At 47.6% G+C, this 119541-nt stretch overlaps 2 protein-coding genes and 1 non-coding gene across 17 annotated transcripts; all 3 read right to left on the bottom strand.

Annotated features, from left to right (window-relative positions):
* Positions 1 to 327: 327 nt before the first annotated feature.
* Positions 328 to 26788, bottom strand: LOC129557975 (liver carboxylesterase-like). Of its 2 annotated transcripts, none has more exons than XM_088830147.1 (14): positions 26632 to 26788; positions 23421 to 23625; positions 19877 to 20021; positions 17450 to 17583; positions 16193 to 16346; positions 11920 to 12024; positions 10066 to 10170; positions 7428 to 7466; positions 5307 to 5447; positions 3687 to 3767; positions 2837 to 2984; positions 2010 to 2141; positions 964 to 1036; positions 328 to 686 (listed from the first exon to the last, which is right to left on the bottom strand). In XM_088830147.1, exons 1-14 carry the CDS (start codon positions 26681 to 26683, stop codon positions 503 to 505), a joined length of 1698 nt encoding a protein of 565 aa, XP_088686273.1. In that variant the 5' UTR covers positions 26684 to 26788; the 3' UTR covers positions 328 to 502. The 2 variants fall into 2 exon arrangements, with proteins under 2 accessions (XP_088686273.1, XP_088686272.1); XM_088830146.1 differs by having other exon boundaries at positions 23421 to 23628; positions 26632 to 26782.
* A 6348-nt stretch (positions 26789 to 33136) lies between these two features.
* Positions 33137 to 111703, bottom strand: SLC6A2 (solute carrier family 6 member 2). 14 transcript variants are annotated; one of them, XR_008684004.2, is made up of 21 exons: positions 101255 to 111698; positions 94563 to 94668; positions 94005 to 94137; positions 90738 to 91059; positions 79573 to 79704; positions 78338 to 78575; positions 71167 to 71305; positions 66028 to 66162; positions 64314 to 64417; positions 62976 to 63100; positions 61602 to 61714; positions 60226 to 60354; positions 57903 to 58002; positions 56597 to 56697; positions 55977 to 56144; positions 54091 to 54162; positions 49966 to 53146; positions 47639 to 47803; positions 47373 to 47486; positions 47049 to 47113; positions 33137 to 45852 (listed from the first exon to the last, which is right to left on the bottom strand). XR_008684004.2 is itself a non-coding variant. In XM_055412733.2 (19 exons), exons 5-19 carry the CDS (start codon positions 94074 to 94076, stop codon positions 53123 to 53125), a joined length of 1974 nt encoding a protein of 657 aa, XP_055268708.2. In that variant the 5' UTR covers positions 94077 to 94137; positions 94563 to 94668; positions 101255 to 101623; positions 101727 to 101766; positions 110727 to 111698; the 3' UTR covers positions 47817 to 53122. The 14 variants fall into 14 exon arrangements, 13 of the variants coding, with proteins under 13 accessions (XP_055268711.2, XP_055268708.2, XP_055268710.2 ...); XM_055412733.2 differs by lacking the exons at positions 33137 to 45852; positions 47049 to 47113; positions 47373 to 47486; positions 47639 to 47803 and having other exon boundaries at positions 47817 to 53146; positions 101255 to 101623; positions 101727 to 101766; positions 110727 to 111698; XM_055412736.2 differs by lacking the exons at positions 33137 to 45852; positions 47049 to 47113; positions 47373 to 47486; positions 47639 to 47803 and having other exon boundaries at positions 47816 to 50106; positions 53083 to 53146; positions 101255 to 111701.
* TRNAF-GAA (transfer RNA phenylalanine (anticodon GAA)) lies at positions 110060 to 110132 on the bottom strand. Its single transcript has one exon. It is a non-coding gene; the product is annotated as a tRNA-Phe (tRNA).
* Positions 111704 to 119541: the final 7838 nt, after the last annotated feature.

Below are 119541 nucleotides of genomic sequence, written 5' to 3' on the forward strand. Positions count from 1 at the left end.
TGTCGCGAAGCCCAAGTCCCCTCTTGCCCACTCCGGGACAGCCTCAGGCTGTGTCGCCTCCATCTCTACAGGCAGCTCCGCATGGAGGAGGGGGACATGGCACTCTGGTCCCCCGCATCCTCTCACTGGAGTTGTGGATGGCCCTGAGACAGGGAGCAGATGCAGCGTCCCCCTCAGCACCTCCCAGGGCCCAGCCTGCTCCACTCTGCATGCTCAGACGTCACGCCAGAACGGCCAGAGCACCTTCCTGCCAACGGTGCCCACTGTCTTCATCCTTCTCTCACTGAGGAGGATGACTTTATTCCAGCTCAAGACAAAGACATTGGCTTGGTCTCCAGAAGAACATTTATTTCCAAATTGAGGCCACATAAACAGAAACTCCCCCTCCCTGCCCTCTGCCACTGCCATCGGATAATTCCTCAGCCTCCACAATAAGACACCTCTTTGGCACATAAACACTTTTAGAGAAACCCCTGTCTGGGGGCCCAGTTGAGCCTCCCATTCACAGCTCAACATGTTTTAAGTGTGGTGCCTTCTTTGCCACCTCCCTGGACAGAAGCTCGTTCCAGAAAGCCACTTCCTCGTCTTTCAGCTTCTCAGCTGCTCGAGTGTTGACACCAATCTGAAGGTACCCTTCTTTGTGGTCATATGCTGGCCAATGGGGAAGCCCTTCCCCATTAGGGTTCCTGAAACAGAATCAAATAGCAATTCACCAAAGCAATGGTTTGGTCCCAACGACCCTCTGAGATGGTCAGGGATCCCGTGGCTTCATTTCTGCCAAAGGCTCATATGCCACCAGAAACAGGGGCTGACCATGTCCTGGGCAGCCAGTCCATCACTGGGATCTCTCATGTCAGAGGTCACAGGGTCACGCGTTTGACCATCACATGTTGCAAGCTTCCCCCACCCAACGGACACGCCCTGTCCCTTCCCAACCCCGCTCCCTCTCTGCCAGCAGCTCACCCATTCCGAGCAAAGTTGGCCCAGAATTTCATCACCATCTTGCTGAGATTTATCTCCTCTTCTGAGGCACCATCTGTGGGGAGGAGAAAAAGCCACTGCTGCTCAAAGTGTGGTTCATGGGCAACAGAAGCACTTGAGAAATGTTAATGGATTCAGAAATGGAGCCCTTACTCCAGACCTACTGAGTCTAAACTTGCATTTTAAGAAGATCTTGGGTAATTCAAGTGCACTTTAAGCTTGACAGTTACCAACTGAGGTTGTGCTCAGTGAAGGCCTGCAGTCCATCCATAAGCCGATTGCCTTGTCTTCTGTGCCCACCTGACTGCCCTTCCCGCTTCAGTGTTTCAGGGACACACCGCAGGCTTGCTGCTAGACTAACCCTACCACCCAGGATGCTCTGCTTTGGGTCTTTTCTCAGTTTCCTTCACCCACATATGTTTTCACAGAATCTGAAAAATAACCAAGCTGCAAGATCCCCAAAGAGTCATCCATCACATGCAGAGGCACAGCCCTGGGGTGTGTCACACACAAGCTGCCTGTTAACTGTCGATGGTGAAGACATTAAAGACATTTGTGAGAGTTATTCTTTAAAATATTATAATCTTAAAGATATTTAATTTAAAAAGATACGAGCTTTAGATGGGTGGTTGGATATACAGACACACACACGAGTCCTGGTTCAAGGTTAACAGCGATTATAACCTTACTCCCTCCCTCGCGTTCTGATATGCTCTTGTGAGGGTGGCGTGAACAGTGGCCTCCTAGCCCTGAGCAGGGCCCTGCGGGTGACACACTCCCATCGTGCTGATGCCCCGGTCTGGATCCCAGAGTGACCATGGGTGAGGGCACAAGGACTCGCCTTCTCCATCATGTGCGTTAGAACAGCAACAACAAAAAGTGGTTGGGATCCTTTGCCTTCCACCCTGTTACGGTGAATTTGGGAAACTAAGAACTGCAGAGAAGGAGAAACCTCCCCAAGGTCACCAAATCAAAACTCGGCCCGGGATCTCCTGACTCCAAGTCTGTAATCACCAAAAGGCCATCACCTTTTAAAAATGGAGCCCCGAAGACCGAGAAGAGCTCATCCCCATGGTCCCCTATCACCGTCTTGGGTTTCAGCTCTGATGAGAAGCTTGGGCGATACTGAAACTCATACATGTAGATGGGGGCTCCAGCATCTGGAAAACATGGATTCACACACGGTTCATTTCAGCAGACACACAACTGGGTAGTATCAAGGGCTCCAGGGGCCATGAACAATCAGGAAATTGGGGCACGCCTCGTCCTGAGTGAACTACAAGACTATTCATAAGAGCTGCCCACGGTGAGAGCCAACTGTGTGTCAACTCTGTGTGTTCCTGCAGCAAGTCCCTGGTAATTAGCACAGTAGAGAATAAAGAGCTTGGGAAAAATTCTGTGAGTTGCTTAAGGGTGCATTGGTGGTAGAGGTGGAACTACATTTGAACCAGTATTTATTCAATGAGTAAATGAACAAATAAATAAATGAATGTTGAAACTCTGGGGAAACTGATGAAAAATAACTATCATTATAGGGGCATCGGGTCAATTCATAGAAACCTCTTTGCCCTGGTGCATTCTCACACCAGAACGTCTAGATACACACAGTTTATGTCCACAGAAATAGCACTGCATTTCATTGATAGCAGGCTGCTTTTCCTTCCTGTGGAGAATGCCTGCCGCACAACAGGTGCTTTCAGCTCTGCCTGTTTTTGAGCATTTCAGGCCAAATGCAGTCAGAATCGGATGTGCAGCTCTCAAGAGCTTCCACGCATGTGTTTGTGCTGAGGGCCAGGCAGGAATCAGTGAAGGTGGAATGGTGGTGACCCTCTCCCGCCCAATGTCCAGGACTCACCTCTGTAGTGACGGGCCACATTCACAGATGGGACGCCGAACAGCACATCTGCTATCAAGTCCTGGAACAAGTCTTTCTTTTTGACAGGGTCGTCTGTCCCTCCTAAATACTTGTCGGTGGCCACTGGAGTCAGTTCCTCAGGAATGCTCTGAAATAGATCAATGCTCTGAAAGTGACCACTGTTAAAATTAAATACAAGATAGAGACCAGACATGAATTATCTGTGCAGACAAAACCATTTAAGCCATGGGAGCAAAACTAACTCTCACTTATTTCACGCACCCAAGCAAAACCTAATTTAGGTTATTTTTGTGTAAAGCCCTCTGACCATCACAAAATAAACTTAAGTCATCTCCCTAAAATGGTATGAGATAATCACTTTTCACCATTCCCTTGATGCCTGAAAAACTCTATTGCAATAAGCAATCACTGAAAAGGTGAACAACTCCCTCATTTTCACTTTAGAAGCCATGCTGTAACTTCACGTCCTCAAACCTGTCCGACTTGGAAGTCGGAAGCTTCCAGAGAGAAAAGCGGTGTTTATGTCCAATAAAGTCTTCCTGAGTCTTGTTCACTCACTTGGTGGTTTTAATTTTGCTCCTTCTCAAGTTTTGACCTCACCACCCCTGGTGAGTGACACAGCATCTCTTGTTTGGTTAATGGTGAGCCTTTTAAGCCCACCTGAAACTTTCCCCCATCCCTCAACCTGAGGAACAATGAGGAAAGTAGAAAAAGTGGGTCAGAGTCCCCCAGCCCCAGTCTTCATTCTACCATTAATTGCTCTGCAACTGGGGACAAGCTTCTGGCCCTCTCTGGGCTCGACCATTTCCCGTGATTCCTAGCGTCTTACAAGGAGAGGGTAGGATTGCCACAGGAGTGATGTGGCCGTCTTCTGGGACATCTTGTCTTCAGACAGAGGGTAGCCCGTGAGCTGTTAAAACAAAGGTTAAACAACTGAATCATTAAGCAATGGCAGGAAAAACCCAAGAGACCAATGCAGACTTAAGGTCACTTTGTCATGTCTTGATGGGCATGGGTCTTTGATGAGTTGGGCAAAACCAATGAATCAAATGGACTTTTATATCTAGACATCAAGGAGTGCAAGGAGGATAAAGTAATTGTTAAGGGAAGGTGCCCCAGTCTGTGTGTGTCTGTGTGTGTGTATACACAAATAATTAGGCTAGAGTCCCCACAATAATCGTCAAAACAGAAAGGGAAGGTTTCAGCCAGCCTAGTGTCGAAGCGGAAGGCTCTGGGGCAGAGGACACAGACCTCCACAAATACCCTGCCATGTCAGATAACTGAGAAAGCTCCAAAACCTGCCATTATGACTTTGGTCCTTCGGTAAAACCTCTGAAATCGTGGTGAAGAACCAAAGAACTCTGCACATAACGACTCCATCAAACCTCTGTCCTAAGAGACTTGACCAAACTCTAGAACAGCTTTAGGAAGCTTAAGGCCATGTCCCTAGAATGACCGCAGGGCCCCTTAAAGAGCTCTGGGCTGCCAGGAGATTTTACTGTTTGTTCCAGCCCAAACCTGGTGATAGGCGGGTAGGGCCATGAGCCCCTTCTAAATCTTTTCTTTGCCCCTTTAGATGTACATCTTCCACCCAAAACTGTTTCCTCAAGGATCAGAGCCATCTTTCTGGAAAACAAACATTCAGGGATAATTCTTGCTCTGTCCTCCAGTCCCTGTGAGATGATAAAGGCCTAACTACAGTGGGGGGTCTTGCTTCTACTTATACCACTGCCTCCTGTCATAAAGGCAGGAGTTGTTTCTTCTCCACATAAATGCCAGCTAACAAATCCAGGGAGCCCAGTCACACGGACAATCCACCCCGCCTCACCCATACCTTAAAGAGGCTCCAGGCTTTCATTTCAGGGATTGGGTTCAGTTCATGATGGATCTTTTCCCTCTAGCAGGGATGTACTGAATCAAATCTGTTATCACGTCACCTAGTGTCTGGCTTTGTTTATCTCTGTCAGAAGGGAAAGCCCTTCCTAACTTTTAGAAGTCAGTTGTAACTCAGGAGGAAGCTGGCTCCTCTGAATCTTTCCAGTGAGATGAGTGAGAGCATGGGTGGGGCGGGGGTAATTTATGGAGAAAGTATGAAAGCAGCAAGCCTGAGGCAAGAGGCTGTAGGTTCCAAGCCCCACTCTCCTTAACTCCCGAGCCCGTTCCCCTTTCCAGGCTTGGGTTTTTCATCTGCCCTGTGATGATCTCTACCAGCCCTCCTGGAGCTGACATATCAGGATTCATGGATGGGAGGACAATTAGAGATTGTGTGGGGATGTGGGTCCCCTGAACTGCACCACTCAGATGCCAGTGTGGACCATCAGAGATGGTTTCCATGGAAATGTCAACTTGTATGAAGGGGACGGCTGGCCTGGTCCCAGAGAGAGAGCTGTGACCACAGATGGAGGGTGATATGATGGCAGACAAGTCTACGAGGCCTGCACTTTCTCACCAGTGGAATAATCCAGCCAAACTCTTGCTTGTTGATTCCCACCATGTAGGGAACTTTGTTGAAATTCTTTTCAGCCAGCATCTCTTCGGGCATCTTTGGCAGCAGCATTCCATCCACCATGGTGGGCAGGAAAGGATGGCTCTAGGGAGGAGAGCGAGGGAGTGTCTGTGCTTCCCCTTCCAAGTCACACCTGCATCCCCCCTCCACCTCCTGGAACTTGAGGACAGTATCACACACCTGGGTGCCTGTGGGTGGTGGCCACACACTTGGGTCCTAACAGAGGGGGCTAAGTCTGCAGATCCGAGAGGGCAGGACTCTGACTAGGGGACAGCAGTAGTCAGGTGATGGGGACAGATCTCCACTCAAATCGGTATGACAATATATAATATAATGTGCATTTAATTTGAAGTGTACATAGTAATATATCTATGTGCATTTCTCCATCTACAGTCCTTGCAAGCATCTCTTTACAGGAAACCACCCTCCGCAGGAAGTCCCTTTTTTTCGGTCACTTTATCAAAGCTATATGATAACCAATTTTAAACCAGTCCCCTCCGCCATGCTCTATTCATCTCCAGTCCAAGCACACTTTTCAGATCTTTTAATCACACAATACCTTGCCTAACGTTTTGGTTCTTCCCATAGATCAAAGATGTAGAAATGAAGAATAAGTAATTAACAGATGACCAGGTCTCCTCCCTAGCTTCCCTTTAGTCATCTCCGAAATAAACTGTGTGAACAAGGTGACATCTAGAAGATCATGAGGAATCAACAACCTGCATATGAGCTGCAGACAGAGGGGAATGGCAACCACTCTGACCTCCTATCTCAGTGGAGAACTGAGGTTACTTCTCTGCTGCTCTTTAAAAAGTTTCACCACCAGGGACTTGCCTCGTGGTCCAATGGTTAGGAATCAGCCTTGCAATGCAGGGGTCTTGGGTTTGATCCCGGGTTGGAGAACTAAGATATCACATGCCTTCAGATAGCTGAGCCCACGCATTGCAATTACTGAGCCCATGTACCACAGCTAGAGAGAAGCCTGCATGCCGCAACAACCACAGAAAGATTCACGGCCAAACGGAAACTTGGGAGGTGGTTTTGGGGATGCTGACTTCACCATCTCCCCAGATTGCTGCATTCTGATTAAAGTCACCTTTCTTTTTTTGACAATTTGTGAGTATGTATTTGATCTCATAACCAGTAAGCAGCAAGACCCCTGATACGTTCGGTAACATTCTCATTATTCATAGCACTTAAGTTCTGTACAGTCACCATGACTCTGATTTAGGGACTGCTGTGTCACTGCAACAGGGGAAATATGGGGCCAGGTTCCTGAGCCTCTGGTCACATTTTCTCAACCTTGGGTTGCGCATGATCCTGTTTAAAGACACCTTATGTAATATACATTTCTTACAGACAATTAGTTATGTATAATATTTATTGATAATAAAAGTTTTCTAGGGTGGGGAGGCTGCTGTTGGAGTTTCCAGCATGGCTGGAAGTTGGGGGGATGTCCTGAGGACTGAGATTCACGGCTCCTCTCCCCACATCCCTGCAAATAGAGTGACTTGCACAGCCAGTCAACCCTGCAGCCCCCCAGGAGATGATCTGGGCTCCTCGTGAAGGCTCCTGAAGAGCCCTTACCCAGTCGTCTCCACTCCCCACAGTGGAGGTTTCTCGTTCATCTTATTCCAACAGGGTGTTTTTAGGAATGTAAACAAGAGCAAGGTCTGTCTGGGGACGGGGACACAGAGTTCAAAACTAGGGGCATTGGACTAGGAGTTCGGGAAACTGGTTCTAGTCCTAAACGTGGTCTCCTGGCTGTGTGACCCAGGTAGGGTCACTGCCTCTCTCTGGGCCTCAGCAGTATAAACACAAGGAGATACCATGATTCTACAAAGAAGAATTCTTTCATTCTTTCCTTTTCATTAACTGGAGCTTAAAGGTGTCAAGTGGAGAAGGAAATGGCAACCCATTCCGGTATTCTTACCTAGGAAATCCCATGAACAGAGGAGCCTGATGGGCTACAGTCCATGGGGTCGCAAAGAATGGGACTCGACTTAGGGACTGAGCAAAGGTGTCAAGACTAACATGTGTAGTCAAGAAACCAAAGGTCCTTACCTCTGTGGGGTCTCCATGTAAATCAAGAGCGAAAAATTTCTGTGAAGACAAAGACAGAGGCTGTGGTAAGGAGGCTTCTGGGAGGAAAGCTGACCTCGGTGAGCTGTGCCCTAAGGTACCAAGCGCTCCCTCCTGGCGCCTCCCTGGCTGGGTTGGAGGGAAGCGGGCAGGACGCCCTCCCCTGGGACCAGCACAGGGTGCAGGGGTGGCTGCGGGAGGGGAGCTCTGCAGAGGACTGCTGCTGAGCCGCCCTGCCCTCCACCACTGCCCCTTCTTCCTCCAGGCAACAACACCCCGAGTTTCCTTTGGGGGACCCCCCTTCCCATCTCACTCCATGATTGCAGGCATCTGTATGTGACCTCCGGTGCACCAAATCCCTGAATACAGGGACTACTTCAGGGGCGGACATGTGCCCATGTCAGTTCAATAGAGTTTACCCAAATTTTTGCTGCAATCATTGGGAAATAGGGTTTCTAAGGACATAGTATGTAAGACTAGAGTACTGTTGCTGTCTTTAACCTCCCCAGGGGACAAATCAGTCGGAGAGTGAAACCAACACAGAAAGGTAAATGCTGAGGGATAAAGATAGATTCTTAACCATAGCATATATGCATCTGGATCCAGCCATGCCTGAAGCCATACACTCTTGGATTTGTCAGTGAGTTACCTGAAGGTTCTGTCACAACACATTCCTTTCTGTTCTCAAGACACTTTGAGATGAATTTTCGTATCTTGTTTTAGAAAATCCTGACTCATACAAGCTCACTGAAATTCAGCCCACCCCACACTTCTCTTTGTTGTGAGCTTACCAAGACTGTACTAGTTTTATTGTGACACTGTAGCTAAAAGGACTGACCAGTATGAAGGAAATCCTATTAAGGATCCCTCCATTACGTGCTGTAGGCCCACAATCCAGGTGTGTGTGTGTGCATGTGTGTGTGTGTGAGTGTGTACTGGGGAGAGAGGCTATTCCTGGAAACACTTCCACATGATCTCAGAAGATCTCAGAAGAGTAACATGGACTCTTAGGTTCTCTGGGTTTTCCCAAAGAAAAACCAGGTTTTCTTGGTTTCTGGTTTTCACCCAATCTCCCCTTATAAACTGCATCTCTTGTGACACATGAAGAACAGATGAAAGAAATTTACCTCTGAAAGAAATGTACACAACCAGAAAACAGTTGTGTTTTTATCTTTGAGCACAGTGGTCAACCTTATTTGAGCCTGAGAAACAGGGATCCAAGGCTACATTGGACTTAACCCATGGAAATAGAGCAGAGTCCAGTGCTGGAGTCTAGTCCCGGGGAGTCCAGGAGTAACGTAGCCTCAGGATTCCAGGTCCAGACAGAGAGTCCAGGTGCTCAGGCTACTCTAACAGTTCCCACTGGTTCTAAATGTGGTGTTCTCTGGGTATCCGTCTTGCTGTAACTTCCTGTGATGACCCACCACCATAGCCATCAATCCTGAAATGTCACCTTCTCTGTAAAGCAGCCCTGCTTGTTATAATGAATGCTTCCCTTCTCTGTACTCCCACTACACCTAATCCACTTAAGTCAATGTGTGTATTTCTCCTTGAATAGTTCCTTGTGAAGAGGGACTATATCCAATTATGTCTGCATCACCTACTCTGTTATCTCCCTGCATACACTTAGCAGAGATGGATGGATGGATGAAATTAGTCAATCCAAGGAGTGTGGAATTGGGGGGATAAGTGGATAGATGGATGATAGCCAGCAGACTAGGTGATGGATTCATCATTGGTTTTAGAGAGATGGGTGATGAAATACGTATTACATATATATGGATGATTGGTACCAGATGAATGAATGCTATAGATGAATTGATATTATTTTAGGTTGATGAAAAGATACTGATAAATTGGATTCATTGGTGGATGGACAGATAGAATGATGAGTGAATGGATTCATGAATGGATGGAAGGTTGGATGGACGAGTGGGTACAGACACAGTTACATTAGAATCACAATTGAGGCAGACACACAGAAAATCTAGAAAACTGGACCACCACTGGGTTATAAGTGAGGTGGTTTCTAAATTAACCAAAACACAGTATGACAATATTTCTGAAAATCTTTGTTTGAAATAGTCCCATCCTTCAAATTCAAGGTGGTAATTATCTCTGAGAATATGTCATGTTTAATTTCTTAAAAACATATCAGAAACTGAAGCCCCCGTACCTTGAGCGCGTGCTCTACAATAAGACAAGGCACAGCGATGAGAAACCTGAGCACCACCAGCCAAAGAGTTGCCCCTACTCACCAAAACTAGAGAGAGCCCGCACATAGCAAAGGAGACCCAGCACAGCCATAGAGAAATAAAATGTTAAAAAGTATTAGAAAAGCAGATTGGAAAAAGTAAGTGTTGATAGATATGAGGAGTCATTACACAGTTGTTTATTACATTATTTTTTTTTGTCTTTGCTAACATCTGAGATAGTCTGTAATAAGGAAGGAAAGAAAGAAATTTCCCATTCAGATCCAGAGGCGGACCTGCTCCTGGGAGCTGAGAAACTGTCCCAGGTAGTTTTTCCAGGGCAAGAGGACTGAAGCTGAAATAATGAAGCCTGGGGCCATGTTTCCAGGGTGCGGGGCTTGTGTTTCCAAGAGAGTAGGTGCACTTACCATCTTTTGTGTTATCTCCATGAGTTCGTCCTCTGTCTTCTGGCGCAGGCAGTGAACAAGGACAGCCGAGGTGATGGTTTTGCACCCAGCAAAGGCAGCAATTTGCTGTTGAGATCACAGGTGACAGCAGAATTCAAGAGCCATGCCTCTTCCCTCCATCAATACCGAAGTGTTCTGTCCCAACCTCCATTGCTATAGGCAGTCCGTGGTAGCAGTAAACACCCCAGACCAGTAGGTCCTGGGTCCCAGGCATGCCACTTATATTCCTCAGCCTCTGCTGCCTAATCTCTGTTCAAGTGGACATAACGATCTCAAAGCTGAACACCTAAAGAGAGGCAGCATGGAGGGGGTGCTTAAGAGCCTGGAATCCAGACTCCCACTTTCTAATTTCAAATCCTGGCTCATCCGATTAATAGACATTTGGCCTCAGGCCAGCCAGTTGCAAACTGCAGCCAGAGGGGGAGAAGCAGAAGAAGAAAAGCCAGGTACCATGATGACGGGGCCCTGGAGAGTGTGCACGGGCTGCCCAGAGCCTGCTCCAGGGCCTGACACACGTCAGTGCTCAGCGTGTATTCGGTGGAAAAACAAAAAGGCACAGGAAGAAGCAGAGGAGAAAGAAGAGCGAGATCGCAAAATAAAGGACTTAAGATTCTTTATTCTGCAATTTCTGGTCCTGTTGGATAACAAAATCCAGGTCTTCCCTACCACATCCATTTCGTTTGAATAAACTCCCCCTTCTTACCTTTAGCCTGATTAATGGGCTTCTGCTGTTAATAGCCAAACAGTTCTGAAAAGAGTTCTCAAAAATTCTAAACATTCTTGGACTCTTATCTCCTCCTCTCCTACTTACCAGTCATGCCTTAAAATCTGGCTGCTGCCCCAACTCCTCCACCAAACCAGCTCTCACAGCCAGACCAAACGTTCCAAGTCACTGCCTCTAAGGCACACTCCTCAGCAGGGACGCTGTGCTGCTCACTCTTCCCTGTCTTTCTAACAGTCTCCAAATAAAAACAAAGTTCCCCCTAGGTCCTATGTAGCATGGCCCTGCCAGTGGCCCCACCCTCAGCTTCTCAGGTCCTGTCTGCACTTTCTGCCCCGGAACATCAGCCTTCCTCACTCTCTGACTTGAGACACCTGCTCCTGCGACAGGACACTTGCTCAGGCTGGTCCTCTCCCTGGATATTCTTTTCTTATCAGTTAACTTACTGCTAATCCTTCTCATCTCAACTCGTGATCATTTTATTTTTCAAGAAATCTTTCATGATAACCTCCCCCTACAAACTGGACTACTTGTTGCTTTTGGATTCTGTTGACTTCAGGTACCTCTACTGCTCCAGTCACAGCTGACATTTTCTAAGTTGTTCAATTATATAATTATTAATCTGCCTCCTAAATTATAGTAGGAGCTTCATGAGGTTGCTAGATGTCAGATTATATCAAGACTACTTGTTGAGTGAATGAATCCTCCAGGAAACCCCCCAGGAAGAATCCACTCCAGAGTCACAGGGAGCCAGTGAGTTCAGCGAATCTCAGACCCTGAGAGAGGCAACACAGGTGACAGGCATTGCCCACTGTGAGCCCCTCACCCCACCTGGCACACTTTGGAACGCATGTTCAGTGGAAAGTGCACGGGGCTGGCAGCCCAGAGTCACGAGCCTGAGTCCAGCTCTGCCCTCGTCACCGGCTGACCTTGGCAAGTGCTTCAGCTCTCTTCCCAGCTTGCTCAGCGGTATAACTGGGAGGTGGGGAGAAGTGTGTCCTACATGTTCAGCTACCCTCACGTCAGACCCCATTCTAAGAACAGCCCTTGACAACTCCGGGAAAGCAGAGCAAATGGTGTGGGGACAGTCCTACCTTGGCTGCAGCCTTCATGTCCTTCTTCACCAGGACAGAAGTGAGGGCCACGCCACTCTCAGAGATGGCCCGGTGGAAGAGATTCTTGGCCAGGGGAGATAACACCTGGGAGGACCGTGTTGAGAAACGGAGTTTATGCTCATGCGGAGGGTGGTCTACAAGAGCTACACCCATCCACAACCCTGTCCTGGGCTGCTCCCTTGGAGACCATGGGGCAGCCTCTGTGAGAAAACCTCAGCTGGAGGAGGCAGGAGCAGAGTGAGGGACAGAGCAGGCGGCGTGTGGCGCCCACTGACCACAACCATCAACACGATCTGAAGGGCAGCTCAGCAACTCCTAGCAACACTTTCGAGGCACAGTTTTTATGGCAACTATACTCCAGTAGGAATTAATTAAAAAATAAAAGTAAATAAAAAATTTTAAATCTGGCTGGGGAAATATAAAATAAATAAAGAAAATAAGAACTAGAACAAATAATCTCACAATTTGTATGGAAATACAAAAAACCTCGAATAGCCAAAGCAATCTTGAGGAAGAAGAATGGAACTGGGGGAATCAAGCTGCTGGACTTCAGGCTCTACTACAAAGCCACAGTCATCAAGACAGTATGGTACTGGCATAAAGACAGAAATATAGATCAATGGAACAAAATCGAAAGCCCAGAGATAAATCCACGCACCTATGGACACCTTATCTTTGACAAGGGAGGCAAGAATATAAAATGGAGAAAAGACAGTCTCTTTAACAAGTGGTGCTGGGAAAACTGGTCAGCCACTTGTAAAAGAATGAAACTAGAACACTTCCTAACACCATACACCAAAATAAACTCAAAATGGATTTAAGATCTAAATGTAAGACCAGAAACTATGAAACTCCTAGAGGAGAACATAGGCAAAACACTCTCCGATATAAAATATAGCATGATCCTCCATGACCCACCTCCCAGAATATTGGAAATAAAAGCAAAAATAAACAAATGGGACTAATTAAAATTAAAAGCTTTAGCACAGCAAAGGAAACTATAAGCAAGGTGAAAAGATAGCCTTCAGAATGGGAGAAAATAATAGCAAATGAAGCAACTGACAAAGAATTAATCTCCAAAATATACAAGCAGCTCCTGTAGCTCAAGTCCAGAAAAATAAACGACCCAATCAAAAAATGGGCCAAAGAACTATACAGACATTTCTCCAAAGAAGACATACAGATGGCTAACAAACACATGAAAAAATGCTCAACATCCCTCATAATCAGAGAAATGCAAATCAAAACCACAATGAGATACCATTTCACACCAGTCAGAATGGCTGCTATCCAAACATCTACAAGCAATAAATGCTGGAGAGGGTGTGGAGAAAAGGGAACCTTCTTACACTCTTGGTGGGAATGCAAACTAGTACAGCCACTATGGAGAACAGTGTGGAGATTCCTTAAAAAACTGGAAATAGAACTGTCATATGACCCAGCAATCCCGCTGCTTGGGATAAACACCGAGGAAACCAGAATTGAAAGAGACACATGTACTCCAATGTTCATCGCAGCACTGTTTATAATACCCAGGACATGGAAGCAACCTAGATGTCCATCTACAGACGAATGGATAAGAAAGCTTTGGTATATATACACAATGGAGTATTACTCAGCTATTAAAAAGAATGCATTTGAACACGTTCTAATGAGGTGGATGAAACTGGAGTCTATTATACAGAGTGAAGTAAGCCAGAAAGAAAAACACCAATACAGTATACTAACGCATATAGCCGGAAGAAATATCAATAAGCTCAGATATGCAGATGACACCACCCTTATGGCAGAAAGTGAAGAGGAACTCAAAAGCCTCTTGATGAAAGTGAAAGAAGAGAGTGAGAAGGTTGGCTTGAAGCTCAACATTCAGAAAACAAAGATCATGGCATCTGGTCCCATCACTTCATGGGAAATAGATGGGGAAACAGTGGCAGACTTTATTTTGTGGGCTCCAAAATCACTGCAGATGCTGATTGCAGCCATGAAATTAAAAGACGCTTACTCCTTGGAAGGAAAGTTATGACCAACCTAGATAGTATATTAAAAAGCAGAGACATTACTTTGCCAACAAAGGTCCATCTAGTCAAGGCTATGCTTTTTCCCGTGGTCATGTATGGATGTGAGAGCTGGACTGTGAAGAAAGCTGATCGCTGAAGAATTGATGCTTTTGAACTGTGGCATTGGAGAAGACTCTTGAGAGTCCCTTGGACTGCAAGGAGATCCAACCAGTCACTTTTAAAGGAGATTGATCCTGGGTGTTCATTGGAAGGACTGATGCTGAAACTCCAATACTTTGGCCACCTCATGCGAAGAGTTGACTCACTGGAAAAGATTCTGATGCTGGGAGGGACTGGGGGCGGGAGGAGAAGGGGACGACGGAGAATGAGATGGCTGGATGGCATCACCGACTCTGTGGACATGAGTTTGAGTGAACTCCGGGAGTTGGTGATGGACAGGGAGGGCTGGGGTGCTGTGAATCATGGGGTCGCAAAGAGTCGGACACGACTGAGCGACTGAACTGAACTGAACTGAACGCATATATATGGAATTTAGAAAGATGGTAATGATAACCCTGTATGCGAGACAGCAAAAGAGACACAGGGGTATAGAACAGTCTTTGGGACTCTGTGGGAGAGGGTGAGGGTGGGATGATTTGGGAGAATGGCATTGAAACATGTATATTATCATATGTGAAACAAATCACCAGTCCAGTTTCGACGCATGAGACAGGATGCTCGGGGCTGGTGCACGGGGATGACCCAGAGGGAGGATAAGGGGAGGAGGGAGGTGGGAGGGGGGGTTCAAGAAGGGGAACACATGTACACCTGGGGCGGATTCATGTCAATGTATGGCAAAACCAACCAATATAATATTGTAAGTAATTAGCCTCCAATAAAAATAAAAAGGAAAAAAATATAAATAAAGAAAATAAAGGCACAGTTCTGATTTCCTGTTTGATTACCCGGAATAAGCATGGAGGTACACAACAACTGTTAATAACGCTCATGCTGTTTATAATAGTAAACCCGAGGGATAACCCACGGTTGCAACATTATGAGACTGGGTAAATAAGCTATTTTTCATTCTTACAATGGAACTACTTGACTATCCACACAAAAATATGAAAGTGTGTGTAATTCTTAGATAAACATTTATGTTGTTTTATAATGCTAAGGAAAATTTGTATTTAAGAAACTCCACCTAGATGAATACATAGATAGAATCATGCGAAACAACTAGAAAAATACAGATCAAAATGTTCACGGTGAGTCTCCACAGACAATGGGATTGTGAAGGAATTTTTTTCTTCTTTGAGGTTATTTGTAGTTTTATTTCTCCACTTAATGAAAAATAAAAACATTTTCCTCAGAGTGTTCAGTTGTGAAACCAACATAGATTTTAAAAAAGCAATAATAGGGAATTCCTTAGTGGTTCACTGGTTAAGACTCCAAGCTCCTAATGCAGGGGGCTCAGTTGGGGAACCGAGTTGGGCACCAGTTGATCCCTGGTTGGGGAACTAAAATTCCACAAACCAAGTAGCCAAAAAAAAAGGAAACAAAACAGTAATAGCACTAGCCCTCTGCTCAAACGTGAGGTAGTTGGAGTGTTTCTCGCAGCTCCCAGCACCTTCTAATCTGGCTTTCCAGCTTTGCTTCCCTGGTGCCTCCCTCATTCCCTTTCCCCACACCACACTCCCAGGTCCTGTCAGTGGCCCTCGTCCCCTGTCCCATCCCTATCACTCCTCTTCCCCTTCTCCCCAGCCCAGCTCCATCCCTCAGCCCCAGAGACTGCTGCCCTCCCTCCTGGGCATGGACAAGCCTCAGAGCCCTCAGCGGGGACCCCAACCTGTTCCTAGTGCTCGTGTCTCCCTGAACTGCAGGCCTGGCTTCAAGTCAGACCAACCTCAAGTCGGCTTCTCTGATTAAACATTTACACCCACCCCTAATCTCAGGAGAGGTGAGGCGAGTCCTAATGTTAAAATGATTAAGAAGGAGAGGATGAGCCCAACCAACACAGGACAGGAAGAGTGTGTCTGTCGCAGCTGTGGCTGCAGCTACGGCCCCGGAGGCTAAGCTGAGCCCTGAGCTTCCCAGGGGCCAAGGGGAGTCTGGCCATTAACTCTCCACCATCTGATGCTGCACGTAGTTGGGTCAGCCTTGAATCCAGGTCTTAGAAGTAAAGGTCCCAGGACTAGATGGGCTGGTCTGCAAGGGGTCCCATCAGCAGCCCCATCAGGGCCAGGAAGACTTACAAGAACGGAGACACTTTCCCCTCCTGCTGACTCTCCAAAGATGGTCACAGAGCCTGGATCCCCTCCAAAGTTGGCAATGTTCTCCTGGACCCAGTGCAGTGCGGCCACCTGGTCCAAGTGACCCCAGTTTCCCTGGCTGTGCTCGTCCCCTGTGCTGTGAGTAAGAGAACAGGGTGGGGTTGGGAGCAGAGATGTCCCGGCAGGACCCTGAGGACCAGAGATGGGGCCGGGGTTCCAGGTGAGCCTTCTGGAACGGACTGGGCTTCCACAGCCCTCACACGGGGTCTTCACTTTCCTGCTGTCCAGCTCTGCTACAGGGCTCTACAGAGCCATCCTTCATGTACTGATTGAGCATCTACTACGGTTGGGGTGAAACCCTGGCTCATGTGGAAGAGGAGAGGCTGGGGGAGAGGAATTGGGACGAGTACGCGCAGTTACACTGTCGCTGGGAGCAGACAAGGGCTGTGGGGTGGGGGGGGAAGAGCTGAGGGGTCTCCGTCAAGGGGATACATCGTGGGACACGACTCCCCTGGGACAACCCTCCCCCTGCCCACAGGTCTTTCAGGGAGGTGACCACCCCTCCTCCGGCCCATCCCCCAGCATCTCAGGGTAAGATCTCCTGGCGCCAGTGCATTTGGGAAAAGCTCAGTAACTACCTGCTGGAAACCTGGTTCCTGTCCCAGAGAATCCACGTGGGAGACTCAAGACTTCACTCAGGCATGTGCCAAAGTCCAGGAAGGAAATGGGGTGAGTGGACCCAACACTCCTCCCAGCAGATGAACCCCTGTAGTCAGATGCTCCTTATAACTTCCCAGTTCCAGGCACCCATTCCTTCACCTACAAGACTTCACAGAGCTCCCACATGAGTCTGCCCCTTCTTCACTTCCCCAGGACGAAAGATGTGTGAGCCTCTAAGTGCTGTGCTGCATGGTAACTCTCATCTTAAAGACAGAGGAACGTGCCAGGCAGCACTGTGAAAAAGAGACAAGTAGTTCAGTTGAGATAACAACTGGGTTGGGCTTGGTAGGAATAGTAGGAGTTGTCAGGGAGATTAGGAGTTTTCTGTGTAAGAGCTCAGAAGTAAGTGCACCAGGGTGGCTGGGGAATGAGAAGGTAGGTGGAGCCCAATTAGGAGGGGACTCAGATGTCTTAGTAGGGAACCTAGCAAGGACACCTTGAGCGCTTGCCTGACCAGAGTGGGGCTCTAACACCTCCACACTGGGGGCAAGGTGCCACCAGGCGAGTCCAGGGTCTTACCTGAAGAATCCCCAGATGCCCAGGCGGTACTGAATGGTCACCACCACCACGTTTTCATGGGCAGAGAGGGCCAGCCCATCATAGGTTGATGCCCCGCCCACCATGAGACCGCCTCCGTGGATCCACACCATCACCTGCACGGGGAGGATGCAACCACAGGGTTACTGGAGACAGAGCTGGGGAAGACCTCAGAGGCTGTCTGGTTTGGTCACCTCCCCGTTCTCCAGCTGCGGCCCAGGCCACCACCCCACTCAGGGCTCCCTGGCTCCCCCTGCCTTCTCCCCTGCCCCAGTGCCACCTGCTCTCAGCTCCTCATGCTGAGAACATCATCATGGGAACAGCCAAGCTCGAGTATCCTCTCCTCCCCAACACTCCCACCACCCTCACTCCTGGACCCCTCACCCAGCTCAGCACACTCAGCATGCAGAAGCCCTTGGTTAGAAGCTTGTTTCAGCTTCATCTTAGTTACCTTCTGTGTGGTGAATTCAACTTCTCAAGTGAATGAATGATCGTGTTAGGAAGCACACGCCCTGGGTGGTACCTCATCTTAATATTCCTTCCTGCTGCCACCTCCACTCTCCAAATCTCACCCATCCTCCAATGCCCAGCCTAAAACTACCTCCTCCAAGAAGTCTTCAACCATTTGATGAATATGATCTGAAAACCTACTAGGTTGAGTAATACTGAGGATGAGCGTGAACATGATAGTTCATAACACACAGCCCTCAATTTAAGGAGCTCACAGAGCAAGAAAGTGAGAATGACTAAAACAACAGAAACATTTGGTTAATCAAAAAATCAAAGAACTCATATATAAATTATGTGATAAGCATTATTCTAAGCATTTAAAATAAACCATGCATGAGAAAGGAATTACTATTGCCCCTTTTCATAGACAGGAAAACTGAGGCACTGAACCACCCTGAGGTCACGCAGCCTCTAGGCAGAGGAGACAGGACTTGACCCCAAGCATTCTGGCTGCAGAGGCCACACGTCAAGCCACCCGGCACACAGCAGCCAACAGCCATGCTGCAGTCGGTTGGCTGTTGGGGCAGGAGGAATTCCTTCCCTTCACCTCTAATTAAAGCATCAGGAAGATTAGCCTCATGTGCACTGCCATACATCTTCATATTCGTCACTGAACACGTGTGTGTGATGATCCCCAATTTGAGGAAACAGTAAAAGGTGGAACAAGGATTTACCCCCAGACCCTGTGGTTCCAGAGTCTGTGTCCACAGTAGAGATTCTCCAGCCTCAGGTTCCCAGAGCCCCTGCTCCTCCAACACTTCTGTTCCCTGACTACCTCCAGGTGGAGGGACTGAGTTTGCAGTGATCGCTGAGACCAGGCTGGTCAGCAGTGATCTCCTGAAGAGGCCAGTCCAGTTCTGTGCGGATCCTCGAAGGCAGGGGCTGTGTGGTCATGGTTTTATGCTTTTCCTTTCTCCTAAGCCTTAACTCTAGCTCTGTCTATGGGAGCACTGAGTACATGACAGGGAAAAGAAATGAATGAGTGAAAAGTTGTCCCCACCTCTCTGAGCTTCTACTCACAAGTTCACAGACACCCTTCTCCGAATCTGGGCACCATGCCAGGGGTGTTCCTGGGCGATGGCTGGGTGTGCCCAGCCCTGTCTCTACCCTCCCTGACTGCTCCTTTTCCAGCAGACCTGCCCCGAAGACGTCCAGCCTGAGTCTAGAAGTCGGCTCTGTCTCTGGGTTCCATGTGTTCTGGAAATGCTGACTCACTGGGTCATCAGCTTTAGCCAAAACAATTAGGAAGTGAAATTAAATACAAGAAAATCTTGATAGCTGGCAAAGGCCAAGGAAAATACTTCTTTGTTGCTCCAGGCTCTGCCCCCCAACCTGTGACACCAAGTCACAGGAAGCTGTCAGAGAGGGTCTCTGTGTGCTGAGGAAAGGCCACACACAGGCTCCGTGCTAGCGTGTGTCAGAGAGCTCCCGGCTGTTCCAGGAGCCCCGTGCTCCAGTCCTGCCACCCCTACTCTGCGACCTCGCCTTCCCCTCACAGGACCTCAGTTTCTCTGTCTGTAAAGGAAGGGTTGGCTTGTTGGCTTATCCCCAAGATTCCTTCCAGCTCTAACTTTATGGAAGTGACGTTTTACCCTCTCTGGGTATCAGATTCCTAACCTAGCAGTTAAAGTCATCCTTCTTGTCCATCTATTAGCATGAGAGACCCTGGAAAAATTCAAATGTGCATTGCAGATGTGCAGCAATCTCCCCCAGGGGCCCTACTCTGGCCGAGGGGAAACAGGCGTGGGCAACCTGCGCTCCCTGATGTCAGGTTTGGCCGTGGTGCTGAAGAAAGCCCTGGGGCCCCAGAAGACTCTTGGCCCAAGACGCCTCCACCCAACACTGCCTTCATCCCCTTCCTGTCTACACCAGCCTTGACCAGTGTTTCCCACTGCTTACCGGCAGCCTGCTTCTCTTCGTCAAGTCAGCAGGGGTGTATATATTTAGGTAAAGACAGTCTTCGGAAAACGTGAGGCTAATGTTCTCCTTTCTGTTGGTAAAGAGGTCTGAGAGCAACTGCGCCCCCACTGGGTCTTGGGAGCACCTGTGCGGGGCAAGGAGAGAGAATTCTTGAGGTTCAATCAGAGCTGACCAAGGAGACGTCTCCTGTGGTCATCAAAGACCTTGGACTGCCATCTTCAGGCCAGTAAATAGAGTTGTTCTTACCATACCTGGGGCATGCGATGGGAATCCATAGGCTAACCAAGGTCTCCCAGGACCATGTACGGTCAGACCTGACCTTCTTCCCTTCTTAGGCCTCTGAAATGCCCCGGGTCAAGGTAGGATGCTGCCCTAAAGTGCTGATGGGACCATTTCCTGCATGCCTGGGTCCACACCAGCGCTGTATGATGCCTGCTGTAGAGAGCCTATACTCTGCCCACAGGGAAACACGTTCTAGTCCACAGGAGACTTCCAGAAACCAGGAGAAATCAATCAAATGGCAGGTATTTAGGGCCTACAATGGATCAGGGTCAAATATTTGTGGGGCAGCATTAGGAGAACTATATTCTAGTTTTGCCTCAGCCTGATTTGCTGGGTTTCCTTGGGTGAATGCCTTGCCTGCTCTGGGTCCCAATCTGTCTGATGTAAATGAGGGGAGTGATTTCTATAAGGGTCTAGCAACATGGACATGCTGATATTTGTCAGCAACTCATCACAGGCAAGAGCTATTGGTTGTCCCAATAGGAGACTTTAAAGATGCTACAGATATTATAATTTTTAATGTTTATCGAATCCTCTCAACTGTTGTTTTAAATACTTCTTATATATTAACTCATTTAATCTTCACACTGGCCCCATGATATAGGTTCTGTTATTATCCTCATTTTACAGTTGAAACTGAGGCACAGAGAAGTTACAGAACCTGCCAGAAAGATCATACTATGTAGTGCTTTTGTTTTCAAGGATATTATAAGCCACATTTCCGGATCTCAACGCCCCCACAAAAAGAGGCATGAGTGCTCTCAGTGTGTTGATGAGGTAACTGAAACACTTATGTGCTTGGATGACACAGCTGTTAAGTCACAGAATCACAACCTCAAAGATTACCTCTTGATTTCCATCCTGTGGGGACTTTCCCCAGATCACGTAGGCAAGGGACATAATATTCATAAAAGAAGAGTAAGAGTTAAAAAGGAAAAATACTCAATGTCACTAGTATTCAAACAAACACAGAATAAAAAGAATAATTTTGTATATAATGGTGATGATAACAAGTATTATCATTAACATTATTCTGCCTATTCAGTAGATAAAAGCCATTTTAACAACTCTAAGCATTGACAAAAATTCAGTTAATGGAGGTTTTCATATATTAATTAAAACAGTGCAGTTGGAATATTTCTGAAGGGAAATTTTTAAAATTCTCTAACTCCAAAATGTTATATCTTGGAACTTATCCACAAATGAATATGCATGAAAATTGAGCTATAGGATGTTCATCAGAGAGCTATTTATAGTATAAAACATATCAACAACTATGAAGAACTCCAAATAAGAGATGGAGTAAACAAATTATGATTCAATACTCAATATAATATGGTGACTCAATATCAGGTTGTGATATTTAATGACACAGAATGGTGTTCATGATATACTTTCATGAACTTCGTCTACTACTTTCATCGAAATTATCTGTACCATGTAATACAATACTGTGATATAAGAAAAATAAGTATTTGTAAGAAGTATGGAGATCCAACCAGTCCATTCTAAAGGAGATCGATCCTGGGTGTTCATTGGAAGGACTGATGCTAAAGCTGAAGCTCCAATACTTTGGCCACCTCATGTGAAGAGTTGACTCACTGGAAAAGACTCTGATGCTGGGAGGGATTGGGGGCGGGAGGAGAAGGGGACGACAGAGAATGAGATGGCTGGATGGCATCACCGACTCGATGGACATGAGTTTGAGTGAACTCCGGGAGTTGGTGATGAACAGGGAGGCCTGGCGTGCTGTGATTCATGGGGTCGCAAAGAGTCGGACACGACTGAGTGACTGAACTGAACTGAACTGAACTGAAGAAGTATGCATTTGATCTTTGGCCAGTTTCAGCTAAAGAGCTCTTGAAACCCTTGTGTTCATAATTTCCTGAGCAGTGCATACTGTTGGGTTCATGAAATGACTTTTGGACCACACCTAAGGGCAGGAACCGGTTGCCAGAGGAATAATCTCATGATTAAAGTAAGGGAACCTTCTGTCACAGCCCCCTGAACTCTGGAAAGAGAAGAGGGCTTGAGGGGAATCAGTCACCAGTGACGAATGACTTCAAGCCCCTGCCCATGTAATGGCTTCCAGGGGGCTCAGAGGTAAACAACCTGTCTGCCAATGCAGTAGACACAGAAGGTTACCTGCAAGAGGAAATGGCAACCCACTCCAGTATTCTTGCCTGGAAAATTCCATGGGGCTAGAGTCCAAGGGCTTGCAAAGAGTCGGGCACAACTGAGCAATCAACACTCACGCCCACGTAATGAAACCTCCGTAAAAGCTCAAAAGGACAGGTTCAGAAAGCATCCTGGTTGGTGAACCAGAATTTGTTTTTATTTTTCACACTGCATGGCATGTGGGATCTTACTTCCTGACCAGGGATTGAACCCTTTGCCCTAGAAGGGCGGATTCTTAACCACTGGACAACCAGGGAGGTGGCCACCGTGCTGGGTCCTCTGTCAGGGACCTCACCTTATGGATCTCTTCATTTGGCTAGTGGTTTGTATCCTTCAATATCCTTCATAATGAACTGGTAATCTAGTGAGGAAATTAGTTTCTTGAGTTCTGTGAGCTGCTCTGGTAAATTACTAGAACCAGGAAGAGGTCACGTGAAACTCTGAATTATAGCCAGTTGGTCAGACGCACAGTTGACAACCTGGAATTGGCATTTGATAGAGGGACCGGTTTTGGGGGACCAAGTCCTTCACGGATGGAATCTGATGCTATCTCTGGCAAAACAGTGTCAGAAATCAGTTGAATTGTTGAACATACATGTGGTCTGCAAGAATTGCTTTTTGGTGTGGGAAACACACACATACATTAGAATTGGGTACAGGAAATTATGTGATTCCACTTTAAGGGAGAAATTATGGAACAGATAAAAGACTAGAAAAATAGAATTTAAAATATGAACAGGAGCTCTTGCTAGGTGGTGGAATTGTGTATGATTTTCATTGTCTTAATTTTACCATCCTCACTTTTCAAAAAATTAATTATTTATTTGGCTGCATGTTTCTTGGCTGTGACATGTGTGGTCTTTTAGTTACAGCATGTGAACTCCTAGTTGAATTAGGGCTCTAAAATGCTGTGAGAGTTCTGGAATGTTGGTGAGGATCTACAAGAGCTTGAGGATTTCACAGCAAAGTATGAGCCACTCAGAGGATTGCCTTGACTCCTTCCTGCATCCTTTTGAGACTAACATCCCCACTGAAAGAGGCCAAAACCATACCCCTGACCTACATGGGAGGGTAAGAGGTGGTATTCTTCACGAAGATCCATGGCTCTGCAGGCTGTGGCGGAGCAAACCTCAAGGATCCAAGAGGAGGCTTGGCAAAAGGGACTCCCAGGAAGATGGCCACAGGCTGTGCAAATCCTTTTAAGCTGATGTGTTTCCCCAGGACTCTGCCCTGAGCGGTGTCCACGATAGGCGGTGAGGGCGCCAGCCCTGCTGGACATTGGGAGGAAATGAGGACACATCAGTGGTGACAGTGAACTGGATTCTGGGTGGATTTTGTTACTTTTGCCACTTTCATTACTTTGCCACGTGATCCTGAATGTCCTGTCAACTCTCTAAGCCTCAGCTTCTTATGTAAGAGAGGGTGAAGCTGTCTTTCCTAATTCACAGGGTCATCAGAGGGAGTGAGACTCGGGGTCACATTCTGTCTGTCCCATTCCTGTGGAGCAGGCAGTTTTTTCTCATTGAGCTCAAATGCGTCTCCTGCAGTTGCTATGTCAGGCCCGGTCCTCCCTGCTTGGGGACATCCTGCACCTTCATGAGGCAGGTGGCCTTCGTGTTGACCCCTGTCCATGCTCATCCCTCAAGTCCTCTCTTGTCCATCCTCAACAGCTGCAGTTTGTTTAAGCATCCTAACAGGAAATGATTTCCAGGCTCTCACCCTCCCAATTGTTCCCCTCTAGATACAGACGAAACGACAACCTCTCCCTCAAAGCATGTGGCCAGAACAGAGAATAACCCAGATCTGGTCTTAGAGACACATTCAAGAGAGATGAAGTGGACAGATGCCCGATTGGCAAGAGTGAAAAAGTTGTTGATGGGCTGTGAGGTACGGGCAACGATGGTGACAGCAGTGGTTACCACTTGTGTTATAGGCAATGATTGTGTATTGAGCACTTACTATGTACCATGTGGGCGCTCTCATCAGAGCAGCCTGGCTAGGGAGATATCAATATGTCCATTTTACAGATGAGGTAACTGAGGAAATGGAGCCAGCTAGTATGGATTTTCTAAAGGTGGAAAAGGTATGACCCTGCCAGGGTATAACTAGCAGTAAGGGGATAATCAGCTTCTAATTAGGGCTTCCCTGGTGGCTCAGATGGTAAAGAATCTGACTGCAATGCAGGAAAGCTGAGTTTGATCCCTAGGTTGGGAAGATCCCCTGGAGAAGGAAATGGCAAGCCACTCCTGTATTCTTGCCTAGACCGAGGAACCTGGTGGGCTACAGTCCACAGGGTCATGAAGAGTCAGACACAACTGAGCGACTAACACATAACTGCTCTTTCCCTCGGTTCCGGGCCTCTCACAGTGTCATAGCGCCAGGAGGAAGAGAAAACCCAGTGCAGCCTGGGCTGTCACAGCACTGATGGCCAGAGCACAGGATCTGGACTCAGGAGACAGAGACAGAATTCAGAGCGTGACTTTCCAGCTGACCTTGGGCACGTACGTTTCCCTCTCTGAGCCTCGGTTTTTCCATCTACAAAATGGTACAGATGCATTCTGGGGTCCCTTGCTGCACCCTTGTATTAACCATGTCCTCTATGTCCCGGATTCTGATGCTTTGACAGCTGGAGCCTTGCTGATTCTGGGGGGACTGCCCCTCCCAGAGTTAGCTAATCCCTGGAGACAGGAACGAACTTTCCCTTCCAGCCTGCCGTAGCCTGTACCCCAAACCCCTTCTTTATCAGGCCCTCCACATCAATCACTATCACCCTGCCCCAATCACTCTAGGACAAAGTAACAGAAAACTGTGCGCACCCCCTAACCTGCCGAAATTGTCTATTTTGCCACTCCCTAGACTATTTATCCTGCCTCACCTCTTCCTTCCCTATCAGCGACCAAGATAAATACCCTCACTCCCAATTTCTTTTCTTCCCTCGTGACCCACCCTGGTCTTTACCACCTGGCACACCATAGTAGAGCCATGCTCTCTCCTCCATGAAAATGTGAGTCATAAACCATCTTTTCAAAAGGCAGCTGGCTCCTGATCTGTGGGCCTTAGAATACCCTAATAGTCTATTAATCAGTTCAGTTCAGTCGCACAGTCGTGTCCAACTCTTTGCGACCCCGTGAATCACAGCATGCCAGGCCTCCCTGTCCATCTCCAACTCCCGGAGTTCACTCAAACTCATGTCCATCGAGTCGGTGATGCCATCCAGCCATCTCATTCTCTGTCGTCCCCTTCTCCTCCCGCCCCCATACCTATTTTTTTTAAGCTTTAAACTTTTAATTTTGTATTTGGATATAGCTGATTAACAATGTCGTGATAGTTTCCGGTGAACAGCGAAGGCAATCAGCCATACATATACAGGTATCCATTCTCCCCCAAACTCCCCTCCAATCCAGGCTGCCACATAACACTGAGCAGAGTTCCACGTGGTATACAGTAGGTCCTTGTTAACCATTTTAATACAGCAGTAATACAGTGTCTTTGAAAAACAACTCCTTTATCTCTTTTTTCACTTTCTCTATTTCAGGCACTCTTTAGAATAAACAGCCCATTTCCACCTCACAACAGTCCACGGAGGTACAGTTGTCACCCCCATTTTCAAAATGCAAATCCAAGGCACAGAAAAGGGACATCCCATGTGTCAGAACACACAGCCCCTAAGTGCTGAGCTGGGATGGGAACCCACACTGCTCTGTCTCCAGAGCCGGTATTAATATTCTGGTAAGATCCCTTCATGGCTTCCCAAGTGGCTCAGCAGTAAAGAATACACCTGCCAATAGACACAATGGGTCAGAAAGATCCCCCAGAGTAGGAAATGGCAACCCACTCCAGGATTCTCGCCAGGAAAATTTCATGGACAGAGAGCCTGGTAGGCTATAGTCCATGGGGTTGCAAAAGAGTTGGACATGAGTTCGCTACTAAACGATAACAGAGATCCGTTGCAGGATTCTGGTAAAGAATAAACACTCCATCTCCATATTAATAATCAAGAGGAAAGACATGGAGGAGCTCGCCAGAGTCCTCAGCGGGATGTGGGAGGGGTGCTGATCGTTCTCCTCTGGTGTGGCCGCGCTGAGCCGAGTCTAGGGTGTGCTTGCTCCCCTGTGTCTCCTGCCATGGGGCATGGGCTGGGCTAGACTGTCCAAATTTACAGAGCGCACGCTGCTGCAGAACCTGGCCTGTCACTGCTTTGCCCTGTGCCCGTCCTTGTCCCCTACAAGGATTTCCAAAGATACTCCTGCTATCTGCATTTCAGGAGGACTCACCCCAAGCTGTGAAGGAACCGAGGGAGGTCAGGACCAGAGCTAAGAGCCACATCCTGGAAAGAGAGCCGCTCCTGTACCCGCAGGTGTCTCTGCTGCTCACAGGGGCTGCTTCAGTCCCGGCCCCCAGCTCCCACCCCCAGCTCCCTCCACAAGCTCCCGCCCCAGCTGCTCAATAACAAGCAAATCTCTCCTCCCTTCCTTGTGGGTGGTTGGAGTGTGTGAGCCACGCCCACCAAGAGTTTACCCTCTTTGAAATCAAGAACGCAGAGTTAACTCTCCAATTGCAGGTAGCTGCAGATTCTATAAACAACTTGTTTCATAAGTGCTTCTCCTTTCCTGGACTCTAACCTTAGTGCTCTGTGATCTTCCCAGGGCAGGCACAAGCAGACAAGGGGAGTTTTTGATCTGGGGTCCTCAGACAAACTGGAAAGCTTTTAGAGCAACTCCTAGCCCCACAGCTGCCTAGCTAGAGAATTAAGGGCAAATCTTTTCATTTCCTTTGGCTTCAATTTCAGAGTTCCATGCTATTATTTTGGAAGCATCATAAATTTATTTCAGTCTCTCTTCTGATGCCTAAATTAATTTTACTGTATTCCTGCGAAGTGACTCAGCCTCCCATTTTACACCTCCAGGATCAGGGAACTCATTACCTGTCCAGGCAGGGATCTGGGGAGAGGATGTCTTTACAGTAAAGGGACTCCATCTCTCCATTTCTTTGGTTCTAGTTATCCATCCACCATCCATCCTTCCACTTATTCATTATTTCATTCATTCATTCTCCAAACATTTACCAAACCCCTGGCACTATGCTAAGTGCTATGGATACAAAGAGAAAACATGGTCCATCTCCTGGAGGAGTCACGATGTAGTAAGACAGAGGCAGGGGGAGGCGATAGGTGGGTTGCAATGCAATGTGCCAGCACCAAAGTAGAGGGATGCAGAGTGCTCTGAGCACACCTGTGACAGTGCCCTTACCTACTAGGGGAAAGAAGATGCTCAAAGCCCGTCTAATACAATCATTATATGTCCAATAAATGGGGCATTCTCTAAACACAGTCTGGTACAGCCGGCTAAGACAATATTAGGCTTTCACTCAAATTAGTGATGTGCACCTCTGTTTCTTAATAGGGAAAGGCAGGCATGATGTATTGTGAAGGGAAAATTATAATATAGCTATGACTGCACTAGGATACTGTTTGGCAGTTCCTCAAACATCACACGCAGGGACTTCCCTGCTGTCCAGCGGTTAAGACTCCACGCTTCCACTGCAGGGAGAACGGATTTGATCCCTGGTCACGGAACTAAGATCCTGTATGCCATGTGATATGGCCAAAAATTAACAAAAAAAATCAAACATAATGTCACCATATTACCCAGCAATTCCACTCTTAGGTATATACCTACAATAATTGAATAGGACCATTATTCATAATGGCCCAAAGTAGAAAGAATCCAAATATCCAGGAACTGATGAATGGACAAATGAAATAACATCTGTCTGTACAATGCAGTATTATTGAGCCATAAAAAAATGAAGTATGGTACATGCTAAACAGGGATGAACCTTGAAAATATTGCATATTATGCTAATGAAAGGAGCCAGATATGAAAGGACAGAGATTGTCCTTCTATTTATATGAAGTGTCTAGATTAAGCAAATCCATAGAGGCAGAAAGTAGTTCAGAGGTTGCTGCAGCTCTGGGGTTTTGGGGGAATGATGTGTGAGTGCTACTGGGTAGCGGCTTCTCTGTGAGGTGATGAAAATGTTCTGCGGTTGCATAGTGGTGATGGTTGCACAACTGTGAATATACTGAAAATCCACTGAGCTGAAAGCCTTAAAAAGGTGAATTTTGAGCTTCCCTGGAGGGCCAATAGTTACGGCTCCATGCTTGCTATGCAGCGGATGTGGGTTTAATTGCTGATGGGAGAATTAAGATCTCACATGTCACATGGTGTAGCCAAAATAAATAAATATATATTTTTTAAAAGGTGAATTTTATGGTGTGTGGATTATCTTTCAATAAAGAAATATTTTCAAAATTTAGTCATGCATAATATCCCATTATAATAAGGAAAACTGGGCTTCCTTGGTGACTCAGATGGTAAAGAATCTGCTTGCAATGCAGAAGATCCGGGTTCAATCCCTGGGTCAGGAAGATCCCCTGGAGAAGAAAATGGCTACCCACTCCAATATTCTTGCCTGGGAAATTGCCTGGACAGAGGAGCCTAGTAGGCTACAGTCTATGGGGGTCATAAGAGTTGGACACAACTGAGTGACTTTGATTCACATAATAAAAAGTGCATATCTTTCTTTTGTAGGAAAAAATTTGGAAGGTAAGGTATTGAATTTCTGTATGCAACAGCCATGTCCTGACTAAATGTGTTTTTACTTATTTGCATGTTCCATTTGTATTTATTCAGACATTCACATGACAACTATTCACTGAGCTCACTGAACTCACTGTGTGGGACTCGCTGTGTGGAGGGTGTGTACGCAGGATCTCACTCAGTTCTCAGAATTAACCCATGAATTGATATCATGATTGCCCAGTGCTCAGTGAGGACAAGGAAATGGCCCACAGGCACACAGTAAGAGGAAGAGCTGAGAACGGAACTAAAAGAGCACAAGGTTACAGCCCCGACTCTAAACGTTGTGGGAACTGGAGTCCTGAGGTATGAGGCCCCTCCTTGCAAATGAGATGGAGCAGAAATAAAGGGCTTGTCTCCAGGGCAGTGGACTGAAGAGGCAGCTCTGCCTTCTCCATGCTTGCACCGTTTTCCAACGATCAGTTGTCGAAACTGACCTGGTCCAGGCCAGAGCAATGCTGACACTGGGAAGAATTGGGCAACTGCAAACCACATGACAATCTCAGAAAAGTTGACAGGTTCTTGGCCAAGATCATGGATTGTGACTGAAATGAACCTTCTGGAGACCCAAGTTCTAAATGTTATGCTCATCTACACTCATTCTGGCAACTGGCAAACCAGTGAGGGGTGAGAGTTCGGGACCACAGCAAAGTCAGCCCCAAGACGTGACTGCTTCTGCAAAGACCAACCTGGGCTGGGGCTCCTCCCTTTCACCAGGAAAGAAACAGAGACCCTAAAGAGTACCCTAATAAACAACACCCCTACCTCTGTGCACACTGAACGATCCAGGCTGTCTTCCAAAGTAGACAACAAGCCTGTTTCTAATTACTTAGCTCTCATACACATGTGTGCCTTAGCACTTATACATACATGTGCACCTGTCCCCACCCACACAGTGGTTAAGTCATAACCATTCTGCCCTTTTCCTTGCTCAGCTGGCCTTTGCAACTTGTGATGTAATCCTGGCTCTTAGACTATGAAGACCCCAGGATGCTGCATTCATTTCAGTTCAGTTCAGTCACTCAGTCATGTCCGACTCTGAGACACCATGGACTGCATCATGCCAGGCTTCCCTGCCCATCACCAACTCCTGGAGCTCACTCAAACTCATGTCCATCGAGTCAATGATGCCATCCAATCATCTCATCCTCTGTCGTCCCCTCTCCTCCTGCCTTCAGTCTTTCCCATCATCATGGTCTTTTCCAATAAGTCAGTTCCTTGCATCAGGTGACCAAAGTATTGGAGTTTCAGCTTCAGTCCTTCCGATGAATATTCAGGACTGATTTCCTTTAAGGATGGATTGGTTGGATCTCCTTGCAGTCCTTTGGACTCTCAAAGAGTCTTCTCCAACACCACAGTTCAAAAGCATCAATTCTTTAGTGTTCAGTTTTATTTAGAGTCCAACTGTCACATCCATACATGACTACTGGAAAAACCATAGCTTTGACTAGATGGACCTTCATCGGCAAAGTAATGTCTTTACTTTTTAATATGCTATCTAGGTTGGTCATAACTTTTCTTTCAAGGAGCAAGTGTATTTTAATTTCGTGGCTGCAGTCACCATCTGCAGTGATTTTGAAGCCCCCCAAAATAAAGTCTGTCACTGTTTCCATTGTTTCCCCATCTATTTTCCATGAAGTGATGGGACCGGATGCCATGACCTTAGTTTTCTGAATGTTGAGTTTTAAGTCACTTTGTCACTCTCCTCTTTCACTTTCATCAAGAGGTTCTTTAGAGTCTACAAGCAATAAATGCTGGAGAGGGTGTGGAGAAAAGGGGAACCTCTTACACTGTTGGTGGGAATGCAAACTAGTACAGTTACTATGGAGAACAGTGTGGTGATTCCTTAAAAAACTGGAAATAGAACTGCCATACAATCCAACAATTGCACTCCTGGGCATACACACCGAGGAAACCAGAATTGAAAGAGACACATGTACTCCAATGTTCATTTCAGCATTGTTTATAATAGTGAGGACATGGAAGCAACCTAGATGTCCATATGCAGACAAATGGATAAGAAAGCTTTGGTACATTTACACAATGGAGTATTACTCAGCCATTAAAAAGAATACATTTGAATCAGTTCTAATGAGGTAGATGAAACTGGAGCCTATTATACAGGGTGAAGTAAGCCAGAAAGAAAAACACTGATACAGTATACTAACGCATATATATGGAATTTAGAAAGATGGTAAGGATAACCCTGTATACGAGACAGCAAAAGAGACACAGGTGTATAGAACAGTCTTTTGGACTCTGTGGGAGAGGGTGAGGGTGGGATGGTTTGGGAGAATGGCATTGAAACATGTATATTAGCATATGTGAAATGAATCACCAGTCCAGGTTCAACACATGACACAGGATGCTCGGGGCTGGTGCACGGGGATGACCCGGAGGGAGGATAAGGAGAGGAGGGAGGTGGGAGGGGGGTTCAAGAAGGGGAACACATGTACACCCGGGGCGGATTCATGTCAATGTATGGCAAAACCAACCAATATAATATTGTAAAGTAATTAGCCTCTAATGAAAAAAAAAGAGGTTCTTTAGTTCTTCACTTTCTGCCATAAGTGTGGTGTTATCTGCATATCTGAGGTTATTGATATTTCTCCCAGCAATCTTGAATCCAGCTTATGCTTCATCCAGCTGCATTAGCCAGATGGATGCTGCATTAGCCTAATATAAAATTCAGTTCAGTTCAGTTCAGTCGCTCAGTCGTGTCTGACTCTTTGCAACCCCATGAATCATAGCGCGCCAGGCCTCCCTGTCTATCACCAACTCCCGGAGTTCACTCAAACTCATGTCCATCGAGTTGGTGATGCCATCCATCCATCTCATTCTCTGTCGTCCCTGTCTCCTCCCGCCCCCAATCCCTCCCAGCATCAGACTCTTTTCCAGTGAGTCAACTCGTCGCATGAGGTGGCCAAAGTATTGGAGTTTCAGTTTTAGCATCAGTCCTTCCAATGAACACCCAGGATTGATCTCCTCTAGAATGGACTGGTTGAATCTCCTTGCAGTCCAAGGGACTCTCAAGAGTCTTCTCCAGCACCACAGTTCAAAAGCATCAATTCTTCGGTGATCAGCTTTCTTCACAGTCCAACTCTCACATCCATACCTGACCACGGGAAAAACCATAGCCTTGACTAGATGGACCTTGGTTGGCAAAGTAATGTCTCTGCTTTTTAATATGCTATCTAGGTTGGTCATAACTTTCCTTCCAAGGAGTAAGTGTTTTAATTTCATGGCTGCAATCAGCATCTGCAGTGATTTTGGAGCCCAAAAAAATAAAGTCTGACACTGCTTCCACTGTTTCCCCATCTATTTCCCATGAAGTGATGGGACCACATGCCATGATCTTTGTTTTCTGAATGTTGAGCTTCAAGCCAACCTTTTCACTCTCCTCTTTCATTTTCATCAAGAGGCTTTTGAGTTCCTTTTCACTTTCTGCCATAAGGGTAGTGTCATCTGCATGTCTGAGGTTATTGATATTTCTCCCAGCAATCTAGATTCCAGCTTGTGCTTCTTCCAGCCCAGCGTTCCTCATGATGTACTCTGAATATAAGTTAAATAAGTAGGGTGACAATATACAGCCTTGACGTACTCCTTTTCCTATTTGGAACCAGTCTGTTGTTCCATGTCCAGTTCTAACTGTTGCTTCCTGACCCGCAAACAGGTTTCTCAAGAGGCAGGAATGTGAAGTCAAGTGGGCCTTAGAGAGCATCACTATGAACAAAGCTAGTGGAGGTGATGGAATTCCAATTGAGCTATTTCAAATCCTGAAAGATGATGCTGTGAAAGTGCTGCACTCAATATGCCAGCAAATTTGGAAGACTCAGCAGTGGCCACAGGACTGGAAAAGGTCAGTTTTCATTCCAATCCCAAAGAAAGGCAATGCCAAAGAATGCTCCAACTACCGCACAATTGCACTCATCTCACACGCTAGTAAAGTCATGCTCAAAATCCTCCAAGCCAGGCTTCAGCAATATGTGAACCGTGAACTTCCAGATGTTCAAGCAGGTTTCAGAAAAGGCAGAGGCACCAGAGATTAAATTGCCAACATCCGCTGGATCATGGAGAGAGCAAGAGAGTTCCAGAAAAACATCTATTTCTGCTTCATTGACTATGCCAAAGCTTTTGACTGTGTGGATCACAATATAAAATTAAGGATGCATTATTCTCCCAGTCCCCCTGTTCTAACACATGCCTTCTTGTGACACCCACAATTCTGCAAACATGGACAGTAATGCCCAGACCTTGATGTATCTGGCTGCAGCCTAAAGCTGGCCCACTCCTGGCTCAGGATGACTCTGCAGAAATAGATGAGGCATCAAGCCAAACCTCGATTTGCTTAACCTGTGCGCTCTCCCGGGATCGTACCAGCTGTAAACTGATTCAGTTGCAATTGATAGAGATGTGTTTTTTAACTTTGGAAACTCAAGTTCCCCATATAGAACTAGATAGCCTGAAGAATAAAATCCTAGACTGGACTTAATGCTTAAGTAGTTGGGCAGGTCTTAGGAGAGAAGACTCCTCTAAACTCCAAATCAGCCGCCACCACCACCCCTGCCCCTGCTATCTCCATCAATTCACTCAACAGATACATGGAGAGCTCTTACTAGAACAAGCACTGGACAAGTCTGAGCTCATGTTCTCCTGGACCATTCACTGGGCTCTATTAATTAGTCATGGGATTAATCAGGCATAGCCTTCAAGGTGAACAGTGCTGCACTAGGGGACCAGAGGTCCGGGAAACCCACAGGGTGATTTTGGAGGTCCTTTATGAAAAAGGAGTGGTGAGAGGTGGGGGTGGCCATGGGTGAGGTGAGGTCTTCATCCACCCTGAATCAACACTCTGTGAACCTAGAATTCTATGAAAATTTTCAATGCAGCCTAGACATACACCATGTTTCTGGAACCTGTTATTCTCATGCTAACATCACACTTTCAGCCATAGAAGCACACCATCTATATATTGTTATGAGCAGTTTTCTTTCTTCTTTTAAAAAGTAATTTTATTTATTTATTTTTGGCTGTGGTTGGTCTTTGTTGCTATCTGGGCTTTTCTCTAGTTGCAGAGAGCTGGGGATACTCTCTAGTTGTGGTGCTCAAGCTTCTCATCGTGGTGGCTTCTCTTGTTGCTGAGCACAGGTTCCAGGGCACGCAGGCTTCGGCAGTTGTGGTACATGGGCTTAGTTGCCCCACAGCACGTGGGATCTTCCCGGATCAAACCCTCATCCCCTGCATTGGCAGGCAGATTCTTTACTACTGAGCCACCAGGGAAGCCCAAGCATTTTTCTTAAATGAATTCATTCTTTTTGTTTTAATGCAATTGTTCAAGAAGAAAATGTTACCCATTGCCATCAATGGAAGATTATAAGTTGCCATGAATTAAAGGTGCTAAAAAAATAAAAGTTCCACTGAGTAAAATTGAAAGATCCTATTGGCTGTCTTCAGTGATTCACAAATTGGGCAGCTTCCCATCAAGCAGGAAGAAAGATGCTCAGAGAGCTACACAAAATGAAAGACTCTCACAGGCAAAAGGAGACGGGACAAGGAAGTGACTAAATAAGAGTGAGTTTCTCTTGGCAAGGTCCCCTTCCATTAAGGGAGGACAGAGGACCAGGCAATTCTGGACTGACTGGTTTAATATTCTGTGCCTGGGAGAAGTTGGAGCTATAATCAAATTAGATATTAAATCTGTTTGGTGACATGCACTTAATGCAAGTGACTCTATTTTGGGACTGTTGTCTCTTTGGAAAATTTTCCGCTTTGGGTCAGAGACTCGGCTTAACCAAGAGATGAGATAAATATTTCAGGCTGCTCGTAGCTGCCACTCTGAAGTTTTTGCTGATCTTCGCAGTGATATTCACAGGTCATGATGTGCCATGGTAATCACAAATCGTGTTCTTTGTGGAATCTCTGTGGTATTCAGGGGTCAGGGTTTTTGATTCATACTTTTTTTTGGTTATTCTCTTTGTTCCTTTTCTTTTGTAAAAAATAATTTTTTATGGGCATATAGTTGCTTTACAATGTTGCATTAGTTTCTACTGGACAACAAAATGAATCAGCCATATGTGGACATATATCCCCTCCCTTTTGGACTTCCTTCCCATTCGGGTCACCACAGGGCATTAAGTGGAGTTCCCTGTGCTGCACAGTAAGTTCTCATTAGTTATCTATTTTATACATAGGAGAATCCCAGGGATGGGGGAGCCTGGTGGGCTGCTGTCTATGGGGTCGCACAGAGTTGGACACGACTGAAGCGACTTAGCAGCAGCAGCGTATGTATGTCAATCCCAGTCTCCCAATTCTTCCCACTCTCTCTGCTCCTGTTCTGATATTCCAGTCTTAGGGAGATCATCTGCTTGGGGGTTAGTAGCTGTGAATACGCGGTTAAAGATTTTGAGAGGAAATGACACGCCAGGGAGATTACTATGATTATTATAAGCCAGATAATTCCCAATCCCTAGAGCATACCCTAAAGATGTGGTCTCCAAAACCTAAGTCAGTCAAAATCAAATAAGTCAAGGAAAGACTCCATTGAAAGAATCACTTTCTTAAGCCATGTGGCTTGCTCAGAGATCTCACGCTCGGGTAATGTTCAACTTTCCCAGAAGAGTTAATCCAGGTGTCTCAAGTGTTCTGGACCACAGCACAGAGATCTATTTGTTCAACTAAAAGATAATCAGTGGGCGCTTTATTATCAAGAACAACCTGTCCAGAGAGCCGAAGGATTTTTGTTTGCTTCCCAGGTGGTCCCAGTGGTAAAGAACCCGCCTGCCAATGCTGGGGACATAAGAGATCCCTGGGTCAGGAAGATCCCCTGGAAGAGGGCATGGCAACGCACTCCAGCATTCTTACCTGGAGAATTCCATGGACAGAGGAGTCTGGTGGGCTACAGTCTATGGGGTCAAAAAGAGTCGGACACACCTGAGTAACTAACACTTTCAGACTTTCAGCCATAGTGTTAGCAGAAGATCTTGCAATCCCCTCTTTGTTTTGTTTTGCTTTTTTTTAATATTTATTCTTCACTGTGGCATATGGGATCTAGTTCCCTAACCAGGGATTGAGCCCAGGCCCTGTGCATTGGGAGCACAGTTTTAGTCACTAGACCACCAGGGAAGTCCCAAGATCCTGCAATACTTTTAACAGTTGAGGAGAGGTTCCTGATCATAGCCTCATTTGCACTTACGACCTGGAAGAGTAGTAATCTGCCTTAGGAAGCTAATATTGAATCATGAATGCTTCCTGATAAATCCCATTTGAGTCTATGGCTCAGGTCTGGAAAGGCATCAGCCATGAAGGTTAAGAAAATGTGAGGGTCTGGAGACCACACAGACATATTTATTCAGTCTGTCTTTTTGTACAGAGTTTGGGATCAGAGGCAGGAAAGCAGACAGGGAAATGGACCCCCCACCCCAACCCGGGTCAGGTTGTCTGAAACAATACAGAGGGGGCTGAGTTTGTCCCAGGGAAACTGAGGCATTGGAAGTCAGAATAAGTTTGTGACAGGAAAGACTACAGAATCACCACCATTGTAACAAATCCAACAGTCATCTGGAGGTTAGGTAGGTTTCGTCGCTCAGCTGTTTGACTCTTGTGACATCAAGGACTGTAGCCCGCCAGGCTTCTCTGTCCATGAGATTTCCCAAGCAAGAATACTGGAGTGGATTACCATTTCCTTCTCCAGGGGATCTTCCCGTCCTGGGGATTGAAGCCAGGTGTCCTGCATTGCAGGCTGACTCTTAACCGACTGAGCCCGTTGGATTACTGTTATTTGCAATGTCAGATATCTAAACAACAGCATTCTCTTTCCAGGCCAGAACAAGGCAAAAGGTGGACAAAAGATCATAGGGCTTCCCTGGTGGTACAGTCATTAAGAATCCTCCTGCCAACGCAAGGGACACAGGTTCGATCCCTGGTCCGGAAAGATCCCATATGCTAGGAGCAATGAAGCCCATGCACCACAACGAAAGAACAGTCCCTGCTGACCTCAATGAGCGAAAGCCTGTGTGCAACAGCAAAGACCCAGCACAGTCACAAATAAATAAACACATCCTTTACAAGCTTAAAAAAATTAAAAATAAAATCAAAAAAGTTTTTAAAAAAGCCTTCATGGTGTAGGAATTAGGAAAAAATGGTTAATTAGGGAAGGAGAAATGAAAGAAAGTTTCCGGGTCCAATGTCTTGGTAGGAAGTAGTCTACTTCAATATCAGCTACTTTTCCTAGTGCATTCAATTTTGAAGTCTCCGGCTGGTGTGCAGTTCCTAGAGTCTAGAGGAGTCCTTTGAAGCTGAGAAATGAGGACCCAAGGTTTAAGTTCCTGATCTCTGCCTGTCATCTGGGTAGTGAGGAGAACTTGCTATATAAAAGGTTCCCTTCCAAAGAGATCCAACAGCAGTCTTTGTGCTTAGTGACTCCAAACCAGAAGGGTGGGGAAAAAACTTGAAACTTTAGTTTGGAGAGTCATGGCCAGATATTTGAGGAAACTCGAATTCAGGATCCAGTCCAGTTTACAGGAACATGTCTGGGATTTATCTTTGAATCCATAACACTTAACATAGTGAGAATAAATGAAATAATGAATGGAAGGAAGGATGGAGGGATGGTTGACTAATTAGAGCCAAAGATGATGGAGAGATGGAGTCCCTTTACTGTAAGGACATGCTCTCCAAAGATCCTTGCCTGGAGAGAGAATGAATTTCCTGACCCTGGAATTGTGTAACAGGAGGCTGAGACTTGGCAGGAACACTGTAAAGTTAATTTAGGCATCAGAAGGGAGGCTGAAAAAAATTTAGGATGCTTCCAAAATAAGAGCATATAACTCTAAATAAGAGCATGGAAGTAGAAGCTCAGGGAAATGAAAAGATTTGCCCTTAATTCCCCAACTTGGCATCTGTGGGGCTGGGAGTCACTCTCAGAGTTTTCCAGTTGTTCTGAGGATCCCAGACCAAAGCCTCCCCTTGTCCGAAGGCCTCTGTCTGCTTGGGCCTGCCCTGGGAATCTCACAGAACCTGAAGGTTAGAGTTCAGGAAGGGAGAAACACTTATGAAACAAGTTGTTTGAAGAGTCTTTGGTTACCTGTAATTGGAGAGTTTTTGTCCTGGCTGTTAATATATTGATATAAGAGGGCAAACTCCGTGGGGAGAGTACCTCTGAAGCGGCCAGGGGTGGGGGTGGGGTGAAGGCGGGTGGGGAGGGCAGGAGCTGGGGCCAGAGATGGAGAGGGCAGGACCTGGAGCGGGGGGCAGAGCTGGGAACGGGATCACATTGCCCCTCCAAACTCCTACATACCTGCAACCACACGGGCTGCGCTCTTTCTGTGCTGTGGCTCTTTGCTCTGATCCTGACCTCGCTCTCCACCTCCACTGCTTGGAATGAGTACTCCTGAAGTGCAGAGAGTGGGGTGACGTTTGGAAATATTTGGCCCTGGCAAAGTGTCAGAGATGCATATAGGGTTAATGTTCCCCAGCAGCGGCACACCCTCTGGACTTGGAGTTTTGCACCCAGCCAATCTCAAGAGACATGGGGGAGGATAAATACCCCAAGTCACAGCTGCACGGGCTATGACACGTGCAGAGAAAAACCAGCTAAACTCCTGCCTTGCTGTTGAAAATGTGGGATAGCATCTCCTATTTTCCTCTTGATTATTAGGATAGTGTGTGTGTGTGTGTGCGCGCACCAGTTGCTCAGTCGCGTCTGACTCTTTGTGACACCATGGACTGTAGTCCACCAGGCTCCTCTGTCCATGGATTCTCCAGGCAAGGATACTGGAGTGGGTTTCCATTTCCTTCTCCAGGGGATCTTCCCAACCCAGGGATCGCACCCTCATCTCCTGCATTGCAGGCGAATTCTTTACCATCTAAGCCACCAGTGAAGCCCCAATTGTTAGTATGGATGAGGCCAAATTATGGAGAGTGGCTCACCAGAATATTATTACCGACTCTGGAGCCAGCATGTGTGGGTTCCCATCTGGCTCAGCACTTAGTAGGTGTGAGTTCTTACTCAGGGGATGTCCCTTTGCTGTGCCTCGGTTTTGCACATCTAAAATGGGAGTGACCACTGGATTGTCATTGGACTGTTGTGAGATTGAAATGGGTTGTTTTTTAAAGTGCATGGAATGGAAAAAGTGAAGAAAAGGCGGGGATTCATAAATAAAGAAGTTGTTTTAATATGTGGTGTATTAATAGACACTCTGAGGTGTGGTAAAGCCTGTGGATCAGGAGCCAGCTGCCATTTAAGAGAGAGTTTGTTACTCCCAGTTCCCCAGAGGAGGGGGCGTGAAGCCACCTGGGGGGGCACAAGGTGTGATGGGGGCGGAGGAAGGAGGGAGGAATTGGGGGTAAGAACTTCATCTTGGTTGGTGGGAGGCGGGGTGAGGGAGCTAGCCAACTCCCCGCCCCTCCCCCATGCTCTGGGACTTAGGGACTACCCACAGTTGCCAGGTCCTTGACCGAGAGTGATTAGGACAGGATGATAGTGGTCCATGTGGGGGGCCTAATAAAGAAAGAAGTTGGGGAACAGGCTTTGGGATGGTGGAAGGGAAAGTTCGTTCCTGACTCCAGGGATTGGCTAACTCTGGGAGGGGCAGTCCCCCCAGAATCAGCAAGGCTCCAGCTGTCAAAGCATCAGAATCCGGGACATAGAGGACATGGTTAATACAAGGGTGCAGCAAGGGACCCCAGAACGCATCTGTACCATTTTACAGATGGAAAAACTGAGGCTCAGAGAGGGAAATGTATGCATCCAAGGTCAGCTGGAAAATCATGCTCTGAATTCTATCTCTGTCTCCTGAGTCCAGAGCCGGTGCTCTGGCTGTCAGCGGTCTGACAGCCCAGCCTCCACCGGGTTTAATCCTCTTCCTGGTGCTGTGACACTGTGAGAGGCCCGGAACTGAGGGAAAGAGCAGAGTAAGAACCAAATTAGGAGATGATTATCCCCTACTGCTGCTTTCCACCTTTCAGTTCAGTTCAGTCAGTTCAGTCGCTCAGTCGTGTCCGGCTCTGCGACCCCATGAATCACAGCACACCAGGCCTCCCTGTCCATCACCAACTCCCGGAGTTCACTCAAACTCATGTCCATCGAGTCGGTAATGCCATCCAGCCATCTCATTCTCTGTCGTCCCCTTCTCCTCCCACCCCCAATCCCTCCCAGCATCAGAGTCTTTTCCAGTGAGTCAACTCTTCGCATGAGGTGGCCAAAGTACTGGAGTTTCAGCTTTAGCATCAGTCCTTCCAATGAACATCAACCTTTAGAAAGTCCATATTGGCTGCCTCCATTTCCACAGTTAACTCATCTGTAAAATGGACATATTAATGTCTACTTAGTGAGGCTTTGAGCTTCCCTGATGGCTCAGTGGGTAAAGAATCTGTCTGCAATGCAGGAGACACAGGGGACTTGGGTTCCATCCCTGTGTTGGGGAAGATCCTCTGGAAGAGGAAATGGCAACCCACTCCAGTATTCTTGCCTGGGAAATCCCAAGGACAGAGGAGTCTGGTGAGCTGCAGTCCAAAGGGTCGCAAAGAGTTGGACAAGACTGAAGTGACTGAGTATAGATGTGGACAGCGAGGCTTTTGTGAAGATTAGTTAAAAGGGACCGGACTGCACATGGAATAATTTAAAAATTGTGAAGAATTTCAAGATTACAATAGAGTACTAAAGCAATCATGGGGCCTGGAGGCTTCTGAGAGTGGGTGTTGTATAAGAGCACAGGTCTCACATCCAGGACACAGCTGGGATATGACGCTTGGTTGTCTGGCTCTAAAATCTGAGTCCATAGGTACAAAGTAATTCTTCCTTCCTACACAGAACATGGTTTAAAGATATTTATCTGGGCTTCTCATGTTTAACTTCCAGCCTGAGTCTGGCCAAAGGCACCCACTTGACTGACAAGTCTCTGCTGCCCTCTTGTGGGCAGTGTCAATAATAACCACACCTCCTTCAACGGTGGTGGCTGACCTCCAACCCAGGGCAAGACTCTCAGCAATGATCCCAAAGAATGGTCACTATGCCTGAGCTGACACACCCAGGGACAGCATTCAAATTGCTCCCTTGCCTCTTGCAGCCTCTAGGGCCCTAACCATGAAGCAGTTGTTTGGGGCTATGGCCGGTGGGTGGGGGGGGGAGTGGGAGGCGGGGCACGGAGATTCCCAAATCTTACTCCTCCTTCAAACTGAGTAAATGCCTTTTGGTTCAGGTGACCTCCCCAGGCTCCAAGATGGAACCAGTTCAGTACTTAGCACCTCAGAAGTGCTGAGGCAACTTGACTCATTAAGCATTTGTCTGAAAAGGATCTATCCTTTGCCTCTTACCTGGGCTAACTGAGGATCCTATTTAGGTTGGCTGAAAGGCCCCTTTGGGTTTTTTTCCAGCACATTTTACAGAAAAACCCAAATAAACTTTTGGCCAAGTTTTTAGTGCTTCCTGCTGCTGTTCTCCACCCTGCAGAGCCAGATCCCTCTGAATGGCTACAATCATTTTCGCTTCTCTAGGTGCATGTCCTTTGGGTGTGATTTTGTAACTGCACTCAGGAGGTATCTGGGCTGGACTCTTAACTTACTTTGATAATAAAACAGAGCAGACGTAATGGTTTGCCAGCTCTTGGCTCAGGACTCAAGAAGCCTTGCACATGAACACTGACTCTCGCGCCCCTGTGACTGCCATGTGACCAAATCCAGCTGAGCCTGCTGGAGAAGGAGACAGCACCTAGAAGCAACTAAGACCCACAGCTGCAGACACATGGGTGAGCCCAGTCACGATCCACTGAGGCTGGTCCAGGTCAGCAGAACTTCCAAGGTGGCCCACAGGCTCAGGAGCCAAACATATGGTGGTGGTTTTCAGCCTGGGGATGGTTTGTTATGCAGCAACAGCTCACTGGTACACTATATACAACCAAGTATGATCACATTGTGAGAGGGCTTCCCTGGTGGCTCAGATGGTAAAGAATCTGCTAATAATGCAGGAGACCTGAGTTTGATCCCTCGGTCACATTACTCCAGTGAAAAATATAGTTTTTCATTGGCTCCCTGCTGCCCTCTGAAAAAAGTTCCATCTCCTCATCCAGAATAGGAGGGCCCTTGTCTTCCGGATTTTATTTCTCTCTGCAGCCCTTCTACTTGGACTCTTTAAGCCTGCGAGTCCTTGTATTCCCTTACTGATTCCTACTTCTGTGCTGTCACTCTTCTGTGCTGACTCTCATGACCTGGAATTTCCCTCATGACTCAGCTCAAGGGCCACCTGTTATGGGGAGACCTCTCTGTCTCCCTAGGTGGGATTCTGTGCATGATCTCACTGCCAGGTTGAGAAACTGCCTTGCTCCATTTATCTGTAAACCCAGCCATCCACTGAGGGCCGACCATATGCCAGATACTTGCCTAGGCACTGCTGCTGCTGCTGCTAAGTCAGTCGTGTCCGACTCTGTGTGACCCCATAGACGGAAGCCCACCAGGCTCCCCCGTCACTGGGATTCTCCAGGCAAGAACATTGGAGTGGGTTGCCATTTCCTTCTCCAATGTGTGAAAGTGAAAAGTGAAAGTGAAGTCGCTCAGTTGTGTCCGACCCCCAGCGACCCCACGGACTGCAGCCTACCAGGCTCCTCCATCCATGGGATTTTCTAGGCAAGAGTATTGGAGTGGCTTGCCATTGCCTTCTCTGGCCTAGGCACTGGAGACACACATTAAAGTAAGTGGTTGTGACCTCCTGTACCAAAAGCTGTTAGTTCTCTGAAAGATCTTTGACAAACTGTGGTAAATGCAGTGACAAAGACAGGCTCAGAAAGGCTTTTATAAGCGATGACATCTTAAGGGACAAACAGGAATCAGCAAGTTTCAGAGAAAGGCACAGGGATGAGGTCCAGGGGGCCAGGTGTGCTTGGGACACACCCACAGCTAGTCCAGGTGGTTGGAGTGGAGAGGAGGGGCAGGCTGAGGAGGGGGAGTTTGGATTTACCTTGAAGGCAATGGGAGCCATTAGAGGGCACAAAAAGAGATTTTTAAATCCAAGTTAAACCAAGAATTCTTTCTTATATGTTAACAGTAAATCTGAGTAACATGCCTTGTATGTGTTACTCGTGTTATAGTGATAAGATATGATGACACCTCAGTGCCATCATACTGTCAATGATTGGACACAGGTTTGTGGGTTAACGGAAATATCTTTAAAGGATTCATTCATATTTCAAAAGAGCCTCCAAGGGTGAATAACCTAAGGATAAATTTTGCCTGAATACCAAGTCCACTAAGTGTCGATCACAATAAACTGTGGAACATTCTGAAAGAGATGGGAATACCAGACCACCTGACCTGCCTCTTGAGAAACCTGTATGCAGGTCAGGAAGCAACAGTTAGAACTGGACATGGAACAATAGACTGGTTCCAAATAGGAAAAGGTGTACGTCAAGGTTGTATATTGTCACCTTGCTTATTTAACTTATATGCAGAGTACATCATGAGGAACGCTGGGCTGGAAGAAGCACAAGCTGGAATCAAGATTGCTGGGAGAAATATCAATAATCTCAGATATGCTGATGACACTACCCTTATGGCAGAAAGTGAAGAGGATCTCAAAAGCCTCTTGATGAAAGTGAAAGAGGAGAGTGAAAAGGTTGGCTTGAAGCTCAACATTCAGAAAACAAAGATCATGGCATCTGGTCCCATCACTTCATGGGAAATAGATGGAAAAACAGTGGAAACAGTGTCAGACTTTATTTTTTGGGGCTCCAAAATCACTGCAGATGCTGATTGCAGCCATGAAATTAAAAGACGCTTGCTCCTTGGAAGGAAAGTTATGACCAACCTTGATAGTATATTAAAAAGCAGAGACGTTACTTTGCCAACCAAGGTCCGTCTAGTCAAGGCAATGGTTTTTCCCGTGGTCATGTATGGATGTGAGAGTTGGACTGTGAAGAAAGCTGATCGCCGAAGAATCGATGCTTTTGAACTGTGGTGTTGGAGAAGACTCTTGAGAGTCCCTTGGACTGCAAGGAGATCCAACCAGTCCATTCTAAAGGAGATCAATCCTGGATGTTCATTGGAGGGACTGATGCTAAAGCTGAAACTGCAATACTTTGGCCACCTCATGCGACGAGTTGACTCACTGGAAAAGACTCTGATGCTGGGAAAGGTTGGGGGGCGGGAGGAGAAGGGGACGACGGAGAATGAGATGGCTGGATGGCATCACCGACTCTGTGGACATGAGTTTGAGTGTACTCCGGGAGTTGGTGATGGACAGGGAGGCCTGGCGTGCTCTGATTCATGGGGTCGCGGAGAGTCAGACACGACTGAGCGACTGAACTGAACTGAAGTCAACTTTAAGTTTTTAGTCCTCAACATTTTATTATAAACAGTATTCTACTATGTAATTACTAGACGCTTAAAATAACACAATAGTTTTATCACAGGATTATGCCTTGGTTTACTTACTTTTTCTTATTATTGGATTTTTAAGATGTAGCTTGCCTTATTTCTTTTTTCCTCCCTCTTAGTCATCAGGGAATAGCTTTTTTTTAAGATTTCCTAAAAGTATGGACAGAGGAGCCTGGTGGGCTGCAGTCCACGGGGTCGCTACTAGTCGGACACAACTGAGCGACTTCACTTTCACTTTTCACTTTCACACACTGGAGAAGGAAATGGCAACCCACTCCGGTGTTCTTGCCTGGAGAATCCCAGGGATGGCGGAGCCTGGTCGGCTGCCGTCTATGGGGTCATACAGAGTCGGACACGACTGAAGCGACTTAGCAGCAGCAGAGGGCTTTAGAAAAGCATGCAGTCAGTGCTCAACACACGTTTCCTTATTAGCACACCATCTGTCTTCTTCATCAGACTGAGAGTTCTGAGGACAGGGTTATTCCTTCCTTGTATTCTCTGGTTGCTTCCTGGAATAATAATGGGACTGAGTATAATTCTGATCAAAGAATGAGTGAATAAGTGAATAACTCCACCCAAGATATAACAATACAAAACCCAGCGGAGTTTTTTCATCCAAACAAGAATGGCTCTTCACTATCCTGGTCAGGCAGGTGTTGAGGGTTCAAAGAGGCTCTGTGATGGGTCCAGAGAACAAAGGCCCGTAGTCCTCCTGGTGTCCCTCAGCCTCTGCTTGGCAGCCAGGAGTGTGTGCTGGTGCCACCTGGTGGCCACAGTGCTCATGTTCTGTTTTGACTGTCTTCCTCCATTGCCAAAGTGCCCTGTCAGCCCGGAGAAGGGGAGCAGGAGCCTGGAGAAGGTCAGAAATGGTCTGCCCAGCATGTAACTGAAAATTTGGTCCCTGTTCCCAATGCTGAATGAGAACGAGGATAAAGCTTTGAAAAAGGAAAGAAAAACAAAATTTTTAACATAACCACACTCCTTTTAACGCACATGCATCGCTCTCCCAGATGATACCATTCCATTGGCCAAAGCAGGGTCTTCAGAACTCAGTATGAATCGTAATGCCACCCCATAAGGCTATATATAGCCTTAGAAACACTTTGGGCTCTTTAGATGTGGGGGGCAACAGGAGAGAATGGAAAAGAACAGTGGCTTCTCTGGATAGCTTCACCAGAGTGCCAGGTTATCTAATCCAGTTGTTTGGAGTGAGAAAAATTTCCTGTCAAGTAGTTCACCATCTTTTCCAAAGCTTTGCAGAAACCTTGTGCTCTTCTGCTCTTGGCACTTAGGAACATCCCAGTCTGTTAGCTCATTGATTATTCCTTAATTCAACAAGCATATATTTTTCATTCACATCACAGTCCAAATGGGTTTTGCCAATTGCAACTTGCCTTCCCTGGTGATTTGGCATCTGGATTCTCTATCACCCTGGTATGCTGAGATCTTCTAGGGCCTCCGGAGTCATCTCTGCTGTTCTAGAAGAGTCTCCTGGAGAGGTGGGAAGAAAATGAAGCCCACCCTGGGGACATAGAAGCTGGCAGTAGCCATTTTGGGGGCAGCTCATTCTACAAAAACACACCGGTGCTGGCCAGTGCCTTTCCGGAGTCCTAAATAAATTTGTTTATTTATACTTAGTTTTTGGCTACCCTATGCAGTTTGCAGAATCTTAGTCCCCTGATCAGGGATCTAACCTGCACCCTCCACAGTGAAGGTGCAGCTCCCTAACCAGTGGACCACCAGGGAAGTCCCTTGAGAGATTTATTAATTTGCCAACAAATGAGGAAGGTAGCAGACTAACATCTTGAAAACTATCATCCTATTCTCTGAAAGAGGGCAGGACTATTTAAGGAGAATTTTGAGGTTTGGGTGGCAGGACTGCATGACTGAGACATGCAGTGTGTTTGGAGAAAGGGAGCAAAGGTATTTTTCCTGACTTACAGAAGTCTGTTCAAGATGAACTCTCTTAATTTGTTATCCAGAGCAAGTCATTTGCTTCCTAGTATATTGTAGGCAAATTATATTTATATATAAATGTATACATATTTAAGTGCATGTATATATATATATATAATACATGTATGTGTACAAACCAGGAATGTGGAGACACACAAATAAATTTATTTTTATATTATGTATTTTTAATTGAAGAGTGTGTTGGAACTAGTTGAGGATCCATGCCTCTACCAACTGGATCATGTTATACCTGAATGGCTGCGGTCCAAGGGATATGGCACATCTGTGGTTAAAGGTCAGACCAAGGGATATGGCACATCTGTGGTTAAAGGTCAGACTAAAGCCAGATTTCTTGGCTTCAAATCCTAGTCCCCCCCAGCTACTAAGTTGTATCATCCCTTTTTGTTTCAGTTTTCCCCACTTACGAATGGGGATAGTAATACTACCTCATTGGCTCATTGAGAAGATTCAAAGAGTTACAATTTGTAAAGTACTGGAAACAGTAACTGCCATAAGATAAGACAGCGTGCTTGTTGACTGACTGTCAGAGCAGGGCACTGGCCTTGTCCAAGGTGCTGATGCCCCTCAGGCCTCAGGCCTCCTGGGAACCATGGCTTGTGAGATGTGGATAGTCCCAATTTCTCTTTTAACAAAGCCAGGTACTGCTTGTGCCACGCTCTCTCCCAGTTCCCAAACCCTGACGGGGGACTCTACACAATTTCATTGCTTACCTAATAACTCTGGTCGTGGCTCTGTCACTCACTTGGAATGTCCGAGCTGTACTGTCTTTCCTCACCTGCGAAGCAAGTTTGTCTCATTTCTCAGTCCCGCCCTCTCACTCCTCCCCATTGATAGGTTACTGTTACTACCAAGTGACCAGACGGGAGGGGTCGGGGGTCAACAGCAACTACCAGGGAAGTCTGGGGGGCTGTGGTGTAAGAATAGAAATGTAGCAGGAACCTGGGCATTCAGGGTGGGCATGGATTCAGGGTGGGCAGCAGGCAGGTGACTTGTTGTTGGCCTGACTGTGACCTTCAAATGTGCCCCAGACTCACCGTCTCCAGGAGCTGGACTTGCTTCAGGACTCTCCTCTCTGACTCCGGGTCTTCCTGTCTGAGGCCGGGACTCTGGACTAGACCTGCAGCTGCAGTAGGTGGGGTGGCTGCTCCCTGCATAAAACCATTCTTTGCTGTAGAAACAGTCAGCCATGGCTCCGGGGTATGGTCAGGCCATGACCCTCGCTGGGCCTTCTCTGGGGACAGAGGTGGTCACTGCACCTCAAATCAGAGGTGGTCTGATTTCCTGCAGCCCAATCCCTTACCTTCACGTTTTTATGGGCAGCTCAGCTCCTCCTTGGCCCATGGCTGACAAGCCAGTTGCTGATAAAAAGGACATCTTAAGCCAATCAGTCTCCAGATCTTTCGGGAGTCTCTGGTTACACTTCTGTCTCCACCTCTTCTGGGTCATAGCTGAGGCCAGGGCCTCCCTGAAACATGGCCCAGCTAAGGGAGCATCTCCCTCGCCAGCAGCCTAATGGAGGCTGACAGCGGAGGGCTTGTGGGGCAGCTGGGTCCTGCAAAAGGTTGGCTGCTGCCTCCCAAGACCCATGGAAGCTGGTATTTTCTGAAGCTGGAACTTCCTGCCCAGCTGTTCACATGTACTCAGGCCCAGAGAGACTCAGATTTGGCTATTCCCAATACAAACATCTGGGGTGCTATCCTAACGAGGTGACAAGGGAACAGACATTGTTTTGGCTACATGAAAACACAGCAGCAGTAGCTGGGCTGCCTTTGAAATGGGCAAACATGGGAGACAAGGAGAAGAAACAGATAGTCGTTATATAACCGACACGTGCTAAACATCAACTAACAAGCTGTGCAAGCTAGCCCTAGTCTGAATCCAATATCAATATTTAACCCTCTCTACAACCCCATGAGGTGGTCACTATCGTCATTCCCATGTAGAGATGATAAACTGAGGCAAGGGAGGTTAAATAACTTGCCAAAATCTTCACACAACTGAGTGATGGAACCAGGATATGGATCCAGGCGCTGTGTTCCCAGAAAGGTTGCTCTTAAGTGTTCACTATCTGTTTGACCCTGCTAATCCTCTTGAAAGTCTTATACTCATTCTTCAGAAGCAAGAGAGACTCCGAGATTTTACATAACTTGTCCAAGATTTGACAGGAGTAAGTAGTAGGGCTGGTATTCAAACCCAGGTCTAATCTGACTCAAAACCCTTGGTTCTTTTCCCCAGTCCAGGGCAAACCACAGAAAGCAGGCCAAATCCATTCTACCACCTGTCTTGTAAATAAAGCTACTATCATTCTACAACAGAACTGACTACTTGTGACAGAGATCTTTACAGAAAATGTTTGCTGAAAACTACATTAAAAATATGGAATGGATGAAAAGCCACAACTTCCACTTCTGTCTATTAGGAGCTACCTAGAAAGGTAGTCATTCACATTTTAGTATGAATTTGTCCATCACATCTGTAACCACTCCCTGAGAGTATATCATAATCAAAAACAGAAGGGCCCTTGAAATGCAGCCCTAGAAATGAAAAAGTGAAACTAATTAGCTAACTAGATAGCCATTTTCTAATTAACTGGAAATATGTGTCAACCATTTACCTCCCCTCAAACTTTTGTCCTAGGTTATAAAAAGAGTCATCTGGGTGAAAGGTGGGCCACGATGACCAGAAGCTCTTCATTACCAGCTGGAGACTGACCACAGAAGACCCACTGGACTTACTTAATTTTGTAGTATTTTACCTTCATGCCAGAAAGAATACCACTACCAGATACATGACACAGGAAATATCCTTTATTATTCTGTACACTGAATTTTCCATGAAGAGGACAGCTTTTAAAATAAACACACACCAGATATGGAAATCTGCATGACATTGGAACAGTCCATGACACAGGGCACCATTGAAAGAGTCCTTGTTTACACAGAAGTGGATAAACAGAAGGATGAGGGCAGGAACCCCAAAAGCAACTTCACATTCACCAGAATTTTGGTGACTTGTACGACTGCAACTATTGCCAAGCTGCACATCCTCAGAGCTGTGGATTTTCGGACTCACGAGGGCAGGACACCTGTTACCCTCAAATTCCTTCAAACAAAAGGGTTGCATTTATTTTTTAAAATACCAAGTGTTTCTGTCAACAGCTGAAGAAATATTGGAGAAGGAGGAAGTACTGAATGTCCAGAAAACATGATACTTCCAACATGTCTCTACTTAGTAGATTGTTACTGGTCACTAGATCATTCAGGAAAGCCCTACAGTAAACTGTGTGTTTCCTTCTTTGTAAATTTAACATAATAACGTTGCTACGGAGACAGGATTTTTTTTTTTTTTTTAACTGGGTGAGACCTTCAATTCTGTGATTCAACCCTTGCTTTTACAGACAGAGGACTCTGCAGCCCACAGAAGTGGAGCCCGTCCCCCCAGGTTACCCAGTGAGGCAGTCACAGACTCAAGTCTCGTACAATTCTAAATGCTGTGCTGTTTTCCCCCCACGCCACACTCCCTCTGTGTTCTCCTGTCCATGGCTTTCAAAGGATATAAACGAAACAAGCTCAGTGAACTTCTTACTAAGAAATGACATCTTTGGTAAGAATATTCAGTCTCACTCACATTACCAGGATCCTTTGGCAAGAGACAGGCTCCCAACTGGGCTGGAACCCCTCTGAGAATTAAGGCAGCTTCGAGGACCTTTATTTAGCAGGATATTTGGCAAGAGTTGGTAGGTCCCCTTCTTCTCTGTCTCATTTGCATCTGGAATGAAGACCAACTCACAGGTTGACACTAAATAATTAGACACTGAAGAGATGTTAACGGGATGGTCTTAAACAGATATTTCAACACTTCGTGGAAAATAAAAATTCTTTAAAAATCTAGTAAAATAGCAAAAGTGCCCTATACGGTACACAAGAGCACCCTTATCCTGGGTAACCTCTACAATAATAATAATAATAATAAAATGTCCTCAAAGAAGTCAAACATCGTTTATGATAAAGCCCATGCTCTCTTTTTGTTAAATGTGGGTGAAAGGTGAACCCAGAAGGTCTGCCAACACCTCCATGAGAACGCCCATGGGTGTCCCAGGTCCCCCCACCCCCAGAGCTACTCTGCAGGCTCGGGAGTCAACTTTCCCCAGAAGGCAGCACTACCTGGTTGGTTGGTGTTGGGTCAGCTAGCACCACATTTCCAATTCATCCTCAGACACATGTCTGGAAGCAGAAGGGCCACATACAGACAGCAAAGAGCAAACGACAGGATTTGTCTGAAGGGGGCCCCTGGCACACAGGCTTTTCTGACTCATATCTGCCCAGAAGACTCAGCTCTTCACATGCCACTGTTCCCTACAGCAGGGGTCCCCAACCTCCAGGATCTAATGCCCGATGACCTGAGGTGGAGCTGAAGTAATAATACTAGAAATAAAGTGCACAATAAACGTAATGCGCCTGAATCATCCTGAAACCATCCCCAACCTGGTCCATGGAAAAACTGTCTTCCATGAAAGCGGTCCCTGGTGCCAAAAAGGTTGGGGACCATGGCCCTAGAGTGGCTCTTTTCATCGAAGGAAAGCAGTGAAATACTTTCCTCCCTGGCAAACAGCTAGAGGAGAATAAATGACATCTCCTCTTCCCCTCTTCCCTTCTTCCAACACATTGCTCTTTTACTAAGAAATAAATACTCCTTGGCCACTTGACTGGATGGATTGTTTTTTACATTTCATGACAGCCCTGGGTATGGTGAACCATATTGTGCTGGGAATTTCAAAGTGCTCTCAGCTGAGAGTCAGAGCTGAGAGTTGAGGGTCCGACTGGATCCCTTAGTAGCTGAGGAACCTTGAGCAAGAATGACAGAAATGTTGGACCTTGGTTTTCTCACCTGGGAAATGGGGACAGAGAAGCCAGCCCTACAGAATCTGCTGCGCGGATGGGAGGAGGATGAATGAAAGTGCTTTGTAAAAAAAAAAAAAAGGTCATACCTAGGGAGGAATTAACCTTCAGGGGTGGATTCGGAGCCACAGGTGGGACCAGATAACCACCAGGCACTGGTCACCCTGCTCTCATTCCCACACCTGTTCATTCCACTCTGCTGGGTGCTTCCAGGCTGCACCTTTTTCAGGATCTAAGACACCTGCTACTTGGGTTGTCTCAGATTTTTAACTGGACTTTTTTATATGAAAAGATCCAAAGTCTCCTGAGTTTCCCACTTTAAAGAATGACATAAGGAGCCTGACTCAACAGAGCTCGGACTCTGAGAGAAAAGCCGTTCCCCTGCCCCCAGCCAGCCCCCAGGTAACCATGTTCCACAGACTCTGCAATCAGTAGATCAGGCTCAGCGACTGCCCGCCCCCACCCCTGCCCCGCCCCACTGTCCCTGAAGCACCTTTGGGGTGTGTCACCCTGTACTCCCAGTGAAAATGATGTGGCCTCGTTTTTTCCCACAAGATTCTGCAACAGGGCCTCCCACAGTCAGAACAAGAACCCACAAGTCTAGATTTCCGAGTATGAGAAACTGATAGCACAAAGGGGGATTCCAAATAGATGCCGCCGACTAACCAAGCTATGAATCACCTCTCTGAATGAGCCAACACTAACCAGCAGGCACCACCAGAGGGCAGCACTCACGAGTGTATCAGAAATCAACCTAGACATTCTTCGCAACAGCCAACCTGCTCCCCCAGCTCAGAATATGATGAGTGACCTCAGCCCGAGTGACCGGAGAGCTGTGTCCTGGGTTCATGCTGCCCTCATGAATAGAGACAAAGGGAGTTTGCAGGGCCCACTCCCCTTCACTCAAGAACCCCTGGTCCACACTGGGTGGGATTCCCACAGAAAGGCTTTGAAGGCATCTGAACAACACAGGAACAGCAGTCTGTCAGATGGCCTTTGGACACTGACCTGGCTCTGTGAGGACAGCAGAGGAACCTGTCGTGGAGACACACAGCTGGCCTTGCTGGCTTCCTATCCTGAGTCCCCGAGGAAGGTCCCAGTAGCCACAGGTAGCTCTCTGGGCATCATGTCCCTAACAGAGCCAGACCCGCACGTGGCCTTCTATAGACTCATCGGGTTACTGTGCAGAAGCCACTTACTATGACACCCACAGTTCTGGGCCCTCTGAGCACCAGAAACCAGAAGAATGTCCCAGAACACACATAAATCAAACCCAGGTCAGCTGGAGTGAAAACCATGAAGATTTATGCTCATGGTCCCCCAAGAGCTTCTAACCACGGACTTCATAACAGCGACAGACATCCCCAAAGCTCCCTGATCAAGGTCCGGCACTGACCAGGGCAAACGAGAGAGGTAAGATCTATGTACCACTCCCTTGGCCCCCAAACTCAGCCTGGCTGCTTATTCATGTTTTGGTTTTACGGTGTCTGACCCAAAAAGCAACATCCTCTGTCTGATTTGGTGGACTGAAGATTTCTTCTGTGGCCCAAAGTGCCAGCCAGCACAGTAGGGAGTTCTGCCCGAGACACAGACCTCAGCCCCAGTTGGCTCCCACAACTGGGGGAGACTTCCTCGAAACTAATAGAGGTTCAACAGAAGTCACTTTTCCTGTTCCCTCCCCCCCTCTCCTCCCACGAGGCTTAGCAATCCAAAAGCCCACAGCCCTCGGGCCAGGCGAACAGAAGGCGAAAGAAAACCAGGTCACTAAATCAGTGGTAACTCGGAAAAGAGGAAGAAGAGGGGGTCGGAGAGGAATCCCAAGACAGTGTCCGGGGTGGCCTTTGACCTGAACGTTGGCGCTGCAGGGTTCCTCCTCGGGGCCAGGTTCAGATGGCCAGCCAGTGTTGCAACTGCAGAGAAAGACAGCAAGGCCAGGTTCAGCGCGGGCAGGGACCGAGGGACGAGGGCTGCTGAGAAAGACAGCAGGACATACAGACGGGGCAGAAAACACAGCTGCTTCCTTCAAAGACTTGGAGAACACCTAGGAGGATTCCCTAACTGTCACGTGGGGACTTCCCTGGTGGTCTGTCCGGTGCTTAAGGATTCACCTGCCAATGCAGGGGACGTGGGTTCAATCCCTAGTCCGGGAAGATTCCACATGCTGCGGGGCAGCTATGCCCACGTGTCACAGCTACCGAGATCTAGAGCCCACATGCTGCAGCTGAAGCCCATGCTCTGCAACAAGAAAAGTCACTGCAATGAGAAACCCAAGCCCCAACCAGAGAGCAGCCCCCGCTTGCCGCAACTAGAGAAAGCCCGCACAGCAATGAAGACGGAGCACAGCCAAAAATAAATAAAATAAAACAAAAAATTAAATGATGATTTTCACTGAGACCCAGAAAGGGCAAAAGAGGCTTTGCAAAGTCACACAGTCAATCTGAAGCAGGGGAGTCACAGGGAAACTCCCCAATCCCCACTCCCGCATTTTGAAAGGGAGAAGAGTAGGACTTAGATCCCCAAATTACTGATGTACTTGCAGCGCTTCCTTCAAGATAAGCAAACCTCAACCTAATCTGGGGATACTCCACGGTCACAACTCAAAGAGGGAGAAGAGGTTGAGGAAACTGGGGCACCTGGTACCTCAGGACCAAGGAGCAGAGGGGCAGGCGGAAGCCGGTAGTGGGCAGAAGACAGGCCCCTTTTCCTCCGTTCCTGATATCATACCCCCAGGCGCCATAGCCCACAGTTTTCTGGGTTTTCTGGCATGTATGGTGTGTGGTCCTGCCTTAGCACAGCAGGGAGCAGTGGGTCCCCACCCCGCAGCCCCCGCCAGGATGGTCCAAGCTGCACCTACTTGGAACTGCCTGATGTCCCTCTGGGCCACCAGGTGATGCTCGCTCTCTGGAGTTATGCCATAGGCCAGTCTCTGTGAGGATGGAGAAGTGGAGGAGGCCTTAGCTTGGCCCAGGGACGCCCTTCCAGCAGCCCGGAGCACACCCCACATCAGGGCCACCTGCAGCTTGTTCCTGCAGGCCCACATGGACAGCAGGAGAGGTTTGTACAAGACACTCTCCACCCTGGCTTATGGAGCCGGTCAGTTCACTTTGAGACATGCATTCGGTGAGTGCTTACTGAGCCAGTGACTGCTGTCACACACTGGTCTCTGCCCTGGGGGTCCAGGGCTGAAGGACACCCACACACTCTGCTTTGGGGGAGCTTACAGCTCACGGGAGGGGCTGACACTGAACAAACACACACACAGGCAATTTTACAACCACGACCAGAGGCAGTAGTACTGCAGACAAGCTCAGAGCACAGTGAGAAAACAGTGACAGAAGCTCAGTCCTGCCTGGGGACCGGAACCACCTTCTTAGGGGGCTAGACACGGGGTGGACTCAGGGAATGTGTCTGGAATCAATGTCTGATCACTAGGTGGGGGGAGCCTCAAAGTGTGAAGGATAAAAAAACTCAAAGTAGGTCCTGGTTCCACATCCAGGATGAGCTCACTGAACATGGTCCTCAGTTGCCCAGAAGTTTCCGGACCGTAGGAGTTCACGAACAGGAGATGTGTCTCAAGGGGGTGGGGGTGGACACAGCCCTGCCTGGGACCCTCTGCCCTAAGTTCCTGTATGGCTCGCTCTTTTAGGTCCTCCTGTGTGTATCTGTCCTTTCATGAGAACGTGAGTCCAGGGGAGTGTGTCTAGTGCTGAGAATATGGTCTGCCCTGTACAGATTCTTAGTAAGTATGAGTAAAGACAGTGGATAAAGAAGGAATGAAATCAGAAGGACATGAGGAAAAGACTATCACCATAATTTACAAAGAAAGGGCATTTAACCGAAGAATAGGGCAGACATAATTTCAGTTAAAATTCTCTGGTTCCCACATACTGATCCTGAATGTATTTATCTGCAATGCACACAGCTCAAAGAAGAAATGTACTTTGGAAATGTCTGGTTTAGGCTGATCAGGTATCAGGTTCAGGAAAAAGCAGATGAAATCCAAAATATAAGGTCATGGTGAATACAGATGGGGAGAGTGGGAGACATCTAGGGTTATGGCAAACCTTAGGAGATGGGACACAGGAGTGAGCTTAGTTATGCAGACTAATTCCTCCTTAGGGGACTGGAGGGCTGAGCTCATCACGGTGACAATGGTAGGAACAGTGGGAGCACATCAGATGACAAAATAGCAGGCATCATGTGGTGGCAATCTACAGTGTGCCAGGCACCGGGCCAAGCACTCCCTCTCACCTCTCAAGGTCCACATGATTATCCCAGGTTACAAAAGTAGAACCTGAGGCTTGGGGGTAAATAACATGGTCAACACGGTGGGTCTGTCTGACTCTAGAGTCTGTGTCCTGTCCGTCTCTCTTTTTAAAGATTTTATTGAAGTATAGTTGACTTACAATGCTATGCAAGTTTCTGCTATACAGCAAAGTGACTCAGCTATGTGTGTGTGTGTATATATATTCTTTCCTCATATTTTTTTTTCGTTGTGCGTGTTTTTTACAATTTTTACAATGTTGTGTTGGTTTCCGCCATACAACCATGTGAATCAACCACAACCACACATACATCGCCTCCCTTTCATTCCTGTCTGTCTCTCTCACCCCAGCAGGAATGACTTGGGATGCCCCTTCGCCTGCTGTCCTCACCCTCCCTGTTGTCCCCACCCTCTCCTGCTGTCCCCCACCCTGCCCAGCTGTCCCCCACTCTGCCCTGGGCTGGTCCAGAGCTCACCTCTCGAATGGAGCCCCGGGTGCTGAAGAACTTGTAGATGACGTAGGCAGGCACCAGAACCATGGAGGAGCCCGCGATGCCCCATCCGACCCAGTTGGCCCAGAGCGGGAAGATGTAGTCATCGTAAGTGAGCGGCTTGAAATTGATGATACTTACAACCACCACAAACTAGGGGGGGAAAGGATACAAGGATGAAGGAGAAGAGAGACAAGGAGAGAGCGGGGAGGAGGAGGGAGGGAGGGAGAGATGCAGAGAGGGATAGAGAGACGTGAGGACCAAGGCGTGAGGCGGCGCAGGGGATGGAGACAGTAAGGGTGAGGGAAAGAGAGAGAAAGGATTCCAGGAAGGATGGGTAATGAAAAGGAGACAAAGAAGCAGGAGCAACACAAATAGAAGAAGCCTAGAAAGATGACCCTGGAGCTGGGCTGAGGGGCGGCACACAGCCTCCGCCCCAGACCTGGCTCCAGGCTGGACACCCTGCTCACATGGAAGCCTCCTTGGAATCAATAGGGCAGACGGAGCCTCCTGAGCAGGTCTCTGCATCCCAACCTCCTTCCCTTAGAAGCAAAGATCCCCACGTCCACCCTCACCCCAAGACGCTCCCACCACACACTACACACCAGGAGGAAGGCAGGGCTGACAAACTTCCAGCAGAGTCTCCAGTATAGGCCAGGCTTGAACCCCATCATCTGCTGGATGTCGTTGCTGAACCTGTCCACACCTGCGCACACACAGGGCAGGCCCATCACTGCGGCCCCTACAGAGCCCGGGGCTACCCACTCCCCTCTGCTGCCTCCCTGGAGGGTCTGCCCCCAGGTGGATAGCAGAAAGCTGGGGCAAGCAGAGGCACCCTGGCTCATAGCAGACCTGGGGATGGGCACTTGGCTGGTTCAGAACAGGTGAGAACAAACTCAAGGGTAGCGTCCCCTTGTATGAGTAATTCCAGTTCACTTTTCAGAAGGAAAACCAGGGCTTGGGGAGGGGACTTGTTCCTGTTACACAGCCAGGGTGGCCTGACCCCAAAGCCCAGCTCTTTCCTCTTGCTTCCTGAATCTTAAAACAGTGATGACTGTGGATACAGAGGCTTCCCTGACTTTAATCCGGCAGAAGAGACCAGATTCTTTCTGGTGAGCAGAAAACAGTGAGAACAGGATGAACACGTTAATTGGGACACACTGGGTGCTAGAGGTAAAGAACCCGCCTGCCGGTGCAGGAGACATAAGAGATGCGGGTTCAATCCTTCGTTCAGAAAGATCCGCTAGAGGAAGGCATGACAACCCACTCCAGTATTCTTGCCTGGAGAATCCCACAGGCAGAGAAGCCTGGTGGGCTAAAGTCTATAGGGTTGCAAAGAGTCGGACACGACCAAAGCGACTTAACACACATGCACGGGAAAAAAGTGACTGACAACACATTTCACTTTCTACCAAGTTCTCCCTGTCCAGCTCCAGAATAAGGTTGCCAGAGAAAATACAGGACACTCAGTTGCATTTGATTTTCAGAGACAACAATATAAATTTTAGTTTAAGAAATTTCATGCAGTATTTGGGACATATGATAAAAAATTACCTGAAATAATTTCGATACCCATTATCTGAAATTCAAGTTTAACAAGGCGTCTTGTATCCCGGATTGACTAAATCTGGCAGCCCTACTCTGGAATGAATGGCATGGCTCAGGGAGCAGCAGTTTCCTCCGAATTCCCCTCTTAACAGCTGACACTGATGCCTCTGGGGACTTGGCCGCCTCTTGTTAAAGGGAGTTCATGCAAAGATGAGTTGAGAGTATATAAGCCACTTATACAACTCTGGGATCAGCCAGTGACAGCCCTGGAGATGGAAAGCCCCTTTGCCTGACCAGGTAAAAAGTCTCCAGAAGCCCAGGGGGCCGAGGCTTTTCCACACACACTCAGGGCCCAGCACCTACCATAAAACCAGGAGACGCCGATGGCTTCCATGAGCACAGCAAAAAGAATGGAGGTCCCCGCCGCAAACGTGTCCAGCAGGGTCAGCACATATATTCCACCCTGGGGCGTGGACAGAGAGAGCCTGAGGCCTTCATGGCTAGAAATAGCGATCAACTGTTACATCCATCAAATCGAGCTCTCCCCTGTCCGGCTCACTCAGAACTCACCCCTTCCCCACACTCAAGTAATGAGGTGTAGGGAGCTACTGTGTTGCTTCTACGTACTCTAACAAAGACCTTCTGGGGTCACTGGGTCTGAGGGTGGGGACTTCAGCCAGTAAAAAGCAAGCTGGGGGACTTTCAGTATTCAATCTCTGGTCAGGGAACTAAATCCTGCATGACACAACAGAAAGATCTCACATGCCTCAGAAGATCGAAGATCCTATGCGCCACAATGAAGACGCGGTACAGCCAAATAAATAAATAAATCAGTATTAAGGAAAAAAAGCAAGACGGATTTTATCAATGAAAAAAACGTTGCCTCCCCTGTAAGTAACAAAGGATGCTGCAGCCATCAAGCCATCCCATTATAGCCGCCCTGAAGGTGAGCCCTGAGGGAATTCAGGATAGAAACACAATGCCTGCCATATAGCAACCAACTGCTACAGTCACCCACTGTGGGGGCACTCAGCATGAGGAAGTGTGGATACTGGCCCCCAGACAGCGGAGGTGTATATCAAAGGAATGATTTCAATGAGCTCAGACTCTTGCATCTTCCTGTACACAGAAAAGCACTAAACTCCTTAACTTGAGATGTCTGGTTTTCTTTAATTAACAGTAATCTTTTGATGTTCCAACTTCCTCGTTCTTCATTGCAAAAACTCATATATTCTTGAGGCAGGAGATAGATGGGCTCCAGGTTTGATGTTTACAACTGGCCCCCTGTTCACACTTACTGGAGTGATGAAAAGTCAGGCTCCAGGCCAGACACTCACTACCAGCCCTGTGTTTACATTTCCTGAAGCAAGAGACTAATGGGCTCTGAGCTACACGTTTAGGACCAAAGGCCTGCCTACATTTTGAGATCCGCACTTCAATATGACAATAGGAATATGGTGGTTAACCGGGCATTGGGTACTTCATTGGCGTGAACAGAGAGGGGCTAAACTCTGTTAAGAGATCAAGAGGTCATACATTTTCCATCCTTGGGCCAGGGAGATACTACACATGTGCAAAAGGCTTCTTGGGGTCAAAAATGCAGGGAATGCCAGACCATAATAATGCCAGACCCCTTCCATATGCCTCTGCAATGAAATCTATCTTGAGTGAGAAATGTGTGCACACCCAGGGAAGGGTCCTGAGGTGAATTAGCCAATGGGGGGTCAAAGCAAAATGACTGGCCAAGAAGAAGATAAAGACCTGGAAGACTTCCCCTTTAACAGGGATTTAAATTCTCCAAAGGCCTGACTCTAGCAACTCTGAGTTCACCCATGCATCTTTTCACATGCACTCTGCTTTTCTAATATATTCTTTACTTTCCTCTATACATTCCGTCTCCTTGTCTGATTTTTCCTTACAAGGCAGACAAGGACTAGGGACAGAGATTCTAGGCACCGGCCCCTATGGTCTAATGGTTAGGATTCCTTGTTTCCACCCAGGCAACCCGGGTTTGTTTCTAGTCAGGGAACTAAGGTCCTGTTTCCAGCCACTGCTTATTGCAAGCTTCTGCTTACTAAGCATGCATCCGAAATCATTGTGGCTCCTCCCTGAAACTCGTGGGAACAGCCCCTCAGAGCTATCTGAGATGCTGTGCCAGGCTTAGGGCTTCCTTGGTATTCAGATGGTAAAGAATCTGCCTGCAGTGCAGGAGACCCTGGTTTGATCACTGGGTCGTGAAGATCCCCTGGAGAAAAGAATGGCTACCTGCTCCAGTATTTTTGTCTGGAGAATTCCAAGGAAAGAGGAGTCTGGCGGGCAACAGTCCATGGGGTCGCAAAGAGTCAGACACAACTGAGCAACTAACACTTTCAGGCTAAGTCCTCAGTCTGGTTCACCAAATAAAACCGAATTCTCAACTTTCAGGCTGTGCACTGTTTTTCAGCTGATGGTTTAAAATGGCCCTTTGCTGCTCCCCACCCCCAAACCAATAAGCAGGTTTGCCTGGATGTCCTCGGGCTTAGAGGGGATAGACGACAATGGGATATAATCCTAGAGGACGGGACCGCAGAGTTCAGGATACCAGGAACTGCTATGGTCCCCCTTCTGCTTCAAGTCTGGGACTATCTGGCTGGATTGAAATGCGGCCTCAAAAGCCCCAGGTGACCCAGAGCCAAGTCCCCCTCACCTTGGTTATGCAAAACAGAGCCAGAAGGAAGGTTCCAAAGGAGACAGCAAACGTGAAGAGTTTCCGGTGTCGCTTCAGAACCTGGAAGTCATCAGCCAGGCCCGTGATGACCGCCTCCATGCCTCCCATCTGGAGGGGACCGGGCAGGGTGGGATGCAGAGGTGAATGAAAATTGTGGCCCACCATATCAACAAAGCATGCTCCAGCCATCAGCTCCCAACCACAGGTACACCCTGAGGGGACTCAGGATGGGAAAAAACAGGATACTGGCCCTAGATGGCTAAGGTACATGTTAAAGAAATGATTTCAGTGAGCCCAGACCCTTGCATCTTTCCCTTAAAGAAAAGCACTAAATTTGTTAACTTGAGATGTTTGGTTTTCTTCATTTAACACTGACCACCTGGTTTTTGTTGTAGAACTCCCATATATGCTAGGTCCTCCCTTACCTCTTCAGAGCAGCCTCAGAGCAATCTGATAGGCTGCCTCCAGGCTTGAAGTCCTTAGAAAAGTCGCCAAATAGACCATACTTATCAACTTTAAGGCTGAGTAAATTTTTCAGTCCCTGGGGTCCAGGGAGTCCAGTCTCAGGTACCCAGCTCCCTCGGCCCTCCCAGCAGCCCTGGACTCACGCACCCCAGGAGATTTCTAGAGAAACTGGCAGGTTTGGCTTTCTCCCTATCCTCTCAGCCTACTTCTGCCCTGTTGTCAACTGAGCTCAGAACTCAGAAACCATGTGAGAGGGGGCCAAGATTTAATTCCTGTCTCCCCCTTACCAACAGGGACCTGACTCCTGTCCACTCACTCAGCCTGAGTGGATGCTGATGAAATACCACGGGAAGAACGGTTGGTGAGAGAACAGGAGTTACGAAACTTTGAATTCAGTTTCCCCGTCTGTAAAAGGAGAGTACTGGGCTGGCTTATCCCAGGTCCCTTCTAATATAAATGTCCACAGTGCCAAGGGGGTCTCTCTTGGTTCCTGGTGGGTGGCTCAGGGATAAAAACAAAACCTGCCTGCAAAGGCTGGAGATGCAAGAGATGCCAGTTCGATCCCTGGGTCGGGAAGATCCCCTGGAGGAGGGCACGGCAACCCACTCCAGTATTCTTGCCTGGAGAATTCTGTGGACAGAGGAGCCTGGTGGGCTACAGTCCATGGAGTCGCAAAGAGCTGGACACAAGTGAGCACACATGCCATCATCATTGCCTTTCTGAGTACTGATTTCTTTGTTTGCATTTAAATAGGGCCTTCGGGAAACAACTACTAATCAGGGATTTGAATGGGGGAAAACTTGAGACTTAGTAGTGTGTGTATTTGGGAAGGGAGGGTCAGAGTCTAGTGACGTCTGTGGGCGGATGGTATCCTAAACAAGGTCACTCACCGAGCTGTCAATTCCCAGAGCCAGGAGCATGATGAAGAACACAATGGCCCAGAATGTGGATCCCGAGAGGGTAGAAATGGCTTCTGGGTACAGGATGAAGACTAGGCCAGCTCCTGGAAGAAACATCAAGGACCTCATCAATGGCTGGGGCTGTGGGTCTGAGCTGCAGATGACAGGGGAGCATTTTGAGACCCAATAAGCCCTAGTCCAGCCCCATCATATTTGGTCAGTCATGTGTGGATAGAGCAAACTAAGGTTCTAAAGATGATGGACAGGGACTTCTCTGGTGGTCCAGTGGTTAAGATACTACACTTCCAACAAAAGGGCTGTGGGTTCGATACCCGGTCGGAGAACTAAGAACCTATATGCCATATGGTGAGGCCAAGAAAGTAAATAAATAAATATGACTGATGAAGCCAGATCCAAAATAAGGCTGGAAAGAAGGTGGGGTCATCTTAACAAAGCTCTTGAATGCACAGGTGAGAAGCTGAGAGGTGCTTGGGAGCCATGGAAGGAGGAAGGAGGCTGGTGACTTGATTTCCCGAGTTTGATATAGTTTCACATCACCAGCATGCCAAGGGTTTGATCCCCGGGTTAGAAAGATCCTCTGGAGAAGGAAATGGCAATCCACTCCAGTAATCTTGCCTGGAGAATTCCACGGACAAAGGAGCCTGGTGGGCTACAGTCCATGGGTCCCAAAGAGTCAGACATGATTGAATGACTAAGCAGGTACACCTGTGCCAAGGAGGCTGACCTTAAACAGCCAAGCCAGAGAGCCATACCTCTCCTGGACAGCTACGGGTCTCAAACCCCACCTCCTACACCTCGGGAGGGATCCTCTTACTCTCAAAACTTTGTGAGTTTTCAGAGTTCAACAGAGGCAGCCCCTCCCCAAGTCTCAGCCTCTTTGTGGCCATAAGAATATGAGAAGAAAAAAAAAAAGAATATGAGAAGCGGTGGGGAAGCACGGGCTCTATTGTAGGACTGATCAGGGCTCAAATGCTGGCACCATGACTCACTAGATGGGTGATCTGGAACAACTTTAAAAGACTGAATTTCAGCTTTCTCATCTTTAAAGTGGGTCTATTAAGACTTGCCTGGCAGCACTGCCAGAACTAAACCAAGATATGTCAAGTGCTTAGCCCAGGGGCTGGTACAGAGTGGGTGCTCCAAAAACCTATCTGGCCTGGCCTGATTCAGAAGATTCTGCCTGGAATTTCTTCTGATGGCCTCAAAGAAAGTCCATCCAGCAGCAGCAGGGAAAGCCCCATGTCCAGCTCCCCTTGGTCCTGCAGCCACAGGAGAACCGCACAGCTGAGAAAAAGGTGAGTTTCTCAGCCCCTTCCTTCTCAGTGGGCAGGACTACCCACCCACCTTCAGTGGCAACATCCTCAATGTTGACCTTGTGTTCATGGGCCATGTAACCAAGAATAGAGAAGATGGCAAACCCGGAGATGAAGCTGGTGACACAGTTGATGGTGCTGGTCAGCAGAGCATCCCTGGGGAAAAGCAGCGCTGTTAGTTCAAGTTGTCTGACTCTCCACAACCCTGCTCATGGACCATCTATGGAATCCACGGCTTCAAATGCCATCCCCCTCTTCAGTTTGTCTGATGCCACACAGACCCCAGTGCCCCACCATCCCTGGGTCAGAGCCTGTAGATGTAGGAAATAGGTCAAAAACTGCTGGATAAAACACTCTGATACCAGAAACTGATATCAGACTCTTGTTGGGAGACTGAATCACCAGTCTTCCTTCTTTCCATGGCTCCCCAGTGCCTCTCAACTTCTCACCCAGCCATTCAAGAGCTTTGCTAAGATGACCTCACCTTCTTCCCAGCCTTCTTTCATGGGACTCTCTGACACGCACTCTCTGAGCAAGCCAGTCAGCTTGCTGGTTCCCAAACATACCACCTCTCCTCGCTCTGCTCATGCTGTTTGTGATCCACCCACTCCATGTCTGCCTATCCCAACCCTAACTCTCTACCAAGGCTCACCTCAAATGCACCCTCTATGTGCTCAGTGATCCTCTATCAGAGGGCTGATTGCCCCATTTCCTTAGCCTCCCCATAGCCTGTCCCACTGGCATGCATTCATCCTTCTCTGTCTTGTACCGAGGATTCTGTCTTAAGCTTTTGACAGAGAGTGATGAAGCAGCCCCATCCGTGCCCCGGTCTGAAGACTTCAGAGCACTGGGCCAGCAGGAGGCAGCATTAAATGCTTACAGAGCCAGCTGATCTAGAGCATCATCTTCTGACTCTCCAACCCTGAGCAGATTTCTTCCCTGTGGTCTTAAGTTCTGACCCTGCCAGGGCCCTCACCCCTCAAGCAACCAGCCTGGATATTCCGCCTTTGTCTGCCCCCAGGCATCAGATGGACAGACAGGAAGTGCTGGATGCTCTGAAAGCCATACACAGTGTCCCTCTGTCACAGCTATGCACTCCCATGATTTCCCAGGGTTAGTGGCCTCAATTATCCCAGTTCCTCAGCTTGCACTGTTTAAGAAGTGTCCTGAAGTGACATATGTTCACCAGGACCCCCACAGGCCATGTCTGAGTTCATAGAACATCCAGGATGATCTTTACTCTGCCTCATCTCACAGGGAAAGAAACCCAAGAAGAAAATCTGACTTGTTCCAGACCAGAACCCTCTCTTCCATCCCTGTGAGGGTCCCCAGGATTTAGAGCTTTCTGGAATCCCAGGAAGGATCTTACCTGTAGCAGTTATTGTCAAATTTGTTGTAACTAGCAAATGCAATCAAGACTCCAAATCCAGCCCCCAAGGAAAAGAATATCTGAGTTGCAGCATCAATCCACACCTGAAACGGGCAGATAAAGGCCATCACCCTCTGCTCCCAGAGAAGTGGACTACCTCACTGCTTCAGATGGGCTGAGAAGCCCCAGGGATGGTCTTAGACTCAGGATGTGAGATCTAGCCAGAGATGGGCAGTCACACAACTCCTGCTCCCCAGCAGCCTATACAAAATCACTGTGGAGAGAGGCTGGGGTCTCTCTGGCATCATCCAGCCTTGGGTGGTCAAGAGTAAGCCCACCTTGGGGGAACTCACTGGCTCAATTCGATATTTGAATTTCAAAGAAAGTTAAAAACTGAAAGTTAATAAACTAAACGTGGCTAGAAAGTAGATGTGGCAAGGGCAGAAGGTTAAGACTATCTCAGGTGTTATGGAGACTACAGCTTCAGGAAGGAGTTACAATTCCCAGTAGCTTCTACCAACCCACAGACAGTGGGGACTCCTTGGTGGCCAATGGGGCTTACTTCCCTCATCCGATGGATGATGAAATTACATGGCTGGAAGCCTGGAGATCTGAGCTCCTCCAATTGCTCAGCCTCATGGTCTAGCCCTGGTCAATTTCACTGTCTACATCTCAGTTTCCTCATCTGTACAATGGGGATAATTTTATCCAGCTCACCAGGACTAAGCCACAATCAGAGCTATGAGACTTCTGTCATCTCCCCACTTTGTAAGCAGAGGGTGTAACAAGAGAAGCCATCTGATGGAGGAAAACAGAGCTGCTCCTTCAGATGGTACTCAGGCTATTTCTACTGTTGGAAAGATTTAAGATATGTAAATAGTGCAGAACAGATAGAACTCTGACTTGCTTCACAATTTACAAGGCTGATTTGTTTCTTACGCTGTTATTTTTCTGGCAGTTACTAAGGAAGCAGGTTTTTCTCTCGGTTATTGGGCTACAACACTGAGGTATGCCTGGCCAATGGAAGCTGTGTCCCTCCTAAACCTCTGTTGGTCCTCCCTGCCAGGATATTGTGGGTTCAAAAAGAGTATGGGGATGTCTTTGGGGATTCTGAGGGGAACATGTTGAGGTGCTGTCACTGAGGTGCACATGAGGGAATAGGTTGGAAATCATCTCAGCTGTGACCTGAAGATGCTCAAGGTACTAGGAACCTCCAAGGTGTCTGCTCCTGGGCTCACCCCGCTGTTTTGGACTCCACTCCACCCCACTTGCATGGTAATCTCTGGGCAGGGCAGTGAGCTGAAGGAGATGTGAGGAGAGACAGTCAGTAGGGTTTGGGTCTCCCCATGGCTGATGCTACTCCTTATGCTGACATCACAGATGGTACCAGCGGCCAGGTTGAAGACCAGAGGAGAAATAGGCCTGGGGTGTTGGAGTGTGTTAGGGGGCCACGACACTGGGCAAGGGTGAGAACCCAGGACAGATCAGTGCTATCTTTGAAAAGACAGGGTCTGCAAAGGCCACTTAGTAGAACCACAGAGTCCAGATCATCAGAGCTGGACAGGCTCACGGATACTGTTGGTGCAGATGAAACCAGTCTTTGCTCAGACAGAGATGCTGCTGCTCAGAGTGGGGAGGATCCATCCCAGACCACATAGAACACTGAGACCCCTCCTCACCCTGGCCCAAGGGTGGGTGGTCGCTGGGCACTGACCGTGGCCTCTTTTAGGCGGTAGAAGTCTATGTGCAGGTAGGCGTTGATGCCGTTGGAGGCGCCGGGCAGCGTGATGCCATGGACCAGGAGCACGAACAGCACGAGGTAAGGCAGCGTGGCCGTGATCCACACGACCTGGCAGTGGACAAGCTCGCCGTGAGAGGCTGGCTCTGCTGCCCGCGTGGTGCAGGGCTGGGGTGAGGGAGCCAGTCACACCCTCCCTCCACCTCCTTCCCACAGCGCGCATGCTAAAGGCTCCATCACTGGGTCAGACCTGGGGCACTCCGGGACAGAGTGGACAGACCAAGGCTGCAGCTAGCGAGAAAGTCAGCACACCGGAGGTGCTGCCACCAAGGAAGCTGAGGACAGCGAGAATGAAGACCAGGATCTCGTCGCGCCCAAGGCCTCCTCTTCTACAAGCTGCCTGTACTGACCCCCAGGAAGAACTGGGCACCCCCACCTTCATGCCCTCCATTGTCCCTCCTCTCTCTGTCTTGTTTATCTTCATTCAAGCATATCCTCCTAAGCTCACTGCCCAAGGAGGGATGTGGTTGGGCAGAAAGTCCCATCCGTAGCAGTTCTTTCTTTTGGGCAAATACAATTTAGGGCAAATACAATCCAGAAACCTGTAAGGGAAGAGGCTGTCCCCAGACTAAGAAGAGACACTTGCCCATCTTGCCCAAGCTGAAGACACAGAGAAGTGGGGAGAGGAGAAGGTTGTGTAGCTTCTTCTTTGTTCCTTCTCACCCCTGACTATACATGAGAATGCTCTGGGGGAAAGTATAGATTGAAAATGTCAAAGTTCAGATTCCATTTCTGGAGTTTCTGATTGGATTGGTCTGGGATGGGTCCTGCACTTCAGGCTTTAAAAGCTCCCCCTGGCACTTTCCTAGTGGCTAGCAGCTAAGACTCCATGCTCCCAATGCAGGGGGACTGGGTTCGATCCCTGGTTGGGAAACTAGACCTCACATGCTGCAACTAAGGATCCTGCATGCTGCAATGAAGACTTGCCATAGCCAAATATATATATATATATATATATATATAATTTTTTAAAGCTCTCCCAGGTTGCAGGGAACAAAGACAGATGAACATTTATGAAGCAATTTCCAGCACCGAGCACCTCTCACCCCATCCTCCCAACTGCCCTGGAGGCTGGCAGGACCATTAATGGGCCTCACTTTACAGGTGAGGACACTGAAGCTTAGGGGGCATCATTCATCCTGAGGTCACCCAGTAGGGAATGATGATGTCTGGACTCCAACCACAAAGCCGGGTTCTTAATTCTTCATGCTACTGTACGTTTTAGCCCCAGGTTCAAGTCTTTTCTGTTAAGACTCCTATGAAACCCTGTCCGTCTCTTGGCCTCAGCATTCCAATTTGTACAAGCACCTGAAGTAGATGGTCTTGGAGAACCTTTTAGGTCAGCATTTAGATGTTCAATACAGACTTGTAGTTGCTAAGGCTGGTTCAGCCAAGGACTACAAGTTGGAGGAGGCAGACAGGACTCCAGGGCAGCAAACAGCACTGAGTTTGACACCCTTGCCTGACGCCCTGGGGGCTAACTGACTCCTGCCTCAAACCTCCAGCCTCCACCCTGCAGTGGTCAGTGGGCCAGGGTCAGAGAGTGTGTGGTCTGTGGCAACCCCGTTCCCTGAATCAGACAGTACCCGCCCCTTGCGATCCCAGGTGCCAATTGTGAAGTCATGCATCTTCCCAAACAGAGCCTTCACCAGCCAAGACAGAAAGTGTGAACATTTGCAATTCATCCTAGGCCAGTTCTGCGGCTGGAGCAGCCTGCTAAGAGAAGGTCTGTGTCCTGTTCTAGATGTAGTCTGGGAAGAAATAAGCAACACTTGTGGTTTTCTCATGAGCCCAAGTATAAAAACGAAGAGCAGAGCAGTGTCCTGTGTGAAGCTCCTTATTCTAGAAAGCCCCTCCCCATGGACTGCAGGGCCCCTTGCCCACTCAGCTACCAGAACACTGGAGGACTTAAGCAAAATATGGGCGGGGACTTTGGGTGACATATCTTCATCTGGGGCGGGGCTTCCTAGGGCAATACCCCTGCCCTGCCAGGCCCCTCACTACACTCCTCAGGGGAGGGGATGAGTCCTCCTCCGAAGGTACCTTTGTACAAAGGAATGGAACATGCTCAGCTCCACTCCTTTTCTCTTTAGCATCAGTCCCCTCAGAGACAACTCCTGGCTGCTCCAGCCAAGTGCTAAACCAGGTGGGGCATGCTGTACCCCTTCAGCGAAGGTAATAGGAAACTTAATTTGGGGGTGCAGTATTAGAAGTGCGTGGTGGCCCCTCACAAAGGCTGGCAGCAGCAGTAAAACTCATACACCTTCTGCAGCTCTGTTGTCTGCAGAGGCCAGAAGAGCCCTGCTCCGGACCCCCAGGAGAGGCACGAAGAGGCTGGATGAGGCTGGCCTGGGGCTTCGTGGCTTCGCTTGCAGTTCCTTCCATTGACAATGCCTTCCTTCTGCTCCATCTCACCGGCCCCTGTCCTTTGAGTTCTACCGCAAATGCCACCTTCTGCATGGTCTTTGCAGACCCTCTCAGTTTGGTGAACTTCCTTCTGCCACTAATGCAGCTTTTTGAACCATAAGAACCATGGTAAGAAAAACCTTATATATTAAGACACATGGATTGCTATAACTGAATCACAAATTCCACAAGACAGATCTTACTTTACTACAGGCAATGTACTCTGTTATTATCTAGACAATTTCATTTTGAAAAACTGTGGTGACCCCCTAAACTGATTTAATGACAGTTGAAAAACCCAAAGTTTGTATCTCAAAGTGCAACCTGACTACCAGTTGAAAAATTATCTGCAAGGTGAAGAAAGTTAAGTTTTTTAAAAAAGCAAGATCTGTAATAGTATGTATAGTTTGTGACCATTAGTGTTTTTTGAAGTGGGGACACACATGTATCTCTGGATGGGGGTGCAAGAATGAATGTGACTGACCTACACCTGCCTGTAACACGCATAATGCTACAATCAACTGAATCTGTCATATTTACTCTTGCATCACTAATACTAGCACCAAGCCCGGCACATAGGAGGCAACCATAAATGCTTACAAAGTTGAAGTGGATTCAAAAGAACACTTAGTGAGGCTCCCCAAACTCATCTACCCACCTACTCTTCTTCCTACCTTCCCTTCTTCCCTCAGTCAGCTCAGTTCAGTTCAGTCGCTCAGTCGTGTCCGACTCTCCGCGACCCCATGAATCACAGCACGCCAGGCCTCCCTGTCCATCACCAGCTCCCGGAGTTCACTCAAACTCATGTCCACAGAGTCGGTGATACCATCCAGCCATCTCATTCTCTGTCGTCCGCTTCTCCTCCCGCCCCCAATCCCCCCCAGCATCAGAGTCTTTTCCAGTGAGTCAACTCTTCGCATGAGGTAGCCAAAGTATTGGAGTTTCAGCTTCAGCATCAGTCCTTCCAATGAACACCTCAATAGTTCTTCAATAAATATTTACTGAAGACCTGCTATGTGTCAGGTATTGGGATGGTTGTGGTCCAATCCCAGTTCTGCTCTATCTTAGAATTCCTCCGAGCCCCGGTCTGCCTTTCATTTGGGTTCTTCCTTGGAGCAGATCCCATGTCTCCAACATTCTAAGAGGAAGTTCCACTTCAAGCTCTTCTTGACAGATTTCATTATCCTTCGCTGCTGGTGCCTGGCTGCCATCTTTGCTATCTATCACTTAGCCAAGACTCTAGGAGAACCAGAGAGATCCCTGATGCATCCCACTTTCCAAAGCCAGTTACCTAATGAAGCTTCTCATAAATTCAGGCTGCCTGATTATGATAGGTTGTTGCCTTGTAACTCCCAATGAACACACACTCTGTGTGTTCCACGTTGACTCTGGGCTTTACCACAAGACTTATTTTGACCCCTGGGACAATAGCAAGCACGATGTAAAGAGAGACTGGAAGAGCTGCTTGCACGTTAGGGTTTGTTTCCTTGGAACACGCTCTTGGAACTCAGCCACTACACTGTGAGAAGCCTAAGCCACACAGCAAAACTATGTGGAAACAACCCAAGGTGCTCTGATTGACAGCTCCAGTTGAGCTCCTAACCAGTACCAACTGCCCTCAATGAGTATGTGCCGTCTTAAAGGTTCCAGCCCAGTCATGCCCCCAGACATGTAGCCCAAGCAATATCATATGGAGAAAAAGAACCATCTTGCTGAGCCCAGTCAACTCAAAGAACCATGAGAGACAATAAAATGATTCTTATTTTTCCATCATGAAATCTTGGGCTCTTTTATTACATAAAGAGCAATAATTAATTAATTAATAATACATAATACATAATAAATTAATAATTAATTACATAAATTAGCAATAGCTAACTGAAACACTGGATAGAATATTCCCCAGCTACAGCCTCTTTAATACAGTCAAGTTCTACATAGACCCGTAGGGTTCAAATGGAGTTGTTGTTCTCATGATGTTTCTCAGGCTCAGAATCGAAGTGGGCAATGACCTGATTATACTCCACCCTGAGGGGCTGGCTATGGGGAGCAGTGTCACCTAAGTCAGAACACCAACTCTGGCAAGCTGTCCTAGGTCATCTAACTCTGTACTCCTCTCCCCAGGAAACCTAAACTCTTGTAAGCACTCAGCACTATGTCAGAGGATGTCCCAGGATTTATCCAGATGTCCTCTAGAGCATTCTTTTTTACTAAAAAATTCAGGGGTGAGAATGATCAATTTTATAGTGAAGGAAATGGTTATATTCTAGAGAAGGCTGCAACACTGACATGTAATTTTAGTCCCCCAGAATTTAAGATATATAAAATACATGTCAATAGATTGCTTTGGGCTTTGGGTGTCCTCATTTCCTGGTCTCTGCTATTAGGGAAGCTTTGGTGGGAAAGTGTGAGGAACCCTGATCCACTCACACCCCCTCACCCTACTGTTGGAGAGCCCAGAGCTTAGGAAAGGAAAGGGATTTGTCCCAGGTCTCCAGCAAGCTGGTGGCAGAGCTGGGGTGAAAACCCAGAATTTGTTCTTCTAGCATCACCTTTCCCTTTCACCAACTACCTGAATTACAGGTAGGAAAAAAACATCTTTTTTTTTTGAGGCCAACCTCCCAACTAAAAGAGAAACAAAGACATTACCTTTCCTGATGTCTTCACTCCTTTCCAGAGGCTAAAAAACAGGACGATGACAACGACGATCAGACAGAGCAAAAGCTGCCACTGGGGCAGGCCAATGTCATGAATCCCACTGCTCTCATGCAGATGTAGGACACCACGCCTGCCAGGGAAGATGATATCATCAGGGAGGATGACCTAGGCCTTGACCACAGGCCAGTCCCTGAAAGAGCACATCGATGGAGACGGGCCCAGGCTGCCCCAGTCCCTGCCCCGCATCACCTGGACCTGCTCTGTGCAGTCACAGCCTGTGCCTAGCACTGCCCTGCTCTAGCCAGCAAGTCTTCTTGGAAGACACCGCCACCCAAGGCTGTTTTTTAAGCAGTTACAGAAGTTTTCAACATAATAAATATCTCTGCTTGCCAGGTCCTGGAGAGATGGTGGTGAAGAAACAGAGGAAAGGTCTCTATCCTCACAGCGCTCACAGGCTAAAGCAGTGGATACTGGGACATCTGGCAAGGTCTGGAGATATCTTTGATTGTCACAACTTGGGCAGAAGGCATCTAGAGCAGCAGTCCCCAGCCTTTCTGGCACCAGAGACCAGTTTCATGGAAGAACGGGTTTTCCATGATTCAAGTGCATGATATTTATTTTGCACTTTATTTCTATTATTATGATGCCAGCTCTACCTCAGATCATCAGGCATTAGACCTCAGAGGTCGGGGACCGCTGATCTACAGGACAGAGACGTGTAACACCCTACAACGCGCAGGACAACACAAACATCCTGTACGGCACAAAACAGCCTCCAAAAGTCCCATGTTGCTGAGCTTAAGAATCCCTGGCCTGGAGACTAAGAAGTAAACATGCTCCTATTTTACTCAAACTAAACGTATGTATATCCTCTGCCTTAGCAATTTTACTCCTGGGTATCATATACACATGTTCATCAAAAGACATGGTGTAGAATGTTCACAGCGGCATTGTCCATAACAACTCCAAACTGCAAAATACTCAAATATCTATCAACAGTAGACTAGATAAATTATGACATATTCATAAAGTAGAACATCATACAGCAACTAGCTCTGTATGGATGAATCTCACACACATAATTTCATGAGAAAGAAGTCAAAACCGAAAGAGGGCTGCTGGGGGCTGGTGACAAGGCTGTAGACAAGGAGGTGATGGCTCTAGCCACACAGAACTCCTGGATGACAATAGCTGGTGCAAACACTCCCCATCTTGAGCTTTTTTTGCCCTCTACAGTAAAGGGCTCCCACAAAGTTTACATTGCAGAATATGAGACAGTGCTAGAACTCAGGAAATGCTCAACACCAATGATCACTGGAACTACCAATCTGATTGAGACGCAGCCTTCAAGGGAACAGCAGGCATCAGCAAAGAAGCTGAGGGGGGCCCAGAAAATTCAGCCAAGGGAGTCAGCAGGGCAGGCTCCACAGAGTGGGTATCTGGTGCCTTCTCTGCAGGCCCATGGGAGAGCAGGTGAGTTGAGCTGGAGTGCCTGGGTGTGGTAGGAGTAAGACGGGGAAGGTGGGGTGTTGACAGGCATACAGAGAAGTCTGCAGTGAGCGAATGAGCAGAGCTGTGTGGCTGATCAAGGGTCACCAAGACCTGTGTTCCCATCCCCAGAACAGCCTTCATCCTGACCGCCCCAGGGTAGGATGTCATGGCTGTAAGCTATTCTTCCTGCATCAGCTTCCCCAGCAATGAGTCTCCATGTCTGGTCCCTCCTAATCTTATCTCTTGATCTGCTACCAACACCCCATCTTCACGGCCCAATGTCAAGCCAGACCCATATTCCCTTCCTCCAGGACTGCTGTAAAAACCTCCCCATTCCCCATCATCCCAGTCTGTCCAGTCAGCCCCCTTAAATCCACAGGCTGTGCTGCTGTAGAACTACCTGATCCATCTCAAATTGTGTTCTAACCTTGTCCCTCTCCTGCCCCCCAATCCTCAGAAGCTCTTTATCATCTAAAACAATGGTTCTCATGGGGTGCAGATTTGCCCCTGCCTTCTCCAGACACTTGGCAACATCTGGGGACATTTTTGGTTGTCATAGCTGGAGGGCAGGGTGGGTGTTACTGGCATCTAGTGGGCAAAGGCCAGGGATAGGCTAGACATCCAAAATGCACAGGAGAGCCATCCCTCTGCAACATGGAATTATCCAGCCCCAGATGTCAAAAGCATCAAGGTTCTGAAATCCTGGTCAAGAGGATAAAAAAAAAAAAAAAAAGCCTTTCAGAATCTGAGGACTTTCAGAATTGTCCTGTGCCAAGTGCATCTCCCTGCCTTGCCACATCCTGCTTTTGGCTCCTTGTGACCGCCAGCCACTTGTCATTCCCCAGTCATATGAAGCTCTCATCGCTCTGGGCCTTGAAACTCTCTGTTCCTTTCTGCCTAGAACACACTTCCTGGCCCAGTGTGTCTGCCTGGCAAACTTCTCTCCCTTCTAGTCTCAGCTCTAAAATGATGCCCTAGCTGAGGCCCACTCTCCTGTCCTGAGAAGGAGGGAGAGGAAGAGGGAAAGAGAGGGGAGGAGACAGAGAGGGAAAGAGAAAGGCGGGGGAGAAAGTGAGACAGATGGAGGAAGTGAGGGGGGAGGAGGAAGAAGAAGAGGAGGAGGAGGAAGTGGAGGAAGAGAATGGGTTGGGGGAAGGGAGGGAAGTGAAGGGAAGTGAAGAAGTGATTCTTATCTAAAAAGAATCAGGTGCTGAACCCATCTGACTCGTAATCCTGCTTCTTCCCATTGCTTTACATACCATCAAGTGTTAAATGGTATGAGTAAGAATTTGGCCAATTTTACTGGGAAATAAAAAGGCTCTGAACCAACTGTGCTTGCCCTGAAACATGCTAAAACGACTCCAGCATCCCATCAGATGGCTGACATGCCCCCTAACCAGGCCGGTGACCCACATGTGTGCGAGGTCCACTTGAAGGTTTGCAGTGGTTGTCTAGATATTTCATCAGTGAAAAAAGCTAGACTCCAGAGCTGAATCCCAAGAAAAGTGAATCCAGCCTCCTCCCCACTAGAGGCCCCAAGTCTTAGGGGTTAGGACAAGTAACTTGGGTTTGTTGCAGTTTTCCAGCAGTTTAATGAAAATGAATCATCGTTAAGTATATGATCCAGACTTTCCGAAGTCTGCGGGCCAAACGGGCTCAGATCTCACTTGACATTTAAGTGCAGAGGGTTAGTGCTGGGGTGGAGCGAGAGGTCTTTTCCCCACCAGGAACAGGCAGGGAGTAGAAGTTTTCTATTCCTGGTGCGTGTTCACCAAGGGTGCCCTTTTACAGATGGAGTTACAGAGCATCAGGGTTTCTTTTTGCCTTGGGCTGTTTGGCTTCAGGCCTGGAGCCTGGGGAGTATTGCAGTTTTGTTCCCTTAAATGATATGTTCAGTTCATCAGCTTAAACGAGCACAAGATGTTAAGAGAATTGGCCAGCAGGCTCCAAGGAAAGCAGAAAAAAACCCAACAAACCCCAGCTAACCTCCTCAGGGTTGACACTGGGAGTCCTACTTGCTGGGTTCCCAAACTGAAAGTGAGTAACTTTTAAAGCAGAAGCATTTAGATAAAAGGGCCATTAAAAACAAATCCCAGAGGCAGCTCATGACTGAGATACTGAGAAGCACACAAAAGCAGCTGAAGGTGAGAGAGATGCATGAGAAGGGCTCCGGTCTACCCACAGACACCTCTGCACTCCTGTCCCGAATACACCCCACTGCAGACTCTGAAGGGACAGAAGAAGACAGAGGAGAGACTCATGGATGGAGTGAGATCCTCCCCCCAGACAGCCTGGATTCAGATCCCTTCTGCCACTTCCCTAAAACCTGAACCATCGCATTCTTATCTGTAAAACAGGAGTACTTTCCACCTCCGTGAAGTGGGACGTGGACAGGAGGAGATGCTGATGCCTGGATCACAGGAGATGCCAGCCTTGGGGTGGAGGTGGGGGCACTCAGAACGATGGTGGAGGGGAGGGAAGCGGGGGAGAGCATGGGAAGGGAGCTCTGTAGGGCAAAACGCAGCTGAAAATAAGCCTTGGACTCTGCCCTCAATGACATCCCCCAAGAGAATCAGCCCAACGCAAGAGAATTTCTTTTTCTACCTTCTCACAGCCAAGCTCGGAGGAAGTTTAAGGCTGTAATTAAAGCAACCGGAGTCTCAAAACCCAACTCACCTCTCCTTCCTCCAGCAGCAGATCTGCTGGCCATGAAGATGTCAGAGGAGTTATCAAATAATAACCAGGCTAGAGACGAGGCTATCGTTTTCCATTTTAATTTATAAGGACAAGGGTTGCCAAAACCAAAAAGAAAAGTCATGGATTTTCCTCTACCATGAGATGATTAAGGAGAAAGCCCAGAACCAATTACATGTATCAGCAGCACCCTCAGCTCCACTATCCTCTACCATCTCCCAGTCCAAACTGCACTCATAAACTGGGAAGACCTAAAACCTCTGCCAGCAAGCTCTCCAGTGGTTCTGGGATTGTCTGAGGCCACACCCCCTCAGGAGAAGACTAAAGGAAGCCTTAGATTTTCCATGACATGATACTGTAAGCATGTCAGACTGACCCCAGTAAGAATCTCATTCTGTTTGAGATGGAAGAGTGCAGCGGCCAAGACGGGCTGTCAACCTTGGCTGGATATTAGAATCGCTGGAGGTACTGTCAATAAAATCCCCGCACCACAGTTGCACCTGGGCCAATAAAATGAATCTCGAGGCATAGGATCCAGGCATCAGTGTGTTTTAAGACTCTCCAGGTTGTTCCAACGAGCAGCCAGTGTTTAGCATCACTGGGCTAAGAGCTTGGACTTTGAAGCCAGACTTCTAGGATCAAACTCACTTCAAATGGCACTTCTAAATGCATGGCTAGGACATAGTCAAATCTGGATAAATGTTAGTTTTGATGACAATAATAATTTGATATCATACTAGCCATTCAAAATGTCTAGAATCCAATATAACACAGAGGTGAAGCCTGCAGGCTCCAGAGTTTCACTGCCTGGAAAGGCAGGGGCTAGGGTGAAGAGAGCGAGGATCATGGAACAAAGGGTAAGGAGGAGCTCACTCTCAAGAGTCCAGCAGGTGCCATCTGCCAGGGTCCAAATCTTGGCTCTCTGCATGGGACTAGCCTTGTGACCACAGGTCAGTGATTTACTGTTGCATCTGCAAAATGAAGCTAATGTTTGCAGCCGAGTCATGTATGGAAGAGTTACAGAAACCTCATTGGTTGTTGTGACGCATGCATTGATATAATACATACAGAGAAGTTAGCAGAAAGCCTGATGCACGTGGTAAGTGATTAGCTGTTGATGTGATGGAGAGGAAGACAGGGATGATGGTATTAACTTAAATAGATGCTCACTTCAAGTTAGAGAGGTTCTTTAGATCCTTTGGGGGCTGTAGAAGGATTTCAAGTTCCATGACAACTGTGGACCCTTCCCCAAATCTATATAATTGTGTACTTGGTCCTGAAAGTCCACAGGAAACGCAGATGGAGGCGGGTCGACAATGCAGGCCCAGGATGCTTAGCACATTCTCGACCATGGCTCATGGAGGGTAGTTCCTGGATCCTGAGAACCCCGACTCCCCTCCCCTGGACCCCAGGAGGCAGCAGACTTCCCAGGGGCCACCTTTAACCACGTCAAATCTCCTTGGTCCAACTGCACTGAGATGGCAAAGGTGGGAATGGTCCTAAGGAACCCCATTCTCTGGATAACCCCATTCTCGGGTCTGTGGCTTAGCAAATACACAGGACCAGAGAAGACTGGCCCTGAATTTGTGAACTTGTCTTTTTTCATCCTCTAGACCTGCACTGTCCAACATGGAAGCAACTGGCTGTCTAAATGTAAATGAGGGAACTTTCCTGGTTAAGAATCGCTGTGCAATAAAGGGGACGTGGGTTCACTCCCTGGTCAGGGAACTCAGGCACCAATTGCCATGGATCAATTAAACCTACATGCCACAACTACTGATTCCCAGCACCACAACTAGAGAACCCCCTGCCACAACAAAAGATCCTGCATGACGCAACTAAGACCTGATACAGCCAAATAAACAAATATTTTAAAATGTAAATGAATGAAAATTAAATAAAATTAAAAATTCAACTTTTCTGTCACACTAGTCACATCTCAACTATTCACTAACCACGTGTGGCATGTGGCTACTGCACTGTGCCGTGCAAACACAGGACATTTCTATCATCGTGGGCATTCTCCCAGGCAGCACTGCTCTAGACCAGGAGTCAACAAGCCACGCCCCCTGAGACTCGGCTGTGACCCATTGAGTGATGCCTGTGAGCTACAGATGGTTTCTGTCTTTTTAAAGGGTAAAATTAAATAAAGAATATGCAAGATAGGTATGAGGCCCGCAAGGCCCAAAATGTAATCTTTTACTGGAAAGTTTTCCAGCCACTACTCTAGACCATGTGTCCCTTGAGAGTCAAGTTCGAGTGGGATTTACCTGTCCTGCCCCACCCCTTATGCCAGGGACTTTCTGCTAACACTTGTGCAGGGATTGCTAAAGTGGGACTCACCCCCATCCCCTGAGGGATAAAGACAATAGATGCTACATTCTGAAGGGACCACCATGCAAACTTTCAAAATTAGATGGCTGGCAAGTTGACTATCACCAGCTTCAAGGACTTAAGGATGGAGTAGAGGTTGAGAGGGTTCAAGGAAGCAACAAATAAATAATGACGGTTATGGGTTAAACCACAGAATAAAATAAACTCCGATGAGCTCATACAGACAGAAATGAGTAAATGAATTAATGGATAAACAAGGGGAAAGGGACAACTTTTCCCTTCAATTAATCTAGAGGGGATGATGAGACTAGAAATCACTTTGGACCAACACTGTAACAATAATTCTCATTTGTGGGACTTCCCTGGCGGTCCAGTGGCTAAGACTCTGGGCTCCTGGTGCAAAGGGCCCAGGTGCGATCCCTGGTCAGGGAACTGGATCCCACATGCCACAACTAAGAGTTTGCATGCCGCAACTAAATATCCTGGGTACCTAGCTCAACGTTAGGTGGTTGTGGTGGCTGCTGAGCACACATTACAAGGACTGACGTGGCCCCTTCCTCTCCAGTGGTTTTCTTCAGTGTTTGGCTCAGGTTCTGCCCAGCACAGGTCCCCATGTGAACAGGACGAGGGGTCAAGGACTTACTCATAAAACTCTGCTGCAGGCGTGAACTTGTACTTGGAGTACTTGGTGTGGTTGCCCAGCACGGAACTGTTGAAGAGCTTGGGGTCGGTGCAGTTGGGGCTGTTCCAGGCGTGGCCGCAGTCGGTCCAGGGTAGGTTCAGGGTGAAGGAAGAGAAGAGGTAGTAGAGGGACCAGGCGATAATGACATTGTAGTAGAAGCCAACGTAGAGGGCGATGAGGATCACAGCATAGCCAACTCCTGGGTGGGGGGCACAGGGGGTCAGGCAGGGGCTTCCCTAGGCCCACTCTCCCTCCCAGAGCCACATCTCTGGAGAAGCTGGCTCCAGCCATTGCACTACCCACCCCTACGCCTGTCTTTTCTGTAGCCTAAATCCCCCAGGCAGAAGAATGCAGTGGGGGGAGGGGGTGGGAGATAGTTAGGGAGTTTGGGATCGACATGTACACACTGCTATATTTAAAATGGACAACCAACAAGGTCCTACTGTACAGCACAGGGAACTCTGCTCAATGTTATTGGTAGCCTGGATGACAGGGGAGTTTGGGGGAGAATGAATACGTGTATATGTATGGCTGAGCCCCTTTGCTGTCCACCTGAAACTATCACTACATTGTTAACCGGCTATATACTCCAACATAAAACAAATGGTTTTAAAAAAATTCCCCAGGCAGCCACCATCCCTTTGCCTGAGGGCTCTTTTTTGCCACTGGAGCCCCTTCTGTCCACTCATCAGGCAGGACAGAAATGCCAGGATTTTACTGCTCCCAGGGAGCAGCCAGGCCAGGTGTTGGAGTACAAGTATCCCAGCTCCCTCGCCCCTTGGGTAGAATAACACTGAGACACGATAACATTCTCTCCCAGTGGAATGAAGCCCCTTGCCCAGGGTGGAAAGGTGCATGATTGATTTATCATGTCTGCCATGGGAGCAAAAGGGAGAGAGTAGCGTTCTGGGTACCTCTAACACTTCCATGAGTATTTCCCAGACAGAAAAACAGACTCCCTCTGGTCACTCAGCTGCACAGCCTGGACTGGAACCCAGATTTCCAGACTTTCTAGGCTACAGCTATTCCTGACATCTTCAAAGTGTTCCATGTAACTTTGAATGGTGGACGCGCTTGACCTCGCCAATACTTATAAATTCCACAAGAGAGCTGGTCTACCGAGGATCCTACCTTTGGGGTAGATTCTCCAGGGGCACAGAGAAGTCTTTTAGAACAACCTCTGACTCCTTCTTTACCTTTGAAGAATGGGCAGATCTTCCACACGGTGGCTGCCCCTTCCCGGTTGTACTGGCCCAGAGCCAGCTCCATGTAGAACAGGGGCATCCCAGCGATGATGAGGAACAGGGTGTATGGGATCAGGAAGGCACCTAGGGGACATGGAGGCAGAGCATGAGCCCCAAGACCCCTGTCCAGCCTTGGGCCTGCCCCTCAGAGTGTGTGGATCAGTGTCAGTCAGAGTTGTAAGGGTCGTCATTCATCTGTCACCTGGCCATTTCTCAAGGGGTGTCTTGTGGTAGGAACACCAGGGCAATTAAACAAATAATCGTAATATAACGAAAGTTATAGCACTAGTCACAATCATAATCATGAGGTTCTGTGATCAAATTAGTAAAATCTGGTTCACCAAATCTAAATAGGGGACTTCCCTGGTGGCCCAGTGGCTAAGACTGTGTTCCCAATGCAGGGGACGCAGGTTTGATCCCTAGTCTGGATCAAAAGTCTGATCCAAAGTCTAAGACCCAGTGCAGGCAAATAAATAATAAAATTAAAATAAATAAATATTTTTTAAAAGCTAAATAGGCTTGTTCCTTGCAGAATTTTCCATGCCTTTGATACATAAGCACATGTTGTGACAGGCTATGAGGAAGATTAGCTACAGTCTTTACCAAACTGACTTCAACACAGAATCCTTTCTTTCATGAATCACCACTCTGGGGGATGCCAATCACCCCAAACCCTTCCTTTTATAGGTAAGGAAATTGAAAGCAGAGAGGGAGAGATATGTAACTAGTGCCCAAAGTTACATATGATTGAGTCAGATTATTTTTGTTGTTCATTTATTTTATTTATTTGGCTGCACTGGGTCTTAGTTGCAGAATGTGGGATCTAGTTTCCTGACCAGGGATTGAACCCAGGCCACGTGCATTGGGAGCTCGGACTCTTAGCCCCCATTTAAGGTCACCTGGGACTTTCCCAAATATGACCTCACTGGATTGTCCGCAGTCTCACTTCACTTCACAGACATAATCAGAGAGGGTCATTATTTGTGCCCCGAGCCACGCCCATCCCACACCCTGGGGGCAACTGAAGGCAGAGAAGTCCATTTGCTTTTGTTTGCACCGCTGCTAAGAGACAGAAGCAGGATTCACGTTCATGTCTTCCAACCCATCAGGCTCACTCTCTTACTGGCAGCCGAAGGTAAACAAACACTGGAGCAAAGAGGCCAGAGGCTCCAGTCTCTGACCAGGAAGATGCCCACCCAGAACACTGCTGAAACTAGAGGGAGCCCTTGGCAAGATGGGCAGCAACAAATCCCTGGGAGAATTCTTGGTGGAATGAGACAAGTCTGAGCTCCAGAGAGAGTTCTCGGTATGTCCGGTAGCCTGGGGTGAGCTTAACGGGTTCTGACGCCGTGAGGTGACTCACGGGATACATACCACGTCAGCCTAAGCTGCAAGCGTGATCAAAGCAAAATGTCAGCTTCTTGGCCTGGTGCAGCTGGAGGTGGCCAGGCCAGACCACGCTCCTCCCGCCATTGGCCTTTGGCTGAGATGCCGTAACCTTGGAAACCAAACACTCTCTGACCCGCCCACAGTAAGAAAGTGCAGAAACTGGGAAATATTCAATGAAGATAATATTAGGAAGATAATATTCCCAGCTGTGTTCCAGGCACTGTGCTCCATGCAATGTCTCATTCCATCCTCACAACAGTCTTAAAAGTATTACTACCTCCAATTTACGGATGTGGAAACTGGGCCTCCAGGTGAGCAGAGAATCGTGGCAAAGTTGTGTGCTGCTGCTGCTACTGCTACCCAGCTACTCAGACTGTCAGTCTCCACTTTCTTCCCAGGGCTTCTCCTCAGGAAGCCCAGGGCTCTTAGGGACAAAGCATGAAATTCTGGTCCCAGTGATCTGAGAGCCAGTCCTTTTGTAGCGGCAGATGGACCAGTAGGGTGGGCAGTAAAGAAGAAACCACTGGAAAATGAGGACCTCCTATGTATCCAGCAGAGCACTGGGCACTGGGCAGCTGTCATCCCATTTACCCTGCACAAACTGTCTTGGGTAGCAACTGCTATACCCATTTTTCAGAGGAAGAAATTGAGGCTTAGAGAAATTAAGTGACTTTGCTGCTGCTGCTGCTAAGTTGCTTCAGTCGTGTCCGACTCTGTGCGACCCCATAGACGGCAGCCCACCAGGCTCCCGCCGTCCCTGGGATTCTCCTGGCAAGAACACTGGAGTGGGTTGCCATTTCCTTTTCCAATGCATGAAAGGGAAAAGTGAAAGTGAAGTCGCTCAGTCGTGTCCGACTCTTCGCGACCCCATGGACTGCAGCCCACCAGGCTCCTCCATCCATGGGAGTTTCCAGGGAAAAGTACTGGAGTGGGTTGCTATTGCCTTCTCCAAGTGACTTATCTAAGTTCACTCAATTGGTCAATGATAGATCTAGGATTTGGACCCTTGTCTGCCTGGCTCCAGAACTCCAGAGCCATTCCCAAAATATTCTGCCAATTTCAGACTATCTCAGCCAAGATGTAGGACATGAGTCTGAATAAAGTCTCAACAGAGGACGTTCTGAAACTGGGACTCTGGAGGCCAGGTTATCTACTTGGTCTACTGGTCACGTTCAACATTTCAGCCCCTGCTCCAGGCTGGATTTCTTCTTCTTCTTTTTTTTTTTTTGGTGGACCATTTTAAAGTCTTTAGATTGAATTTGTTACAATATTGCTTCTGTTTTAAGTTTTGGTTTTTTGGCTGCAAGGCATGTGGTATCTGAGTTCCTCCGGGATCAGGGATCCCTGATGAGGGGGACTAGGGATTGAACCCGCACCCCTACATTGGAAGGCAAAGTCTTAACCACTGGATGCCAGGAAAGTCCCAAGGCTTAGACTTCTTTGAAATGGCCACATGCCAACCTCTCCCTTCCCCTCTTCATTTCTTACTTTCAATCTCTACCCTTCTCTTTCCCCACAAAGAGAGGGCTAGTCTGGCTTCAGAATGCACATCTGTCCACATTGCCAGCAATGTTCATGATGCTGACAGAAGTCAGGGTGGTGGTGGTGATGATGGAGTTGGTAAAAGTAACAGGTACCATTTATTAAGCCTCCATTATATGCCAAGCCACACACTAAGTTTTTGAATAATTATTCCTTTAAAACCATCCCTGAGAGAGAATTACTGCCAATCCCATGTAAAAGATGAGGAAACCGAGTCTTAGAAAGGTCAAGTTGCTTGTCCGAACCAGTAAGTAGGCAGCTTGGCTCCACATCGGGATCTGTCTGCTCTTCCCTTGTGGCCACTTGCCATTGCCCATGGGGGCCTGGAGCCAGAAAGTAAGGGAAATAGACGTATTAGAGTGTTAACAGGCCTGAAGACTGAAGTCAGTGGCCCAAGGAACAAAAGGAAAGAAAAAAGCCAGGAGTCACGCCTCAGATCTTGGCAGCGTGACTTGCTCCTGGCGACTAGATGCTCTTTTCTACAGCCAGAGTAAAGAAGAGCATCATCAGCCAATTCACCAGGCATCTCACGTTGGCCAGTTTTCTCAACTCTAAGCCTCTGGACAGCACTGCCAACAGGTAGGTAAATTGCCCCGTTTGAGATTCATCTCCTCTTGTGCTGGCTTGGAGGCCCAGTGGAGGGACAAGAGGAAAGTTAATGAGTCTGCACAAGTCCAGGACTCTTCCAAGGGCATTTGATGTGGGCCAGCCAAACCTTCAGCTGGCAACAGCCAAGAAACACTCAACAATGACGGAATGGCTGAGTATGAATGAAAACCAGAAAGCTGTCCAGTGGCCAGTGTCTTATCCTAATAGAAGACATCAACCGTTGAGCTGGTCCAAGCCTCCTTGCTGAAAGATCTGGAGGAAGCCAGGGCAGAGCCGAAGAGTCAGAAAGAGATTTATCAGGGGTGCCTAAAGGTCAGCAGAGGATGCTTCTCCTGGAAACAGCCCCGCAGCAGCTTCTGGGACACTGAGACTGGTTGCACACTTCCTAGAAAGTGCTGCTCTGTAAGGCCCCAAACTGCCACCTTCCCACAGCCCTGCCTCATCTCCCTGTGTGGTGGTGCCAACTGCATCCAGCCTCACACAGGGCTGGAGAGCTGAGAACCTCAGAGGCCACAAGCCCAGAATCCTGGCTCTGGCTGTGCATGTTCTGGGCTGATAGGCGCAGAGCTGGAGCAACAGAGGCAGGGTGTATTTCCGAAGGATCTCAGCTCCTGGGAGTCTCCACCATTCACGCACATACACAGATGCACACTTGTACATCTTCACACAAAGACTTCTGCACATCAGGAGCAAAAGACTGTCAACTGCAAAAGGGACTCCAACCAGTGGCCTTTGGTAAGAAAAGCATCTGTCTGACACAAACTGCCTGACACCCCATCATTAGAGAGGATGGTCAGAGTGGGGTTCTGGAATCCTCTGTGGAAATGCCAGGTCCTCAGAAAGGGAAGCCAGTGGTCACTCAGTTTAGAGTGGGGTATGCTGGAGCAGACCCCGGGTGGGTGAGGAGGACCCCAGGACAAGGGGTCCGGCAAAACGTGGGAGGGGACTTAGTAAGACATGGCATGACCCAGGCGTGGTGGGGCATCAGGAGGAGGTGATCAGGCAGGGGCTGCAGGAGGGACAGGAGAGTCCCTTGAGACCTTGCTGGACCAGTTTCCAAGTCTGTGACAGGCAGGATTCCTCAAACTGGCCACATCCTGATACATTAAGATGTGAAAACCCACAGAACTGTTCACCTGGTGCCTGAAGCTCAGCTATAGGTTGTCACTGCCCATGGCTTTCACCAGAATTCCCAGAAAACCTTGGTCAGTGCCTAGGGCAGCAGATTTGTCCCCATTCCCCAAACACCCCAAGGGTATAGACAGCAGGGAGAAAGAGAAAGTGAGATTTCAGTAGGAGACATAGCTTCAGCGTGCAGCAGGCCCACCCGGTTGGCAGGGCCCGGGATAAGAGCACGCATGGAGATCTACCTTACAATGTCTACATATTAAAGACGATAACTCGGGCCGCAGCTGTTACACATGCCCATCATCCTGCCTTGACGACTAGACCTTCGGCATGGTTCTATTCATTACAAAGTTCAACTCTGGAACCGTCGGTTCTCAGAGAATTTGTGCTGGAATGTGGAGGTATGGGGGGACCCCACATCCTGATTCTTCCCAACCCCAGCTCCATCCAGAGATGTGTGAGGCCTTTTGCACGTTCATGTGGACTCTTGCGCCCACAAGTCTAAGCTCTGTCCACAGCCTCTGCAGACAGCGGGTCCTTGGCTTCCCCTTGGCCTGGGTCTGCACACACCTGTAACCCAGTCCAGGCTGGGGTAGAGGGATCCAGGTAAGGGGACCATGCAGAGATTTCCCTGGTGGTCCAGTGGCTAAGACTCTGCACTCCCAATGCAGGGGGCCTGGGTTTGATCCCTGGCCAGGGAACCAGATCCCACATACCACAACTAACAGTTCACATGCTACAACTAAAGGTCCTGCGTGCCTCACCTCTTTATTCCATCCCCTGCCCTTTTCTGAGACTAGACAGCAGCATCCACACACCTCTCCACGGAAGCCCCTGCTGTTCTATGAGGGGATTCTACAAAATGATCCAAAAAATGACCAGATCTGACTTTTCTTGCCCCACAATCTCTCACTATCCCCCATAGTACCTCATCTTCACTTTGGGTCCTTCCAGCTGACCTCTGGCCTTATCTCTGAGTGCAGGACAGTCCTAGTGAGGAAGCTCACTCCCCTGTAGATTAAACCCCAGTTCTCTAAGGAGGTCAGTGGGGGTGAAATTCAGGGAGGCTGGAGCTGGGCTACCCCTCCCCTCCGTGACAATTCTCCCCTGGCTATCAACTTGGCAGGATCTGACTTGATTCTTCCTAATGAAGCTTCTTGAAGATTTTGGTTTCTCATCTCCTCCATCCTGGTCTCTTTAAGAGGAAGCAATTATAGGCTGCTTGGAATGGTCTGAACCATATTAGAGAAGAAAATATAACCTATGAAGAACAGAGTGGAACCTCCCCTTCCTGATTTGGGAGCTAATACTACCTCAAAACAGAATATAAAATGACATTAACTTGTAGAATATCTATAATAGACTCTGAACTCCCTAAAGGCAGAGATTGCCTTTTGTTCATCTCTATATTCCTGGCACAGGATGGGCACTTAGTAAACGGGTTTTTGTTGTTGTGAAGTAAATGGGTCCCAGCAGTGACTCACACGGAGGCTGCAGTTAATGCAAGCCCCGGGGCCTTTCTCCACTTGTGCTGTGGCCTCATCCTTGCTTAGGCAATTGGGTTTGGGACTGCAGGGCAGGATGTAACATTTATCCTCGTGAAAACCCATCTTGTTGCAAACGGTCTCTCTAGATCTTTTTGGTCAGCTGAGAGCAATGGGCCAGTCATGCTGGTAATGTCAGAACATGGTCTCAGCTCCAGCCCCTGATGAAAAGCCTCATTCCCACAAACTTCTTAGCTGGAGGGCCACCCCAGCTGGCAGTTCATGTGCATCTGAGCAGAATCATCAGTGTCAGGCTTGGGAAGTCCAGGATGTAGATGGCCCCCTTCATCCAGGCCCAATGTGAGAGCACTGAGTTTGCAAACTCCTGTCCTTTGTACCTGCTATCACCTCTTCCTTGGCCTTAAGAACCCCAGATATTTTGACCAAGAGGATTCCCAAAGGTCTGTGGGTACCTGAGAACCTGAGCTCACTTGAGGAAAGAAGGGAAACCTATTTGGGACCCAAAACCACATATTTCATGGGACCCCATATTGGAATGTTCATCCCCATTGTTCAGGTAGGGAAACAACAACGGGATAAGGTTAGGCTGTTAGAAATTCCAGGCCTGGGGCTTCCCTGGTGGTCCAGTGGTTAAGAATCTGCCTGCAAATGTAGGGGACATGGGTTCGATCCCTGGTCCGGGAAGATCCCACATGCTGGGAAACAACTAAGCTTGTGCTCCATAATTACTGAGCCCTCGCTCTAGCGCAATCACAAAGACCCAGCCCAGACATCCCAGGTCCAGGCATGATTCCTTTCCAGTCTTATAGCCCTTCTCAGTTCCTCTTAGAGCCAAGTCTGCTCCCTCCAAAATCAGGACCCTGTCCTACTCCCGGATCTAGCCTGGGTCTAGCAGTTCCAGATCCAGGAACCATCAGTAACAACTTCATTTACTGAGCCCCTACTATGTCCCAGACACTGTTGTGAGTCTTTTGCTTGTATTATCTAACATCACATCACCCTATGGGAAGATGCAATCACCCCCCTACCTTTTCTGCACAAGAAAACTGAGGTCTAGAAGTGACTTGTCCAAGGCCACATTTCCAGGAAATGTCAGGCTCAGAGTCAAGCTCAGGTCTGTTGGAACCTAAAGGACATCTCTCTGATAGCTCAGAGCCATCAGCCGGACATGTCTCAAGCTGTCATTTACAAAAGATAATTCACAGTGGTCTCTTCCCTGGCAGGGAGGCAGACACGGGGACCAAATTGATCTGTCCACTCATCCCTGGGGACCAGCAGGGCCAGGTGCAAGACCACAGGAGGGGAGGGCCTTGGAAACAGCCCCACTGGCACTGCCTCCATGGTCGAGAAGGTTCTGAACAAAGCCCTGGAACTCCTGAGAAGGGCTTCCCCGGCCAGAAGCCACCTGTATTCATGCATCTCAGCAGTTAGCTTACGGGAAGATGTTCAGACAGGCTGATCTTTCTCAGTAATTCATTCAAAAAAAATATTAGCCAGAGGCCTAAACTTTTGGTACCTTTATCATTTCAAAACATCCTCTAGTCTGGGCCAGCATGAACAGCTGGACTTGGAGGTTACCATGTTAATACTGGCACCAGGAGAGCACACAGCTTGTTAAATAACAGGGCACGTGAGTCCTGGCTTGGGGGCAGCGCTGATCCAGGCCTTGGAGAGGGATGGATTTCAGGGGTCACTCAAGATCATCACCAGCTTCAGCGGGGCACCTGAGCTCAGAGAGGGTGACAGAGATGGGATTCGAACTTGCGTCTTTTGACTGCGTCCAGAATCACAGGTTATCACCTGCCAACCTGCTTGCCCATCTCTGGGGCTGACTTTATAATCACTGGATGAGAACTGACCCACAAGGAGCAGCCAGGAGGTCTCAGCAGAGACAATGCCCAGAAGAGGCCTGCTAAGCATCCCCTGGAGGGGTGAGGAGTAAGTTAGAACAGGAGCTGCCTCAGACTCTGATATGCAAGGCTGCCCTGCTCCACTGTGCTCCATGGACATTCTAGCCAGAAATGGAAATTCACTGGTGTGAGTTCCCCCGGCCCAGAGCCTGGCAGTCAAGGTCTCCATAGCCTGGCCCCAACTTGCCTCTCCACCCTTATCTCTCCCAGCCTGCCCTTCAACCAGTCTGTAGGCCTAATCTCAGAGATGATCCCACCTGCATTCTCACACAACTAGAATTCCTCCTCCCTTTCCTGAGGCTGTGTGTGCCCCACCTGTCTGTGTTCCAACCACAGCCCACCTCCTCGGAGTTTGTACTAAGCAGCCCTTCCCCAGGCTCATCCATCTCACACATCATCCTAAAGATGTGAATAAGAAGCGGCAACTACCTTTACTAAGGCCATATTTCACGTCAGGCCCTCTGGGGGTATTATCACATCGAGTCCTCACAATGACCCTCTGAGTTGAACATTTGTCAGACGAGGAAACCAAGGCTTGGAGAGTCACGCAGTGTTACACAGCTAGAAGCTGGAACCCAGGACTCACAGCCAGGGCTCCTAATCACTAGGTGCCACCCCCACCCCCTCCAGCACGGGCTTCCTCACTTTGTTAGTTCCTGCTGGCGGGGGTAGGCATTAAGTCTCTGAGGGCCTGGACCATTTGATTCATTTACTCATCAGTTTGTCGGGCACCTTCTACCACATCCCCTGGATCTAGCCCTTATCTTGGGCATTAGAAATACAGGCATGGGGATTTCCCTGGTGGTCTGGTGGCTGACTCTGTGCTCCCAATGCAGGGGACCTGGGTTTGATCCCCGGTCAGGGAACTAGATCCCATATGCTGCAACTAAGACCGGTGCAGCCAAACAAACAAACAAAACTCAACCACAAGAACTTCTCTGGTGGTCCAGTGGTTAAGACTCCACCTTCCAATCCAGGGGCCCCAGATTTGATCCTTGATTGAGGACCTATATCCCACATGCCACAACTAAGAGTTTCCATGCCGCAACTAAGATCCCATGCAACCAAATAAAGAAAAAGCAATGTGATTAATATAAAAAACAGAATAAAAAAGAAACACAGGCATGAAAAGCCACAGTCTCTCCTCTCAAAGTGCCCTAGTCTGTTTGGAAGACAGACCCATAAAGAGACAAATGACCAAACAACCCAGAATGGGTGATGGGCAGAGCTAGCAATTCCAGGAGAGGGGGCGTCTGGTCAATTTCGCCCCAAAATCGGAACGTGTGACAAATGTGCTGTGTCTTGTGCCCTGGGTGCCTGGTACAGATCACCTTGCTTATAGCAGGAACTCTCAGTTGGTGGCGATGGCCAAAGGAGCACACAGTGTCAGTGAAAACACCAGAATATCCATCTCACTGATGTGTCCAGTTGGCCATCTGGGGTGCTTTTAGTTTCAACAAACACTTAAAAAAGAAAATGACGTGTAGCAGCATGACAACAAAGCCCTTAGGTGACCAGAGCGCCTGGCAGGCAGAAGTGGCAGTTAATATATCTAGGTGACCCCTGCGGAGCCTAGCACTGTGCCTCCTGCCAAGAGGAACCCAATAAATATTGCTGATTAATGACAGAGCCTTCTGCTGTCTAGGGTCATGCAGCCTCAGACGGTCATGATAGACAGAGTGTCCTACGTTCTTTTAGTCTGTCTTTCATTCTTCATCTCTCTGTCAGCTAAAAAATGACAGAGAATCTGTATTTCCTCCCTCCTTGAGTCTGAAGGGCCAGAATGCTTAAACCTGGTCAGAAACTCATGAGAAGCTGCAGCAGCCCAATGAGGAGAAGTTTCACCTCTGGATCATCTGTTTCCCATTCCTCACCCAAAACAAGCCCAGTACACACTGAAGCAAACAGCAGGGGCCCAGACCCTATGGGACAAGGTCATGAGCTTTCCCTCCAACTCCAAACTCTTACCCTGCCTCCCTCTGACCCCCTGGAGTCCTGAGCCGGAGCCCCTGCCAGGCAGATGGCCCAGTGGATAGAAAAATGTTTTGGCTGTGGTTGCTCCCCTCCCCCAGCTCTTTGCCAACTTCTTTCTCTAGGTCATTTTCCCAGGCTCACTACAGAGGACTCCTGAGCTCATCCCAGCAAAGAGGGGAGGTCTGGGGCAGTTTCGGCAAAAGTTCTCAGTAAGGAGCTAGGGCTAGGCCCCAGTATCCTGCTCACTGGGCTGTTTTCCCCAGGACTCTGCTCCCTGAGTGGGCTGTAGTTGATAACTAGGCTTTCATCCCAGGGCAGGCAGTACTAGGTCACCTGGCAAAGGAAGGGGGAGAGAGCCTGGCTGCTGGAGTGACATTTCCTCTAGGCCCTTCTCCCACTTACCCTGCAATGTGGCCAGGACCCCAGGAGGTAGAGGCTTCTTCCTAATCACCCAAGCCTCCTGCCCCAAGGATTAGGCCAGTTCTTGGTAGTGGCTGACACAACCCACCTAGGCTGTGCTCTCTGGCCCCTCCAGCCAAAGGACCATCAACCTGAGCAGTGCAGTTCTCTCTACCACTAGCTTCTCTTCATGTGTCTTTGATTCAAGTGTTTCTGTCCCCAAGAGTGCAGGGTCTCCCAAGTGCCTTCAGGGAACCCAAGTCCTTTATCAAACTCAGAGCGCTGGAGTTAGGATTACCGCGTGCGCCTGGTTGTCACATTCTGTGCACTTTCCGCCCGCGGCAGAAGCTCTCCAGATCTCTGCCTTCCTTCCTGCAGACCATCAAAAGGTCCGAGCTCCTCACCCAACTTGGTGCCCTGTAGTCTGTCCTTCTACGCATGCACCCATCACTGTCCAAGTTCATGCCAAGGTCATGCCTCGATTTCCCTCTTCCAAAGGGGAATCCTTTTCCCGTGAGCCCTGTTTGGTCTCTTTCTGCGCCCTGGACTTGCCCGTCTGTCTCCTTATCTCCTCCCGTGGGTATCCCCAGCTCCACTCCCGGCCCCCGTCGCAGACAGGTAGCTTCCCAAGTCAAAACCCCCAGCCCGTCAGGGGGCTCACCGCCTCCGTTCTTGTAGCAGAGATAGGGGAAGCGCCACACGTTGGCCAGGTCTACGGCGAAGCCGACCACCGACAGCAGGAAGTCGATCTTCTTGCCCCAGGTCTCCCGGGGCTGCTCATCGCCGTCGCGGGACGCCAGGAGGCACTGGACGCCGTTGCGCTCTTTCACCACCAAGACTTCTTTGCGCTTCCGCGGGGGCTGCTCCGACCCCGGGCCCGCCCCGCCGTTCTCCGGCTGCACCTGCGGGTTCATCCGCGCCAGAAGCATGGGTGCGGCTGGTAAGAGGGGCGTCAGGAATACCGGGAGTACGCAGAGGCTCTGCTGGGATCAAAGGAAACGATGTGATCACTGGGCCATTCCACCCTGCCTGCGGCCTCCCGATAGCGCCGGGATATTGTGGTTGGCGCGCGCTGAACGGGCTCAGGGTGCCCAGAAAAGGCGCGCGTCTGTTGGAAAAATTTGGAAGCAGAGGTAGTGGCGCGCCCGACTGGGACGGAACTTATAAGTGGAGACCGCCCCTGCAGCCCTCGGGATCTTTCTTGGGACCCCAAGCGCTTCCCTCATTCGCCTGCTCCCTCTTGCCCCCCAAAAGCGAGGTTTGGACACGCCCAGGCAGAGGTTTCCCGGGGCGGTGACTTGACCCGGTGCAGCTGGCTGCCCCCTACCCTCAGTTCGGGTCTGCGCCAAGTCCAACAGCACCAGGAGTCTCCCCGGACACTTATTATCTCTGCCCTTCAAACTCGCTGGCACCCTAGCTCTGCGCATCCCAGCCTGGGCCTCCTTGGCACACCTAGTCCGGTCCCGAGCGCAGGGCGCACTCACGTGTCCGGCAGCAACGGGATCCCGGGTGCCGTGCGCCCTGCCTGCCCGCCAGGGACCCGCCTCGCCTAGCCAGGCTGTGGGGCGCGGGCTGGGGCCGGGGCTGGGCTCCGCCGCGTGGCGCTCGGGCGCGGCCGGAGAAGCGCTGAAAGCGCGGGGCGGCCGGCGGGGCTTGGGTCTGCTGGTTCTGACCGTGCTGGGCGGGGGCCGGGCTGGTAATGTAGCCTGCGCCCCAGGTAACGCGCCGATTGCATTAACCCAGCGCCGGGCCCGCTCTGTCTGGAGCCTGTTAGAGCTAATGGAGACTGACAGCGCGGCCGGGGATGGGCAGGGGCGGGGGCGCGGCGCGGGCTCGGCGGACTGCAAGAGCCCCGCTCCCGGCGACTCGCCGGACCCGAGCGCCCACTGCCTTCCCAGAACGCACTGGGACACCAGACTCAGCTCCTGGGGGCAATAGGCTCTGACCTTCGACTATAGGAAGAGAGCGAGACTCTCAGAACTAGGATCTGAGTTTGAGAGGGAACAGGGAGAAAACTGGGGAGTGCAGTGGCGGTTCAGTATCAGTTCTGTCATCCGCTGCAGGCCACGTAAGCTACCTGGCCAGAGTTTCTTCATCAACAAGATGGTAATGTTCTGTTCAGTGCCTAGGAAGGCACACTGAGGGCTGGTGGGCCATCCGGTGGGTTTTGTTTAGCTTGTTCGGATTGAAAGGTCACAACGGGGCGCTTACTCCTACATCTGTTTGTTATGGGCAGGCTAGCAAGGCATTTGAGGTTCTGACCCCTATTACATGAGGCTTAGAATTGCTATTCATTCACTTATTTACCTATTCGTGCACCATTTGCTCACGTGTTCCTATACATGCCTGTTAAGTGCCAGACACTGTTCTAGGCTCTTGAGATACATTAGTGGACAACTATGTCAAAAATCCATGACATGGGACTCCCCTGGTGATCCAGTTGTTAAGACTGCACCGCAGGGGGACTGGTTCAATCCCTGATGGGGAAACTAAGAGGCTTCCCAGGTGGCTCAGTAGTAAAGAATCTGCCTGCCAATGCAGGAGGCACAGGAGATGCAGGTTCAATCCCTGGGTTGGGAAGATCCCCTGGAGAAGGGGGATCTTCCCACTCCAGTATTCTTGCCTGGGAAATCCCATGGACAGAGGGGCCTGGCAGGCTACAGTCCATAGGACTGTAAACAGTTGAACATGACTGAAGTGACTTAGCACGCAGGATGTTTAGAGCATTTTCATTAAGGCGACCAACATGACAGATGTCCTCTGTGAAGGATGCAGAGAGAAGAGAAAAGGGAAAAGAGTGGGGTGGTGGATCTGCCCTGGCCTTCTGGAGGCTGATGGTTGGAGGCAGAAGGTCAGGGCAAGGAGGAGGTTTCAGGAGGAAAGCCTGGGACCACACGCACCAGCGATGTTCATCTCCTCTGACCCCTGGACCATTCTGAAAAGCCTATGAGGAAAGTAGGATTGGAACCATCATCCCATTTGGGGGGTCAGGAAACTGCAGCTCACAGGTTGGAAGTGACAGGGTTGAAATGAGAACGCAGGTCTCCTGGCCCCTGTCTCCTCTACTAGCTTATGGATGGAGACACTCAGAAACTCACTAGGAGTCATGCTGCCCTTCTGCCTGCTACCCTGTGTCTCATCCAAGCGATCTTGAGGATCACACCTTAAAACATGCTGCAAAGCCCCATTCCCACTGCTGAAGCATCCCCACAGAGGGTCCCCACCCATCGCTTTTCACTGCAGCAGCCTCCTCGCTGGCCACCCCGTGTCCAGTATCTTTCCAGCCACATGATATTCACCAGCTGCCAGAGCATTTTCTAAAACTCATCTGATCACCTCACTCTTCTGCCTAAAACTCCTCTGAGAGACAACAACACATCAATGTGATTTAATTAACCCTGGATTTGAAGTAATTTTATTTTCTTTTTTATACTTCTCTTTATCTGCCAACTTTTATACAATGAATCTTTGATACTTATGCAATCAGAAAAAGATAACCCATGATTTCTTAAAATCTTCCCATCTTTCCAAGATAATATCAAAACACCTTCTGCAATACAGACAAGATTCTGCCTGCCTATTTAACCACATCTCTTGCTATTCTAATCTCTGTATTCTTTTAAAATTCCTTTACCATCTCCAAAATATGCTTTATTCTCTAGGAACAAGAGAGATACTCAACTACCAGTGATTCCTTGGATACTTTGTGCCTTTTTACACCTCTGAATTTTTAAAAAGGCTTTCCATCTTCCTCTTGTCTATTTGGAGAACTCCTATTCATCCTTTAAAACCTCAGGTGTCACCTCCACTGTAAAACCTTTCCTGATAACTACCTCCCACAAGAAAGTAAATTCCTCCTTTATATTGTTTTGTATATTTGTCTAGAACTTTCTCTGCATGACTTCTCTACTAGAGATAAAGATAGTACCTGATATATCCTGTTACATAGCTTACACTCCAGAAATATGTACAAAACGGAACTAGGAGAGATCTCAATCATTGGTCGGATTTGGTGTCTTTGGTTGGGGCTTTTTTCTCTTGGATTCTACCAGAAACAGCTCCTGAAAAAAAGAATTGAATTCAAGTAGTTTATTTAGGGGGCTTCCCTAGGAGTCTATATGGTAAAGAATCCAACTGCAATGTAGGAGACCTGGGTTCAATCCCTGGGTTGGGAAGATCCCCTGGAGAAGGGAACAGCTACCCACTCTGGCATTCTGGCCTGGAGAATTCCATGGACAGAGGAGCCTGGCAGGCTATAGTCCATGGGGTCTCAAAGAGTTGGACACAACTGAGTGAGACAATCCTGGAAACAGTGACAGAGGACAGGGGAGGTAAGGAAGAGAAGGAAACAAACAGAGGGGGCCTTAAGAAGCAGTCACTGCTGTGGGCAGCTGGTGGTCAGTCCTGCTGGAAACCTCTGGGCCAGGGGTGTGTCAGATCTGTCCCATCCCCGGGCAAGAAGACTGCTCCCAGGGTGCTAACTTACCAACATTTCCATCCTGCCTGGTGTGTAGGCTGAGCAAACTCTTGTTGCCAGAAAAAGGCTCCCATTAGAGTCCCAGGTTCAGGCAGTAGGAAGCTGGTGCTTGGATCTATGTTGGCAAGAAGAGTGGATTACAAGGGGTGTGGGCAGGAGTGTCCCCTACAGAGATGGAGGAGACACCACCCTCTCCCCCACATGCACATCAGTGGAGGGCCTGACAGCAAAACGAGAGGGTTCCACCTTGTGGTTTCATAGACTTCTGGAGACTAGCCTGAGGCTCGGCTGAAGGGGAAACTGTCTCTCTCCATCTGGGGCCCAGACTCCCTGCCTTCAGATCCAAGAGCCATGGGGCCATGTGGCTTCTCTCTGTGCCCTGCCTCCTGTCCCTCCAGGTGGCCTGAGGGCAAGTTGGGGGGGCAGACGGCTTGAGCATTATCAGAGCTAACGTGATCCTTGGGGAGGCGTCACTTCCACTTACCACGACACTTGGTGACACAGGACATGGGCACAAGGCAATGGCTGGTGCTGTTAGCCCAGCTCTGGCCATCTCCCCTCAGACAGTAAGACCCTGACACACAAAGGCTGGTCTGTAGGATATTTGGAATCCAAGTGACTCGGTTCTGGAAGTGTCCTGAAGATAGTATCAGCACCTGCACCTCCACTGCACTGATGGGGAAAATGAGGTCAGGGAGGGGGAGAAGTTCCCTGTACATTTCCTCCTTTCCTCTCTTTTTTCTTTCTTCCTTTCTTCCTATCTCTTTCTTTCTGTTTCTTTGTTTTGCTTTTCTTTTGATCAGGGGGATTAGACCTATGTCCTGACCACTGACCTGCCCTGGATGATTGGCCTACGTTAAACTGCATTTCCAGACAGCAAAAAAGTGCCCTCAATAGAAGACCCCTGTGAGCTGAAGTCAGTCTCCTTCAGGATATCTTCCTCTAAAGCCTCCCAGGTGTCCAACCTACTCAGATGGTCAGTCCTTTCACTCTTCTCTGTGGAGCTCCTATCCGACCTGGGACCACATCCAGGCACTGGCATTAAAGAACATCTATCTGTCATTGATGATGGATACATCCATTAATATCACCTGCCTGGATCCAACTACAGAGCAACATCTCCACATGCGCAGCAAAAGACACCTGGAACCCCTGTGTCAAAGATAAAATTCTTGACCTCCCCTTGTTTACCTGCACACACACCTGCTCTTCCTTGTCTCCATTATTCCAAGTGATGGCATCGTCTTCCTTGTAGATCCTCAAAGGCCAAAACCATAGAGTCCTTTTTCTCCTACTCCCACAACCAATCCTACTGCAAACTCTCTTGGCTGTATAAATTGTTCCCATCTCCCCATCTCCAAGGTCACCACCCTGCTCCCAGCTATGCCATCCCTCACCTGGGTTAGTTCCGTAGGATCTGAATGGCCTCTGTCATTTCTTGCTTTATCCCTGAAGCTCTACACAGTCACCAGGAAGACCTTCTGGAAATGAATTAAGATCCTATCCTTCCCTGTCTCCAGTGGCTCCCATCTCATTTGGAATAAAATCTAAAGTCCTTCAGTGGGTGAGATGGATTAACGAGTAAACCATCCTTTTGTGCACTTGGCACTGCAAGCCTGGACAAGCACATGACCGCCCCCATGGGAGGACAGAGGTGCTGTGGGGGGGGGGCGGGCGGGGAAGAGGACAGGTGTGCCAGGTGGGGCAGCAGAAAAAGCACAGGGCTGGGTCCTGACTCCTGCTCTACCATATTAGGGCTTTTTGGAGAGGGCCAAGTCCATCAGCAAGATGGGAATGGACAGGAAGAAGAAGAAAGATTTTTAAAAGTTACATCAGGACTGGAACTGGGGAGGGAGAAAGGAATGGAGGTGTTCAATGCAAAGGGACTCAGTCTCCTGGGAGGAAAGAAGGACATCCCCCTTCTGCATGAGCCACCAGATAATATCCTTTGACCCTAAGGTGGTCACGTGAGTTATGATGACAGAAAATTCACAGCTGGTTCACGTTCCTCTTCAAGGCAGAGTGGGGTTGAGGTCAGCTGATCAGGATGAACCATAATCAGGCTGACACAAAAGTTCTATACATCGAGGGAATCAATATTAGAGCACGATGGGACTGTAGAAACCTTCACGCTCAGGTACACTCTGTTAGAAGACCAGACACTCTGATAATGTGATGAATGTAGAGTCTTCCAGAAATATGCACACACACACAGCATTTAAAAATGTAGTGTGAAATTTCTCACACATAAGAAAAAGCATATGAAACATATGTAAACAGTTTATAGTTTAAGTATCAGTAATATGAACATACAAGAACCCACCCCCTGGGGCTTCCCTGGCAGTTCAGTTGTTAAGACTCCACACTTCCACTGTAGGGGTCAGGAGTTCTATTACCGGTCAGGGAACTAAGATGCCACACACCAGAGGATGTGACCAAAAAGGCAAAAATAATTTAAAAATTTAAAAATGAATTTTACAAAAAGAACCCATTCTCTTGGATTAAGAAATAGAACATACCCTACAAGCCCCGCTGTGCCCCTCCCCTTGCTACTCTCCCCGACTCCAAGGTAACCACTTTCCTTTATTTAGTAAGTTATTGTTTCTTTGTTATTCTTCACGGGATTGTCACCTATGAATATATTCCTAAGAGTACATTCTTTAGTTTTGTCCTTTGAACTTTACATAAAAGGAATCACACTACAGATATTGTTCTGTGACTTCTTTGGCAGGACACCATATTTCTGAGATTCATTCATGATGATGGGGTTAGCTGTAGGATCACTCATTTTCACTGTTGTATATATTCATTCTGGGCTTCCTTTGTGGCTCAGATGGTAAAGAATCTGTGCAACACAGGAGACCCGTGTTGGATTTCTGGGTCAGGAACACTCCTGGGGAAGGAAATGGCTACCCATTCCAGTATTCCTGCCTAGAGAATTCTGTGGACAGAGAAGCCTGGCAGGCTACTCTCCATGGGGTCGCAAAGAGTAGGATTCGACTGAGCGACGAACACTTTCACTTTCTTTTCATATATTCATTCTATTGTCTGAATTATAACAATCTATTTATTCACTCAACTATTGAAGTGGACTTCAATGTTGGACTGTTTCTAGTTTTTTAAATATTTTAAACAATGCTGCCTAGAGTCTTTTGTACAGACAGCTCTGATGCCCGTGTGTAGAGTATGTGTTCAGCTTTATCAAATAAGGCCAACTTTTTTTCTAAAGTGGCACCAGCTGAAACTCTGTTATTTCTTCACTTCCAATTTCTTTACATCCTTGGCAACTCTGGGCATTACCTGGCTTTTATTTTCCATCACTCTTTAAGATGTGATTTTAATGTGCGTTTTCCCGACTACTAATAACCTGAAGCATGTTTTCACATACGTGTGGGTCATTTGTGTTTTGTTTCCTTCTGCAACATGATGACATGTCATTTGTGCAATTTCGTGTGTGTGTGGTTTTCTTATTGATTCACATGTGTGTGTGCTAAGTTGTTTCAGTCGTGTCCGACTGTTTGCAACCCTATGGACTGTAGCCTGCCAGGCTCCCCTGTCCATGGGATTCTCTAGGCAAGAATACTGGAGTGGATGGCCATTTCCTTCTCCAGGGGATCTTCCTGACCCAAGGATTGAACCTGGGTCTTTTAGGGCTTCCGCATTGGCAGTCGGGATCTTTATCACTAGCGTCATCACAGTTGTTCTTAATATCCTGTGCACAAATCTTTGTCACTTACGTTGCAAATATCTTGTCTTGGTTGTATGATGTCTTTTTTCTCTATATGGGGATTTTGGTAAACAAGAGGTTACTCATTTTAATGTATTTTATTATTTTGATTAATTAATTTATTTGGCTACTTTGGTTCTTAGTTGTAATGCATGGGATCCTCATTGCTGCAAGCGGAATCTCTCTAGCTTCAGCACATGGTCTTCATTGTTCTGTGGCATGTGGAAACCTAGTTCACTGACCAGGGGTTGAACCCACACCCCCTGCATTGGAAGGCAGTCTTAACCACTGGACCACCGGAGAAGTTCCTATTTTACTGTATTTTAATACAGCAATCTTTTCTTTTGGTTTATGTATTTATATCAGAAATCTTTCTCTACCCATTGTTTTCCTAAACTATATTTTAAAGTTTAATAGTTTTCTCCTTCATATTTTGGAGAAGGAAATGGCAGCCCGCTCCAGTATTCTTGCCTGGAGAATCCCATGGACAGAGGAGCCTGGTGGGCTACAGACCATGGGGTCTCGAAGAGTTGGACACGACGGAGTGAGTAAACAACATTAACAACAACCCTTCGTATTTATATCTTTAAACTATATGAAAGACTGAGGCTGAAGCTGAAACTCCAATACTTTGACCTGATGCAAACTGACTTGTTTGAAAAGACCCTGATGCTGGGAAAGATTGAAGGCAGGAGGAGAAGGGGACGACAGAGGATGAGATGGTTGGATGGCATCACCGACTCAATGGACATGAGTTTGAGTGAACTCCAGGCATTGGTGATGCACAGGGAGGCCTGGCGTGCTGCATTCCATGGGGTTACAAAGTGTCGGACACAACTGAGTGACTGAACTGAACTGATACGGAGTTGATTTTGTATAGGGTATGAGACAGGGATTCTACTTCACTATTTCTCAGGTAGATCACTGATAAACTGTCCTGGCCCATTCATTAAGTAATTATATCTTTCCTGCTCTGCTTGGCAGAAAATGGTCGCTCACCAACCAAGACTCCTTGTACAGCTGGGTTTGCTTCTGAGCTCTTAATTCTGCTCCATTGGTCTGTTTTCTGTGTCCAAGTAATACCACATTGTCTTAATTAACATTGTTTTCCAAGTACAGACTTTCAGTCATAAGATGACTATGTTCTAGGGCTCAAAAGTATGGCATGCTGTTATAGCTAACGACACTATATTGTATATTTGAAATTTACAGAAAGTAGATTTTATGCATTTTACTGCACACACACACAGAAAAGGTGTGACATGACAAACTTGCTAATTAAGTTAGTTATGGTAATCATATTACAATGCATTTGTATATCAAGTCACCACATTGTACACTTCAAATACATAAATTTTTTGGTCAATTATACCCCGATAAAGGGCTTCCCTTGTGGCTCAGCTGGTAAAGAATCCACCTGCAATGAGGGAGACCTAAATTCAATCCCTGGGTTGGGAAGATCTCCTGGAGAAAGGAACAGCTATCCACTCCAATATTCTGGCCTGGAGAATTCAATGGACTGTATGGTCCATGGGGTCACAAAGAGTAGAACATGACTGAGCGACTTTCACTTCACTTCATATCCCAATAAAACTGGGAAAAAAGCAAACAACATTGCTTTATGATAAGTTTTTCTCTCTGATGGGGCATCACCGAGTCAATGGACATGAGTTTGGGCAAATTCCGGGAGATGGTAAAGGACAGGGAAGCCTGGCATGCTGCAGTCCGTGGGGTTGCAAAGAGTCGGACACAACTGAACTACTGAACAACAACATCTAATTGGGCAAGATTCTGCAGCTCTTTTTCTATGGAAGTGTCTCGGCAATGCTCTTCCCCACAAATTTCAAAATCAGCTTATTGAGTTCCATGAAAAATGCCATCAGAATTTCAACCATGAGTACACTGAATCTATAGATCAACTTGAGGAAACTTGACTTTTTTTCTTTTTTACAGTAGTCAGTATTTCTATTCAAGAAAACTACTTATCTCTGTGTATTTTTCCTTTTTAATATACACAGCATTTTATTTTCATTTTTTCTTAAATATTTACTTATTTGGCTGCATTAGGTCTTATTTGCAATGCATGGGCTTACTTGCCCTGTGGTATGTGGCATCTCAGTTCCCTGACCAGAGATTGAACCCACATCCCTTGTATTGCAAGGCAGATTCTTAACCTCTGAACCACCAAGGAAATCTCTACACAGAATTTTAAATAGAGGTTTAGGGGACTTGCAAACTCTTGCACAGACTCTGTCTCAGGATCCCTGACATGACAGTCCTCTAGTCTCTCTGCTGTTTCCTATTTCCTCAGGAAACATTTCGCAGTGGTGTCACCAGTTCTACATAATACATATGCATACACCTACCTTCCCACCCTCTTCCTACTTGTCTCTCTGGCAACCTTGATAGTATATTAAAAAGCAGAGACATTACTTTGCCAACCAAGGTCCGTCTAGTCAAGGCAATGGTTTTTCCCGTGGTCATGTATGGATGTGAGAGCTGGACTGTGAAGAAAGCTGATCGCCGAAGAATCGATGCTTTTGAACTGTGGTGTTGGAGAAGACTCTTGACAGTCCCTTATACTGCAAGGAGATCCAACCAGTCCATTCTAAAGGAGATCAATCCTGGATGTTCATTGGAGGGACTGATGCTAAAGCTGAAACTCCAATACTTTGGCCACCTCATGCGACGAGTTGACTCACTGGAAAAGACTCTGATGCTGGGAAAGGTTGGGGGCGGGAGGAGAAGGGGACGACGGAGAATGAGATGGCTGGATGGCATCACCGACTCTGTGGACATGAGTTTGAGTGTACTCCGGGAGTTGGTGATGGACAGGGAGGCCTGGCGTGCTGTGATTCATGGGGTCGCGGAGAGTCGGACACGACTGAGCGACTGAACTGAACTGAACTGAACCTTCCCACCCTCTTCCTACTTGTCTCTCTGGCCTTCTGATATCTAGTCCTAGGAAACTTACCAAGTTAAGCTTTTTCTGCAGTCTGGAGAGACAGAATGGCTAAAAGCATGAACTTGGGAGCCATACTGCATGAATTTTAATCCTGGCTTCTTCCTATCTGTGAAATCTTGGCCAAATTCTCCTACTTCTCTGTGTCTAAGTTTCTTCGTCTGTAAAACAGGTGAGATGGTGATGACAAATAGAACTTAGCTCATAGAATTGTCGAGAGGATTAAATGAATAAATACATGCAAAGCACTTAGAAGAGTGCCTGGGATAGCATGTGTTACTCCTTGCTGTTGTTTCAAGAAGTTTAATGTCTTCACATCCATGGGAGGCAGGGATCTTCTTTAGAATTTTAAGTTAGGACATCTGACTTCAAATTCCTAGGCTGGGATAAAGTAGCAAATATGTGTTAGTGTAACAATTATGCTTGTGGAATTGGAGTTTTAAAAAAATGTTGGATAGGTTCAAAACCTTGCTTCACCATTTACCTGCTGGGTGACTTTGGTATTTGAGCCTCAATTTCCTCATCTGTAAAATGGGAATAACACAGCTATTAAATAAGACAATCAATGGGAAATACCTTGGTAATGCTTTAGTAAGGGACTCATTTAGCAAGGTTCCGTGATGTGAATTACAGTCATGTCCTTGAAGGTCATCTGCTTCTTTCTAGAGTTCTGTGGCCTCTTTGCCACTTTCGCAGCTCACATTAACCTAGCAGATTGTTCGAAGAGCAGATTCCTGGGCCTGGCCCCAGAAATTTAGATACAGTGGGTCTGCAGTGGGGACCAAGAATCTGCATGTCTGTGGCATGTTTAATTCCTATTTAAAAATATGCAATTCCAGTATTAATGATATGTTTCCAAAGTATGGTCCCAGGTTGAGAGTGGCTATAGCAATTCACACTCACCATGTGAGTGCCTTCTTTTCCTAGCACTGGGGCTTCCTTTTACTCTGGTCACACTTGGCAAAAAACATTCTGTCACTTCCTGGCTGAGCCACTTTCTCCCTGGGAGAGATGAACGGGTGCCCTCTAGGGCATGGAAGGAGAAGAGCTGCTTCCTGCTCCTTGTCTAAGGTATAGGGATAGAGAGGTACCGGAGCAGGAGCAGCCATAAAACCCCCAGAGCAGGTGTAGGGGACAGGCAAGGGGATGAGGTGGGAACTGCACTCTCATCAAGGTGATCTTCATGAGGCTTCAGCGCAGTGAAACCAAGGGCTGCGGGATCTGCCCCCAGTTCGGGCTGGTCCCACTCTGCTCTCGTGCCTGGGAACCTGAATCTAATGTCACTTAGCGAGGGCAGCGAGGGCAGTAGCCACACTCTGTGGACCACCCATAGAAAACACCTGCCCACGGCACATCTTATGTGAGGCCTGCCCTCTACTCTCCCTGCCGTTTTTAGCCCTGTTAGCCTGGGCTGATGCGTGCTGCAGTTCTCTGTACAATGGGGCTTATCATAGTCCTTATCTCATAGGGTAGTTGTATGGTTTAAATGCTTCATGACTGTGAAATGCTTCATTCTGGGCACATACTCAATACACAATAGATATTTGCAATATATTGGAGTCTTTCCATTCATTGACGCATGAATTACATTAATTTTATTGGTTCTAGACGCACTACACTAAGCGGGCTTCCCAGGTGGCTCAGTGGTAAAGAATCCACCTGCCAGTGCAGGAGATACAGATTTGATCCCTGGGTGGAGAAGAGTCCCTGAAGAAGGGAATGGGAACCCACTCCAGTATTCTTGCTTGGGAAATCTTCTGGACAGAGGAGCCTGGCAGGCTACAGTCTATAAAGTTGCAAAAGAGTCAGACACAACTCAGCAACTAAACAACAGCCATGCTAAGTTTTATTTAACATAATACTCATTATTATTATTTCCATTTTACAGATTAAATAATTAATGGTATTAACTATACTTCAACAATTTTTTTTTAATTTTTCAAAAAAAATTAATAGTAAAAGTGGTTAAACGCCTTGCCCAGGATCACATGGGTAGGATGGGACAAAGGGTGAGATTTGAACCCAAAACTAGGCTGGCTCCAGGGTACATGCTATTAACCACTGTGCTGTCCTGGCGGCTCAGGGTCTCCCTTTTTGGACCTCATTTTCTTCATCCGCTCCACTTTCTCTCCTGCCCCACTCACGCCCCCCATTCTAAGCAGGTCTCCTCTCCCTTGTTGTTTGGAAACCTGAAGGCTGTGGCTGATGCAGTTCTGAACCCAGCATTGTCTGTCTGCAGCCACCATCTTCTCTGGTCCCTTCTCCCCACTCTCCCTGGAGTCCTTCCCTCTCAAGGCTCACCACCTCCTCCCATCCCAATCCCTTATGTCCACCCTACCTGCCACCTCTGAGACCTGCCGCAAAGCCATCCTGTTTCTCTTCTGTTTTTCTTCTCTCTCATTCCTGCTGTCCCACCCAGGTCTTCTCTATCCAATGGCATCCTCTCAGTGCTGTATCATGCTCCTTTCCCTTCCTCCCAGGGAGCTACCTTGAAGAAGACCCTCCAGCCACACACGCCTCCCACTAACTCCCAAGGTCATTTGGGTAGTGGCAGTACAAGGATTCAGACCCTGACCCCTGACATGTGGTCCAGGGCTCTTCCACATACCACATCCTCTCTCCATGGAGCATTTATCAGACTAGATAGTCTGGGCACACCCTGAAGGGAAGAAGCAAGGGACAGGGAAGCTGAGATGAGGAGTCTGGTCCTGATGGAGGGAGGTCCAGGCCAGGCAGGATTCTGGGTGATGACAGAGTCTAAGAGGTCATCATTAGGCCTTCCCTGCTTATTCCAGAGGATACAGAAATGCACATACTAACCCTCCACTGCACTGCTTTCCTTGCGGTGAGACCAAGTAGCCCGTTCACACCGGCCAGGGACAGATGAGGGCTCTTGAACTGATGTCAGTCCAGATACTCCTGTCCCCACCAAAATAAAATGCGTATTTCTGCTTGTGTGTATTCTGGGAAGTTCGAGGAGAGGTGGTGGTGAAGGGACTTGCAGCCTTCAAGGACTGGGGGACTGAGCTGCTGGCCTCACAGGGGGACATGCGGTCAGAGAGGAGAGGCAGCAATTATACTCTCTGTGACCCAAGAGCGGGACTGAAGCCTATACACACACCCTGCAGGGGGTTAGCACCCAACTCACTGGAGCACAGGAGAGGGCTTTGAGGGCTGTATCACGGGTGGGAGAAGACACCCTCCCAGGTGCAATGGCCTGGTTCCCAGGCGTGTCCAGGCTGAGCCCGCTGTGAGGACAAACCTCACAGTGGGGACTGTTTGCCTGACAGTTTCCCAGGCACGCACGCGGCTGGGGAAGGGGGTCTTGGGAGGAAGGGGACTCTTCCTCAAGGCTTTCCCAATTCTGCTCATCATTTTACTGACAATAATCCCTCCTGTTTTGCCTCCCTGTCCCAGAGCCTACTCTGAACAAGACCTCACCCTACTCCCCAAACCATTTAGAAGCCAGGATAGCCAGAGCTTAGCAAGAACCTCACTACTCCTTCCTGAAGCGGGTCATGAGACGCTGATGGTTTAGGGCCACACAGGTCCTGCTTTAAATAACATTGACTCACACAGGAAGAAAGCATGACCCCCTTCCTACTATAAGAGAGAAGACCAAACCTGACTCCATATTGGATCTGTTTTTTCTACTTTAACATTTGTGTTCCATTGCTTTTGCTTCTGTTTAAGAATGTTGCCTATACCCTGAAATATACAGCACAGCCCATTCTCACGGCTCTGACCTTGAAGGATATAACACTTTTTCATTCATATAGAGATAAAACAGTGCAGAACACAGAGAATGACATTTGCCTCATTGGAGGTTTATAGGAATGCTGTGACTGGAATTATGTGGACAATGGCAAAAACAAAGGATTCTGACAGCAAGAAGTTTGCAACAACCAACCATGCTCCTCCCTCACTTTGCTTTTAAAAATGCTTTGCCAAAACCCTTCAAGAAGCTCTGGGTTTTTTAGGGGAATGAGCCACCTGTTCACCTTGCATGGCTCTGCAACAAGCCTTTCTCTGATCCAAATCCCAACAACACTGGGTCTTCTTAACCTGGACTGTTGGAGGGGCGCTTCTTTCCTCTTTGCTGATCCCCATTTCAACAGCGGGAAATCGGGCTTGGAGTCAGACCCTCTTAGCCCCCCTCCTCCGGAAACCCCCTTCCCCAGCCTCACGAGCGCCTAGGAAAAGGCCAGGCAAAAGTCCCCACCATGTGGTTTGTCCTCACACCAGGGCTCAGCCTGGATGTCTCTGGGAACCAGGCTGTCATACCTGGGAGGGTGTCTTCTCCCTCCCCTGATACAGCCCTCTAAGCCCTCACCTGTTCTCTGGTGAGCTGGGGGCTGACTCCCTGTAGTACAACTGAATAACAGCATTTGGTCTCCTTGCATATTTGTATATGGCATGTGGTAGTGGTTTTCTAGGGCGTCCCTGATAACTCAGTTGGTAAAGAATCTGCCTGCAGTGTGGGAGACCTGGATTCAATCCCTGGGTAGGGAGGATTCCCCTAGAGAAGGGAAAGGCTACCCACTCCAGTGTTCTGGCCTAGAGAATTCCATGGACTGTATAGTCCATGGGGTTGCAAAGAGTCGGACACGACTGAGCCACTTTCACTTTCTTTCTCTCAGTGGTTTTCTATTTCTGATGTTACATAAAGCTTTCCTCATTATTTACGACTTTAACTTAATGATTTTAGACAAGACTTTTCTCAGACTTGTATAAAACTATAGACAATCCTCTAACAAACAGCTTGCTGACTTAAGAAAACCATTAGATATATGGTTGAAGTCCCTGTGTCTCTCTCCCCAGTTGTATCCTGCTCCCTCCCACCTCCGCTGGCCTGCCACCATTCTTATATAATGTTGATTATTCCCAAGCAGGTATCTATGCTTTTACTAGGTGGATGATAGGTAAGTAGATAGGAAGACAGATGGATGGATAAAGATAGATATAGGAATATACAACTGAAACGGGCTTCCCAGGTGGCGCTAGTGATAAAGAACCCGCCTGCCAATGCAGGAGATGTAAGAGACGCGGGTTCAATCCCTGGGTGGGGAAGATCTGGAAAAGGATATGGCAACCCACTCCAGTATGCCTGCCTGGAGAATCCCACTGACAGACGGAGTCTGGCAGGTTACAGTCCGTGGGGTCACAAAAAGCTGGACATGCCTTGGTGACTGAGTATGCATGCAGGCCATTTAAAAAAATGATTGGCACCCCAAAATTCCCATGTTCCCCCTCTCAGTCAACATCTCCCCCCACCCCAAAGGGAACCATGACTTTACCCTCTAATAGCATGGATTGGTCTTGCCTGTCTAAACAACAGAAAGGATCATTTTGCTCATTTAAAGCTTATACAAAAGACATCATTCTGCAGGAATCTTTCTGAAAATGTTCTTGAGCTTTTTCCATGTTGATACTTGAGCTTCCTTTTTAAAACAAATGTATTTGAATTAGAAGAGTGAGTTGACTTAAAGGAAAACATCAAGGGCATACTGGGACAATTTGAATGTGGACAGACAGAGAAACAATGGCTCTAACTCACTGCTTTCCCCTTTTACAGATGTGAAAACTGAGGCCTGACAGAGTAAGAACCATACCCCCAGGTCACTTTGCAAGTTCGGAGCACAACTGGGATGAGGGCCACAGCCTCAAATGTCGGAGGCCAGAGATGTGTCATGCTGGCAAGAACTTCTCCCTTCACCCCACCCCATGGCAACAGATACCAACACTATTTCCTAGCCAGGAATAGATAGTTCTTCACCTTGAACAGCAGAAAGAGGACTGATTTTGTGAGTTGATTGTTGGAGAATTAAGCCTGGGATTGGGGTGGTGTGATGCTGGAGGGGAACAAGACAGCTGTCCAGTCTTCAAAGTTATGACAAGCCTTTCACTTGGCAGCCCACCTCGGTGACCTATATTTTAATACATGCTATTAGATTATTGCTAATGAGACATCTTAGGGATAAAAGAATTATGCTCGCTGGCCGGGCTGTGGTAAAAGTACAATTGAATTAAGGACTGAAATCGTTTAGGACTCTGCTAGACAACCTGTCCCCCAGGCTGGGCCTGAATGGAGATATTAAGCTTTGAAAATTACACAGGAAAAATAAGTATAATTGATCTAAGGTAACTTCACTCGTCTAAATTAAATAATGTGATTGTTACAGGCAGAAAGGATCGGGATGAGGAGACGGACAGAAAAGGCTCGCTATCTGCAAACAAAGTTATAAGGAAAAGCCGTAGGGAACTGACTTTCCCTGATGAGCTGAGCACCCTCCTGATGGCTCCGAGAGTCCACCTGGGCATCAACAGGAGACGGACCTCATCAGAGCATCACAGACTCTGGCGTGGCAGGGACTCCAGACCACAGTCTTTACCATCTCCTACCTAATACCTGGGGGCTTCCCTGGTGGCTCAACGGTGAAGAATCTGCCTGCCACTGCAGGAGATGCACATTCAATCCCTGGGTGGGGAAGATCCCCTGGAGAAGGAAATGGCAACCCACACCAGTATACTTGCCTGGGAACTCCCATGGACAGAGGAGCCTGGTGGGCTGCAGTCCACAGGGTCGCAAAGAGTTGCACATGACTCGGTGACTAAACAACAACACAATACCCGAGCACTTTTTGCTCTCCTTGGCCTCAGAGTGGGAAGCTCATGCCCTCTCCAGCCCCCTAGGCAGGCTGTCCAATGTCTGCACTCTCGGTTAGAAGAGATTTCTCTGCTGCTGGCCAGTCAGTTGCTTTTGTGGAGTGTGTGTCCACCCACATGAGTCCTGCTCTCTGGAACACCAAAGATTGGTGAAATGCCACCTCCCCGCAACAAGGTTCCACCCCTCCTGAGTCACCTTCATCATACTGCATTGTGTGTACGGAGCCTACCTGAGGTCCGATATTGATATACTTCATCTGCATAACTTCAGAAGATCCCACCCCATCTCCTAGGAGCTCTTGGGTTGAAGGAGGGAAATTGTATTCCTCGCTCTGACCTAAATATTTGCATTCCCTCAACTCTTTCATTGACTCCAGGTTATTTGGGGGCAAAGCTGATCCTGAAACTGTTTACACCATGGCAGATGCTACTTTTACAAACCTGCCGGGCAGGGCAGCTGCTGCCCACCTGTGAGAATGGAGACTTCACCCCTCCATCACTCCATCCATCCATCATGCCCCCTGGTAGCTCCTTTTACCTCCCCAGCTCCTGTCCCACCCCTGGGCTGCACAGAGTTGGCTGCCTGGAAGGTGAGACTGGAGGTTCCCCACTGCCAACCTGCCCCCCAATATTGCTGTTTCTAATGCATTAAAGCCCATAGTTAATCCTTTTGTTTTAGGTCCTACTTCCTTTAAGTTAAAACCGAACTAGAGTATGTAGATACAAGAGGCTCCCTTTATCCCTTCTCTTTTTCTTCTCCCTTTCTCCTTCCCTCCCTTCCTTTTTCCTTCCTTCCCACAGTACTTCCTGAGCAACTATTACGTATCAGGAGAAGTTCTATGAGCCAGGACTGTTATAGTAAAGAAAACAGATGAGGTGTCTCTTAAACTCAAGCAGGGGGAAGGCTAGAAACAAATAAACAAGCAAACAAATCAGCTATCAACAGATATTGACAAAGTCTTGCAAACACTGGAGCACTGGATTAACTCAGAAAGTCTGGGGAAGGCCCTTTAGTTGGGTGCTCGAGGAAACCCTCTCCAAATAAGAGACCAAAAGGTGAGAGGGACCCAGGATGGCAGCGATCAGGAAGGGGTGACTCAGGTACAGAAACACGTTGTGGGTTGGAGGATTGGAGCAACGAGGCAGGCAGTGCCTCTCAGGGGTGTGGCCAAGGGCAAGGGGAAGGAAGGGGAAGTGGGAGATGGCCTGATTTTCAGCTGCCTTTTGGCCACCCAGAGGAGAATGGCATTTACTCAATGCAGTGAGAAAGTCCCTGAGGGCTCTTTAGGGTGAGCAGCATAATCAAAGTTGTATTGAAAAGGTCTTCCAGCTCTTTGTGCGGAGTGGCAGGCAGAGACCTGGTCAGGAGGTTCTAGAGTCACTGGAAGAGAATGGATGCAGGGAGTGCAGTGAGGAAAGGGAATTGGGGCCTTCCTCCCAGGCAGGAGGAGGACGACAGCAGGGGCAAAGTGTGGTTGTAACAACGAGTCTAAATCATACCCCAAAAGAACAGTCTGGGGTCACTTTCTGATCTTGAAAAAAATGTAAAGAAATACTAAACAGACCTGCTCTCTCTAGTTCCTTAAAAAACCGCCTAATCTGCCCAGTCCTCCTGGCAACCCATCTGGGGGCTTCTCTCTGCCTTCAGAGTGGGACAAACAGGCTGCTTGCCCCTGAAACACCCAGGGATAGGACTGCTCTCTGGATGGGTCTGTGAACAGGGCAGAACACAGAGCCTGGCTGTTCCTAAGTACATCCCCAGACCTCACCCTGTCAACAAAAAGGTGACTTTTAGTGAGTGGGACAGGAGAGATCTCTTCTTCAAAATCCAGTTATTGAGTTGGAGAGGTTCTCATATTAATCTCAAAGATGACCGTCCCCCCCTCCCCCCCCACTAAAACATGGCCACAGGAATCAATGGTCTTGTCTTTTGTATTAAAAGAAAGTGAAAGTCACTCAGTTGTGTCTGACTCTTTGTGACCCCATGGACTATACAGTCCATGGAATTCTCCAGGACGGAATATTGGCGTGGGTAGCTGTTCCCTTCTCTAGGGGATCTTCTCAACCAAGGGGTCGAACCTAGGTCTTCCGCATTGTGGTAGATTCTTTACCAGTTGAGCCACCAGGGAAGCCCAAAGGGTCAGAAACAGTTGCCAAAACCTGGGATTGAACCTGGGACCTTTACATCTTCAGACTAACGCTCTCCCAACTGGGCTATTTCGGCCATTTGGCTGTGCTGGGTCTTAGTTGCGGCATGTGGGATCTCTTAGTTGCAGAATCTAGTTGGGAATTTCTTAGTTGTGGGCTCTAATTCCCCAACCAGGGATCAAACCCCGGCCCCCTGCATTGGGAGTATAGAGTATTTGCCACGGGACTGTCAGGGAAGTCTCTCGAAGATTATGTTTTTTAAAAGATGATTTTTTTTTTTAAAGTAGAAGCATAAGCTCTAACTTAAGCAATATAAGCTTCTTTTCTATTAATTTAGGAGAGAAAAGGAATTGGCTGTTGTACACCTTAACCTTCCCTGTTGCACCTGACATAGGATCCACTCCTTGGGCCTCAGCTTTCCCTTCCGTACAATGGGCACAATGATTCCCAACATTTACTTCTGTTCTGACATTCTTTGTCCTCACTGAGGGGGAATGATGAAATGGACTGATCAGCACTATAACTGGGGGTGAAGGAGATTGTTTTCAGCAAATGGTGAGCCTCCAATCTGTGTCCTGAGGTGGGGGTTGCAGCTGCTACTGACCAGAAAGGAATCCAGTGAGAGGGAAGGGTCAGGGGCAGGACAGTCTGGCTGTCACAAAGGACTCACCTATCAGTGTGTAATTAAATTTTCCCGACTTCTCCTGTTGTTTTGGTCACCAGGGGTCTTTGCAAAGCCTTCATTACTTTCCAATTGTCTGATTTTCTTTTCTCCTTTTTTTCCCCGTTACCTTCAGACTTTGAAATTATCTCAGTGACTCAGCCATTCGACTTCTTATTAATTCCAGGATCCCATGTCCTATCTGCCCATTTTCCTTCCTGTTTTTCAGAAGCCTGGCTTGTACTTTAACTTTTCCCAGCAGCCACAAATTAAGGCACCGTCAGTGACTCCCTGCTGCCTTCACCTTGAAAGTATCGTGGTCCTGGGTCACCTTCCACTCATCACAGTTCCTGGGCTGAGAGTTCAAAGTCCCATTTCCAGAGTAGAAAGAGAATTCTGAAGTTTCTGCGTATATTCTAAAACAAAATCCCAAACAAACAAAAACAAGGTCCCAAATAAAGCAGGTTATTGAACATCACAAACTGTTACTAATAAGTTAAGTCGCAGAATTTCAAGAACGGAAAGGACTCCAGAGTTTGTTCACAGCTGTGCTTCTCTCCACCATACTATCTCCAAACGTTGGCCACTGAATGTGTGCTTGGATGCCTCTCATGACGGAGTGCTCACTTCTTCCAAAGGCAAGTGACTCCACCTTTAGACTTCTCCGCTGGCCCTGGGTTTAATGCTTGGGTCCTCACAAAAGAAGCTCCTTCCCCTCCTTCTGTAACAACCCTGCAGGTATTTAAGGACAGGTATAACCACTCCCTCTCCACCCCCATCACCACCTTGGGTTTTCTCTTCTCTGAGAAGCATCCAGCCCCAAAATCTTTAAGTGTGTCTTAAGAGGCTGATTCCAAATCACAGCTCCTGGAATTGCCTCTGGAATTGAGTAGCTGCCAGGGACACCAACGATAATTGCTTAAGAGGCCACAGGGACACATTTCTTCCCCTCCCAGTCCTTGACTTTCTCAGGTTTCCTTGATCCGGTTTGTAACGATCTCATCCTGGTGAAACGCAAACATTTGTACTGTTTCACTGCCCCTGAGGCCCTGCCTGGTCTCCACACCAGAGAAGGCCATAACCCTTTGTGATCACTTAGGAAGATACCCAAGGGCTCCTGTGTTGTTGGAGAGACAGATGTACAGATGGATGGTGGAAGGATGCCTCTGGTACAGGACATCACCAACCAGTGCCTTATGGGCCCAGCTCAAGGTCCCAGAGTTTCACTTGGCCCACCCAGTGCTTACAGATCAGGAAATTTCTCATAAACATCTAGGTCTCTGCACTGAAAACAAACACCATTGCTAAAGGGGAACTGATGGGGGAGGGATTAATTGGGAGTATAGGCTTAACAGATGCACACTGCCATATATAAAATACATCAACAACAAGAATTTACTTTATAGCACAGGAACTATGGGGCTTTCCTTCTGGCTGAGACAGTGCAATGCGGGAAACCTGGGTTCAATCCCTGGATTGGGGAGATCTCCTATTGAAGGACTGGCAACCCACTCCAGTATTCTTGTCTGGAGAATTCCATAGACACAGGAGCCTGGTGGGGTACAGTCCATGGGGTCACAAAGAGTCAGACAAGAACTGAGTGACTTTCACACTCACAGGAACTATATTCAATATTTTGTCATAAACTACAATGGAAAAGAATAGAAAATATATATATATATATATTCTGATAACTGAATTATTTTGCTGTATACCTGAAACTAACACAATATTATAAATCAACTATACTTCAATTTTTTAAAAATCTAGGTCTCTGGCTTCCCATAAAGCATCCAGAGTTCTGTCTGGCCACCCTGAGTTTTGAGAGGCCAGGAGCTGTCCTATTCACCCCAGATCCCTCTTTTTTTCTCTCTCTTTTAAAACTCTCTTTTTTATATTTGTCTGCATTGGGTCTTAGTTGCAGCATGCAGGATCTTTCGTTGGGGAACACAGACTCTCTAGTTGTGGTGCTAAGGCTTCAGTAGTTGCGGCACGTGGGCTCAGCTGCTCCTCAGCATGTGGGATCTTAGCTGCCCAACCAGGGATCAAACCTGCATACCCTGCATTGCAAGGCGGATTCTTAACCACTGGACCACCAGGGAAGACCTAACCCCTCTTAACAGCCACACTCACTCCCATTTCTGTCTGGTCTCTGTCATTTTGAGAATTTGCAACCCTGGCCCTTGGCACTTCCACTTGTCACCAGCATTGCCACCATGATGTGGTGCTGCCTGGGGAAAAGTTATTGCTTTGCCTCTACAAGGGGCTTTCCATGTGTATCCACCTCCCCAGTCATCGCTGGCCTTCTGTCGGCATCCCTACCTATATGAGTGTTGCCAGGTGTTTCCTGACCAGGTCAGGTGCCTTTGGTCCATCCTCCTGGTCTGGCATGTGAACCTGAACAGATGTTCTGCTGAATAGGCAGGAGGGACGGCGAAGGAACCGTGGTTATCAGGGTAATCTGAGCATGAATTAACCAGTTGCCCTGAGAAAGTGTGCTCACATGCTTCCCTAGCGGAGGCCTGGGAATCTGCAGGGCTGCTGTTGAATCTTCTTCAGCACCATCTTTGGAAACAATTTGCTGTTATTCTTTCGTCGCTAAGTTGTGTCCGACTCTTTCATGACCCCATGGACTGTAGCCCGCTAAGCTCCTCTGTCAATGGGATTTCCGAAACAAGAATACTAGAGCAGGTTGCTATTTCCTTCTCTAGGGGATCTTCCTGACCCAGGGATCAAACCACGTCTCCTGCACTGGCAGGCAGATTCTTTACCAATGAGCCACCAGGGAAGCCCTTGGAAACAATACATTTACCAAAAATGACTGTATGAACTTCCTAGAGCTGCTGTGACAACATATCCCAAGCTGGTGGCTTTAAACAAGTTCTGGAGGCTAGAAGTTTCAAATTGAGGTGTCTTCAGGGCCTTCTCCCCATGAAAACTCCAGGAAAGAATCCTTGGTGCCTCACAAGCTTCCAGTGTTTGAAGGAAACCTTTGGAGTTCCTTGGCTTGGAACCGTGTGGCTCCAATCTCTGCCTCCACTATCAAGTGGTTGTCTTCTCTTTGTGTGTGTCTGTTGGACTAGGGCCCACCTTAACAAACTCATCTTAAATGAATTACATCTGCAAAGACCCTCATTCCAAATAAATGCAGATTCTGAGTACTTAGGGCTAGGGGTTTAACATGTCTTCTTTGCAGGGGGGAAACAATTCAACCCACAACACGTAACAAGATCTCTTCCACTTCTAGCCATTGCTGTTTTCCAAGCTGATGACTGAACGATGTCCTCAAAGACAAAGGCAATTGAAATGTTGCCATGAATGACCCCAGACTAACAGCGTTCAACAGCCTACACTGGTCCACCCAGAGGTCCATTAAGGGGAGGTGTGGATGCCAGATGCAGGGTTTCCTCATCTAATCTGTATGATGCTGTTCTGGCCAGGACACCTGAGCAAGCGTGGTGCTAGGTAATGCACCAGCCTATCTGGGAAGTCTGTGGTTTGGTTCCAAAGCTCAGGACCCTGAGATTGTCATGTACTTTCTCCTCCCTGCATGCGTGCATGCTAAGTTGCTTCAGTCATGTGCAACTCTTTGCAACCCTATGGACTGTAGCCCACAAGGCTCCTCTGTCCATGGGATTCCCCAGGCAAGAACACTGGAGTGGGTTGCCTTGCCCTCCTCCAGAAGATCTTCCTGACCCAGGGATCGAACTCACTCTTACGTCTCCTGCAGTGACAGGTGGGTTCTTTACCACTAGTGCCACCTGGGAAGCCCTTTAATATTCTGAGTTGTTTCAGATGGAGCCTGAAAGCTTTCTGGTGGCTTCTCCTGATTGGTATAGGATTAAGGACCCTAGGCCTCTAGTGCTATTTGAACTGAAGGTTGGTCTTCTTTATGTGATACAGCTTCGAACCAAATCCATTCAGCTCAGATGACATCATATGATATTTAGATTTTTTCTCTGGTACACCAGTTATAAAAAGAATTGAAATTTGACTATTGGAATGGATTTATTAGTGGATGTTGGGGATAAACAGGAAGACACTGCTTATCTTTCCTTTATGACTCAAGGGGAAAATAATAATGGGTTTGATGAAAGCTCTAGAAAATGAGCTTGATTTTTTTTTTCCTGGTTTGGAGTTCTGGGGTTCATGTCACTGAAGTATCCCTTTTAACAAGACTGAGAAGCATGCTTGTTCTGAGGAAAAGAATTCATACTCAACAGAAGGACATAGTAACACCCATAGACCTCCACTTTCCAACCCCTACCCCCATCCAAACGACATGACTAGCTGTCCCCACCCACATCCCCCATCCAACTGCAGTAATAGCTGTTGTCTGACCCCACCTGGGAAGAATCAGAGAGCGTCCCTTCATTCTACTTCTCTTCAGCTGCTGTTTGGAGGGAGAATGAGCACCCATCTCTCCCATTCTCCCTGGTTCTACCTCCGCCTTTCTCCACGCATATGCACAGTGGGTGTCCCAGGGCAGGAGGATAACATAGGCAGGATCTCTGCTAAGCTCTGAGATCCTTGGGAGGAAAATACCAGATTATATCCACCTGAGTCTGCAGCTTTCCCAAAGCTCAGACAGTAACGTCAGCATTCAAGGAAATACTTTGTATTTGCACAGGATGTTACGCTCTTGCTCTCTCTCACATGCCCTCTCATGCTTGCTCTTTCTGTCTCCCCTCACCTCTTTCTCTCTCACACACACACACAGAGTCTGGTCTGAACTGATTCACGAAATCTCAGTGACTTTATGCAAGTGAAGTAACAGCCTCTTTTTACAAATAAAGAAACTGAGTCCCAGAGAAGGTGAGAGATGTGACCACGTCAGAAGGGAAGCCCCTCATAGCTCAGTTGGTAAAGAATCCTCTTGCAATGTGGGAGACCCAGGTTCGACTCCTGGGTTGGGAAGATCCCTGGGAGAAGGAAACGGCAACTCACTCCAGTATTCTTGCCTGGAGAATACCATGGGCAGAAGAGCCTGGCAGGCTATAGTCCATGGTATTGCAAGATTGGACATGACTTAGCGACTAAACCACCACCATTATAAGTGAGCTCAAGGCAGAAAATGAAATAATTATCCAAAATGTCCTCTAGGGGCCAGACAGCTGTAAAACAAGACCTGAGATCTGGTTCCTTCACTTCTGAGCCATTTATGGTTTATGTTTGAATGTTCCCACAACTGTCCTGCATTTGCCAAACTAGCTAGTAATGCCTATGGGTGCAGGCATTGCAGGGTGATGATGGGGAAGGGGGTAGTTTTGGCAGATTTAAAGGCAGCTTACTTACTAGCTAGTTGGGTTTCTGTTTACACACAGTTTAAACAAAGAGTGAAACTGTCACTGGGGAAAGTGACAATGCATCTCTTTGGAGATTTCTATGCTTTGTTTCTTCATCAAGAAACTCTGAGGTTGAGAGTATTCAGCTACTTATTCGTCCAGAAATAATATGGCAGAGTTGAGGAAGTCACGCGAGGCCTCTAAATGTGGCAGAATTTGGACGAAGAGGAAATATGATGTGTGAAGATAACATTGACACAGTATGAGAGGGTTGGGGGATTACTGAACAAATGTTGGGTTTTATTGCAGGTTGAATCTATTGTCTGAGGAAACACTTGTGCTCAAATAAATTTCCTGCATCAGAAACCCGTTTTAGCCTCCTAAAATTTCCCCTGTTCATTCTGTTTGACAAATCATTTGTTCTCCTCCAGTTTGTGAGTCTAAAAGGAAAGTAACCCTGAATAGGGTGAAAAGTGATTTCAGCAGTCCCTGCCAATGCTGTTCATAAGGCCTGTGTTTACCTTTCAAAGGAAATTGCCTTTCCCCAACAACGGTGCTGCACACAGAGATTTGGCTTCAATTCTCTCAATTTAGGGGCTTCCCTGGTGGCTCAGAGGTAAAGAATCTGCCTGCCAGTGCAGGAGACACAAGAGATGCAGGTTTAATCCCTGGACTGGGAAGATCCCCTGGAGGAGGACATGACAACCCATTCTAGTATTCTTGCCTGGAGAATCCTATGGACAGAGGAGCCTGGCAGTCCATAGGGTTGCAAAGAGTTGTGTCTGACTGAAGCGATTTGGCATGCATGTGTCTCAACTTAATTTGCAGCACCTTCTAGTTTAAAACACTGACAAGCAGGTAACTGAGTCTAAGAAACTTGAAAAAATTTGCAAATTTATATTATGAATGTTTTCCATTGAAGAAAACTCTGTGTGTGTGTGTGTGTGTGCGCGCAAAATAAATTTAGGGGATACTTCAGGCTTTTCTTCTATAGAGAAGTTGAATTCCAATTCAGCAATGCTAATTCAAACAACCACTTTGGAAGGAATTTAATCCTTCCCCCAACTCCAGCTTTCCAAATTATCACTCACTTGAACTTTCTCCATCAGACACATTTGCTTCATCTATCAATTCAGCAAAAATGAATCCAGCAACCTGTGAAGCTACCTACTGGGAAAATCAGTCTGGGTTAAAACTTACTAATGTTAAGAGTATGAGAGTATATCATTAAGATTATATGGACATCAACAGGATAACACAGGAATATTAAGAACAAATTTATTGCAACAAATTCAACAACTTAAGTAAAATATAGAAATTTCTTGCAAAACACGACTTATATTGACTTCACAAAATTCTAGTGAGAATGCAGAGCCATTAAGGTTTTTATTCATTGCTGAGGGGAATGTAAACTGGTACAGCTACTTTCGGAAAACGTTTTACAGTTCTATGCTTCTGGTGTCAAATTTAAAAACTCTTTGCCTCTCCATAGAGCACAAAGATTTTCTCACACATTTTTCTCTGAAAGTTTTATAGTTTTGCACTTTACATTTAAATCTGTGATTGTTTTGAATTAGTCTTTGTAGAGGGTGTGAGGTTTAAATTGAATTTCATGTGATAACATGCAAGTAAATTTATTTATACCTGTCAGAATAAAACTCAAAATTCTGTTAAGGATGGATAGCCAAATCTAGACACTCGATAAGGTGGCATTTATAATGTACAGGATAAACTGTACACATTTGTGTACATAAAATAATTTGCATAAAGACATGTTCAGAAGAAGGAAAACATGACCCATTACTTGGAGAAGAATCAGCCAATGTAAATAGACTCAAGGATGACACAGATGATGAAATAGGAAAAAATGACTGTAAAACTACTACTAATATTATAAATATATTCCAGATGATTAAGAAATCTGTGAGCATAATGAGGGAACAAATAAGGATTTCTCATTAGCCAAGTGGGCTTCCCTGGTGCCTCAGTGGTAGAGAATCCACCTGACAAACAGGAGATGTGGATTTAATCCCTGGGTTGGGGAGATCTCCTGGAGAAGGAAATGGCAACCCACTCCAGTATTCTTGCCTGGGAAATCCCATGGATGGAGGAGTCTGGTGGGCTACAGTCTGTGCTTGATCACTCAACTGTGTTTGGCTCTTTGCGACTCCATGGACTGTTGCCCACCAGGCTCCTCTGTCCATGGGGATTCTCCAGGCAAGAATACTGAAGTGGGTTGCCATGCCCTCCTCAAGTAACAGTCTATGGAGTTGCAAAAGAGTCAGGCGCTATGTAGCAACTAAACAACAAACTAGCCAAATAGAAACTAAGAAAAGAACCAAACAGGACTGCCCTGGTGGTCCGGTGGTTAAGACTCCATGCTCCCAATGAAGGGGGCATGGGCTTGATCTCTGTCTCAAAACATTTAAAAGAACTGAAAGTTTTACAAAAAGTTATCAGAGGAGGATGTTTTTCCCCCAACCTAGAACCCAGGCCAGGATAGAAAAAATTTCCTCACAGTCTTTATTTACCAGAAGATGAATTTTTTTAATTCATTCTTTTACTGAGAGTAGCCCTTCAAGATCTTTTTTTGTTTTTTTCTTCTCCGAGATCTCAGTTCCAAATCCCCACATCATATAAACACCTTTTGTCTCCCATAGCCACAAAATTCAACCCTCCTGGTTATTAAGATTGCTGAATGCCCACAGGTCAATGGTAACTCAAGCCTTCACACAGTTCCAGAGTCCAGCTCCCTTTTCATTTTTGACCTCTGTGCATTTCCTTTAGTTTTGTGCATGCTCAGTTACATATTTCAAATACGTTGGTGACATTTTGCTTAACATTCTAGGGGTTTTGAGGCCAGAGGGTTCTCAGATTATCTAGTTTCCATACTTCTGAAACTTTTAATTTTTTACTTATTTTATGGGTTCAGGTTACATTGGCCTAGTCAAAAGTTCCCTCACTTAGAGCCAGGAAGCCTTGGGTGTGAATTTCAGCTCCGGTACTCACCAGTTATAGAACTCCGAGCAAGTGACAAAACCTCTCTGAGACTTATTCTCTACATGAGTTTTAAGGATCATAATCCCAGGGTTTCAAAGTTTGTTGTAAAGATGATCTCTATTCTAAATACAAGGCACAGTAAGTGAAAGATACAGTTATCATTATTCTTTCTTCAAATACTGAGTGTTCACAGGTATACCCTCTAAGTGCTAGGAATAACAGACAATAAATACATGAATAATATAAAAACATTGTAATATATAAATATACACTTGTTACACACATATATATAAACAGAACCCTCAGAAGTTTAAATGCACCAATAAAAAGAGTAAAGGATAACGCAGGGAGATCAGCAGAGGCAATGCTTCGCAATAGTTAGAATGAAGGTCCTAGATGCTCCACTTCTGGCTTTATCCTCAAGTCCCTCAAACTCTCCTTTATTCAGCACTTACTTTGTTCTGAGAGCAGAGATGTGACTGAAAAGGCCAGAGGGACCCATGAGAACTAGAAAATGCACTCTCCATCACCACTCACAA

The sequence above is a fragment of the Moschus berezovskii genome, chromosome 22 (genome assembly GCF_049115385.1).
Source record: "Moschus berezovskii isolate FMDL1 chromosome 22, NW_MosBer_1.0, whole genome shotgun sequence".
NCBI lineage: Eukaryota > Metazoa > Chordata > Mammalia > Artiodactyla > Moschidae > Moschus > Moschus berezovskii.

Excerpts from the sequence above, each read along its gene's own strand:
- LOC129557975 (XM_088830146.1), bottom strand. The coding sequence starts at position 26,683 with ATGTGGCTCTTAGCTCTGGTCCTGACCTCCCTCGGTTCCTTCACAGCT. Across the intron at positions 17,584-19,876 it reads CGAAGAGAAGCAGGCTGCCG|GTGATGGTGTGGATCCACGG; the intron begins GTAAGCAGTGGG and ends CTCCCCGTGCAG. Across the intron at positions 2,985-3,686 it reads GGCAATCCTACCCTCTCCTT|AGCATTCCTGAGGAACTGAC; the intron begins GTAAGACGCTAG and ends GATCTATTTCAG.
- SLC6A2 (XM_055412736.2), bottom strand. The coding sequence starts at position 94,076 with ATGATTGAGATCTCTCCTAGTTCCGTTTTGTACATATTTCTGGAGTGT. Across the intron at positions 66,163-71,166 it reads GAGTGAAGACATCAGGAAAG|GTCGTGTGGATCACGGCCAC; the intron begins GTAATGTCTTTG and ends GTCCACTGCCAG. Across the intron at positions 53,147-54,090 it reads GGGACATCAGGCAGTTCCAA|TTGCAACACTGGCTGGCCAT; the intron begins GTAGGTGCAGCT and ends CTTTCTCTGCAG.